Source organism: Bos taurus, chromosome 16 (assembly GCF_002263795.3).
Source record: "Bos taurus isolate L1 Dominette 01449 registration number 42190680 breed Hereford chromosome 16, ARS-UCD2.0, whole genome shotgun sequence".
NCBI classification, from domain to species: domain Eukaryota; kingdom Metazoa; phylum Chordata; class Mammalia; order Artiodactyla; family Bovidae; genus Bos; species Bos taurus.
This window is the reverse complement of record NC_037343.1, coordinates 59,304,488-59,448,666: the sequence shown is the minus strand read 5'-3', so window position 1 is coordinate 59,448,666 and position 144,179 is coordinate 59,304,488. Positions and strand designations below refer to the sequence as shown.

Here is a 144,179-nt window from a genome sequence, read left to right as displayed (position 1 = left end):
GTACTGAGGTAGAGAGCTCCTATCCTTTAAAATCAGAAGACTAAGGTTGAGGTCCTGCCTGTAAGCTTCCTGGCTGTTTGACTCTTGAGAACTTGCCAAATGCCTCTGAATCTCTAAGCTTACCATATGCCAGGCCCTGTGCCAGGCATCAAGAATGCAGAAATCGAGAAGTTGCTGGCTCCACCCTGCAGTCCGGTGTAATCTCTTGGGGAGACAGGTGCAAACACAGTTACAACACAATGTGGGATGTGCTTTATGGAAGCTACAGAGGAGTTCCCAGGGAAGTGAGAGGAGTGGGGACTCTGTGTGTTCTGGAAGTAGGAGAAGAGTGAGAAGGTGAGCAGTGGTGAGACTGTGGTTAGGGAAGGGCTCCCAAATCAGGAGCTTGAGCAGGATTTTGAAAAAACAGAGAGTTCACTTAAAGAGAAAGAGAGAGAGAAAGATGATAGAAAGAACCCTGGCTAACAACATTAAAGAAGTGGCAGAGGAAAGGAACCTTAAGGACAAAACTGGGCGGTGGGTTGAGAAGTAGGAGGAGAACCAGCAGAGACTGGCTTCAAATGCTGCAAGAGGGAGGCCAACGGTGATGGGGACTGACTGACAAGCATCCATCAGGCCAGTGGCATTTAGAGGAAGAATAGAGTGGAGAGCAAATGGGAAGAGAGCAACAGAGCTAATGAGCGTCTGCCTTTTATTATTATCATTATTATTGAGGTATAATTGGTTTACAATATTATATTGATTTCAGGTGGACAGTATAGTGAGTCAGTATTTTTACAGATTGTACTCCATTAAAAGTTACTATAATTCCTTGTACAATACATCTTTGTAGGTTATTTATGTTATACATAATAGTTTGTACCTCTTAATCCCTTTCCCCATGGTGCCCCTTCTTCCTTCCCTCCTGCCACTGGTAACTGCTAGCTTGTTTGCTGTATCTTAAATGTTTCTTGTTATATTCACTGGTATGTTTTACTTTTCAGATTGCACATGTAAGTGATATCATACAGCATCTGTCATTCTCTATCTGACTTATTTCACTAAGCATAATAGTCTCTCGATTTAGCTATGTTGCTGCAAATGGCAGAATTTCATTCTTTTTTATGGCTGAGTAATATTCCATTGTGTTTACATCCAACATCTTCTTTTTTATCCATTCATCTTTTGATGGATACTTGGGTTGCCTCTGTATGTTGGCTATTATAAATAGAGCTGCTGTGAACATTGGGGTCTGTATATCTTTTCAAATTAGCATTTTAATTTTTTTCAGGTACTTAGGAGTGGAATTGCTGGATCATATGACAGTTTTATCTAATAAGCATATTTTTAACATTGAATGGACTTGTGTGTGTGTGTATGTCGAGTTTTTTAGAATCACAAAGAGATGAACAAAGGTTTTTGTTGTTTTTGTTTATGATTAAAGCATGTATATGGTTATATACTATAGCACAGGAGGCTGTGGAGAGGGAGAAGTTAATTTCAAGGGGAGAGATGGGATTAAATGGGGTTAATTCCTACCTTATGGGGTCCTTCAGGAAATGGTGAAGGACAGGGAAGCCTAGGGTGCGGCAGTCCATGGGGTCGAAAGAGTGTCACACATGACTTAGTGACTGAAAAACAATGAGTCTTTCTGAGGATTAAATTAAATCTCCTGGGGAACCTTTTTTGTAATGAGATACACACATGTGAATATGATTATCCTGCTATTGAAATAAAACCTGAGTGCATCACAAGGCATTTGAGCTCACTTATCACTGGGCTCTGAGATAGGCAAATCTCCCTCTCCATAGCCTTTTTGTGTGAGTTGCTTTCCTGTTTCCTCTTACCACCACTTTAGACCTAGAGCCCAAGAATGAATTGAGCCTTCCTTGACATTTCTTCCTGCCAAACAACACAACTCACCAGTTCTCCTGGATCACAACAGGAAGCTGGGGGTTGATAAGTGAGAAGCAATTAAGGGAGAGGACAGGAGCCTCTGCTTTGTCAGGAGGTGGGACTCGCATCCAGCTCTGTTAGAAATTTGCTTTGTCAGTTTATTAACTTTTTATCAGGTAAGTCTGGAGCCACATGGGCTGTGAAGTAGACTGTCTCTCATAGACACCAGTGGCCCCTTTTCCATCTCAGTTTCATGAACTGTAAGTCTCATTAGGGCAGGGATTTTTTGCCTGTTTTGTTCACTAGCAATTAGAACAGTCTGGCACAGGGGTGGTGTCTAATAAGTACTAACATTAATAAGTGAATGAATTTATCCATTCATCCATCTTTCCATTTACTCAGTTGAAATGGACCAACCATTAAACTCATCCTAGATAAAGAGAGACAAATAATACTTGCTAGCATTTTTTAAAAAGTACATTCTGTGCCAGGTACTTTACATATATTAGATTATAATCATTTTACAAATGGGAAAACAAGACCCAGAAAGAGGTCACTTGGATGAGGATATATGGCTGGAAAGTGGTGAAGCTGGAATTCCTCCCTGAACCCATGCTCTTTCTACACCACCATCTGCTTCTCCATTCTCATCTCTCACCATTCTCTGACTCAAATCATAACTTCAGTCACAGCTGACCACCTATAATTCCTTGAATGTGCCACCTTCTCTCTCATACATTTCTTTGCCTGGGACATGTTTAATTCTGCTCTTTGTCTGGCTAATTCTTCCTCATCCTTCTTCTAGGAGGCTTTCTTGAAATGATGCTCTCTAGGTGGGGTAGGTTGACCTTCTGTGTGCTCTCACAGCCTCCTTTGCAGTGCAAGGTCAGGACATTTCACAGGCATTGTAGAAATCTTTTTTTTTTTTTTCCTCAGCTGCATGGTTTTCAGGATCTTACTGCCCGGACTAAGGATCGAACTCATGCCTCCTGCAGTGGAAGCACAGATTGCTAACAACTGGACCACCAGGGAAGTCTCTTAGAAGCCTATTTTCATGTGCCTTTCTCCACTAGATGGTGAGAGGTTCAAGGATAGGACTGCCATCATAATAAGAGCTGCCATTCATTGAGGGCTGCCATGTGCTGGCTTTTTTTGATTTAATTCTCACAGCTACCACCTGAGGAGGCCATTATTACATTTGTTTTATCGATGAAAACAAAGATGGAGGCTCAGAGAGGTTAAATAACTTTCCCAAGGTCACAATGGCTAAGTGACTAAGGCAGGAATCCAACATAGGTACATCTGGTTCCAAGGCCTAAATTCTTTTCTTTTTCTTATGTTATCATCAGAACCATCCACAGTGCTCACAGCTTAACTGTTGGGATAAACAGATAAATACCACCTGAACAATGAGATTAGCGAGCTAATCCAAGTTTATAAAGCTCTTGGGGGAAACATGTAGAAGGAAAGGAGTTGTCCTCTTTGGGGGAGGTGAGGTTGGAAAGGCTTCATAAAGTTGCCAGACTGCTTGGGAACTTGTAAACTGATTCCATAATGATGGCTTAAGATGGAAAATAGATTCCTGCATCAAATGTTGGTGGTTAGTTTTGGGGCCCATGGCAGACATAGCCTAGGTCACCACTGCTTCCAAATGAGTCCCTCTGGGTGCCAGGAATTTAGTCCAAATGCCTGCTGGTACCTGCTTAAGTGGTAACCAGGCAACCAGTCAGCACACTGTTTCATTAAAATCTTTTTGTGTGTGTGTGTGTGGTGTGTGAAAACTACTTTACATAATCACATTTTTAACCTTACTACACTTTAAATAAAATCAATACATTTTCAAGCTCTTGGCTATAAGGAATAGGGTAGTACTTCTAATTATGTGTTACCTTTTCCTGCTCTTGTGTCTTAACTGCAGGCATCCCTGGAGGCTGGTTTCTCTCTATTCTCCTCTTCAGGAAATTCATCTATTTTCTAGGCTTGAACTACTGTAAAATTCCTATAAAATTAAACTTAAAACTACAAGTAAAAAGCATGGCTCTGTAATGTATGGCACAATACCCCCTTTGTCTGCCCCGGATCGGTGAGGGAGGAAACAGTGGGTGGCGGGCCTCTGGCATCAGGCAATTAGGAGGCTTCTAAACTGCTCCGGTTCCTAGCTGTGGTCTCAGGCAAGTTTCTTACTCTGCATTCCCGATCTTTAAAAGAGTGAAAATAATAGTAACAGGACTATTGTGAGGACTAAGAAAATAATGCAAAAGCACTTAGTGACTGGTTTGTTCTAAGTCACCAGTAAGTGCTGGTTGTAGCAATCACTATTATCACTTGCATCACTGGCAGGATAAAGCAATTTGGATGACAGTGATTTGAAACCTATGAAGTATTATGAAAATGTGAAATATTATTATGTGTATTGTATTGTGTTAAATCCAAAGAGCTTGATAGAAAGGGCATTGAATAAGAAATCAGGAAAGCCAGGTCCTAACAGATCCTAATGCTACTTGAGCCAGTGATGTGCAGTGTGACCTTGGGCCAGTCCCTCTTCGAGTCTTCACTTTCTCACTTGTAGATGAAGCAGTTTTTAAAATCATCTTTCTAAGAAACTTGTTTATTTTTAGCTGTGCTGAGTCTTCCTCACTGTGATTGGACTTTCTCTAATTGCGGTGAGCAAGGGCTACTCTTCCTTGTTTTGCGCGGGCTTCTTGTTGCAGAGACTTCTCTTGTGGAGCATGGGCTCTGTGGTGCTCAGGTTTCAGTAGCTGTGGCTCTCTGGCTCCAGAGCGCAGACTCAGTAGATGTGGCACACGGGATTAGTTGCTCTGTGGCATGTGGGATCTTCCTTGACAATAGATCCAACCCGTGTGCCATGCATTGCAAGGTGGATTCTCAACCACTAGACCACGGGAGGCCCCATTGCTTAGATCATTTTGATGAGCCACCCCAGCTCTGAAATTCTATTATTCCATGAATTTCGGTTCCATGAAGCTGATAAATTATGTCACAAATCTTACAGAATTCTTGGAATAGACTAGAAGGTTAATATGGCCCACATATATCAATAACCAAAGTCCGTCTCTGAGGTTGATAAAAGTTAACCCCAACTGCAACAGTCAGAAAGAGCAGTCTGGGGGAATCCAGTGAAAAGGCAAACTACAACAAAGCTCAAGACTCTTGGGAGACATCTTTTTGGTAGAAGATAATAACGTATCTCTAACGGCAATACTGCACTAGTCAGAAAAAAAGGATCAGATTATGTGTATCAGGCAGATGCGTCCTTAAACAGGAAAGTATGTGTAAGACCCTTTAACATTTTTGGATGTGGCTTTGAACAGTAAAGTGCTGGTAGCTCTCTTACACAGCTTGTGGGGCATCAGTCTTTTTTCCTTCCTCATGTCCCGAGTATCTACTTTGTGTTAGATGCGGTAGTAAACTGGGTTACTGAGACACACAGACTATTCTCAAGATGCTGACAAACTATTGGATAAAGCCTTTTAACCCTGTGAGCTTCTTTTACATGTTCAGTGTAGTCCTGTATGATGTTAATGTTGTTTATACATTGCTTTTCTACTATTCTGTGAAAGCATAGCTGTTTGTGTATTCATCTCTCTACCCTCAGCCTTCCAGCAGCTTCTGGGTGTTAAATATTATCTCTTCAAGTGAGTTGTACCAGAAGGAAGAGTCATCTGTTACTCTTTTACTTCCTAATGAGCCCTCAAACTGGTTTATAGGGCAATTAGAGATGCGTTCTCTTTCTTCTCAGAGGACTGATTAGTCCAGATTTAGCTGCTTGTTCTCCCCCAGGACTCAAATTTTATTCTTCCTCCCCTCTTTCCTACCTTGGTGGTGGTGGTTTGGTGGCTAAGTCGTGTCCGACTCTTGTGACCCCATAAACTGTAGCCTACCAGGCTCCTTTGTCTATGGGATTTCCCAAGCAAGAATGCTGGAGTGACTTGCCATCTCCTTCTCCACTTTCATAACTTACCCCCACAGAAAACAAAATGACCAAAAATGATAACAAAAACTAGATAGTACTGTGTGGTGGCAGCACATTGATGGGTAAACGAAATACTTCTTTTGCCACTGTAGCAACTACTATTAAATGTCTTATCGCTTACCTTTGAAGTTCTTTGGAAAAATGAAAGTTATTTTGCATATAAGTGCTTAAAATCCCCTCAATTACCTGAGATACTTTCATTTCCTTCCAAGACTCTTCTAAAAGGGATGTCTGCTATTTTTTTCAGATACTGTTATGAATGTAGAATGAAGTATTGGTAGATTTCTTCAAACTCACTGATTTTCATTTTCCCTGAGGATGACAAGGATATTATGAAAATGACAATAGAAAAATTTCCATAAGAATACTTAATAAAAAATAAAAAACCTGATGCTTAAAGACACTTCCAATTATCTGAAAAATTGATACTATGTAACAGTGAGAGACTTTATTTTTGGGGGCTCCAAAATCACTGCAGGTGGTGACTGCGGCCATGAAATTAAAAGATGCTTGCTCCTTGAAAGAAAAGTTATGACAAACCTAGACAGCTTATTAGAAAGCAGAGACATTACTTTGCCAACAAAGGTCCATCTAGTCAAAACTATGGTTTTTCCAGTAGTCATGTATGGATGTGAGAGTTGGATTGTAAAGAAAGCTGAGTGCTGAAGCATTGATGCTTTTGAACTGTGGTGTTGGAGAAGAGTCTTGAGAGTCCCTTGGACTGCAAGGAGAACCAACCTGTCAATCCTAAAGGAAATCAGTCCTGAATATTCATGGAAAGGACTGATGCTGAAGCTGAAACTCCAATACTTTGGCCACCTGATTTGAAGAACTCTCATTTGAAAAGACCCTGATGCTGGGAAAGATTGAAGGTGGGAGGAGAAGGGGATGACAGAGGATGAGATGGTTGGATGGCATCACTGACTCAACGGACATGAGCTTGAGCAAGCTCCGGGAGTTGTTGATGGACAGGGAAGCCTGGCGTGCTGCAGTCCGTGGGGTTGCAAAGAGTCAGATGCAACTGAGCAACTGAACTAAACTGGAATACTCATTCAACAATTCAGTGATAAGCGTGTATTAGGTGCCTAAAAGTTGCATTGTGCAAAGTACAAACATAAAGGAGATTAAGAAATGGGTGTTCTTTCAAGGAGCTCAATTAAACTTTGCTTGCTTTATGTAAATCAACTATAATTCAATACAAAATTGCTCACTTTATATCTTGTATAAATACTTACGGGAACTTCCTTGGTGGCTCAGATGGTAAAGAATCTGCCTCCGAGGCAGGAGACCTGGTTTGATCCCTGGGTCGGGAAAGTCCCCTGGAGAAGGAAATGGCAACCGACTGCAGTATTCTTGCCTGGGAAATCCATGGACAGAAGAGCCTGGCAGGCTACAGCCCATGGGGTTGGAAAGAGTCAGACACAACTAAGTGACTCTTACTTCACTTGATAAATAGTTAATATTTTACAAAATATTTTCCACATGTAAACTCATTTCATCCCCAAATCAATCCTCATTTTACATTTCATGAACTTGAGATTTCTTGTTGCTCACTGTTATTTGGTAACCAGAATGTTGACTGCTTAAAAAAATTGTTTTGTTTCTGGTTGAACTGGATCTTTGTTGCTGCTTGGGCTTTTCTCTAGTTGCGGAGATGGGGGGTTACTCTTTGCAGCGGTGCTCGCTGTGGTGACATCTCTTGTTGCAGAGCACCGGCTCTAGGGTGTGTGGGCTTCAGCAGTTGCAGGCTCGTCGGCTCTAGAGCACAGGCGCAGTAGTTGTGGCACACAGGCTTAGCTGCTCTGCGGGCATGTGGGATCTTCCTGACCCAGGGATGGAGCCTGTGTCTCCTGCACTGGCAGGTGGATTCTTTACCACTGAGCCACCAGGGAAGTCCCAGAATTCCATTATGATGATGATAATGTTGGTAATTCTCTACTTCTTGTGGTTTGGTTTATGTACATAATGACTAAGAGTTTACAAAGTATTTCGTGGAAGATAATGTCTTCCACTTTCTCACCCTCCAGTCCTTGTTCCTCTTCTGCTTAGTTTGCCCCTGAGGGAGGTGGGGCTAAAATGACTACCAATTTCACCACCACCCCTGCCCCGCCCCTTGCCAGTGCTCTTAAGAGAACAGTGACCTTCACTTTTCTTAAATTCTTTTCCTACCAAAGCCTTTCTTTAGGCCATAATTTTAGAAGTTCATTGCTACTTCATTTTTGCTTTTTAGTTTTCCTTTATTCCATTCCTGGTCATTCCATAATTCTGTGCTACCTTGGACTATTGTTTCCGTCAAATAGAGAATTGAGCAATTTAGGGATTATTTTGCCTGATGCTTTCACTTTTGAGGGGAGGAACTGGACTCCACAGAATTGAGAATTGCCAAAAACACACAAATAGGTGGTAGAGTTGGGCTTGAACCTCAGAGGCTATATGCTCTTTGACCAGATGTCCTTTTTGAGGAGTTTATTTTTGTTTTTTGGCTTCTAGGCTTGCATGATATTAATTCTCCTACCAGGGATCAATCTAGACCTTCTGCAGTAGAAGCACAGAGTCCTAACCATTTGAACTGCCAGAGAATTCACCAGACTACCAAAGTAATGCTCAAAATCCTCTAAGCCAGGCTTCAACAGTATGTGAACCGTGAACTTCCAGATGTTCAAGCTGGATTTAGAAAAGGCAGACGAACCAGAGATCAAATTGCCAACATCTGTTGGATCATCAAAAAAGCAAGAGAGTTCCAGAAAAACATCTGCTTTATTCACTATGCCAAAGCCTTTGACTGTGTGGATTACAAAGAGCTGTGGAAAATTCTTAAAGAGATGGGAATACCAGATTACCTGGCCTCCTGAGAAATCTGTGTGCAGGTCAAGAAGCAACAGTTAGAATTGGACATGGAACAATAGACTGGTTCCAAGTTGGGAAGGAGTATGTCAAAGCTATATATTGTCACCCTACTTATTTAACTTATATGCAGAGTACATCATGCAAAATGCTGGGTTGGATGAAGCACAAGCTGGAATCAATATTGCTGGGAGAAATAGCAATAACCTCAGATATGCAGATAACACCAACCTTACGGCAGAAAGCAAAGAAGAACTAGAGAGCCTCTTGGTGAAAATGAAAGAGGAGAGTGAAAAAGTTGGCTTAAAACTCAACATTCAGAAAACTAAGATCATGGCATCTGGTCCCACCATTTCATGGCAAATAGATGGGGAAACAATGGAAACAGTGAGAGACTTTATTTTCTTGGGCTCCAAAATCACTGCAGATGGTGACTGCAGCCATGAAATTAAAAGAAAAGCTATGACCAACCTAGACAGCTTATTTGAAAAGACCCTGATGCTGGGAAAAATTGAAGGCAGGAGGGGAATGGGACGACAAAGGATGAGATGGTTGTATGGCATCACTGACTTGATGGACATAACTTTGAGCAAGCTCTGGGAGTTGGTGATGGACAGGGAAGCCTGGCATGCTGCAGTCCATGGGGCCGCAAAGAGTCAAACACTACTGAACAACTGAACTGAACTGAACTGAGGGTAAATACATAATTCATTAACATAGCTTAAGACAAACATAAGGGACTGAACTGAAGACAAACATTTCCATAAGAAAAATGCATTGGTTAGCTCAAGGTTTGAGAAAAGTTAAGTTCAGGTGGAACCAGGTGTCATCATGGCAACACAGAATTTTAAGAGAAACCTCTTTTTAAATTTGTGTAGAGAAGGGGAAAACATCTAACACTTGTTGGTTACCTCCTGCACCTTAAGAGAGAAACAAAAAATGTCTGACACTTGCAGCCTATTTCCTCCGTTTGGAGACCCCCAGCTTTCCTGCCTGTTACCCTCTCAAATCCTAGTAAGATGTTAAAGGCAGCCATAAAGCCTTTATGCATTTAGGATTTTGCACATGCAGAGGTTCACCCTCACGGACCGTAGTTGTTTATTTATACCTTGTTTTGTTGAAGTATAGTGGATTTGCAAAGTTATATCAGTTACAGGTGTACAATATAATCATTCAATATTTTTTAGAGTTATTATAAGAAGTTAAGGGAAGAGTTTATATCAAAAGATGTGAGGTCAACAGCGTCAAATGTCCTTTTGAAGCAGTCAAGAAATAGTCTATGAACAGAAAATACTTTTGGAAAGGAGTATTTTGATAAAAATCAATAATTACCCCAAAGTTATAAAATATTGGCGGTATTCCCTGTGCTGTACATTACATCTTTGTTCTCATTTATTTTATACCTAGTAGTTTGTGCCTCATATTCCCCTTCCCCTATCTTGCCCCTCCCCTCACTTCCACTATTAACCACGAGTTTGTTCTTTATACAAGAACCTCAAGTGTGGGTTAAAAGTCTCCCGAATTGGCGACAAAAAACGATAACAAACGTTAATCTCCGGGAATCTAGTTCTATCTACTCTTTTTTTCCCTCCACCCTCCCTACACGCCCCGCCGCGGGCTCCACCTCGGGGGGCGGGGAGGGGGGGCGGTCCCCGGGGGACCAGGGGGCTCCGGCGCGCGGGAGAAGCTGGCGGGTGGCGCGGTCCGGGCTGTTGCCGCCTGCCTGGGTCAGTTCATGTCACACGTCCCCGGGCCTGTCGCCCGGCGCCCTCGCGCTCTTCCGGTCACCGGGGCGGGGCAGGCGGCGGCCGGCTCTTACTGCCGCACTCGGACCTCTCCCCTCTGGCGACACTTGCTCTGGGCCATGGCGGCGGCGTGGGGACGGTTCCTGTCTCGGGCATGGCTCTGCAGGTGCGACCTGACTCATCCCCAGACCCCTAAGGGCGGCCCCAGTTTCGGCCCCAGTAACCCGACCCTTGTTCCGCTTTGCAGAACGGCCTGGCAGGGCTGCGGCCGAAACTACCGCGCCGCGCTGTGCGCCGAGTTGAAGCGGCCCCTGGTCATTGAGGAGGTGACCCCTCGCCCTGTCCAGCCGCACGAGGTAGGTGACTGGCCGGGCCCCTGGACGACCCCTTCCCTGAGGCCACCACTCATGACCTGCTAGTTCCCTTTCGGACTGAGTTCCCGAGTGCTCAGCTAGGGGGCGCCCGTGAGACTGGAGCACAACTTTCTGCTGGTCTTCTTGATGGGCCCTTTCCAGGGTCACAAAAGCCCATGCAAAGGGAAGCTTGTTCCCCCAAACACAAACGTAGAAGGCCCCAGAGCTGTTGCCTCAGAAACAGAGAATTCTAAAAAAAAAAGAAACAGAGAATTCTGATTTGCACACGACTTTGCATAACCGCCTGCACGTTATTGATTTAACACAGATAAATGGACTCCATTCTTTGCTTCCCCTCCTTCAGTTGCGGCATCTAATTATCTGCCCTCCCTCCTCCCCTCAGCCAGCCCTATTTCCATGATAATGTGCCTTGTGCCCTCCTCTGGTGTACTGCAGTGATTTGGGGTGGGTGGGATTATGTTAGTGTTGTGGGCATCTACCCACATTTAGGGAGGTGGAAAATGTGGTGGTCACTTTGGCTTTGCCTTTCGATCACCCTGGTGACACTCATCTGGTGTGGAGAATGAGACCGTCTGACAAGGTGAAACGGACAGTGAGTCTCAGGGTTGGAGACCCCTGGGAGGGGAAGAAATGTGGCTGCAGTCCCAAAGTATCACTAATGCAGACCCTGGGACTAAATGGATAATTTGGGTGACTGTAGGCTAGCAGCCAGCCCTGCTTCCTGGGATTCACATGCTGAAAGACATCCATGTTGAGTTAAGGTAGAGTGGCTTCAGGAATTTATATGTGCTATGCGTGTCAGCACACAATGTTTGAGACAGTCATTGAGAGAGCACACAAACAGGTTGAGAGCTGGGCTTCTTCGTTCTGTTATTTGCCCAGACTGTTGTGTCAGGAATTAGCTCATGAGAGTTGGGACTATGTGAGTTTATCCATCATTAAATCTCCATAGTCTGGAATGGTGCCTGGCATGTGGCTGATGCTTAAAATATTGTTGAATGAATGCATTTTGTTCATAAAATATCTTCTCATCAATATGGTCACCTCTGTATGATATAGGAAATGTAAACAGATAAATGAATGTCACCGATTCTGTCTCAGCCTTCATTTCCTCCCATGATTCCAAGCCCTGTTGAGTTGGGTTGGTATGTGACAGTAGTTCTTTAACTTCAGGCTGCATCAGACTTATCTTGTCAAAACAGGTTGCTGGTCCTCTAAAGTTTCTGATTCAGTAGGTCAGGGGCTGAGAATCTGAACATCTAACAAGTTGCCAGGTGACACTGAATCTGGTAGTCTGGGGACCACACTTTGAGAACCACTGATTAACAAGGGCTACAGAAACTGCTACAGGGCTGCCTCTGCTCTCTCTCTGTCATGAAACACATAAGCTGGGGAGTCTAGTTCTCGCTTCTAGAATTCCTGAATCCCACAACAGCTGATCATATTACCCTCTGCTTAAAATCTTTTAATGGCTTCCATTGTTCTATCTATCCTTGGGTTGGGAAGATCCCCTGGAGAAGGAAGTGGCAACCCACTCCAGTATTCTAGCCTGAAAAGTCCCAGGGACAGAGGAGCCTGGTGGGCTGCAGTCTGCCGGGCCGCAAAGAGTCGGACACGACTGAGCAACTAAGCATACACTGGGCCTTTGCACAGGCCACTGCTTTTGTCTGTGCCAGGCTCCCCCTCCCCACTTTGAATAGTTAACTCCTCACAGTTCTTACTTCCCTCAAAGGTCAAATCTCCCCATTATGTGCTTTCATAGCACCATATATTTCTATCTAACATTTCGTGTAGGAGTTGTAGTTTAGCCCATAAACTTTCCTAATTATCTGGTTAATGTCTGTCTTCTGTACTATACTCTTAGCTCCTTGTCCATTTTGTCTTGTGATTGTGCACAGTACTTAGTTCAGTACCTAGCATATAGTGGACATTCAGTAAATATTACCATATAATTGAATGAATTTGTCTCCAAAGATGTGTACTGATCTGCCTTGTTGCTCTATTTCCTTTGCAGGTCAGAGTTAATGTTCATTTCTGTGGGATTAACTTTGCTGATATTTTGGCCTGTCAGGGTCAGTATCAGGAGAGGCATCAACTTCCCTTCACACCCGGTGAGTATGAAAGGGCAAAGTGATTGCTTCAAAAAGAGAAGATATAGAGACTTTTAAAAGAGCTGCCTGATGGACATGTCAGATCAGATCAGATCAGATCAGTTGCTCAGTTGTGTCCGACCCTTTGCGACCCCATGAATCGCAGCACGCCAGGCCTCCCTGTCCATCACCAACTCCCAGAGTTCACTCAGACTCACATCCATCGAGTCAGTGATGCCATCCAGCCATCTCATCCTCTGTCGTCCCCTTCTCCTGCCCCCAATCCCTCCCAACATCAGAGTCTTTTCCAATGAGTCAACTCTTCGCATGAGGCATGTACACACTGCTATATTTAAAATGGATAACCAACGAGGACCAACTTTACAGCATGTGGAACTCTGCTCAATGTTATGTGGCAGCCTGGATGGGAGTGGGGTTTGGGGGAGAATGGGTACATGTATGGGTGTATCTGAGTTGCTCTGCTGTTCACCTGAAGCTTTCACAACATTGTTAATCAGCTATACCACAAAACAAAAAGTTCAAAAAAAATCATAATTGGTAAAAAAAAAAAAAAGATCCATGTGCTTCATGAGTAGTTCCATGGTGGTGTTTGCCTGCTATCAGTGGTGATTCAGATATGTCAGCTGCGGTACTTCCCTGGTGGTCCGGGGGTTAAGACTCCATGCTTCCAATGCAGGTTTGATCCCTGGTTGGGAAACTAAGATCCCACATGCTGTGTGGTGTGGCCAAAAAAAAAAAAAGACATCTCAGCCTCACTGCTAATTAGAATCACTAGATTCTAGTGATTCTAGTGCTGTGAGGGAAGGTTCTATGACTGTCTTGTTCAACATTATCCTGCCTGCCCACCCTGGCCCCATTAGTACTCTTGTATCTGGCTCATACTAAATACTCAATAAATACTTGATGGATTGATCGATTGAAATACAGTTGACAAGCAATGTTATGTTAGTTTCAGGTGTACCAGTGACGTGACATTTGCATACATTATGAAATGACACTACAATAAGTCTAGTAACCATGTGTCCCATACAGAGTTATTACAATATTACTATTTCCTTCTGCTGTATATTACATCTCTGTGGTTTTATTGTTTTCTAACTAGAGACTTGTACCTCTTAATCCCCTTCACTTACTTCATCCACCCCTTAATAAATACTTTGAAAAGGCATAAATGAACAAATAAAATTTTATGTATTATTATGCTCACCAGAATCCTGATCAGAATCATCAATGGCCATAGTCATTCTCTTTCATTCCTTGATAGTTCCTCAATTTTAATTTTTCAATGAAGGATCATAAACATCTGGTTGCAGCTACAACTCTCAGTCCTCACAAATGCATTCCCCAAGAAACCTAATATCAAAGGATCAGAAAGAAGATATAGAGTTTATCCATTTCTTAGTGGGCTGCTCTCTGACTTGCATTATACTCAATCTGATTACATTTAGATCCCGAGTATGTGGACCAATGACTCATTTTTGTTGGTGAAATTTATTAAAAGAGATATAAGTATAGTTTGGTGTGTATCTATATATATACATAAGTAATATACAGTTATATACTGTAAATATACAGTACATGTATATTTTATACAGATAGACACCACTAAGGATACAGTGATTGCAAAACAGTTGCAGTGTTTTGGCCTTAGGGCATTTGGTTTTGCCTCAACAGTTGGAACCGGTTCCCTCTGTTTGTATTTGCTGACATGCTGGTTGAGGGGGAAGAGGTCTTACTCAATTGAGTTTTTCTTCTGGCAGCTCAAGTGGGAAATGTATGATCATTAAACTCAGAAATTTTGGAGGTGGAGGAGGAAAGAGCAGACAACACCAGTTCATCCAACTGAACCAAGTGCTGTATGCATGAATATAGTTCATGTCCTTGAGGGGCCTCATAGTCCAGAAGAGGAGACCTGGGAACAGATAAATACCATATGATGAATATTATCATGGGGGTGCTGGAGGAGCCCAAGGCCCCAGAGATCATGGTCAAAAGTACTTGTATACTCATGATTCTCTATTTTTTTGCCCATTCTTGAAATTTTCATTTGTGTCATGGTAAGAATGGAACTGCTATAGCTTTTCAAGTTGTATCATGAAATCTTAATTCACTTTCCTGTGTGTTGGGTATAACACTCCTATTCTTCTTCCTGGATGGGGTAGGGGGCAGAACACAAACCCTTTTGGCTCCAGAAAGCTCATAGGACACCCTGTCGATCAGAGTTTTCTTATCTCTCTGGTGCTGGGCTTTACAGATAACCTGATTTTTAAAATTTGTTTTAGGAATGGAGTTTTCTGGGATGGTACTGGAGACAGGCACAGATGTCAGCACGGTGAAAGAGGTAAATTAGTTGAATCTAGGGAACTGATGTGTGGGTAACTATGAGAAATAGTTTGTAGCCAGAGGGTCTTGCTTTTCCTGGACTTTGCCAGCAGACACCAAAGGCAGAGCGGGGAGAAACGAATTTTGAATTGAGGGAAGGAAGCCTGTCCTGGCTTAGTTAAACTTTTTATTACTAATGAAAGGCAGCACCTGGGTTTTAGTTACTGAAAGGATAGAGAATTCTCAAGTTTCAGTATTTTGTGAGAGAAATGAATACTGGGATTCTAATTCATATCAGTTTTTTCCTTTCTTGGTTAAGTCATCGTCCAAAATGTGCTCAAACTGGTTTGGCCGCCTGATGGGGGTTGTGTGAAAACAGCTGAATTATTTACTAAGTAGTAAAACTGAATAGATAATTAAGGGAAGCTGTGTCTTGCTGCTGCTGCTGCTAAGTCACTTCAGTCATGTCCGACTCTGTGTGACCCCATAGACAGCAGCCCACCAGGCCCCACTGTCCCTGGGGTTCTCCAGGCAAGAACACTGGAGTGGGTTGCCATTTCCTCCTCCAATGCATGAAAGAGAAAAGTGAAAGTGAAGTCGCTTAGTCCTGTCTGACTCTTAGGGACCCCATGGACTGCAGCCTACCAGGCTCCTCCATCCATGGGATTTTCCAGGCAAGAGTACTGGAGTGGGTTGCCATTGCCTTCTCCACTGTCTTACTGGATCAGAAAGAACAATTTTCTTTCTTTTTTGGATTAATTTGGGAAGGGGTCGAATGGCAAGAGCGTACATTTGAACATACCCTTAATGGCATTTTCCCTCCAGGGAGATCGAGTCATTGGCCTGCCTGGCTTTAGTGGTATGGCTGAAGAATGCATCACTGACCACAAGGTAGCCCTACTCCTCAATATTCATCCTCGGAGATTCTTTTTCTGCTGTCTTTCATTTTCACCTATCCCTCAGTCCTTCTCCTTTCTTTTTTTGTATTCTTTTGGTTATATCTTGTTTCTCAGCCAAGCACTTCTTTCTTTCAAATGCTAAACCCTTTTTTTTGGTTTGCTTGTTTTGGTGTGACAACCATTGCATAGAGCTTTGTTTGTGTTGAGTGGTTTAATGAAGAAGGGCATTTTGTTTTCTGAGGCCTGGAACAATCGACTGGCTGTCCAACTGGACCATAGTTAGGTGGTTTTGGTAGAAAAACTGGTTTGAAGCCTGGATGTAATGAGCTTCTTCTCCGCACCAAGCTTGTGAAAGACAATCCTCCTGGGAGGTAGCAGGCTGGTGTAGGGGTGTGGCTGTCCAGGATGTGAATGGTGCCCCCTAGTGGTGGCTAGTACACACTTTTTTTTTTTAAACAGCTTTATTTAAGGCAAAATTTTTGTACCTTGTTGTTCACTTAATTATATTAATACCGCAGTGGCATGTGTTATAGCCTGTGCATATTGGTTCCTTCCTGATCCAGATGCCAGCTTTAGGATTTTTGAAAGCTGATGTGCCCAAGTCTTGAAATTGACCATCACTTGCTTGGTCTTGACTGGGCTTGGTTCCTGACATGTGTTGCCCTTTGCAAGTCAAGTCATAATATGTATTGAGCAGCCTTTATGAAGAGGTACAGTGCTTAATCTGTAAGTCACTGTTATCTCTTTTATAGAACCTGTGGCAGATTCCAGAAAAAGTGTCCCTCCGAGAAGCTGCTGCTCTGCCCGTGTCGTATGGCACTGCTATTTTCGCCCTGGAGCATCGGGCCTGTACCCAGCCTGGGTGAGGACTATGTCAACGACAGAGGGATAGATGGTACCTCTTCTAGTACCAGAAATGTCCACCAAGACCGTGGCCCTCTGTTTCCTTCCCTGACCCTGTGTACATTCTAAGTCCCTTCGGTCATGCCCGACTCTTTGCGACCCTATGGGCTATAGCCCACCAGGTTCCTCTGTCCATGGGATCCTCCAGGTAAGAATACTGGAGTGGATTGCCATGCCTTCCTCTAGGGGATCTTCCCAACCCAGGGATCACACCGGAGTCTCTTACATCACCTGCATTGGCAGGCAGGTTCTTTACCACTAGGGCCACGTGGGAAGCCCTCCCTGACCCTCACAGCTATCTAAGGAAAAGCCAAAGGAAACGAGTGGCCCAAGATTGGAGCCTGGTGACAGTGGGGATACCCTTTTGCCTGAGAGGGGACGGTAGACTTGGCCAATATGAATTTGGAGAAATCTTTCTCTCAAGTCTGACCCCTCTGGAGATCACTTCCTAGAAAACCTTACATTTTAGAGAGCTGGTTTATTTCAACTCATTTCACTCTGGTTTTAGTGGAAGTCTGTGGCATTTGTTTCTGTGAGGCTTGGCTGGGCATCACAGATCACAAATACCATAGGCAGGTGGTGTGTTGGTAAAGAATCCACCTGCCAATGCAGTGGACACGGGTTTGATCTTGGGGTGGGGAAGATCCCTTGGAGAAGGAAATGGCAGTCCACTCCAGTATTCTGAAAAGTCTCATGGACAGAGGAGCCTGGCAGTTTACAGTCCATGGGGTCTGTAGACTGGAGTCCCTTTGTGTCTCACAAAGAGTGAGACAGGCCTGAGCACTGAGTGACTGAGCCCAGCGCACACACAGTGGTATTTGCCTCTGTGAGGCTTGGCTGGGTATACTTAATAGGTATTTCAAGCTCAGAGGTGCTGAATTTCTCACTTCACCGGGAGCATTCCCACAGCTTCTTGCTCTTTTCTGAGAGCTCAGAATTGCTCCAGGGAGATGGGCTTAGAAGAGCGGCGACTGCTACGTGATCATCAACTTCTGAAAGTTGGCAATGTTTAGTATGGGAGTGATTTTAGGACAGAATTTAAGAAGCAGAAATTGGAGTGGTAGCGCAAAGGAAGGCTACCAATGAAATGAGGAAGAGGCTACCTAGAGAGATTAAGGACCCTCACCTGGGAATTCTTCAGGACTGGACCAGATTAGCACTGATCTACATATATGACACGGCCCAGGAGGCTGGAGAGCGTTCATGGACGTGTACCTGGACACGAGGGGGTTAAACTCATGTGATGAACTCTCAGTTCTCGTCTTGCTTTAAAATGTCCCATCTTCAGAACGTTCATGAAATCATATTGCTGGATGACTTTTGGTTTCTTGAGTAACACTCCTCTTTCCCTGCACAGAGAAACTGTTTTAGTGACGGCAGCAGCTGGAGCCACAGGCCTCGCCGTGATAGATGTGGCAACAAACATTCTTCAGGCCAAGGTATTTGCAAGTTCGAGTCTCCATTAAAAAATATCATACCTCCTGCTTTCAAACATGGAATATATTCCTTTATTTATAAAAAAATCAGGTGTGAGGTACTGGGAACGTTAAGTAGCCTGGAGTAGAGTCTTGCCATCTATTTGCTTGCAGACTAGTGAGGGGACTGAGGAGTAAGTCTCTTGTGCTTCCAGTTATTAGACCTTGGTAAGATTCAACTCGCCTCACAGCTTCTGAAGATTCTATTCCTTCTACCTGTAATGCTCTAAACTGTCTTCCCCTGAACTTCAAATTTAAACTCAGATGTTGCTTTTTCAGGGGAGTATTCTCTGTCCCTCCCCTCCATGGGACTATCTCTATGTGGTCTCTGAGCGTCCTGTAACTCTCTTTCATAGTGTGATTAGCCCTGTTGGATCAATGTCTCCTTCCCACTGGACTGTAATCCCCCCTCAAGGCAGGACCAGTATCGGTTTGATCCATTATTATAATTGCAGCACCTAGCATGGTGCCGAGACCATCGTAGGCATTCAATAATTATTATTATTATTTTGTAAATTTATTTATTTATTTGGCTATGCTGGGTCTTAGTTGCAGCATGTGGGCTCTTCAGTCTTCATTGTATCCTATAGTTGTGACATGAGTAACTCTTAGTTGTGGCTTGTGGGGTCTAGTCCCTTGACCAGGAATCAAACCTGGGCTCTCTGCTTTGGGAGTGTGTGGTCTTAGCCACTGGACTATCAGAAAATTCCCTAAATAATTATTTCTTAAGTGAATAAATAAATACATGAAAGAAAGACCCAGTTAAGTGGCAGAGAAGAAGAATTTCTTGGAGAAGGTGGACATTTATGCTGACATTTACAGTTGAATAGTGGAAGAAGAGAAGGGAAGGGAAAGCCATTTAAGCCATGGGAAGACAGAGACACAGGTACTAACATGATTCCTTCAGGGAATGGCAAATAGCATCTGTGGAGCAAAGGATGTGGGCAATGGTGGGGGGTGACTCTAGAGAGGTGGAAGGGATAGGATCATGAGGCACTGAGGAATCTGAACACTTCTTGGAAGCTGTCAGGAGCTATTGAAGATTTCGCAGAGGAATGACATGATCATCTTTGCATTTTTGCAGAGTTCACTTTGGTAATGATGGGGATGAGGGATGGGACAAGGTCAGGGGGTCAGGTGTAGTCTGGAGGCAGTAGGGCAGATTCTTGAAGCAATTGAGGCCCGAGGTGATGATCCTTGAAAGAGGGCACTGGAGGTGATGATCAGAAAGATACCAAAGCAGAAGAAAATAGAGAATTTGGTAACGGGAGAGCATCCTAAAATAGTTGAAGGAACAAGGACCTTGAAGTTGGCCTGCTGCGTTGTGTTTAGTTGCTCAGTCGTGTCTCACTCTGCATGAGGTCTGTCTGACCTCATGGACTGTAGCCTGCCAGGCTCCTCTGTTTCTGGGGATTCTCCAGGCAAGAAGACTGGAGTGGGTTGCCATGCCCTGCTCCAGGGAATCTTCCCAACCCAGGGATCCCCACATTGCAGGCAGATTCTTTACCATCTGAGCCACCAGGGAAGCCCTGGAGTTAGCCTGACCTAGGTGCAAGTTCTCGCTCTGTCTCTAGCTTAACAGCTTCAGTCACCTCATTTGTATGATAGTGCTTTTCTCATCGTGTGGTTGTGGGCATATTGAGATCACATGTGTCATGTACCAGTCTGAGGCATAGTGTGTTGGGGAGGATCCTTTACAAAGGGATCCTGGTATTATCAGACATTGAGTGGGAAGGCGCAAACTAGATGCACTTAGAGATTTGCCATTTGCTGGGACTGAGAGCCTCGGAGGAAGTGGTGAGCTCAGTGTTGGATGTGCTGAGTGTGAGCTTCCTCTGGAGCCTAGAGGCACAAACATACTGTCCTGGTTTGGTGATAATTGGACTGATCTGGAATTTCTCCAGGTGGCAGCTCTCTTCTCACATTGACTCTCTTTTGGGAAGGACATGTGAGTTCTGAAACTAGTCTCAGATACCAGGAGGCTCCTCATGGGATATTAACACATTCACACTCAAAATAAGGGCTTATAGCACCTCTCTTAAGTGGGAGACCAAAATTAGTCTCATTGTTTAGAAACACTGACTATTTTACATTTCTGGGAAGACAAGACTGTACTGTTTGTTTTAAATAGATACAAGAAATTAAATACAAAATTTTGCTTTAATTCCAATATTTAATCCCAGGAGATGTGGATTCGATCTCTGGGTCAGGAAGATCCCCTGGAGGAGGAAATGGCAACCCACTCCAGTATTCTTGCCTGGAAAATCCCATGGACAGAGGAGCCTGGTGGGCTACAGTCCATGGGGCTGCAAAACAGCCATGCTCGACTTAGTGACTGAGCATGCATGCTTGTATTTTCTTTAGCAGGAATAATGGTTTTAAGCAAAAGCAAACAAACAAAAAAATAATGTCATCATGTCACTGCTCAGAACATGTCATTTTGATAACACCTTCCATTCACAGTGTCTCAGGTTGCTTTCACATTGCCTGCACAGCAATTATCTTACCCTAGTCCTCACAGAACCCATGGGAGATGGGGAATGGAAGTGTTTATTATCCCTATTTCACAGATAAAGAAAGTGAGGCACCTGGAAAGAAATGATTCACAGCAAGCCTCCTTGGGACTTACAAGGAATCCTGGAGTTGGAGTCAGGTGCCCAGCCCTAGTCTGGTGTGTGCCCACTGTGTGCCCACTGTGTGTCCACTGTGTGCCCACTGTGTGTGGGTGCTGCTGTGCAGGGCAGCCGTTTGAGGGTTCCACTGGGGAGCATTTGAGGGTAACTTTTAGCTTCAAATAGTTAAGGGTGAGTCTGGACTCTTTTAAGGGCACAGATGTTCTTGGGTGTTTGAATGCACATTCTGAATGTCACCTTGAAGCCAAAGTACTTGGGGTGGTGGGGGCTGCCCAGTGAACAGGCACCTCTAGGCAATGTTGAGGGATTCCCTGGTGGCTCAGATGGTAAAGCATCTGCCCGAAATGCGGGAGACCTGAGTTTGATCCCCGGGTCTGGAAGATCCCCTGGAGAAGGAAATGGCAACCCACTCCAGTATTCTTGCCTAGAAAATCCCATGGATGGAGGAATCTGGCGGGCTACAGTCCATGGGGTCGCAAAGAGTCAGACACGACTGAGCAACTTCCATTCATGGAGGCAGTGCTTCAGTGTCTGAAGCTTTTCTGAAGACTTCCAAACCTCAGACCTCCTCACAGTATGGCCCACAGCCATTTATGTCCTCTTTGGCAGGCCGTAGGCATGGCTTTCTCCCAGCTCGAAGGAGTGGGCTTCAGTATCAGTAGCATTGGATTTGAATAGTTGTTCTACCACCTGCTACATGAATAATCCTGGCTTAAGTACTTAACCTCTCTGGGTCAATGTCTCCATCTTCAGAATGGGACTAACTGTAAGTCCCCCATAATGTTCTTATTAGGTTTAAATAGAATAAATAATTGCCTGTGTTTAACAATAGATTCAATTGATCTAACACTTTGTTTCCCAAGTGCTTATTCCTTTTAATTTTAAAAATATATCTTAGTTTATGGATGGGGGTAACTGAAACTTAGAGAAGTTGGCAGGTAATGCAGACAGATGTTGAAAGCATAAACTCTAGAGATGAATTACCTGAGTTTGGATCCCAGTTCTGCCTCCCATGAGTTGTGTGACCTTGGGCAAGATACTTGACTTCTTTGGCCTGTCTCTTCATCTTCAAAATGGGGATGATAATAGTGTGTATATTATTGGGCTATTAAAGTGAAATGAGTTATTAATATATGTAAGGCATTTAGAATAGTGTCTGGCACAGAGTAAGCACTATGTAAATATTAGATCTTACTAAGTAATTTGCTTTAAGTAACACAGCTAGTTAGTAACAGAGCCAGGATTTGAACTCAGGTCTGTCTGACTTTAAGCTGTTTCCACCGAATCATGTTTTACCCCGAGAAGCCCTTTCTGATCTTCTAGCTCTAGGTTAGGTGCCTCTAGCTTGCACTTCAGAGCCCTCTGTGCTTTCCCCATCATACTGCTGGATCATGCTTTCTTGGCTCCAAGCTTGGTATTTAGGTTGTATCCTTACTACTTGACTCATAATGGGTACTCAGTAAATGATGGGCTTCCCCTGGTGGCTCAGATGGTAAAGAATCCACCTTCAATGTGGGAGACCTGGGTTCAATCCCTGGGTTGGGAAGATCCTCTGGAGGAGGCATGGCGGCCCACTCCAGTATTCTTGCCTGGAGAATTCCCATGGACAGAAGAGCCTGGTGGGCTACAGTCCATGGCGTTGCAGAGAGTCAGACATGACTGAACGACTATGCACAGCAATAAATAGTGGTTTTAATTTTCATTTGAAGAAGACGTTGTGTCTCCTGAATTATTTCTTAGCTAGACCCATTGAGCTTCCAGGGTTCCTGGAAATGTGGACCCGGTTGTCAGTGGGGCATGGAGAGGCCAGCACATTGATGCTGTGTGATGGGCCTGCTGTGTTGGATTGAGGCTGGTGCTAAGACAGAGGTCATATTGGTTTCCTTGATCAGCACCCTTTGTTTGGAGGCTGGGCGGGTCAGGTGAGCCCCTTGCTATGTATTCTGGACCATCTGAAGTGTTGTGTTCTTCATGTAGGTAATAGCTGCAGCTGGAAGTGATGAAAAGTGTCAGCTGGCGATGCAGAGTGGGGCACAGTCCAGCGTGAACTACAGTCGGGGCAGCCTTAAGGAGGCTGTGGGGAAGCTGGTGGGCAGTGGCGGGGTGAACGTGGTCATTGACATGGTGGGAGGAGACATCTTCCTGGAGGCTCTCCGCAGGTAGGTGAGGTGGTCCTCCTGGGTGGGCTAGACTGGGGGCTCTGCTGAAACCTTCCCAGACCTCTGGCTTCCTTCCGGCCTTGCTGCTTTCTTGTTTTTGCTGCTCACTTTTCCTGTAGGCACTGGCATCAACGGGAACAGCTGAGTGGGTGGGTGAAAAGGAATAGAAGCAGAGGGAAAATCAGGAAATGCTTAAATATAGCAAAAACAAAATAGCCAACTGGAAAATATCCAAAAAAAACAAAAAACAAAAAACTGCAGACTCTCTAGTTGGCAATATCAAATGCTTTAGAAATTATACATGTGTTAAATTCAGCTCTGCCTGCACCCACTAGCTACTTTATATACATGGTATGGGTAATTCTTTTTATTTTTAATTAAACTTTTTATTTTGCATTGGAGTATAGCTGATTAGCAATGTGATAGTTTCAGGTAGATGGCAAAGGGACTCAGCCATGTATATACCTGTATCCATTCTCCCCCAAACTCTCCTCTTTGGGTAATTCTTGAGGAGATCATTGTTTGGATGTTAGAATTACTGGGGTGGCAGACCCCCAGTTCACTATGCACCAAGGGAGAGTCTCTTTTGATCTTACTGGTTTCTGAAGCTACCACCAGTGTAGGTGTCTTCTTGACTTGTTTTATTTAAAAAAAAAAAAATCACTGGAGAGTTCATGGGACTGTTGTATCTATACTAATTCTCATTCCGTTTCAACCAGGAAGTCTGCAGTGCTCTGATAGTATTAGCTTCATTTCTCATGTCATCCTGGCAAGCATAGTTTTGTGCTTTATCTTAGCTTAAGGAGAAGAAGCAAAGAGAGCAGCTTGCCCACAGAAGGGATCCGTGTGGTCCCCTTACAAGACTGGTTAGTTCCTCTGCTCCTTACTGTCTTTCTTGCTTATGGCTTATTTTTTATCTTTTCCTACTGAGAAATCCAAACTGGTGCAGAATGGTTCCCCCCTGCTAGTTTGCAAGGTCAAGAGGAATTCCCAACTGGGAATTTAATGCATGTTGCTTTTTTTTTGTTAATTGTGGTAAAATACAGGTAACCTAGTATTTAACATTTTAACCATTTTAAGTGTACAGTTAAACTGGTTCACCATCTCCAATATTGTGTAACCATCTCCAATACAAACTCTGTACCCATTAAACAACTGCCCGCCAACTCCCATAAGCTCTATTCTATTTTCTGCCTCTCTTAATTACTGTCCATTGCTTTTTCTTCCCTCATACTGTTTTTTAGTGTGGTAAAAAGTATATAACAAAAGGCTTGCTATATTAACTGCTATAAAATGTAGAGTTCAGTGGTGTTAAATATATTTACATTGTGAAACAGGTCTTCATGACTTTCTTCTTGCAAACCTGAAATTCTGTACCCATTAAGTAACTCTCTTCTCCCCTTCTCCCCAGCCCTTGGTAATCGCTATTCTACTTTGTTTCTGTGAATCTGACTCTTTAGATACCCCAGATAAGCAGAATAATACAATATTCATTTTTCTGTAAGTGGCTTGTTTCACTTACCGTAATGACCTTAAGGCTCATCTGTGTCTTAAAATGGGACAGAGTTTCCTTCCTTTTTAAGGCTAAATAATACTCTACTGTATGTATATAACACCTTCTGTTTACCAGTCCATCAGTGGATAGACATTTGGATTGTTTCCACCTCTTGGCTTTTATAGATAGTGCTACTGTGAACTTGGCTCTTCAAATACCTCTTCAAGACTCTGCTTTCAGTTCTTTTGGATATAGACTCAGAAGTGAGATTGCTGGGTTATATGGTAGTTCTGGTTTTGAGTTTTTGAGGAATCTCCATGCTGTTTTCCATAACATTTGCACCATTTTACAATCTCAGCAATGTTCCTTGAGGGGTCCACTTCTCTAGATCCTTGCTAACACTTATTTTCTCTTTTATTTTTAATAGTAGCCATCCTGGTGGCTGTGAATGTGCATTGTCTTTTATAATCTTTGTTTTTTCCTCCTTTTCCCCTCAGCCTGGCGTATGAGGGCAGGATCGTAGTGGTAGGTTTCGCTGGAGGAACCATTGCTTCTGTACCAGCCAATCTGCTGCTGCTGAAGAATGTTACTGCCATGGGGCTGTACTGGGGCAGATACCGGCAGCAGAACTTTCCCGTCTTCTCCAGAAGCCTGTCCTCAGCACTTCAGTACTGCCAAGAAGGGCGCATCCAGCCACACATTGGAGAGGTTTTTGAACTGGAAGAGGTGAGATGCTCTTGTGTTCAGTTGTTGAGTCGTGTTTGACTTTGCGACCCCCCTTGGACTGTAGGCCACCAGGCTCTTCTGTCCATGAAATTTTCCAGGCAAGAATACAGGTGTAGGGTGCCATTTCCTCCTCCAGGGGATCTTCCTGATCCAACAGTTGAACCCACATCTCTTGTGTCTCCTGCATTGGCAGGTGATTCTTTACCACTGCCCCACCTGGGAAACCCCTGAGACACTCTTAAGGAATATGATATAGCTAGTCAGTCAGTTCAGTTGTTCAGTCATGTCCGACTGTTTGCGACCCCATAGACTGCAGCACGCCAGGCTTCCCCGTCCATCACCAACTCCCAGAGCTTGCTCAAATGTATGTCCATCAAGTCGGTGTTACCATCCAGCCATCTCATCCTCTGTCATCCCCTTCTCCTCCTGCCTTCAATCTTTCCCAGTGATATAGCTAAGGCCAGGAAATATGTGTCAAACTATGGGATAGTTTCTCTCTGCATGCGTGTGTGCTAAGTCACTTTAGTCCTGTCTGACTCTTTGTGACGCTATGGACTGTAACCCACCAGGCTCCTCTGTCTATGGGATTCTCCAGGCAAGAATACTGGAGTAGGTTGCCATGCCCTCCTCCAGGGGGTGGATATTCCCAACTGAGGGATTGAACCCCGGTCTTCTGCATTGCAGGCAGATTCTTTACCACCTGAGCCACCTGGGAAGCCCCGGTTTCTCTCTAGAAATTATAAATCTTCCTAATATGGAATTAAAGGATGAAAACACAATGGGGTCTCACAGGCTGCAGGATCATAGGATTTCTCTCTGTCTTGTAGGTTGTGTAGTTATATACTCAGGCTTAGTAAATCAGAGGGAAACTGAAACTGTGAAGGCCATGAAGGAGCTGGATTTTGAGGGCTCTGTCTACATTGCTGGTGTCTTAAACAGAGGGTTGTGATAGTACTTTAGAAAATGATTTACTGGTGTTGATATGAACTCTGAACTGCACAGCATACGAGTTTAAAAAGGAAGCCCTTCATTTGACCTTTGGTTTTAGAATGCAGACTCTTAAAGTACAACCAGATGATCTAAGCTGGAGTTCTGTGAACAGAACAGCAAATCATACTCGGTATCAAATGACTGTAATTCATCCATTAGTCACTGTAGTTAATTTTGTTGGCTATTCAAGCCCTTTTTTCACTACATTACAGTCCCATTAATGTGGCTTCAGCGTCCTCCAAAGTGTAATTATGTGCATGCATATGCAATGTAGTTGTAAATGCAAATCTGTTAGATATTCACTGTGCAGGGTTTTTCTTTTTGGACAGTGCTGCATGACTTGTGGAACTTTAGCTCCCCAGCCAGGGATCGAACCTGGGCCCTGACAGTGCAAGTGCTGAGCCACTGGACTACTAGGGGATTCATGGAGTTTTCTTTTCTTTTTTTTCCCCTTAATATGTTTTACTCTTCAAACGACTGTTTTGGTAACTCTAGTCAGCCACTGGTGGAGGCGATGGTTTGTTCATATGCAGATTAATGGAGCCCCAGGTGCCAGGTTTCATTCTCTCCACCTTCCATTTTTATGGTTTTCCTAAGATGAGATGAGACACATTCTTCTCAAACGTGGTTTACTTTCTTCCTCATCTTTTTGGTATGTCAGTCAAGAAGGTAATCTTCAGTGGTAAAAAGAGAAACTTATTGGCCATCAGAAAACTGATTGGATTCTGTTTCCAGCTTTGTCCCCATCTATTTGCAATTTTGTGGAAGTCCCCTCACTTTTCTGATCTTTACTTTCCACATGTGTAAAGTTGAGGAGTAGGCATTCCCTTGTGGTCCAGTGGTTAGGATTCGGTGCTTTCACTGCTGGGGGCCAGGTTCAATCCCTGGTGGGGGAACTAAGATCCCATGAGCCACATGTCATGGCCAAAAAAATGCTGAGGGTTAGTATCTATGGCTTTCAGTTTATACTTCTGAGCCACATTCTGAATGAGAGTGAGCTGCTCGGCTCTGGGGCTCCATCTCTGCTGGGACCTCAGTGAAGTGAAGTGAAAGTGAAAGTCGCTCAGTTGTGTCCGACTCTTTGCGACCCCATACTGTCTATGGAATTCTCCAGGCCAGAATACTGGAGTGGGTAGCCTTTCCCTTCTCAAGGGGATTTTCCTAACCCAGGGATCAAACCCACGTCTCCCACACTGTAGGCGGATTCTTTACCAGCTGAACCACAAGGGAAGCCCAAGAATCCTGGAGTGTGTAGGCTATCCCTTCTCCAGCGGATCTTCCCAAACCAGGAATCAAATGGGGTCTCCTGTGTTGAACGCAGATTCTTTACCCATTGAGCTATCAGGGAAGCCCCGGGACCTCAGTACTGCATATTTTATTTCTTGTGTTCATGCTTTTCTTTTTGGAAAAGGTTCTGTGGCTTAAAAACTTGAAAACCATCAGTTTAGAGAATTTCTGTGTCCCTTTCCTCTTTTATTATGTGACTCGTAAACTGAGGTTTGCTTTACCTGAGGCTCATATACACCTGCTGATAGAGGATAAGAACAATTAGGCAGTAGCCAAGTGGAAACATGTGCTAGTTTGAGCTGTTTCTTCTCTGCTTTGACATGTTCTAGGTACTGCTCAGGCATGAAAGAAAGCTAGAGGTGATTATTGTTTTAATTACCCACACTGAAGTTCTCTCTTCTCTTAAACATAGATTACCTAATTATTAACAGTTCTCAGCTTCCATTTGCCTACTCTGCAATGAGGACTCTGCATGTAGGATTTTTCTAGTTCTTCCCACTCTGCTGACTTTTCTGTGATTAACTGTTGTCCGAGGCCATGTTCCCTAACACATTTCAAGCATCTCATTCACACTCTGTCCATTTACTATTTCTTCCCTTTCTTCTTCTTTCAGTATGCAAGCTATTTAGAATACTAGTAATAATGGCAGCTCACAGACAGTAGGTGTTTATTATGGGTCAAGAGCTGTGCTAAGCACTTGACAGGCATTTTCTAATCAGTCTTCACAACAAACCTTTGAAATATGAACAATCTTTTATCACATGCTACAGATGAAGAAATCAGAACTTGTAAATGGTAAGAAACCTGTCCAATGACATGTAGTAATGATAGACCTGGAATCTAGTTCAGGTATGTCTCTGAGTCTTGAATCAGAGCTCCTTAAGGTCAGGTCAGACTCTGTCCTTAAATCAGAAAATTTCTTCTTAGAAACCGTATCCTAGAGTATGAAGTTTATCCATCTGTCATGCAGGCATCTATGTGAACAAACTTACTGTTAAAGTGACCAGGAGTTGTGAATTTTTAAAATGAAGATTAAATGAAATTATAATTAATTTCACTGAACTTTAAAGCTTTTGTAATAATATTTTTTTCATGTAAATCAGTCAACATATTGGACACATTTGTCAGAACCTGCTTGGGCTTGGAACATGACTGTTGTACTTGTATTTCTATAATACCAGAGATATTGGTGCTTCCCATCTTATATTTTCTCCTGAATATGTAGACTATTGGTTTGACCTTGATAGTTGATATTAATATTGTTCCTGACCAGAGTTCTTGTACTCCTTAATCAATAGAAGTTGATAAGAGGCCAGAGGAAGAAATCAGGCAAGGCTTTGCAGAGACAGCAAAAAAAGGAGTAGTTTCCCTTGCTCACTCCCTGAAGTGGGGCAAACTGGGCCCTCAAATGGGCTGAGGGTAGGGTCGGGCTGGAGAGGGCCTTAGGTGGTGTGCCCACCTCCTTGGTGGTGCCGTTTGCAGAGATCATGCCGCAGCCCCCGGCTTTTGCCCCCAACACCTCAGAAGTAGGTTTTTCGTCTTTTTGTATCATGTTGTTCATAATTTGCCCCAACTGCACGTGTGTGCAGTTATTTGACTTTTTAAAAGAATATTTGCCCGCTCTGTGTCTTAGTTGTGTCACACAGGATCTTCAGTCTGTTGCAGCATGCAGGTTCTTTCGTTATGGTATGTGAACTCTTATTGTGGTGTGCAAATTCTTAGTTGAAGCACGCAGGATCTTTAAGTTGCAGTATGTGAGATCTAGTTCCTCGACCAGGAATTGAGCCTGAACCCCCTGCACTGGGAGCATGGAGTCTTAACCACTAGAGCACCAGGGAAGTGCCCATGCAGTTATTTTTAGTCCCTTCCAGTTTCTTCGTGTTCTGTTGCTTGAGGGGACATTTGTCCAGGTTGTAAGCACCACAGCAAAGGGTCCCAGCTTCTAGTCTGTTTCAACATGGTCTCATATTTTGTATCATAGCCTTTTTAGTAGGCATGAGGTATGAACATCTGTAACCTTCTGTGCTTCTCCTTTACCTACTTGTAATTACTGGTTCCATGTTTGTCATTCCCGTAGTCCATAAACTCCATGGAGGCAGGGACCATGTGCTGCTGTACCTCTGTGTCTCCGGATTCTGCCGGGTACACAGTATCAGGTACAAGTATGAATGATTGAGAGTATGGGGCTCTAGGGTCAGACTGCCAGAACTCACACCCTGGCACTGCAACTTAACTGGCTGTGTGATTTACATCTTTGTGATTTAGTTCCCTCATCTGTTGGGAGGGCAGTAACATACCCAACTGTTGCAGGAAGGGGGGCCCCTTCCAGGCCCCAAAAGTGGGCTCTTGCCTAACACTCAGAAATTAATTGTCTGAGGAGATACAGGTGCTGACAAAACAAGAGACTTTATTGGGAAAGGGTGCTTAGATGGAGAGCAGGAGGATAAGGGAACCCAGAAGAACTGCTCTGCCTCATGGCTTGCAGTCTTGGGTTTTTTGGCGATGGGCTTAGTTTCCCGGTTATCTGTGGCCAATCATTCTGACTCAGGTCTTTCCTGGTGATGCACACATTGCTCAGCCAAGATGGATGTCAGGGAAGAGGATTCTGGGAGGTCGTAGGACACCTCCTTTTGACCTTTCCCGGATTCTTCTGGTGGGTGGTGGCTTGTTAGTTCCGTGTTCCATACCAGGACTTCCTGTTGTAAAATAACTCACACAAATGGTTACTACATCTGGCACTGCCTGGCCAGGGTGGGTGGTTGCAGGCAGTGTTTCCCCTGACACAGTCTCCTAGGGTTGACGATTAAAGAAGATAATACACATAAAAGCACATAGCAAACATGTTTAAAGGAAAACGTGTAGTCATTGTAAAATAACTGAGTTGAGCGTTTTCAGTCCCTAAACTGTAACACTTTGCATCGACTCTTTGTGCATAAGTCGCTTCAGTCATGTCAGACTCTTTGCGACCCTGTGGACTGTAGGCCTCCGGCCCCTCTGGTCCATGGGATTCTCCAGGCAAGAACACTGCCATGCTCTTCTCCAGGGGACCTTCCCAACCCAGGGATCCAACCAGCGTCTCTTATTTGTCTCCTGCATTGGCAGGCAGGTTCTTTACCACTAGCGCCACCTGGGAAGCCCGTTGACACTTTAGAGGACAGGATTAGAGACACAGTCTTCAGATTTTGAATTTTTACTAGAATTTGTTGTTTTCTGAACTGTTATGTCTGTACCATGATGGGTGGATCATGAATTAGCACTGTGATCTGCTCAGAGGGTGGCATTATTTGGATGTGCTGGATTTCTTTTCTGTAGGGAGCCGCCCACACACATCTCGACCTGACACAATACTTCACGGATCTGAACTTGTTGTTTTGTGAAGGTTGGGTGAGATCACTCCATGAACAGATTTAATGGCTAGAAATTGTTTGAGGTTTCCTCAGTGTATCTGTGGAATATTCTAAAGAATTAAATTACTCTGTTTTGATAGGATGTGTATTATTTTAGTCCATTGCTCTAGACCCAGTTTATGGGCCCCTCACATCAGCCAGCCCCCTGCCCTAGGCCTTGGCCACTTATCACACTTCTCTTGTCCCTGCAATAATGCAGCCCAGGGCCCATCCCTAGGGTCTGTCTCCTGACGCTGTTGACTGTCTCATACTTTCCCTAAGTATAGGGCTAATCCTAGGCAAGGTCGCTGCTTTGTTCATCAGGGAGCTGCTGAAGCTCTAGCTTCTCCAAAAACCAGATGCGGGGCTCTGGGTAACACCGTCCAGAAGTGTGTGGGGACTCCCCCGCAACTGGACAAGCTGGGACAAGTAAGAGACTGGAGATAAATCGCTTGCCTTTCCTCTTTTCCTGATGGCCGTTTCTATGTGCCTTGGGTCTTATACTGCCTCTCCGGAGAGGACCCATGTGGACGACAGCCAGCTGCATCTGCCCCTGAAGCTCTGAGCAGTTCAGGACTGGTAACACTCAGCTTGTGCTTCCTCTTCCTCCTTCCTTGATTCACCCGTTTCCCTCATCCTGCCCCGCCAGCACTGCAGTGCAGCATTAGAACATATGTTTTGATCAGGCTGGATTTTCTAGGGAACCCAGGCTGACACTTGATATTGAAAATTTATTTATTTTTGTGTTTAATAATATATGGCTTGACTTTTTTTTTTAAAAGTCAGGTTTATTGAGGTATAGTTGCATATTCAAAATCCAAAATTGCATATTCAAAATTCTCCAAGTCAGGCTTCAACAGTCAAGCTGGTTTTAGAAAAGGCAGAGGAACCAGAGATCAAATTGCCAACATCTGTTGGATCATTGAAAAAGCAAGAGAGTTCCATAAAAACATCTACTTCTGCTTTATTGACTATGCCAAAGCCTTTGACTATGTAGATCACAACAAACTGTGGAAAATTCTGAAAGAGATAGGAATACCAGACCACCTTAACTGCTGCCTGAGAAATCTGTATGCAGGTCAAGAAGCAACAGTTAGAACCATACTTGGAACAATGGACTGATTCCAAACTGGGAAAGAAGCATGTCAAGGCTGTATATTGTCACCTTGCTTATTTAATTTACATGCAGAGTATATCATGCGAAATGACGGGCTGGATGAAGCACAAGGTGGAATCAAGGTTGCCGGGAGAAATATCAGTAACCTCAGATATGCAGATGATATCGCCCTCATGGCAGAAAGCGAAGAAGAACTAAAGAGTCTCTTGATGAAAGTGAAAGAGGAGAGTGAAAAAGCTAGCTTACAACTCAACATTCAAAAAATTAAGATCATGGCATCTGGTCCCATCACTTCATGGCAAATAGATGGGGAAACAATGGAAACAATCAGAGATTTTACTTTTTTGGGCTCCAAAATCACTGCAGATGGTGACTGCAGCCATGAAATTAAAAGATGCTTGCTCCTTGGAAGAAAAGCTATGACCAACCTAGACAGCATATTAAAAAGCAGAGACATTACTTTGCCAACAAAGGTCCATCTCATCAAAGCTATGGTTTTTTCCAGTAGTCATGTATAGATGTGAGAGTTGGACTCTAAAGAAAGCTGAGTGCTGAAGAATTGATGCTTCTGAACTGTCGTGCTGAGAGTTGCCTGGACTGCAAGGAGATCCAACCAGTCCATCTTAAAGGAAATCAGTCCTGAATATTCATTGGAAGGACTGATGCTGAAGCTCCAATACTTTGGTCACCTGATGCAAAGAACTGACTCATTGGAAAAGACCCTGATGCTGGGAAAGATTGAAGGTGGAAGGAGAAGGGGACGACAGAGGATGAGATGGTTGGATGGCATCACCGACTCAATGGACATGAGTTTGAGCAAGCTCTGGGAGCTGGTGATGGACAGAGAAGCCTGGCGTGCGGGGGTCTCAAAGAGTCGGACATGACTCAGCGACCGAACTGAACTGCATGTAGTAGTGAAAGTCGCTCAGTCACGTCCGACTGTTTTTGATCCCATGGACTGTACAGTCCGTGGAATTCTCCAGGCCAGAGTACTGGAGTGGGGATCCTCCTTCTGCAGGGGATCTTTCCAACCCAGGGATCAAAGCCAGGTCTCCCTCATTATAGGTGGGTTCTTTTACCAGCTGAGCCACCGGGGAAGCATATAGTAAAACTTTGTCTAGCTTTGACAAACATACAGTCATGTAAGCACCGCCCTGCAGTCAAGATGCAGATCATGTCTGTCACTCCAGAAAGTTCCTTTGAACTGAACTGACTCATTTGAAAAGACCTGGATGCTGGGAAAGATTGAAGGTGGAGAAGAAGGGGACAACAGAGGATGAGATGGTTGGATGACATCACCGACTTGATGGACAGAGTTTGAGTAAACTCTGGGAGTTGGGGATGGACAGGGAGGCCTGGCATGCTGCAGTCCACGGGGTCTCAAAGAGTCAGACACAACTGAACTGAACTGAACATTTTTATTTACTTTATGACTGCGATTTCTAGGTCATGTGGTAAGTGTTATGCTTAACCTTTTTTTTTTTTTTTAATTTACACATTTAATTGGCTTTATTTATTGAGCAGCAGATCCCCCGACTGCCCCTCCCAGTCTACAGTGGTGGCTAGATAACATCATTAAATAGTAATACCAATTTAAGACTCTCTGATAGAGAACAGAACATCCCCCCATTTGGGGAAGGGGTGAGGAGGAATGGATTGGGAGTTTGAGATAAATAGATGCAAACTGTTATATGTAAAATGGATAAACAACAAAGTTCTGATATATATGTGTGTGTGTATATATATATATATATGTATATAGTACAGGTAACTACATTCAATGTTCTGTAATAAACCATAATGGAAAAGACTATGAAAAAATATATATCTTTAACTGAATGGGGGCTCCCCAGGTGGTGCTAGTGTTAATAGAACCCGGCTGCCAATGCAGGAGACATAAGTGACACAGGTTTGACCCTGGGTCGGGAAGATCCCCTGGAGAAGGAAATGGCAACTCACTCCGGTATTCTTGCCTGGAGAATCCCTTGGACAGAGGAGACTTGTGAGCTATATAGTCCACAGGGTTGCAAAGAATCAGACGTGACTGAAGCGACTTAGCACGCGTTCATAACTGAGTCACTTTGCTGTACATCAGAAACTAACATGTTGTAAATCAACTATATCTCAATTAAAAAAAAAGAACGTCAGTTTAAAAGCAATCTATGCAGAATTCTAAATATAATGTGCTTATGCTCCTCAAGGAAGGGCAAGCTAGACAAATCAGTATTTTGCTCTCTATACCTCAGCTGCTGAGAAGCAATTCTGTTACAGGCTCTACAGCCCATGATTTTGAAGGCAAGGTTGCTACTATTGCATTTCTTTCAAAGCCCATAGTACATAGATTTTCTTTCTTTTCGTATATTCTGGATTAGAAACTGGTGCTTCAATATACGGCCTTCCCAGGTGGCTCAGTGGTAGAGAATCCGCCTGCCAATGCAGGAGACTTGGGTTCAACTCCTGGATTGGGAAGATCCCCTAGAGAAGGAAATGGCAACGACTGTCTGTGTGGACATTTCAGTACAAGCATTGTACTGGTCTGATATGATATGTTTACCTTTTAATAACTATAAAACTGTTTATCCAAGTGGTTGTAATATTTTGCATGTCCCCCAACAATGCAGGAACGTTGCTTTGCCCCTGCCAGAACTTAGTGTTGTCAGCTGTTGTCTTTAAATCCATCCGTTCAGTGGGTGCGTAGTGTGGTATTTGATTCTCGGTTTAATTTGCATTTCTCTAATGAATAGTGATCCTGAATATCTTTTCATATGCTCCTTTGCCAGCTGTATCTTTTCTGGTGAAATGCACTGACTGACTTGTAAAAGAAGATTCAGGTTCGCTTCTATCAGAGCAGTGGTCTGATAAATATAATTCAACTATGACAGTGTATCATTGACTAAACATTTCTACCTTTTAAAAACAATCCCACTCAGTCCCCGATATACTTATTCATTCATGAGTTTGTTTTATTCATCAAATGTTTGCTGGGTACATTCTGTAAGACTTAAGGAATTTTTTTTTTTTAGTTGGGACAGTCTCAGGACAGTGCTGTGTTGGGAGGAAGAGCTGCTTTCTAATGGGAAACATGAATCAGCATAATATATTTAGGGAACTGTAGGTTACGCTGACTGGGGTTCCCAGGTGGTGCTAGTGGTAAAGAACTCGCCTGCCAATGCAGGAGACTTAAGAGACCTGGGTTCTATCCCTGAGTCAGGAAGATCCCCTGAAGGAAGGCATGGCTGCCCACTCCAGTATTCCTCCCTGGAGAATCCCATGGACAGAGAAGCCTGGCAGGCTACAGTCCATAAGGTCACACAGAGTTGGACACAACTGAAGTGACTTAGCACAAACACACACACACAGGTTACTCTGATTACTCCTGTCTAATGAGCTAATTAAAAATTCCAACAGCAGAACCTAAAACAGGTTCTCACCCTGCCCCTACATTCCAGGTTGCTTATCTCCAGAGACAAATGTAATTGACTTCAGCCACGGCAGGGCAGAGAACCAGGGTGCTGGATACAGTCTGTGTATCTATCTAGGCATCAGTATGGAGCAGCCTCTCTCTCTGTGACACAGCCTGTAGGATACAGAAGAGGTTGGGGGGTGGGGCAGGGATGTCCCCAGCTATCTGAATTATCTATCAAAAGACTCTGGTCTAAAGCCGTGTGCTTCACTTCCTAGTCTCTGACTGAGAGTCTTATCACTCATTAAATATCTAGTTTCAACACCACCAGTTGTCTATTTTCCTAGCCCAGATAGAAATCGAAAGGTAGAAAGGGACAGAGCTGGGTTATTTTTAGAAGCAGCTGTCACAACAGAGGTAGCATCTGGACATAGAGTTAACAGAGCATCTAAAAAACAAAAGGCAGAATAATGGATATTCAGAATTACGAGATTCCCAAGTCATGGAACAAAAAGGTTCTATTTTCTTCCATCCCCCATATTATCTTCTAAAGAAGTTAGATAAATGTGCTACATTTTTATGAAGATTTATATGCAGACAGATTGAAAGTAAGTTTTAACATTTGAAGGGACAGCTCTCTTTTTATGTTAACATTCATTTGCAGAGGATTCCTCATGTGTCTAGGATGCCAGCTGAAGAGAAATACCACTCTCTTCAGTTATGTTTTTTTCCCCAAGTATTTTCTGTTGTTGGCCTGTGACAGATCTCCGGGAACAAGCGACTTCTAACTGACAGGGAGAGTGATGCAGCTGTGAGTCACCTGGAGACGTATCTTTGAGTTATTGACAGGGTGAAGATGAGTGTTTCAGACATCTGTCTTAGACATCTCCCACCTCCTCTGAGTACATCTAAATCTGCACAGATTGGGAAGGTCTCTGTAAGGCACAAAGCCCTGAAAGACACATGTTCCTGAGAAACCAGGCATTTCATGCTGCGGGGAGATTGCCACGATTGATTTGCTTCTGTGCTTATTTTTATTTAGTTATTTTTCTTATGCTTTTGGGGGAGGATTTCAAGGGGAAAGGCTTGGTTAATCAAAATCCTCTTTCAAAGCACATTTTCATTGTTGGACCACACAAGGCCCCTCTTTGGCTTTTATGTCTGTATATTTATGGCTGTCTCTATTTACTTACTCCCTTATCTTCTTTTCCTCCCCTCAGAGTCAGTCTTTATAATGTATTTGATGCTTATCTTTGGATTTAAATTTCTCTGTAAAGCACACAGAATCATTTTGTGTGCTAATCTATTTTCAAGTGATGTAAATGTGCGGTAGATCTTATTCTGTTTTTTATTTTTTCATGCAGTGCCATCTTTTAAAAAAAATATTGATTTATTTGGCTGCTCCAGGTCTGAGTTGTGGCCCTTGGGATCTTTGATCTCTAGTTTCCTGACCAGAAATCAAATCTGGGCCCCCTGCATGGGGAAGTGTAGTCTTAGCCACTGGACCACCAGGGAAGTCCCAGTGCTGTCTTTTAAAGATCGCCTCACATTGCTGTTCCTATGTCCAGTTCATTACCCTTCATTGCTGCATAGTAGTCTCTGCATCTACCATGGTTTACAGATCCCTTTCCTAAAGATAAAATTGATGTGATTGCCTGCCCCTGTGATTGGTGCTATAATGAACAGTCTCATGGGTGACTGTTAGGACTTGTGCAAGTGTTGCTAGGGGAGTATTCTCCCAGGAATAAAGTAGTTGGGTCATAGGGTGTATGCCTATTTTATCTGACTGCCAACTGTTCTCCAGAATGACTTGCCCTGTCTATGCCTCTACCAGCAATGCATGAGAATGTTTTTATTTATTTACCACCCGTCGGTATATAGCATGGTGGCTCAGCTGGTAAAGAATCCACCCGCAATGCGGGAGACCTTGATTTCGATCCCTGGGTTGGGAAGATCCGCTGGAGAAGGGAATGGCTACCCACTCCAGTATTATGGCCTGGAGAATTCCATGGACTGTATAGTCCACGGGGTTGCGAAGAGTCGAACATGACTGAGCAACTTTGACTTTCACTTTCTTTCCAGCTTTCTGATGGCTTATTCAAATTTATAAGCATAAAGTGGTATTTTACCATTTTAATTTGCATTTCCCTGGTTTCTAATTATTTTTAGCATCTCTTTGTATATTTGCAAGCCTTTCAGGTCTTCAATTCTTTGAACTGTAATTTAGCCCTTTGGAAGTTTTCTATGGGAGATTGCTCTTTCTTACTAATTTGCAAAAGTTCCTGTATAACCTATGGTTCTCAAACTTTAATGTGCACAGGAATCATGTTAAGATACACATTATAATTCAATAAGAGTGGGGTGGGGCTTAAGGCTGTGCGTTTCTAATAAGCTCCCAGATGATGCAGAAGCCTGTGGTCCTGAACCACAATGTGATTAACAAGGTTCTACGTGTTAGTTTGGGGGCTTCCCAGGTGGCTCAGTGGTTAAGAATCCACCTACCAAGTAGGAGATGTGGGTTCAATTCTTGGGTCAGGAAGATCCCCTGGAGAAGGAAGTAGCAACCCGCTCCAGTTTTCTTGCCTGGGAATTCCCATGGACAGAGGAGCCTGGCGGGCTACAGTCCCTAGAGTTGCAAAAGAATTGACTAAAACGACAATGTTGAGGCTTTGAGAAAGTCTGTCCTTCCAGAGTTGTCAAGTGTGTGTCACCTTTGTTTGCATTTAATATAAGCAAACACATCAATGTTTTGCCTTGTGATTAGTGCTATTTGGAGCTATTTCATAAGTCCTTTGTCATCCCTGGTTCACAGTGATTTTCTTCTCTATTTTTCTTTTTTAACTTTGTACTTTCATTTCACATTTAAGGATTTAAATCCATCTGAAATTACCTTTGATTTAGATATAAATTAGGTAATCAATTTTAATTTTTCTCCTTATAATGAGCTTGCTTTATCAGACTCAGTAGTTCATTGTTTCTCTATTGATTTGTGATACTGCCTTTGTCTTATTTTAAGTTCCCAGGTACACATGTGTGTGTCTGCACTCTGCTTTCCATTCTGTTTCCTGGTTCACATGTTTATTCCTGTAATAGTATTTCACTGTTTTATATTTATAGCTTTGAAGTATGTTTCAGTATCTGGAAGAGTAACTCTTCCACCTGTTCTTCTTTTTCAAATATGACTTAGATATTTGTGAATCTTTATCCTTTTAGAAAAATTTTGAAATAAATTTCTTAAGTTCCTCAAAATTCTAGCTGAACTTTTGAATGGAACTGTGTTGACTTTACAGATTAATTTGGGGGAGAAGTGATAGTTTTACAGTTTTAAGTTCTGTAATTTGTAAACAGGGACATTTTGCTAGTTATTCAGATCATTCCTGTTTTTAAATAGAATTTAAAGTTTTTCTCCTTAAAGTCTTCTGGATTGCCTGAGTTATGTTAATTACAAGTACTTTTTGTTTTTGTTGCTCTTGAGAACAATATTTTCTGTTGTGTTTTCTAGTTGATTATTTTTGATATAGAGAAATATTAATAATTTTTGTAAGTTCATCTTATATCTTGTTAAGTTTCCTCCATGACTTTTCATGACTTGATAGCTCATTTCTTCTTATCACTGAATAATATTACGTGGTATGGATATACTACAGCTTGTTTGCCCATTCCCCTTCAGAGGGACATCTTGGTTGCTCTCAAGTTTTGGCAAATATAAACAAAGCTGCTATAAACACTCTTGTGTAGGTTTTTGTGTAGATATAAGTTTTCAACTCATTTGGGTAAATACTTAGGAACACAATTACTGGATCATATGGTAAGAATATGTTTAGTTTTATAAGAAACTGCTGAACTATCTTCCAAAGTAGCTATATCATTTTGCAACTACGATTCCCACCAATGATGAATGAAAGTTGCCATTGCTCCACATTGTTATCAGCATTTGATGCTTAGTTTTGAATTTTAGACGTTCCAACAGGTGTGTAGTAGGATCTCACTGTTGTTTTAATTCTCTAATGACATATGATGAATGTCTTTCGTAGGCTTACTTACTGTCTGTATGTCTTCTTTAGTAAAATGTCTGCCTAGACCTTTTGCACATTCTTAAATGGGGTTGTTTGTTTTCTTATTGTTGAGGTTTAAGAATTCTTTGTGGATTTTAGATAAAAGTTCTTTATCAGATACACATTTTGCAAATACTTTTATCCCAGGCTGTGTTTTATATTTTTATTCTTTGAAGTGTCTTTTGCAGACAGCAGTTTTTAGTTTTAATGATGTCCAACTTACCAATTTTTAAAAACTTAATTCATTTTATTTATTTATTGGGTCTTTTTTGCTGTTTGAGGACTTTCTCTGGTTGTAGAGGGCTGGGGAGCTACTCTCTCGTCGCAGTGCAGGGACTTCTCATGTGGTGGCTCCTCTTGTTTTGGAGTATGGGCTGTAGTAGCTCTAGTTGGAGCTGACGGGCTCTAGAGCTTGGGCTCAGTAGTTGTGGCACACAGGCTTAGTTGCTGCACGGCGTGTGGAATCTTCCCAGACCAGGGATTGAACCTGTAATCTCCTGCATGGGCAGGCAGATTCTAATCCACTGTACCATCAGGGCAGTCCTACCAATTTTTATTTTCCTAGATTATGCTTTGATGTTATATTAAAAAACTCATTGCCAAGCATAAGGTGCCTTAGATTTTTTTTCTTGTTTTCTTCTGGAAGTTTTATAGGTTTGCTTTTTACATTTATGTGTAAGATTCACTGTGAGTTAATTTGGTGAAAGACATAAGGACAGTGTCTTGATTAATTTTTTTTGCATTGGATGTTCATTTGTTCTAGCACCTTTTTTTTTTTTTTAAGAATATTCTTTCTCCATTGAATCGCTTTTGCTCCTTTGTCAAAGATCAGCTGACTGTATTTGTGTGGGTCTATTTTTTGGTTCTGTAATAGTTCCATTGACCTGTTTGTTTATTCTTACACCACTGTCACAATCTTGATTACTGTGGCTAATTTTTAATTTATGTTTTATATCTTTGTATTTCTAAAAAAGGATTTCAGAGAGATTGTAATTTCAGTTGCACTGGAAACAAGGTAATTAAAAAGAAAAAGAAAAAGAAAAAAAATTGTAAAAAATTACATTATTGATCCTTCTGGCAGTGGCTCCATTCTTTTCAAAAGCTAGAATATTCAGAAATATTACAGTAGAGTATGGGCAGGCCTGAAGAGTTTTAACCTGATGTTATTTATCTGATAATATTAAAAATTATAGTTTAGACAGAAAAATTCTGAGGTTAGATTATCCTCATTGTTTTCCTTTGAGTTTGTGGTGATCAGTTACTTAGTTAATATTGCATTAGATAGTTACCTACATTTTGTTGGAGACATGATAATACTTGAGCTATTTTAAGAATTGATCCAGTAACAAATCTTTGTTGAAATATGCATAGTTGCAAGTCTGACCACATATTTTTGGATTTTCTTTTTAGGTCAATGATGCCTTCCTTCATGTCACACAGCGTAAATCCACAGGCAAGGTGCTTCTCTCCCTTAAATAAATTTTCACTTCAGCAAACTCAGCATGTCTAAACCCAAACTCATCATCTTTCCAAAGAAACCTGATTTCCCATCCATGTTTTTTTTCCCATATTACCACCTTCCTTATTAATCCAGTTTCAAGATCTTTTAGAGTCATCTTTTATTCTGTTTTCTTATTCCTAGATAGTGTGATCATGTACTTTATTGTCCAGACTTGGACACAGTTGAGAGTGAAAGGATGCTGTTAGTAATTACACCAGGAGAACAGGTGTCCCAAGATGTATGATCACCTATTCATAACGCATCCATGGCCAAGTTCTGTCATCTCCACCTCTAAGAAGTCTTACACACCACATCCTGTTTTCCATTCTGACTAATCATGTCATATCTGCTAATTCCAGTGACCTCCTAACTTTCCTACCTTTAATCTACCCCCTCCCTCTCCATTCTTGTTATATGTTACTGCCTTGGTGACCTTCCCAAAGTGCAGCTACAATTGTGTGTTGTCTCAGAACCCTACAATGGCTCACCATTGTCTCCATGGTGGTGTTCGGACTCCTTGAGCGAGCATTTCACCACGACCAGGATTTTGCCCCTCTCTGCCCATATTGGACAGCAGCGTTGGTCTCTCAGTGTACACTGAGATTGCTTGTCTCCTCCACCTTCCTCTTCTCAAGCTATTTCCTCTTCTCCCTTATCTTTGTTAAACATAAGCCTTCCTGGCCTCTGAGACCTACCTCTGCCACGAGCTTGCCCCCTCAGGTGCGTGGCCATCTCTTCTCTACTTTCCTATAGCACCTCCCTCAGGCTGTGTCACATTCTGCCTTGTACCAGCAGGAGTGGCATGTCTAAAGGAATGAACACAGGATTCTGAATTCAAGAGGTGGGTTTGAGTCTCAGTCTCAACACGTTGGAGGTGGTTAGTTAAGGTCTTCAAGCTTTCATTTTCTCCTGAAAAGTGGATGTTACAGTCTCCACCTCACGAAGTTATTCTGAGCAATACATGCAGTGATTGGGCAAAGCACCGGCACACAGTAGGTGATTAGCACTTGCTAGTTACTTGAGTTCTTTCTTTCTTCCCTTCCCAAGATAGCATAAGTTCCTAGAGAGCAGGTACCATGTCTGAGTCACCTTTGTACCACACACACCTAGCACAGTGAGTTACCCTTGAACTGAATTGAATTTGAATGATCTGAAAGTCTTAAGTTGTGGGATTAAGAACATGTTACCTTGGGAACAGCCCAGATGTTCACCAACAGACCAATGTATATACATACAGTGGAGTACTATTCAACCTTGAGAAAGAAGGAAATTCTGACACATTCAGAACATGGATGAACCCTGAGAACATTGTGCAAATTGAAGTAAGCCAGTCCCAAGAGGCCAAATACTGTTTAATTCCACTTATGTGAAGTACCTAGAAATGTCAGATTCCTAGAAACAGAAAGTAAAATTGTGCTTGCCAGGGCCTGGGGTGGAGGGGAGGAAATGGGGAGTTATTGTTTAATGGGTCTAAAGTTCCAGTTTGGGAAGATGAGAAAGTTTTGGAGATGAACAGTGGCTGCAAAACAATGTAAACATAGTTAATGCTACTGACCTGTTCACTTAAAAATGGCTAAAAGGGCCAATTTCATATTGCATATATTTTACCAAAATAAAAAATAAAAGAATATATTACCCTCACAACTGAGTGACTTTATTCAGAGAAGAGAGCAGAGAGTAAGGAGAGTGACTGGCTTAGGTTGAAGGATGCTCCTGTCTCTGCCTGAGTCCTGGTCTGTGGGGAGAGGTCCTTTCTTTTTTGGTTATAAACATTGTTCTCCAGTCCTCCTTATTGCCACTCAAAAGGAGGGAAGTAAGATGGGGGCAAAAACACACACCCGATACCACTGGAATGGAAGTACTTCTACTTGTTTTTGATGAGCTCCAGTTCCAATACGCGTGGTAAGAAGCTTTGTTTTCTTTTTCTAACCATTTGTCAGAAGTTAAAGAAAACAGAAAACCATATAAGATGCTGTTGAAGTACGCTTACAAGCAGGTATGATATGATCATTAAACCAAGCAGTGAATTGACAACTAGATGAAACAGACAAATTGCTTGAAAGATGTAAAATAAGAAATTCAACACAAGAAACAGAAAATTGGAAAGAGGCTTTGTTTTCTGATAAATATCCAGGCCATTCAAAAACACCCATCTTCACAGGGTTTCCTCACCAAAAAGCTTTTGGAAAAACTGAATTATGAAATAGAAAGTGAACATTTAGGGAGAGAATTTAAAACCGAGAAATTAGCAGAAGGAAGGGGGAGGGGGATGAGATCAGGGACCCACCATGTGTCTGTTGTGGGCCCATGTGGAGCTGCCATGAGAGCCAGAGCTCAAACTTCTTCCATGCCTGGCTGCCCATTTCAGTCTCTGGGGGCTGCATGCTCTGTGGTTCCATTGAATGACAAGGCTCTCTTCGCCTGCATTCTCCCCACACTTACTTCTTAACATGAGCTAATTTTGTATTTAAATGAAAGTTAGTTTTCAAAAATATCAAGACACCTATTTTAAAATTTTCTGATACCCTTTGGGATAATTGAAAGACATGCTGGATAGACCCCAGGAGAGAAGGAAGACAAATTAAGATTGAGAAGACTGTACAACCTCTCCCCCTCCCCCAGGCAGCTCCCTTTCCCACTGTTCAGAGCTGATCAGATGTCACTAGTAATAAAGATCGATTGTCCCCAGCTCACTAATGTCAAAATGACTTAGATTGAAAGAGGCAGTCATTAAGGAGAGTGAGTTTCTTCAGGTTTAACAAGTATTGGTTAGAACCTCTAATGACCTGTTCTCTGCTTGCCTGTGTTCCTGCTTCATTGGAATGATTTGATTTGAAAGCATTTGACTCACATTTTAGTCATCGTTTGGTTGTTCCACCATCTGAGCCATTAGTTAGTCTGAAAAAAGAATCAGTGCAGCTCCAAGTGACAGCATTTATTCTATATTCACAGACTTTTCCCAGTTCCCCATTGTAGGCTGGCTGCTGAAGAAATCACTCCCACACAGCTCCCTCTTCTTTTTCTCTAACTGTGGGTCTATCCACCTGCACACACTTCTTTCGACAACAGAAGTGGGATTTTGTGCTGTTAGCTGTGGGGTAATCCTGTCTGCATATCACCCGTGTATTTGTCCCTGCTCCTTCCTCTGCAGTCTGCCTGGCTATAGAAAGCTATCTTTTCTGTTGGAACTATGGTGGTTGTTGTTCAGTCGCTAAGTCGTGTCTGACTCCTTGCGACCACAGGGACTGCAGTACACCAGTTTCCCTGACCTTCACTCTCTCCTGGAGTTTGCTCAAATTCATGTCTATTGAGTCAGTGATGCCATCCAACCATCTCATGCTCTGTCACCCCCTTCTCCTGCCCTCAATCCTTCACAGCATCAGGATCTTTTCCTATGAGTTGGCTCTTAGCATCAGGTGGCCAAAGTATTAGAGCTTCAGCTTCAGCATCAGTCCTTCCAATGAATATTCAGAAGTCCTTTAGGAATTCTTTGGACTGTAAAGATGGCTGAGCACTGAAGAACTGATGCTGGAACTATGGTAAAGACAACAAAAGATTTGCTCTTTGGCAAGTAAAGGAAAATAATAGTATTTAGACAAAATCACTTTTATTTAAAACCCAAACTAAGTAAACTAAGAAAAATTCACATTATTATTTCTTTCTCTTATTTGCCTTCCAAGATTGTATAACTGGATCAAGAGCAGTGATTTTTCAAAATGTTTACTGTTTATACAGGTCATGCAAGGGAAGGAAATGGTTGTATATGATGTACATCCTCATTATGCACTTGTTCAGTTGCTATGTCATGGTCAACTCTTTGGGACCTCATGGACTGTAGCATGCTAGGCTCCTCTGCCCTTCACTATCTCCTGGAATTTACTCACATTCATGTCCACTGAGTCAGTGATGCTATTTAACCATTTCATCCTCTGCTGCCCCATTCTCCTTTCCCCTTCAATCTTTCCCACTATCAAGGTCTTTTCCAGTGAGTTGGCTCTTTGAATGATGTGGCCAAACTATTGGAGCTTCAGCAACAGTCCTTCTAATGGATGTTCAGGGATGATTTCCTTTAGGATTGACTGGTAGCTGTTATTGAAAAGAATGAGACAGGGACTTCCCTGATGATCTTGTGGCTAAGATGCTCCAAGTGCAGGGGGCTTGGGTTCAATCTCTGGTCAGGGAACTAGATCCCACATGCTGCAACTAAAGATTCCATGTGCCAAGCTGAAGGTCAACTCGGCAAGTTGAAGTTGGTGAGTGCTGCAACTAAGACCTGGTGCAGCCAAATAAATCAATAATGAGAAAAATCAGGGAAGACAAGAATATGTTAGGACCCTGTGGTGAAAGAAAGCATGGTGAGTGAAAGGGGTTGAACAAAAGCTAGTGGTACTGGAGCCTAAGAAATGAAGGCGAGTGTTGTGGGATGAGGCTTCAGGGGGGACCAGGTTAGGCAGTGCTGGTGGGTCAGTTCTGGGTGTTTTGCCTTCACACTACAGCCAGTGGGATTCCATTGAAGGGTTCTAAGCAAGGGTTGGGAAGGGATGGAATGCCCAGAATGGCATAGTCTATAATGGGCAGAAAGGATTGGAGAGGAGGAGATCAATTAGGAGTCTGTGAAAGTCCCAATGAGATGGGATGGTAACCTTGGACTACGTTGGTGATGATGGGGAAGGAGAGAAAGGAAAGGATGAGAGCTGTGCAGGAGGAAGAGAGAAATGTTGAGATGACTCCTAGTTTCCTGAGAGGTTTTTTGAGAGGAGGGACATCAAATGAGAATTGGGGAGAGCAAGATGGTGGAGGAGTAGGTGGACGTGGAGTACATCTCTCTCCATGGATACATCAGGAATATACCTTCAGACACAGAAGTACATGCAGAACACCAGCTGAAAACAGACAGCAGTACCTGACCAGCAGAAGAGAATATATAGAACCACGCAAAACTCGGTAGGACTAAAGAACTAGGGGGAAAAACAGGAGTGTTCGTAGGACCGGACCTGCCCTTAGTGGGTAGGGGAGCTGAAGCAGGCGTCCGATCCCCACATCAGGGCAATTGTCTGAGTCAGAGGAGAAATATTTAAGGCTGAGAGTGAAACAACTGATCTGTGGCAGCCTAAACAGAATGAGAATCAGACAGTCACTGCTGCAGCCATGCATACCCTGGACAGGTATGCAGGTTCCTTGGAAGGCGCAGCGGCTGGGAGCTGGAGTTTAGGGATTGTGGAGCAATCCCAGGTCGAGGGCTGCTGTTGACTGCAGAGAGATGGATCGAGAGGATGAGAGGGAGGAGACTGTGGTGGGAAATGCCTGTGGAGGAAAGCCAGGCAGCCATGGAAGCAAGGCGATACTACTGTGTCACATGTAGGGGGTGGAGCTATCACCATAGCCTCTCTCTCCCCACACGCTAGCTTCAGGCAGCTGAACAACAGAGAGGCTGGCCCATCAAAGGCCTGACGCACTGAACTACAGAGTAGGGTGCCAGCCAGGGGATGCCCTCTAGGTGCCTGATGTGCTGAACAAGAGAGAAGGACTCCAGGCAAGGGAGCCCTCTAAGTGCCTGAATGGGTGGAGCTACAGAGAAAGACTGACCAAAGAGGTCTTCTGATTGCCAGCTGCAAGAGGCTCAAAAAGAGACTCTGACAGGGCCATAACTCCTGCGGTGGAGGGAGTCCGTGTCCCTTCACACTTGGAACTGCCAGGGTCCCCGCAAGCCAAGCAGCTGCGTCACCTTCATGCTCAACTCTCACTGGGGCAGAGCTGCCACAGGCAAAAATAGTGGTGTCTATGCGCGCCAGGTCGCTTCTGTCATGTCCGGACTTTTTGCGACCCTATAGACAAGCACAGCCTAAAGGAGCTACCCCACGTCTGAGGTCAGGGGCGGCGGCCGCGAGGAGCTACCCGACATCCAAGGAGTGGTGGCTGCGCGGGTGCAGGAGGGCCTAGAGAAGCTATTCCACGTTCAAGGTCAGGAGGGGCAGTGGTGAGGAGATACCCCTCGTCCAAGGTAAGGAGCAGTGGCTGCACTTTGCTTGAGCAGCCATGAAGAGATACCCCACGTCCAAGGTAAGAAAAACCCAAGTAAGACGGTAGGTGTTGCAAGCGGGCATCAGAGGGCAGACACACTGAAACCATAATCACAGAAAAATGGACCACAGACTCTCGTCTAACTCAGTGAAACTAAGCCATGCCCTGTGGGGCCACCCAAGACAGGCGGGTCATGGTGGAGAGGTCTGGCAGAATGTGGCCCACTGGAGAAGGGAATGGCAAACCACTTCAGTATTCTTGCCTTGAGAACCCCATGAACAGTATGAAAAGGCAAAATGATAGGATACTGAAAGAGGAACTCCCCAGGTCAGTAGGTGCCCAATATGCTACTGGAGATCAGTGGAGAAATAACTCCAGAAAGAATGAAGGGATGGAGCCAAAGCAAAAACAATACCCAGTTATGGATGTGACTGGTGATAGAAGCAAGGTCCGATGCTGTAAAGAGCAATATTGCATAGGAACCTGGAATGTCAGGTCCATGAATCAAGGCAAATTGGAAGTAGTCAAACAAGAGATGGCAAGAGTGAATGTCGACATTCTAGGAATCAGCGAACTAAAATGGACTGGAATGGGTGAATTTAACTCAGATAACCATTATATCTACTACTGTGGGCAGGAATCCCTCAGAAGAAATGGAGTAGCCATCATGGTTAACAAAAGAGACCGAAATGCAATACTTGGATGCAATCTCAAAAACGACAGAATGATCTCGGTTCGTTTCCAAGGCAAAGCATTCAATATCACAGTAATCCAAGTCTATGCCCCAACCAGTAACGCTGAAGAAGCTGAAATTGAATGGTTCTATGAAGACCTACAAGACCTTTTAGAACTAACACTCAAAAAAGATGTCCTTTTCATTATAGGGGACTGGAATGCAAAAGTAAGAAGTCAAGAAACATCTGGAGTAACAGGCACATTTGGCCTTGGAATATGGAATGAAGCAGGGCAAAGGCTAATAGAGTTTTGCCAAGAGAATGCACTGGTCATAGCAAACAGCCTCTTCTAACAACACAAGAGAAGACTCTACACATGGACATCACCAGATAGTCAACAATGAAATCAGATTGATTATATTCTTTGCAGCCAAATATGGAGAAGCTCTATACAGTCAACAAAAACAAGACCAGGAGCTGACTGTGGCTCAGATCATGAACTCCTTATTGCCAAATTCAGACTGAAATTGAAGAAAGTAAGGAAAACCACTAGACCATTCAGGTATGACCTAAATCAAATCCCTTATGATTATACAGTGGAAGTGAGAAATAGATTTAAGGGACTAGATCTGATAGAGTGCCTGATGAACTATGGACGGAGGTTCATGACATTGTACAGGAGACAGGGATCAAGACCATCCCCATGGAAAAGAAATGCAAAAAAGCAAAATGGCTGTCTGGGGAGGCCTTACAAATAGCTGTGAAAAGAAGAGAAGCGAAAAGTAAAGGAGAAAAGGAAAGATAAAAACATCTGAATGCAGAGTTCCAAAGAATAGCAAGAAGAGATAAGAAAGCCTTCCTCAGTGATCAATGCAAAGAAATAGAGAAAAACAACAGAATGGGAAAGACTAGAGATCTCTTCAAGAAATTTAGAGATACCAAGGGGACATTTCATGCAAAGATGGGCTCGATAAATGACAGAAATGGTATGGACCTAACAGAAGCAGAAGATTTTAAGAAGAGGTGGCAAGAATCCACAGAAGAACTGTACAAAAATATCATCATGACCAAGATAATCACGATGGTATGATCACTCACCTAGAGCCAGACATCCTGGAATGTGAAGTCAAGTGGGCCTTAGAAAGCTTCACCACGAACAAAGCTAGTGGAGGTGATGGAATTCCAGTTGAGCTATTTCAAATCCTGAAAGATGATGCTGTGAAAGTGCTGCACTCAATATGCCAGCAAATTTGGAAAACTCAGCAGTGGCCAGAGGACTGGAAAAGGTCAGTTTTCATTCCAATCTCAAAGAAAGGCAATGCCAAAGAATGCTCAAACTACCACACAATTGCAGTCATCTCACACGCTAGTAAAGTAATGCTCAAAATTCTCCAAGCCAGGCTTCAGCAATACGTGAACTGTGAACTTCCAGATGTTCAAGCTGGTTTTAGAAAAGGCAGAGGAACCAGAGATCAAATTGCCATCTGCTGGATCATTGAAAAAGCAAGAGAGTTCCAGAAAAATATCTATTTCTGCTTTATTGACTATGCAAATGCCTTTGACTGTGTGGATCACAATAAACTGTGGAAAATTCTGAAAGAGATGGGAATCCCAGACCACCTGACCTGCCTCTTGAGAAACCTATATGCAGGTCAGGAAGCAACAGTTAGAACTGGACATGGAACAACAGACTGGTTCCAAATAGGAAAAGGAGTACGTCAAGGCTATATATTGTCACCCTGTTTATTTAACTTATATGCAGAGTACATCATGAGAAACGCTGGTCTGGAAGAAGCACAAGCTGGAATCAAGATTGCAGGGAGAAATATCAATAACCTCAGATATGCAGATGACACCACCCTTATGGCAGAAAGTGAAGAGGAACTCAAAAGCCTCTTGATGAAAGTGAAAGTGGAGAGTGAAAAAGTTGGCTTAAAACTCAACATTCAGAAAACGAAGATCATGGCTTCTGGTCCCATCACTTCATGGGAAATAGATGGGGAAACAGTGGAAACAGTGTCAGACTTTATTTTTCTGGGCTCCAAAATCACTGCAGATGGTGACTGCAGCCATGAAATTAAAAGGCGCTTACTCCTTGGAAGGAAAGTTATGACCAACCTAGATAGCATATTCAAAAGCAGAGGCATTACTTTGCCAACAAAGGTTCATCTAGTCAAAGCTATGGTTTTTCCTGTGGTCATGTATGGATGTGAGAGTTGGACTGTGAAGAAGGCTGAGCGCTGAACAATTGATGCTTTTGAACTGTGGTGTTGGAGAAGACTCTTGAGAGTCCCTTGGACTGCAAGGAGATGCAACCAGTCCATTCTGAAGATCAGCCCTGGGATTTCTTTGGAAGGAATGATGCTCAAGCTGAAACTCCAGTACTTTGGCCACCTCATGGGATGAGTTGACTCATTGGAAAAGACTCTGATGCTGGGAGGGATTGGGGGCGAGAGGAGAAGGGGACGACAGAGGATGAGATGGCTGGATGGCATCACTGACTCGATGGATGTGAGTCTGAGTGAACTCCGGGAGTTGGTGATGGACAGGGAGGCCTGGCGTGCTGCGATTCATGGGATTGCAAAGAGTCAGACATGACTGAGCAACTGATCTGATCTAATCTGATCTGATTGAATATAGTTCCCCATGCTATACAGTTGGAAGAATTGCTTGATTTTTAAAGAGTATCTCTCAAATATTTCAACATTTGATTTTATCTGAAGCCATTGTGCTCTTTTATACAGAACAATGGACAAAGTGATGAGGGCCCGATGATCTGATATACCTCAAAGACATACAAAGCCAGACAGGATCCAGAGGACACCTAAATTGATCCAGAGGGTCAAAAGAGTCCTTTGTGAGGGATGATAAAAGAATTAGGGCTTTTCATTCTGGGAAGACCCAGGCTGAGAGGGGAATATAATTGAAATTTATAAAATAATGAAAATCATAGGATAAAAATATGAACTTACAAAATCCCAGAGCACAAGAACTAGGGACAACTTTATCATTTTAAAGAAATAGTTTTAGGGCGAAGTAAAAATAGCACTTCCTTCCACAGAAATAGTGAGTATATGGAACTTCATACTTAAAGGTTGGCCAGGACCAAACCAACAAGTATAAGAGAAACACATATTGTTGGACGGTAGAGTCATAGGAGATTATAAAATGAAATTAAAACCATTGGGTAAATCTTTCTAATTTTGGAGGATGACAACATGGAGACTGGCCATTAAGCTTTCCTGTCCCTATCTGGCATTTTGTCCAAATCAGGGTTCCTGAGTGAATATGCCAGAAAGGACAGAGCACAGACTGAGTTCAGAGGGCATGGCTGCAAGTTTTACCTCCTTGACCTTAGGGACTTACTTCTTTATAATGTACCCTGGTTTCCTCAAGTGGGGGAAAAAAAGGTAATGTCAGCATTAAAATCTGCCTGACTATTGTGAGAGATTCAAATGAAAGCCTGTTTCTGGAAGTGCTTATTTATTTATTTTAAAATATTTATCTATTTGACTGTTTCAGGTCTTAGCCACAGTATGCAGAATCTTCATTGTGGTCCATGGACTCTCTAGTTTTGACATGTGGGTTCTCTAGCTGTGGCATGATGGTTCTGGGGCAACTTGGTTCTAGTGTGTGTGGGCTCAATAGTTGTGGTGCGTGGGCTCAGTTGCTCTGCAGCATGTGGGATCTTAGTTCCTTGACCCGGGATCACACCTGCATCTCCTGCATTGCAAGGTGGATTCTTAGCCACTGGACCACTAGGGAGGTCCCTGGAAGTGGTTTATAGTTGATAAGAAGATGTTATCTATATGAACTTACAAAGTTCTGCTTTTATGGTAGCATTTCTAGTTTTCTGTCCACTGGGTGGGTTGACCTTCATCTTGCCTTGCCTGATCTTGCTTGGCTTCCTTGGGGAGCAATATTTCCCAGTTCAGAGCAAAGGAAAGGACTGAGGGCTGGGAACAATCCCGCATCTTCTCGGGAGGTGGAGAGAATGCAGATATATCTTCTCTCATCCCCCTTTCCTCCCTGGGAAGATGAGGAAGTAAAAGCTAAGGAGAAATTTGCAAGCATCTCTTCTCCTTTATATGTTTTGAGTGATAAAATGTCACCTAAAAAGCCAGTCTCTGGATAGCTTTGAGGGTTCTTTTGAATCTTGGGAAAACTACAAAAGGCCAATATAGGGGGCAGATGAGAAAAACCACGGGGACTGGTTTCTCATGGTTTCCTGTAGGTTTAGGATTTAACGGATAGAGAAAAATTGGGACTCAAATTTCCTTTAAAGATGGTCATTGCAGTTCACTATGGCCGGAAAGCTGATGGACATCCGGAGGGAGAGAGCACGTCTTGTCTGGAAGGTCATCTGAATTTTGGATATGTCCCTTGGGAATCTGACTTAGAGCAGGTAAGGCAACAGCAGGAAGATACACTGATAACAAATAACTTATCTCCTTCATAGCAAATATGGACTGCTTCACCAGGCTTCCAAGCATTCCACCATCCACCCTGCCCTGACCTCATTTCCCATGAGGTATAGTGGGAAGGGAATGGCCCATGAGTCAGGCAGCCCTAGATTTGAATTTTGGCTTCACCACGAATTATCTGAGTGTGCCTTAGTCTCCAATTCACAAAACGGTGATAATAGAAACTCCACTTATCTCTGAGTTGCAGTGAGGAGCAAGTGAGATTATATTTGTGGAGCACTTAGCATAGTGCCTGGCACATCATAGTCCCTAAATCAATGTCAGCTTTTGTCACTATCCAGTACCCTGGACTCTAAGGAAACCGATCACTGGAGACTGCAGCCGTGTGAAAGCAGGGGCCAGGATGCACTGTGCTCACTGTTGCATCTGTGGTGCACACACAGTGCCCGAAGAAACACATCTTTTCACTCCAAGAAACTGTCATTGCCTTCAGTGCAAGTTGTGCCCATTCTGAGCTCAGCTGAAGTCTTGTTTTCTCAGTGAAACCAGCTTATATTGACCTTGCCTCCTGGTACCTCCCAATGGCACACAATTCAGCTCTCAGGTAGCCAAGGATTTGCATAGTTGCCTTGTTGCCAGGTGGCTCAAGGGTAAAGAATCCACCTGCCAATGCCAGAGGCACCAGAGTTGTGGATTCAATCCCTACGATGGGAAGATCCTCTAGAGGAGGGCATGGCAACCCACTCTGGTATTCTTGCCTGGAAAATCCCATGGACAGAGAAGCCTGATGGGCTACAGTCCAAGGGATTGCAAAGAGTTGGACATGACTGAGCATGCATGCCCTTGTATTGTATGTGGTAGTGTTATCTTTCAGTGATATTCAACATTTAGGGGGTTAGAGACCCAGCCTGAGAGTAAATTTGTTAGACTCAGAACCTGCCTCTGATACTCTTTCCCCTGCATGGAACCCATGGGTGGAAAGTGACCATCGTATCGCAGACCTGAGAGAAACTGTTCTTAGGTGCTCCTTTCGACACATGACACAGTGGGATGCTTTGCAGAAACCTCTCACTCTGAGGTCCTGGGAAACAGTCTGTGGCACTTAGAGCTTCCTCATTCCTGGTCTCTTTGAGTTGAAGGGACAGCTGTGCAAAGGATGTTATATTTTTGCTGATTTGTCTCAAAAAACACAAAGCAGCATTCAGAATATCTTTCATAAGACCAACATTCACATATCAATTGGAGCCACTTTTGTAACATAAAGTAATAGCTTAAAACATTCCCCTTCTTTTCCTTTTGTTCTGAAGCTGCAAAAGCCAGTGCTAGAAGCTGGGAACCAGGTCTGCTGAGTTTCTCTCTCCCTTTCTTCTTGGAATAAAGTATCAAGGGTAGTGTCTTTTTGAAGGGAGAGCAGGCATGGGGAAGTGGCACCCACACCTGGATGTCTCCTGCTGTTAGTCTGCTCCAGTCTCAAGTCCACTTTCTGATGTAGATTCCAGGGCACCCTTCTCAGTTCTCATGGAGCCAGGGACCACTGTGACCCACCAGGGACCCCTCCCTGCAAGTCAGCATCAATAACCTGTTGAATAGTTCCCTTTTGACTTGAGCTTGTAACATTTCTTATTATTTTTTTTTTTCATTTTTTTATCCTGTCCTTTTCTTTAAAGGTTATATTTTTAAGTTAAAAATAAGCACAAGGAGACCTTGTGATCCTCTTCTCACTGACCCAGATATTTTAAGTGCTGGAGGACTGACTGCAGCATCTCATCTGGGGATATGGGCTGGCTCTCAGGAGCCAATTAGCTAAAGGTAATAATAAAATATTAATCCTATTTCCGACACATACGACCCTCTCCTGTTTTCCCTGTACCTGCTGCTGCTAAGTCACTTCAGTCATGTGCGACTCTGTGCGACCCCATAGACGGCAGCCCACCAGGCTCCCCCTTCCCTGGGATTCTCCAGGCAAGAACACTGGAGTGGGTTGCCATTTCCTTCTCCAATGCATGAAAGTGAAAAGTGAAAGTGAAGTCACTCAGTCGTGTCCGACTCTTAGCGACCCCATGGACTGCAGCCTACTAGGCTCCTCCATCCATGGGATTTTCCAGGCAAGAGTATTGGAGTAGGGTGCCATTCCCTGAGCCTATCCAACCCTATTCATTCTTCAGTGTGTTGTAGAAAAAGCCATGGACTTGAGGATAAAAGATTTGGATCAACTCCTGACTTAAAGTTACAAACTGTCTGACCTTGGGCGAGTCATGACATTGTGTCTGGGAACCTTTGTTTTTTTGCCTGTGAAAGAGGAACATTGATCATCTCATGGAGTGAGAATCGGGGGCTTAGGGTCCGGCCTGGTGACTGGGGTACACAGAACAGCCTCCAAAGAAATACTTACCAAACTCCAGAAAGCCCCATTTGAGTAATCCTGGAATCATGAATCCCTCCTATTTTTGGGTTTCTGTGTTATTGAGTCTATCTGCACCATACAAGTTAACAGTTAACTAACATTGACTTTAAAACGTGGCTCTAGTTTCTTCACATTCCCAGTTGGTGGATGGATAGGTTCTTTGCAGAACTGCGCTGTGCATTTTTTTCCCCCTTGTGTCGTTGTTACAATAATAGGCACTTGATCATTGACTGATGGAGTACATTACTTTTTCAACTAAATTTGGGTTCTTAGCACAATGCAGGTTATTTTCCTCATCTTTATCCCTCCTTCACTGCTTGCTGCTAATAGTGAGGTAGCAGGAAGTCTTTGAGGCTTTCATTATCTTGTCACTTTGTAGCTTCTCATCAAATACATGCTCTATGTATATTCAAAGATACTGCTGACCTGCCATGAACACAAAATTGAATTGTTTATCCACTAGGAGGATGGGTTTTCCCCAAATCAGCTTTGTTTTCACACTTAGGCAGGGTTAAGGAGGGTCCATCGAGCTGGATGTGTGCCTGGTGAGGCTGCCCATTCCCCTGTTCTGACCCTGAGGTTTATAAAGAAGAGCTGAAGATAACCCTCTTAGGCGATGATAGGCGAGCAGTGAATTTAATAGAAGCCCCAAGAGTCTGCCCTTTGGATAAGAACACTATTCCAGCTGTAACATCACCTCCATGGATTGCCTCTTATGGGTTGAACTGTGTCCTTCTCCTCCTCGCAAAAGGCATGTTGAAACCCTAGACCTTAATTGGAAATAGAGTCTTCATCAGTTCAGTTCAGTCGCTCAGTTGTGCCTGACTCTTTGTGACCCCATGGACTGCAGCACGCCAGGCTTCCCTGTCCATCGCCAACTCCCAGAGCCTTCTCAAACTCATGTCCATTGAGTCGGTGATACCATCCAATCATCTCATCCTCTGTCTTCCCCTTCTCCTCCCACCTTCAATCTTTCCCAGCATCAGGGTCTTTTCCAATGAGTTAGTTTTTTTGCATAAGGTTGCCAAAGTATTGGAGCTTCAGCTTCAGCATCAATCCTTTCAATGAACATTCAGGACTGACTTCCTTTAGGATTGACTGGTTTGATCCTCTTTCAGTCCAAAGGATTCTCAAGAATCTTCTCTAGCACCACAGTTCAAAAGCATCAATTCTTTGGTGCTCAGCTTTCTTCATAGTCCAACTCTCACATCCATACATGACTACTGGAAAAACCATAGCTTTGACTAGATGGACCTTTGCTGGCAAAGTAATATTTCTGTTTTTTAATATGCTGTCTAGATTTGTCAAAGGTTTTCTTCCAAGGAGCAAGCATCTTTTTATTTCATGGCTGCAGTCACCATCTGCAGTGATTTGGAGCCCAAGAAAATAAAGTCTGTCATAGATATAATCTTCTAGATATAGATATAATCAAGATGAGATCATGCTGGATTAGTGCATGTGTGCTAAGTCGCTTCAGTCCTGTCTGACTCTTTGTGACTCCATGTACTGTAGCCTGCCAGGCTCCTATGTCCATGGGATTCTCCAGGCAAGAATATTGGAGTGGGTTGCTGTGCCCTCCTCCAGGAGATCTTCCTGACCCAGGGATTGAACCCTCATCTCTTATGTATCCTGCACTGGCAGGCGGGTTCTTTGCCACTAGCGCCACCTGGGAAGCCTGTACTGATTACAGTGGACTCTAATCCAGTGACTGATATCTTTTTATTTATTTATTTAGAAATAATTTTCCTTTTTTTTTTTTTTTTGGCCCTGCTGTGTGGCTTGTTTTCCGACTGGGGATTGAACCCAGGCTCTTGGCAGTGAAAGCACCTAACCTAAGCACAGAACCACTGACAAATTCCCCAGTGACTGATGTCTTTATAAGTAGGAGGGACTTGGACACACACAGAGGGAAGACAGTCATGTAAAGATGGAGTCAAACATTGGGGTGATGAAAGGTTGTTGAATCACGCGAATACACCGGGATTCTTGGCCCCCGGAGGAGAAGAGTTCAGTCTGGGGCCAGAGATGAGGCTTGATTGCTCAGAGCTTTTGTGTAATAAAGTTTTATTAAAGTATAAAGGAGATAGAGAAAGCTTCTGACATAGGCATCAGAAGGGGGCAGAAAGAGTACCCGCTTGCTAGTGTTAACAATGAGGTTATATAATCCAAAGAATGTCTGGAGGTTGTAAAGACCTCATCAGACCTACTCCCATAATTTACATTTTAAGATAACACTGTCCTCAGGCAAGATACATCCTTGTAAAGACCAGGTCTACTCCCATAATTTACATTTTAAGATAACAGAAGGTTGAATCCGAAGACTGTCCTTAGGCAGAATACATTATTGTTATATAATCCTAAGGAATGTGGAGAAAGAAAAAAGTTTGTCCTTTCTTCCTCCTTGATAATTCTAGACCCCTCTCTCCTTGGGGACCCCTAGACTCCCTATCAACCTGCCTAGGAACTGACTCTCTCAGTGATGCAGCAGTAAGCCAAGGGATGCCAAGGATTGCTTAGAGTCATCAGAAGCAAGGACAAGGCAGAAAGGATTTCCCCCGTGGGGCCTTCAGAGGGAGCATGGTTCTGCTGATTTTCGACTTCCAGCTCCCTATGAGAGAATAAGGTTCTGTTGTTTGTGGTAATTTGTTATGGCAGCCCTAGGAAATGAATCCACTGCCTGAGAGTCTAAAGAAAATGCAAAAGAGAGGTTCTAATTAGAATCGATTACCCATCTTCCCTGAAAGGCATTGGTACTAATCCATCATGCCTTCCCTTGTCATTACTTCTGTGCAAGACTCCCAGACCCCCTTCCTTACACATCTTTGTACATCTCCTTATTTGACTCCCATCCTCCTGACTCCAAGACCATCTCCTATGTCCTCAGCCTCTTCTCTGAATGTCCTATCACCTCTTTGCTTGGATACCTGACTCACTCTTGGGGATGAGGGGACACCCCTCAGGTGTCCCAGGGCCTGATTATGGGATTGGTGTCTGCTTTGCTCCTCATGGCCACTCCCAGACCTATTTGAAAGACAGGCCCTTGAATCTCTAGAAACCTCTGCACTGTAGTCCTCCACCAACCTGCCATCACCCCCTGATCCAGGGATGCTTCAACCCCTGCCGGCTCACTTCCACCCTCATCTGTCCTCACTCTTGGTGGATGGCCTGCTTAGATCAGTCAGCCCCAGTGCTGACTGCACTCTAAAATTATTCAAGAAGCTTAAAAAAAAAAAGCACAGGCACCACTCCCCCTCTTCCCAGTCGATTGAACTGGAATCTTTGGGGGTTGGAGGTCTGTGTAGGTTTTAAGAGCTCCCAGTCATTCTAGTATGTGAAGGTTTGAGACCATCAGTAGAGGTGATCCAAGTATTATTCTGGCTTCTCGATCCTTAAACTTCCTTACTTTCAACAATCCTTTTCCCCTCTCAGACAGCCACTCAGTAATACCGGTGTTTGTCATTACTAGTACCTGTCCCCACTCAACAATGTTGGTTTCTGGCATTTCACTGTGACTGCCACTTCCTCACTTCCAGCTCACTCCCTTCAGAACCCCAGTGCCAACCATCCTTTGACCTCGCCAGGTCCAGCAGGCCATCATCTCTACCTCTTTCCACTTGTCTGTTATGCCCCCTGGCCTTGCCTTCCACCTCCCCAGTGTGAGTCCATGGCCCAGCTCAACTCCGCTGCCTCTCTACCCTTCTGCTGCCTGCACCTGGCAGACCCCAGGATCTGATAACCCTCTACTCACCCGTTCATGTCTGCATCCAAGCACCAGATCTCAGAAAGTGACTGAGTGAAAACACACAGCCCCTGACTGGTCTTAATTTTATGAACACAGGACTCAAGTGGATTTGGCAGTGCTACCTCGTTTCCTTAGTTCATTCATTTCCCTTTCTTTGAGAAGCTCTTTCACACCTTCCCTCTCCAGACCAGCTCACGGCAGGAGCCTTTTCACACCTCCAACAGGTCAGTCTTGTTCGTGCTTCACAAAGTGTAATCACAGTGCACTCTGTTTCCATTCTTTCTCCAGATCTTGCCTGGAGCACCCCTCACTGAACTGTCTCTCCTCAGGGAAGTATTCTCGGACTCTTCTACCTAAAGGAGCCCATCTCAACCCTGACACTGTCTATTCTCCATCGCTTTCTTATTTTCTTCAGGGCACTGACTGCTGTCTGTTTTATTACATGATGGATTGATTTTTGTTTGCTTGTCTGCCTCCCTTATCAGCATGTAGGCTTCATGAAGACAGTTTGCTTCTGGTTTGCCTAGGTCATGGCTAGATCCCCAACACCGGGGACAGAGCCTGGCACACACTAAGCTCTCCAGTGACTGAAGACATGAATGAATGAACGAACAATAACAACAAAAGGATCTTTGTTGTCTGTTTTTTTGAAAAATTTTTATTGGAGTGTATTTGGTTTACAATGTTGTGTTAGTTGCAGGTGCACAGCAAAGTGGATCAGTTATACACATGCACATATCACTCTTTTTTTAGATTCTTTTCCCATATAGGTCATTACAGAATATTGAATAGAGTTCCCTGTGTTATACAATAGGTTCTTATTAGTTATCTATTTTACACATAGTAGTGTATGCATGTCAATCCCAATCTCCCAATTTACGACCCCCCCCCGCCCCCCGCCCCCATCACCTGGTAACCATGTTTGTTACCTTGTTGACTTAGGAGGCAGTATAAACAATGATGAAATGTTTGTAGGCCTGGATTCAAAGTCTGGGTTATCCTTGCTGGCTGTGGGACTTTTGAGCAAACTGCTCATTCTCTGTGAGTTTTAGCTTTCTTATTTGTAAAAAAAGAAAGCTTTTCTCATTTTGTGTCAGTGACACATGGAGACATGGGTATCTGGGGAGAGTGGCATGCCGGGAGAAGGCATGGGAACTCCCTGTGCCTTCCTACACACCTCGTTCTGTGCGTCTCTCCTATCTGGCTATTACCAAGTTCACCCCCTTCACCCAAAAAAATCAAGGTGAATCATGGACCTAACTGTGAAAGCTGAAACTGTGAAGCTTCTAGAAGAAAACATTGGAGAATATATTCATAACTTTGGGGGCAGGCAAAGATTTCTTTCATGAGATCCCCAAAGCACTAATTTTAAAACAAAGAAAAATGGATAAATTGGACTTCATCAAAATTAAAAGTTTCTGCTTATTAAAAGACAGTTAAGAGGGAGGAGGGATAAATTAGGAGCTTGGAATTATATATATTTGTATATATCTGAATCACTTAGCTGTACACCAGAAACTAACACAACAGAAGAAATCAACATAGTAAATCACAACATAATAAATACATAGTAAATCTCAACTATCACAACGTAGTAAGTCAACTATACTTCGATAAAAAAGACCTTAAAAAAAAGACAGTTAAATGAAAAGGCAAGCCATAGACTGGGAGAAAATATTCCTAATAAATATCTCTAACAAAGGACTCAGATCCAGAATTAGAACTCCTATGAATCAATAATAAAAAGAAAAAAAATAAAGCTTAAAATGGGCAAAAAAAAAAAAAAAAAAAGAAAGAAAGAAGAGCAATAATAGGAACTACTCCTTAAGGCAGCTTCATGGATTTTGTAAAATTAATCTAAATGCTTTTAGCTGTAATAATTTAATATCTATTCACAACAACCCCTGAGGGAGTTACTATTAACCCCATTTTACAGATAAGAAAACTGAGGCCCAGAGCTATTCAATGACTTACCTGATATCAATGGGGCTAGAGAGTGGCAGAGCCAGGACCTCAGCTTGGTAGTATGGCTTTAGAGCCCACACACATAACCCTTGTAATATACTGCCTCTCCTCAAAAACCCTTTGCTTAATCTCTCCTGGGAAGTTTAAGATGTTTTCCCTTCTCATAACTTAGCCTTGGACATGAGTTTGAGCAAACTCCAGGAGATAGTGAAGGACAGGGAAGCTTGGCGGTCTGTAGTTCATGGGGTTCCGAAGACTCAAACATGACTTAGCGACTGAAAACAGCAACTTAGCCTTATGGTGGGTAAACGCTGAGACTGGACTGTCGTTAGAAGTAATTTAATTTAAGGGATGGAGCGTAAACTTCTTTCAAGAGGAAACATTTGTGCATATTGTGGTCTTCTGTCTGTTGTGGTTCACCAACATCTGAGTTGATTCCTTGAATCTGCTAGTGAAACTGTTAAGTAGGTGCCTGTGAGAAACCATGTATTTGGGAACATAGCAGTCATTGCATTTTCTCCTTTTTATTCAGTTGTTTGGTTACATATACACACGTCTATACCTTTTCAATTTACTGGAGATGTCTGAGCCAAGGAAAATGCTAGTTTGTGAAAATATGGATATACTTTTTGCATATTTTCCTAATGTGTCTCTTTTTAAGTGAGGGAAGTGTGTGGAAAATGAGATTGCTAGATGGTCTTTGGATCAGGGTCACAAGTCCCATGTAAACTAAGGCCCAGGATCGTCCATAATAGCCTGAGCAGTAGATGTGTTCTCAAACAAGAAACCTCATATTTTGAATATTCCTTCCTATCTCTTTTTGCATTGATTTCTTTTCTTCTCATCCTTGAAATTACCTTAGGTTTATTTTCCTCTCTTCATCTCTTGTAGCTGACATCACACATATGGCATTTATTTACATCTGCTTTTTACAGATTTCTGTTTGTATCCTTCATTTGTCTAAGTGAGTGATTATTAACAAGATAACAGAGCCTAAACTAATCATAAGACAAGATGGCAAATGCAGGTCATATTTAAGTATTCTTTGCATAAATCTAAGGAGGTGTTCTTTGCATATAAAGCAAGAATATGGTAATTATGGGTGTCTTCACTAGTTATGACAAATCAGGTTATGTATGATCTATTCTTAATATTTGCAGCACAGTGTTGTGAGATGATCTCTGAGAGCCAGAGCCCTAAGTTCTACTGTGTGACCTTGGGCAAGTTATTTAACCTCTCTCATCTCTAATTATTTCTATCTAAAATGATGAGGTGAATCCAAGATCGTTTTAGGTTAAAGTTTTTTGGCCTCTATTTTGTAATTGAAACTAAGGAACAACATTTATTTTTAAAACATTATTTTCAAAATATTTCTATAATTAAACTATTTTATCTACATCAGGTCTTTTTCTCATTTAAGTTTAAAATTGGGAGCTTCACCCATTCCAGAGCAATGAATATATATACACAATATATGCTTTCTGATTCATACACACATCTACTTAATACATAGTCTTTATGGTGATGGGACATCTTGAATTTTCTATGATTGTACCAATTAAAAAAAAAACAACTCTGTGGTGTTTCCATATAAGTAATTTTACATCCAAGTACATCCATATACCTCATTTCATTCTAATTCAGGAACTGTGGCCAGTGGATACAGAATGACCTTGCCTGTAGTTTAATTATGTAAAATATGTTGGCTGTTTGGTCACTGGTCAATAAGAGCTTATTTCTCAATTTCTGGCTTTGTTGCTGAAAGCAGGGATTGACTGGTCAATTCCAACTCCCCTTTCCTCAGGCGGCATTTTCCCAAATGATTCCTGAGTCACCCCGAGAGGCACTATCTGAGGCAGTATGGGTTACAGCTCTGTCACAGGGCTGTGTGCACATGCCATAGAGCCCCCTCACTGCACCGCACATCACAGGAAGGTGTGAAGGTGTGGCCCTCCTCTGCCATCCGTCTCAAAGGAGAGGAGGGCCATGTGAGGTCTGGGCTACAATAGTGTTTTACATTTCTCTTTGGCATGGCTTGTCTGCTCCAGATAAGCTCAAGAACATCTTCAAAATTCTTGAGTGTATTTGGAACATGAAGGAAAAAACCCAAATCTATTTAAAATTCAGCAGAGGGCCTCAGAAACAGAAGTGCTCAGGCAAGTTACCACTTGTCAATAATTTTTACATAACAGAAGCAGTTTTATTGCTTGTTCTGATTATATAAAGAAATTTTTTCTTTGAGAAAGATTGAAATACATGTAAAATTATAGAGAATAAAATAAAAATCATCTGGAAGCCCACCACCCTAAGATATCTAATTAACACTTTTGTTAACTTCCACACACTTCTCAAGTATACATGCCATTCACATACAGGTACTTTTATATACATGGGATGTAATAAATGCTGTTTATTGTGAAGCCTTTAAAAAAATCACATCCATCCCTGGTCGTTGTCCTTGTATCGCCTCCCCCTCAAACAAAGCAAGTATTATTAACTGCTGGAGATATACCTTTTGTATACTTTTATCTATATAGATACATAGTTATATATAACCACATATTATAATATATATGCATATATAATAGCATATGGGATAATATTATACTTTTCACTCAATTATATGTCATAGAAACCCCAAACAGAATAACATTATACCTTTTTTATTTTGGCTCATTAATGTTTCATAGAAACCCCTTCAAATCAACCCCTTCAAATCCCTTCGAATTATATCTCTAATTCATTATTTGTCATTAGATACCTGAATATTCTACAACTTAAATGTCTCATAATCCATTAAAAAATCTCTCTATTTATGAGCATTTACTTTTTCAGTTTTCTGCCATTCCAAGCTCATGATTTTTTTCAGCTTAGGCTCATAATTTTTTTAACTTTCTAAAATCTATGATGCTGTCTACAAGTCTAAATTTTACTTTTTTCACTTGAATTTTTTGGTCAGTTATTAACTTGCTGTCATGATGTTTAGAAAGTCGTCATGATGTTTAGAAAGTCATCATAATATTTAGGTTTCTTTTGGAATTCTCATTTAGATACATGAAAGGGTCTGCGATTTCTTTCTGTAATTACCCAGACAGACCTTCTCAATATGGTGGTTAGAGCATGTTTCCAGCCTCAGGATCTACATACAAATAATTCCGTCTGGAAACTGTTGCTGAAGCAGAAAGGTTCTGGGCAGCTGACGTGGCAACACAGCTTACAGTGTCTGCCAGTTGTGAGGAACAGCAGGCTGTCATGTTGGGATATAGCAGAAGCAGCAGCAGCAACTCCTGATTTAGGGGCAAAAGATGTAAGTACTTACTTTGACCATTAACCAATTAACACAAAGCAAACTCAAACTGAAGAAGGCTAAGAGGGAATACAGTTCCCACTAGAGACCCCTTTAGAAGATTCATTTGAGAAACATTTGGTCTTAACCAGAGTAGAAAGTTTTCAAGCTGGCACATGGTTTTCAGCAGAAGGGGAACTCGCAGGGTCTTGTTTGAAAAAAACAAGCTTTAGCTGTGGCTAATGCCCCTTTCAAGTCTTAACTCCTCCAAGGACCTGCATACTCTGGCAGGGGCTGTTCCCTGTGGGATAGAGTGCATTGCTAATGTGCAAAAAGGACATGTGATTTCAGCAAAGATAAAAATTTTAGGCAGGTTTGGTTATGGGAAGATCAAAGGAGGCTTAGCACTTATAGTGTTTGAGGGAGGGAGAGAGCCTGTTAAATATTTAAGGTGGATTCAAACTGGTGAAAGCTAACTTAGAGGCAGTGGTGGAAACTTCTATTCTCAAGCTATATAGATGACCAGGGGCGTGGGGCCTGCCAACCCAATGACAAATGAAACCCTGGCATGGATCCTTACCTTGAGCTGCTGTTCCTGAGACTGCCACCCTGGAAATCATGTCTGGAGTTCCTGGTATTTTCAGAGTTTCTAAACCATATGTTTATGTGTTGGTGATTTTTTTTTTTTCCTGTTGAGATCTTTTACTCTGATGTTCAGCTCTTTATAAAACCTCACAAAGGATCAGCAGTGGCCCACCCTAAGTGTGGTTAACTTACTAACAGGTATTTCTGATGGTTACCTCTATGCTGGGGGCACCTAAGTGAACAAGATGAAAGATGTCTCTGGTCCAATAATGTTTGCTGCCCAGCAGAAAAAGCAGATGTTATGAGAAGAGGGATGAACAGTGGGTGGGGAGTCAGGAGACCTGAATTCTGGGCAAACCATATGGCACTCTGGGCTGCAGTTTCTGTGCTATAAAATGAATGGGTGGGAGGGATAACTTTGTCAGTAAATGATTCCTTATCTACTGTGAGTTTTCCCCTTGCTGAACAGCTTTTTACCCAGCATTGAATTTGCTCCATGTCTCATTTGGGGATGAGTACTTTATTTATGAAATAGATTTCGCATGTCATCATCTAGGCTTTATCAAATTGTGATTTTATTTTTTAAAATAATTTTTTATTGATTTATTTATTGGCTGTACTGGGTCTTCTTTGCTGCGTGGGCTTTCTCTAGCTGCAGCAAGGGGGCTACTCTCTAGCTGTGATGTATCGGCTTCTCATGGTGGTGGCTTCTCTTGCCGAACAGGGACTCTAGGATAATGCCGGCTAAGTAGGTATGGCTCCTGGGCTCTAGAGCAGAGACTCAACAGCTGGGGCACACAGGCTTAGTTGTTCTGCGGCATGTGACGTCTTCCTGGATTAGGGATCAAACCCGTGTTTCCTGCGTTGGCAGGCGAATTCTTTACCACTGAGCCACTAGGGAAGCCCTAATTGTGATTTTCTGTGACCTAAACCTGAAGGATCCTTTTTGGATGGGTGCACATATAGTATGATATTGGTAAGAGGATAGATTGTTTCTGAAAAAGATGTCTTAAAGGTAGCGATTCCACACAGACTCATCTTAAATATCTATTTCCAAGTGGTTATTGATTGGAACTTTTCTAACTGCTGCTGATTTTTGAGGAGCAAAGATGCAAGAGCCTGGCACTAAGGAAAATGAAATTTCTTAAAATAGGTGTGACCCACAGGCTACAGCTTGACAGAAATTAAATTGAATCAAGAATAAGTCAGGCTGTGCTTCCAATAGAATAGGAAAAAAAAAAAAAACCTACAAGTGACTGTGTGTTGCGTCCTCAGCTTCCCGAAACCCAGCACCATCAGCTCAGTCATTTTTAGCTTTGGCAATTGTGGGCGTCTCATTAACATGTTTTAATAGAATCTGAAGGATAAGATCAATTTATTTAACATAATTAGTATGCATATTTAGCCTTGCCTAGCACCCACCCGGGCATTTATATGTCCCTTGCTGCCTCCAGCCCTTCTAAATGGCAGAAGTGTACTTCCTGACCCAAGTAATCTTCTCCTGGGCTATGAGCTCCATCCCTCTATGGCCTCCTAAGGAACCACATCCATCACTCCTTTCCCTTGTTCCCCCATCTCTTTAGCTTCTCTTTTACACTGGCTTTCCACTCCACCATAGGGAAAAGCATGTTCAAGTGTCTCCCATTTTATACCAAGCAAGCAGCCAGCCAATAAACAATCCTCTTTAATGTTCTACCCCTTTTCTCACCATTCCACGAACCCTATGGAATCCCGTGGGTACTTTCAAGTTCCTATGTAACTTGATCTCTTACCGTTTTTATTCTCTTTACCTCTTCCTATGTCTTATGCCCTGGTTTCCTTGATGCTGTTCCAACTCCTCCTTCTTAGTCTTCATGAACTTCTCTTTCTTTGCCTTTTACCTTTAATTCTTCATCTCATTTTTTATTTTAAAGTCTGTGCTGTTCCTTGACAATGTCATTCATGTCCATGGTTTTCATTATGACTTGTGTGCTGATAACACATAAATCAAAACATATACACATCTTCAGGAAAGAAGCAACATATAAACAAATAAATACCACCCACCACACATTTGAATCCCTGCAGACTTTTCTCAGGAGCTTGTGACTCATATTCACTGTCCAAAACAGGTATGTTGGTATATACACTCCCCTGAAAGGGCATTATCTTCCTGTCTAATTGAATATGGTGAGAGCCATATTCACCAGAGCCTGTCCAGCTGGGCCTCCCCTCTATGCCTTTGCACTTACTGATTCCTCTTCTGGAACCACCCCCATGCCTCAATTCACCTGATTAAGTCCTAATTATCCAATAAGGTTTAATGAGTTTTTTCCTTCCTCCTAGTAAGATTTGGTTGAGTTGGTTGCCCTTCTGTGATCATATAAGAAGCTATGTAACATTTATCACTTTTATCTAAGGTGATTATTTTGTTTGCCTTTCCAGTCGATCGTGAAAACCTAAAAAGCAGAATTATATCCTTATTCCTGCGTCCCTAACGTCTACAACAGCATGAGGCACGTACTAGTTATCCAAGAAACTATTGCAGATTGAATGAATGGTGGGCCAGTGGCTGCCCGTGGCTCCAGGTTGCTATTTTATCATCTTAGTCAATCCAGTGGGAAGACTTATTTCCCAGCAGTTCAAGCATAAGCTCTGGGAGCATGCTTTGTGGACTTGTCCCTGGACATGTGCTAACTGCCAAATGAATCACTTCAGGCAGGGAGCTGCAGGACTCTGTCATGTATGAATTTTGTGTCCATTTTAGAACGGGGATGGGATCAGTCCTACCCATGCTATATAAACTGAGAGGGGGCAGGGAAGCTCATCATAGAAAAACTAATGCTTTATTACCAGAAGCTGGAGGAAAGGAGGCAGGCAGGCAGTAGTAGCACATGTCCTCCACACTGTGTGCAATCTGGATGCTAGGGACAGCTGGGGCTGCCCTCTGCTCCGCATGCTGGCGGAGGCAGCTAGGACAGTCTCCAGTCTCAGCCCTCATCACTGCTGTCTTTATCCACTCAAGCTGCTGTGATGTGGTACCATAGACTGGCTAGCTTATAAACTACAGCAATTTATTTCTCATGGTTTTGGAGACTGTCAAGCTGAAGGCCAAGGTGCTGGCAGGTTCAGTGTATGGGGAGGGCCTGCTTCCTGGTTCATAGATAGCCATCTTCTCACTTCTCACATCTTCTCACCTGTGTCTTCACAAGGGGCATGGGATCTCTCTGGGGTCTTTTTGAATAAGGACACTAATTCCATTTATGAGGACTCTGCTCTCCTGACCTAATCACCCCTCCTCCACAGTCTCCACAAATACATCAGTCTGGGGACTAGGTTTCAACATACGAATTTCGGAGGGATACAACAATTCAGTCTTAGCAACTCTAGTTTTGCATTCTAGGCTCCAACCACACTGAACGTAAAGCCTACTGATGATGTGCTAAATGCGCAGGTCCTCCTTCACCTCTGAGCCCTTATCATATCCATCCTCTTGCTGGGAACACCTGCTCTCTTGCTCTCCCTGCCCTGCTTCCAGGCTAACAGACTCACATCCTTCCTTCCTGGATGTGAGTCTTCCTTCACGTGGCCTTCACTGAGACATCTTTCTTTGCTGGGAAGACTTCTCTGACCAGGTTTGGTGCCTCTGGTGTGTGCTTCATCTGTTTCTTACTGCCATCCTCTCCTAGCACTGACCGCTGGCGTTATTACTACTTGTCTGTTATAAACTCCAAGAGGATAAGGAACAAACTCACCTCGGTCACTTCCTGTGGCCTGCACTTAACACCTAAGACAGTGCGTGGCACATAGTAGGCACTCAGTAAATACATGATTAATGAAGTACTCAGCTCCTCACCCATTTCTTGGTTGTTAAATAGGAATTGGGATTTTTTTGGGTTTCTTCTACATAGTCCTGGGCTTAGCAGCTTTATTAGAGAAACTGTGGAGAGCCAGCTCGTACAGGAGAAAATATTCTTATTACAGTGAATAATGAATCATATGTGTCTAAAATATTATTTACTGAATGAAGGAAATAATTTTTAAAAATGCTCCCAGGGTGAGGCTATATACCCCAGTCAGGTTCATTCAGTGACATCATCCCTCTAATCAATGTCATTTGGACCAGCGCTAGGACATGGTGTCACAGTGTCACAGTGTCATGGATCATAGAGAGTATTCATCCTTAGTGAAAAAGGAAGTATTCTTAAGAGGTTTGTACAGAAGCTATGTTGCAGAAGCAATGTTGAGCAAGGCAGTAAGTATTTTCTCAGCATGCAGAGAATCTATAACATCCATATATGGACAGCTCCCAGAAAATAATGAACTTTGGCCATCTCCCTTTCTATGACTACAGACATTTATTCTTAGAAAAGAAACTTCTCCATCAGCTTGTCGTGTCCTTCAGTGTCCTCCAGAAACTGAAGTCTGAGCTTTGTTTTTTGGCATCATAAGCGGCTCCTATGGAAATTGTCCTGGTGTGCTAAATTCAGCATTAGAACAGCACTCCTGGGGATCTTGGCTTTATCTGCAGTCACTTATTCCAGGCCGAGAGAACAAGAATGTGAGTGCCGCTAAAATACGTGTATGCACTCATGCTGTGCACACATGGGTTATTTCTATATGTGGAACAGTGGGCAGAGGAGTAGAACCGTCAAAGTGGTATGCACCTTTACTGACTGACAAATGAGACAAGAGGAAATACAGAAGTTAATGTTTGAGTTTCTATTTTTATGAATATATATTCCCATATATATGTCAAGTTCAATGAGCCTATTTACAGTGACTGATAACTTTGAAGTTTATGGAATGGGTATTTAAATAACTGCAATTTTGTATTAAATGTGCTTGCATGCATGCTAAATTGCTTCAGTCGTGTCTGACTCTTTGCCACCCCACAGACTGTAGCCCGCCAGACTCCTCTGTCCATGGGATTCTCCAGGCAAGAATACTAGAGTGGATTGCCATGTCCTCCTCCAGAGATCTTCCCGACTCAGGGATCACACCTGTGTCTCATGTCTCCTGCATTGGCAGGTGGATTCGTTACCACTAACACCACCTGGGAAGCCCTGTATTAAATATATCACATGGTTCTTACTAACCAGTACGCTTTTCTGAACAAGCCTTGACTAGAAGTCCTGTAATTGATTTTCTGCCACTTGATGACTGATACTGACACTGCATGAGTTTGGTGAAGTCTCTTACCTTTTCTGGACTCACTTTCATTGCCCCTAAATGGACAAACTCTGCCAATACCACTGGGTGATATAAATAAAGAACCAAGGATGCCTGTCTCGGGGGAAGACAAGCTATGAAGGCAGTGGATTATGATGATAAGAGAGAGATCAGGAGAAAAATTAAAAGCAATAACCCAAGATTAGATTTGAAGCCAATAATAAAGACCAGCTAAGATAAAAGCTATGAACTACCATGATAAGAGAACCTAAGAACTTACGCCCTGAACAGCCCAGAAGGGATCTCTCCTGTTAGGATCTTTTACACAACACTGGCACCAAGCACTGGTGAACACTTCCCATGTGCAGGCACCGTGCCAAGTGCTTTTCCTAGCTCGTGCATTCATCTGGCATCAAATATTCATTGAGCACCTCCTACATGCTGTGAACTGTACATTGTCTTACTCATCCTACAACAACCTTGTGAGGATATCTATTGTAATACAATCACTTAACAAATAAGAACACTCAGGTTAAGTAACCTATTTGAAGTCTTACAGTTAGTCAAGGGATGCTCTGCCACTCGAATCCAATTCACACTGCAAAGCCTGAGCCCTTAACCATCATATTGTATCATATTCATGAGTTTTGCCACAGTTTAGATTGAAACACCTTTAACAGCAGGTAAGGAACCTGGAATACAGAGAGGCAGAGATTTATGGCAAACCTCTATTTAACAGGCACTGTGGTGTTTTGCCATATATGATTTCAGTCTATCTGCATCACAGCCCTGTAAGGTACTTTTTCAGTGCAGTTCAGTTCAGTCGCTCAGTCGTGTCTGACTCTTTGCGACCCCATTTCCTGCTGCACTCCAGGCTTCCCTGTCCATCACCAACTCCCGGAGTTTACTCAAACTCATGTCCATTGAGTCAGTGATGCCATCCAACCATCTCATCCCCTGTCGTCCCCTTCTCCTCTCGCCTTCAATCTTGTATCAGAGTCTTTCCAAATGAGTCAGTTCTTTGCATCAGATGGCCGAAGTATTGGAGTTTTAGCTTCAACATCAGACCTTCCAATGAATATTCAGGACTGATGGACGGGGAGGGCTGGTGTGCTGCAGTTCATGGGGTCACAAAGAGTTGGACACAACTGAGCAACTGAACTGAACTGAGCTGATTTCCTTTAGGATGGACTGGTTGGATCTCCTTGGAGTCCAAGGGACTCTCAAGGGTCTTCTCCAACACCACAGGTCAAAACCATCAATTCTTCAGTGCTCAGCTTTCTTTATAGTCCAACTCTCACATCCAGACATGACTACTGGAAAAACCATAGCCTGGACTAGACGGACATTTTTTTGGCAAAGTAATGTCTCTGCTTTTTATTATGCTGTCTAGGTTGGTCATAGCTTTTATTCCAAGGAGCAAGTGTCTTTTAACTGCATGGCTGCAGTCACCATCTGCAGTGATTTTGGAGCCCCTCATAATAAAGTCTGTCACTGTTTTTACTGTTTCCCCATCCATTTGCCATGAAGTGATGGGACCAGATGCCATGATCTTAGTTTTCTGAATGTTGAGTTTTAAGCTAGCTTTTTCACTCTATTTCACTTTCATCATGAAGCTCTTTAGTTCTTCGCTTTCTGCCATAAGGGTGGTATCATCTGCATATCTGAGGTGATTGATATTTCTCCCGGCAATTTCAGCTTGATTGATTCCAGCTTGTGCTTCATCCAGCCCAGCGTTTCTAATGATGTACTCTGCATATAAGTTAAATAAGCAGGGTGACAATATACAGCTTTGATGTACTCCTTTCCCTATTTGGAACCAGTCTGTTGTTCCATGTCCAGTTCTAACTGTTGCTGCCTGACCTGAATACAGATTCTCAAGAGGCAGGCCAGGTGGTCTGGTATTCCCATCTCTTGAAGAATTTTCCACAGTTTATTGTGATTCACACAGTCAAAGGCTTTGGCATAGTCAATAAAGCAGAAATAGATGTTTTTCTGGAACTCTCTTGATTTTTTGATGATCCAGTGGTTTTGGCAATTTGATCTCTGGTTCCTCTGCCTTTTCTAAAACCAGCTTGAACACCTGGAAGTTCATGGTTCACATACTGCTGAAGCCTGGCTTGGAGAATTTTGAGCATTACTTTACTAGCTTGTGAGATGAGTGCCTCTTGAGAAACCTATATGCAGGTCAGGAAGCAACAGTTAGAACTGGACATGGAACAACAGACTGGTTCCAAATAGGAAAAGGAGTTCGTCAAGGCTGTATATTGTCACCCTGTTTATTTAACTTATATGCAGAGTACATCATGAGAAACGCTGGACTGGAAGAAACACAAGCTGGAATCAAGATTGCTGGGAGAAATATCAATAACCTCAGATATGCAGATGACACCACCCTTATGGCAGAAAGTGAAGAGGAACTCAAAAGCCTCTTGATGAAAGTGAAAGTGGAGAGTGAAAAAGTTGGCTTAAAGCTCAACATTCAGAAAATGAAGATCATGGCATCCGGTCCCATCACTTCATGGGAAATAGATGGGGAAACAGTGGAAACACTGTCAGACTTTATTTTTCTGGGCTCCAAAATCACTGCAGATGGTGACTGCAGCCATGAAATTAAAAGACACTTACTCCTTGAAAGGAAAGTTATGACCAACCTAGATAGCATATTCAAAAGCAGAGACTTTACTTTGCCAACAAAGGTTCATCTAGTCAAGGCTATGGTTTTTCCTGTGGTCATGTATGGATGTGAGAGTTGGACTTTGAAGAAGGCTGAGCGCCGAAGAATTGATGCTTTTGAACTGTGGTGTTGGAGAAGACTCTTGAGAGTCCCTTGGACTGCAAGGAGATGCAACCAGTCCATTGTGAAGGAGATCAGCCCTGGGATTTCTTTGGAAGGCATGATGCTAAAGCTGAAACTCCAGTACTATGGCCACCTCATGCGAAGAGCTGACTCATTGGAAAAGACTCTGATGCTGGGAGGGATTGGGGGCAAGAGGAGAAGGGGACGACAGAGGATGAGATGGCTGGATGGCATCACTGACTCGATGGACGTGAGTCTCAGTGAACTCCAGGAGTTGGTGATGGACAGGGAAGCCTGGCATGCTGCGATTCATGGAGTCGCAAAGAGTCGGACACGACTTAGCAACTGATCTGATCTGATCTGATCTGAGTGCAATTGTGCGGTAGTTTGAGCATTCTTTGACATTGCCTTTTTTGGTACTTTTTAGACTTTATTTTAAAAATGAGGAGACTGGGACCGATAAAGTTGGAATGATGGTTTTCCAAAGGCACATGGCTGAGAAGTGGCGATGTTAAAACTAAATCCAGGTTTTAATTCCTATTTCCTTTCTCCTGTGCCTTTGTTACTTCCCCTACTTCCCAAAGTGATTGAGGGAAGGAAATTGCACAAGGAAACATAAATGGGATTGGGGCTGTGAAACCTGGAGAGAAGAAGAAGGGTAAGTGGCATGACATTTCCCTCTATTTGAAGAGTTTAAGTGAGTTTGAGTCACATATGTGTGTTACCATCAAGGAGGAGTATCTTTATTTTTGAAAATATTTACTTATTTGGCTGCATCAGCTCTTAGTTGCAGAGGCTCAGTAGTTGCAGATTGCGGCCTTAGTTGCCCTGTGGCATGTGGGATCTTAGTTCCCCAACCAGAGATTGAACCCATGTCCTCTGCATTGGAAGGCAGATTTTTAACCACTGGACCACCAGGGAAGCCCAAAGGGAGAATATCTTAACTCTAAAATATTGAGGTGTGTTTCTATAAGGAGTCTGAGGACTTACCAACTGGAGAACAAACACTTCCTGCCCCAGGTAAAGCAAGAGAGTCACTGGCCACCTAGGTACCCTATAGAGTCTTATGTAAGAGAGAATTTTTATCCAGCAGTGGAAAGTTTGGAGTGCTACAGGTCTGGAGATCAAAGAGCTGTATGCCTTGGCCTGAGTCTCTGGCTTAGACACTGCATCACCTGCACGGATGGATTCCTTCCAGAGATTCTTCCCAGCTCATCAGTTATGTGTCCAAATGTCTGCTCTTGTTCAAACATTTCCATCAAATGGCAGGGAGTGACTCCCGGGGATGCAAGGTATGTGTATGTGAACATGTGTCTGCGTGGGATGTGTGTGTACCTGTCGTGGTCCAAGTATGAAATTTTTTTTGAAGTTTTTCCTGTTTTGTTGTAAAAAGTAATACAGATTTGAGTTTTATTCCATTATATTCCATATTATAATATTTTTGTTTGTTAAAAATTAAGGTAATATTTTAATTTGCTTATAAAATAAAATTCATGCTGATCCTGTGGCACCCTGACAGTGGCTACAAGTTGTCCAGTGTGAGAAGCATAGGACTGCATTGTCATGAAGTTTCTAATTCTGATGTTCTTACCCTAACCCATTGTTTTATGTCATGCGTTAGTTGTGTAATATTGTCTCTCAATTTTTCCCTGATCTCATGGTTCAGTGGGGACACTGGGTCAAATGTGGAGGAGGAGCTGTGGATTTCAGAGCAGTAATGGATAACCAATTAATTCCTGACTGATGACTGACTGATGACTTGTACCAAACGCTTCCTGAGTACTTCATAGCATTTTCAGGGAAATGGTAATAGTTAACATTTATTGAGCATTTAGTATACGTCACGTTTGTAGTTTTTTAATCTAAAAGTGTACCCTTAAATGATAGCTTTCTGAGAAAGGTTCTGTTATTATTGTTCCCATCTTATAGAGCAAGAAAAGGAGATATAGAATAACTTGCCCAAGTTCACACAGCTAGTAGATAGTGGAGCTGAAATTCACACTCTGCTTTATCCTGCCTATTTCCAGTTGGCTTTGGGGGCTTGGAGGACTCTCCCAGCATGTATAGCCTTTTATTTCATTTAGCAGGTGCGTGAGTCATCTTTGCCTGATGGAAGCTTGACGTGGGGTTAAAAGTCAGAGCAGTATCCATCTGCCACCCCACTCGTCCAGGTTCTGGGGGCATCGATAAAAAGGGAAGGGTGAGGAGAGGAGAGTGAGGCCCCGTCTCCTTCACTTCTAGGGTAAGAGCAACAGTCCCAGGATTGGCACAGGTAGCTCATGCTGCCTGTGCCAGGGTAATTGTCTCTGGCCCTTACACCAGGTTTTCCTGGCACGTATCCTTGCTGATAATGGAACTGCTGACAGGCATGTGCTGCTATGCCTCTCACCTGCCACCCAACCCTCCTGAAGAAGGAGGTTAAACCCTTGGTTGCCAATCCCTGGCTGAGGCCATGAACTCTGTATCTCCAAGGCAGGCTCCAGGGGCTGGCTTTGCTGGAGTCTACGGCTGCTCTGCACTAAACCTTCCCCTCCCCGCCCCGCCCCCGACTCCTTGCTGGAGCCAGAGCTATGAGATGCTAGCTGACTAAAAAGTGCTTCACTGTATCAGATGTTTTTGGAAAGTCTGGGGTCAGCATTATCCAGTCATTCCCCTTTAACTGAAGTTTTACATTTTGAATCATGATTGAATGTTTTTCTTTTGCTGTCGTATTGGAGAGGCCTCTTATGTATTTCTAGGCACCTCACTTAAACAAGGTATGCAGAGAATTTGTGTTTCTGTCTCATTTATGCCCTATATGGCACCCCTTCAACCACTCTTCAGTCAGTCCCCTTAACTCACTGCCTTAACATTCCCTTTTACTTTCCCTAGGAACTCTCTGTCAGAGTTTAGTTCTATACTCAGGCTGGGAAAACTACTGGATACAATCTGCAGCCAAGACTGTTGCTGCTATACATTTCAGAGGTCCATTCATTTATAGGTAAAGTCTTTATTGTGCTCTTGTCACACACCAGATGCTGTGCTAGGCCCAGTGGTCGTAGCATGGACAGAACCACAGAGGCTCAATATCCTCACGGAGCTTCAAATCCATCTAAGGGTCCAGTAACAGCTGCATTTCCTGCCTACTGGTTCCTCTGAGGACACGTTCCTGGTTAAAGCCCACTCCTGTTTTCCACACTGGCCAATCCAGACCATCACCACATTTCTCAAGTTTATCAATATAAGCTCACTTTGATCTCTAGCAGTCTCCTCTGCAGAGAAGTCTCAGTAAGTACTCAGTCCCTTTTTGAACAGACTTGTCTCCATCCAAGCCTATCTTCACCACCTTAATCTCTTTCTTGGAGGGAGAAATGCCCTTTATTTAAGCTAGGCTTAACTTTTACTTCTATACTTCCATATGATCAGCCTCTCTTGAGATTTAGTCCTTCAGTAATTGTATTTCATTTCTGTATCTCCAATCTCCATATGAATCAGCATATAACCTTTTTCATCTTGTCTATGCTACGCCAGTTCTTCAATCCTGAGTGCTTTCTAGTAGTCCTGGCTATTGTCCCCTCTTCTTCATACCCAGGCTTCTCAAAAGAATGATTCTTACTGTCTCCTTTTACTTAATTTCCATTTGCAGCACAAGTGATTTCTGTGTCTAATTCCTCACACCATTGACTGTAGTTCCAAGAAAATTGTCTGTGTTGTGATCATCAAACCTCCTTATTGGTAAAACCAGTGTAGGGGGAATACTTCCACTGTTGCCTCTTTCAGTGTCTCTCCTACACTTGGCATTGTCGATGACTCTCCCATTTCCGAAGCCATCACCTTCCCTGGCTTCCGGGACACCATTCTCTCCTGGCTTTCGGCCCACCTTCATTATTGTCTTTCACAGGCTCCTCTTTCTGTGTGCAGCTTTTCGATATCTACTGCTTCCATGAACTGAAAACCTCTTTAGGGAAAGGATTATGTTATTAATCTCACTGTCCCCAGTGCGAGTGACAATGCTGGGCATGGAGTGGGTGTTCAATAAAGATTTGTTTCGTGAACGTATGACTTCCAGAATCATCTTTCCAGAAGAGCAGACTGAGCACAGCCAAGCGATCTTGGAAGCTTCGGGGACTCACTGCTCCATTTTAGCAACTTGGGTAAATAATTAATTACTGCTATGACAGTACCACATTTGGATATAGTATTGATTAAAAACCATGTTAGTTGATTTTGTCTTTGAAAATAAGTTTATTGTAGGAAAAGTTAGAAAACATGAACAGCCAGAAGAAAAAAATAAAATCATCCACAGACCCATTACCCAGACAAATAATTACCGGTTATCTGTTGACATAAGGCCTCTCAGTTCATTTCCTAAATTTTTACTTTCAGTAAAGAAATGGGGTCAAGCCTGGAGAGTATCTCAGCTACTGAGCTGGCCTTTGCAAGGCTCACTGGTCATTAAATCCTAGTGCTCAGGGATTCATGGCAAACCTGACCTGGATCTAGGTGGGTGTTCACATCTAGCAGCACTGTTATGGTGGGAAGAGATTAGCTGCATTATTAGCAGTGATGATGCTTTTGTTAGATAGATGTCAAACTAGGATATTTGCACCTGGTTGAAGCAAGATCCTCTAGTGGTCTGGTATCTGGAGAGGAAGGCAGAGAAAGGAAATTCACAACAATTAGTAATTGATGAGGCTCCAGTTCCAGGGCTTGACTTCCCTGGTGGCTCAGATGGTAAACTGTCTGCCTACAATGCAGGAGACCTGGGTTTGATCCCTGGGTCAGGAATATCCTTTGGAGAAGGAAATGGCAACCCATTCCAGTACTCTTGCCTGGAAAATCCCATGGACGGAGGAGCCCGGTAGGCTACAGTTCATTGGGTTGCAAAGAGTTGGACACGACTGAGCTAATTCACTTTCACTTTTCTTTCCAGTTCCAGTGGACACTTGGCATACAGAATAGAAATTGGGCGAGACGACAGGACACTTGGGGAAGGGAAAAATGTTAACACTAAACTGTTTCAGCGTATGAGAGCCTATGAGATCATGTGAGGACACTGCAATCAGGTCTTGAGGTGACAAGACCAATTTTAGCCCAACTCCTTTTGGGGATGAGCTGCTATGGTACTGTCAAACTGAGTGAATTTTGTTAGAAACCAGGAAGATTTGAGCTGCCAGGTTGAAAGACTTAGTAACTGTTGATTTATGGGGCTAGGGAAGGCAGGGACTGATAAATCCCAAACCTTTTGGAGTGCTGAAACCCCATACAATCTGTTTCATTTCATGACCCATATAACTGTGGTATGCCATATGTCTATATAAAATAATTAAAGCTAATTAAGATTAATTTTGGTTGGTGAGTATATGAAGAGTTTCATAATAACTCTTGAGATGACTGGAGATGCTTTGGGACATCACAAAAGGAGCATTTGCAATAATGGGGCTAGATGTTTAACCCAGACGCGTGAGATGAAGGCTAGAAACAGAATGACAGTTCTGTGGTTGAAAGAACACTGGAATAGGAGTTAGGAGTTGTAACCACTGCGCCGGGAAAGTGATTATCTGAAAACAACAACAACCTGGTTTTGCAGCACTTGCCAGTTTCTGTGCTGTAAATACCCTCACTGTGGTGGACTTCAAATTATCAACAGTTTTACTGTTGGCTCACATAATTCTTGGATAATTAATAATCACACTTTGGTAAGCCCAATGCAAGACAAGTCCAGTACATCTAGATCATCTTAACTGAGCTTCTAGCTAGCTTTGTGATGTTGACTAAATCACTTTATCTCTCTGGATCTGGTTTTATCACCAATCAAATGAAGTTGCTAAAATAACCTGTAAGCTCTTCCAAAGTTAACATTTCAGTGACAGAGCTGTGTTATAGGGCAGGGCTGTGCTGTGCTGTGCTTAGTCGCTCAGTCATGTCCAACTCCTTGCGACCCCATGGATTGTAGCCCTCCAGGCCACCTCTGTCCTTGGGGATTCTCCAGACAAGAATACTGGAGTGGGTTGCCATGCCCTCCTCCAGGGAATCTTCCCAACCCAGGGATCTAACCCAGGTGTCCCACATTACAGGAAGATTCTTTACTGTCTGAGCCACTAGGGAAGGCCAAGAATACTGGAGTGGGTAGCCTAGCCCTTCTCCAGAGGATCTTCTTGACCCAGGAATTGAACTGGGGTCTCCTGCATTGCAGGCAGATACTTTACCAGCTGAGCTACCAGGGGAGCCCTTGGGGGCACAGCTAACATCATGTTATAAGCCAAAAGAGTTATATCAGATCTTCATGAATGTTATTGTGAGATATTGGGACACATAATTTGACATGTGAGTCTGTGTTGTAATCAACCATGTTCTGATTCCTGTGGTCATTGTGTGTGTCCTTTTCCAGTACCTCTTCTCTGGAGGATTAAAAATGACAGTGAGGTTATTAGTGAGCCAAGGCTCAAAGCCCACCAGAGGGGTAATAAACCACGACAGGAGTCAGAGATTCTATATTCATCTGTCATGGCCTCGGAGTCAGTTGAAGGGCTGTGGCAAAATCTTTTTCTAAAAAACTTAATTAATGAAGCAGGCTCTGTCTTAGTTTCAGCATGCAGGATCTTCCTTGTGGCGCACGGACTCCCTAGTTGTGGCACTCAGGTCCAGATTGTGTGGCCTCAGTTGCTCCGTGACCTGTGGGATCTTAGTTCCCTAACCAGGAATTGAGCCCTTGTTCCCTGCCTTGCAAGATGGCTTCTTAACCATTGGACCACCATGGAAGTCCTCTGTGTCATAATCTTATAGCTTAGGTACCTTAGCCTATTTGATCATGAGCTCAACCATGGACCATTAGTCCAGGCCTTCCCTGGACTAATAAACAGCATGACAGTTTAATTTGCTCAAAGATTTTTGATGACAAGGACTGTGTCCTTCATACTTATGTGTGTCAAATCCTGACACATAATAAGGACTCAGTAAGTGTTTGTTGAAAGAAAGGATAAACATCTGAGCCTTTTTAGAGCAAATTCTGAGTTTGATTTGTTTTTTCTCCCAGCTCTATTGAGATGTGATTGATGTATAACATTGTATACATTTAAGGTAGACAGCATGATGATTTGCTAAATTTTAAAATATTAATTCAAAAGTCGACATGAGCTTCTTTGTGTTCACCAGGAGAACTTTATTTTTCAAACAAGAGAAATTATTTTCTTGTTGTAATAGAAACTTTTCAGTGCCTTCAATTCAGTATTGAGCATTTAAATTTGCCTTCCATCTGGATAACACAATTAATGCACAGTCAGAATCCAATGGCGAGAAATTCAAATGAGAAAAACCTAAACCAGGCATTTACTACCCACCAGTGAATACTCTGGGCTTCTCCAGTGGAGAAGTTAAAGAATTGGCCTGCAATGCAGGAGACCTGGGTTCGATCCCTGGGTTGGGAAGATCCCATGAAGAAGGAAATGGCAACCCACTCCAGTATTCTTGCCTGGAGAATCCCATGGACAGAGGGGCTGGGTGGGCTACAGTCCATGGGGTCACAAAGAGTCGGACATGAGTGACCAACTAACACGCACAGTGTGTACTCTGCCTGCCTCAGCCAGTAGAATTAGCTCATCTCCTTTGAAATGAAAAGATAACATTTATTTATAAAGCATACATAATTATATATCATTCAGTTCAGTTCAGTCACTCAGTCGTGTCCCACTCTTTGCAACCCCATGAATTGCAGCACGCCAGGCCTCCCTGTCTATCACCAACTCCCGGAGTTCACTCAGACTCACATCCATGGAGTTGGTGATGCTATCCAGGCATCTCATCCTCTGTTGTCCCCTTCTCCTCTTGCCCCCAATCCCTCCCAGCATCAGAGTCTTTTCCAATAGTCAGCTCTTTGCATGAGGTGGCCAAAGTACTGGAGTTTCAGCTTTAGCACCATTCCTTCCAAAGAACACCCAGGACGGATCTCCTTTAGAATGGACTGGTTGGATCTCCTTGCAGTCCAAGGGACTCTCAAGAGTCTTCTCCAACACCACAGTTCAAATGCGTCAATTCTTCGGTGCTCAGCTTTCGTTACAGTCCAACTCTCACATCCATACATGACCACAGGAAAAACCATAGCCTTGACTAGACGAAGCTTTGTTGGCAGAGTAATGTCTCTACTTTTGAATATGCTATTTAGGTTGGTCATAACTTTCCTTCCAAGGAGTAAGTGTCTTTTAATTTCATGGCTGCAGTCACCATCTGCAGTGATTTTGGCTATACCTCATTTTATATCGCTTCACTTTATTGTGTTGTTTTACTACCTGAAATCTTGGGCGAAAGCTGCATTGAGCAAGTCTCATGGCACCACCTTCCCAATAGCACTTGCTCACTTTGTGTCTCCACGTCACATTTTGGTAATTCTGGCAATATTTCTCTTGTTTTCTTTTTCATTTTGTACGCTGGCAGTATTTTAGGTTTTTCCATTGTGATCATATTTGTTATGGTGATCTGTGATCAGTGACGTTTGATATTACTACTGTAATTGTTTTGGCAATTTTTAGCAACAGAGTATTTTACATTTATTTATTTGTTTGTCTTTGGCTGTGTCACCACCTAGTCGTGGGCTCAGTAGTTGTGGGTTTAATTGCCCTGTGGCATGTGGGATCTTAGCCACATGATCTGTGGGATCAACCAGGGATCAAATCTGTGTCCCCTGCATTGGAAGGCAAATTCTTAACTACTGGGTCACCAGAGAAGTCCCCAGGGATTTTAAAATTAAGGTATATACATTAAAAAAAATTTTGTTATTTATTTACATTTGGCTGTACTGGGTCTTTTTTGCTGCACGTGGGCTTGCTCTAGTTGCAGCGAGCAGGTCTCATTGCAGTGGCTTCTCCTGTTGCAGAGCATGGGCTCTAGAGTGCAGGGTCAGTGGTTGTGGTGCATGGGCTTAGTTGTCCCATGGCCTGTAGAATCTTCCAGACCAGGGATCAAACCTGTGTCCCCTGCATTGGCAGGTGGATTCCCAACCACTGGACCACGATGGAAGTCCTACATTTTTTATAATTTTGTAGACATACAGCTATTGCACACAATAGATGATGGTATCATGTACAACATAACTTTTATATGCACTGGGAAACCAACAGATTCGTATGACTCACTTTATTTCAGTGGTCTGGAATTGAACTCGCAATATCTCTGAAGTCAGCCTGTGGTCCTCATGATGACCCTCCTAAGTTAAGTATTGTTATTCCTCTTTCAGGGGATCTTCCTGACCCAGGGTTCAAACCCATGTCTCCTGAGTCTCCTGCATTGGCAGGCGGATTCCTTACCACTGAGCCACCTGGGAAAACCCACCTTGTTATTCCTCTTTCAGAGAAGTAACAGAGGTTGAGCAATAGAGCGTCCGTGGCCCAGACAGGAGTTAACAGCCCATAGGTGGCACTCTTCTCCCCAGGCCAGGCTGCCTCCGGGCTCTCTGCACTTCCTCTCCGTCGGGTCTCTGTCCTTTGTTTGCTGTGCAGGTTTGCATTCTTTCACATGTGCAGGAACCTGGCTCAGCCCACTACCAGGCAAACAGAAGCAGCAGCCTCTGACTGGGTTCTGGGCAAACACACCAAGCCGGGTCTGGACGAAGGAGGGAGCTGGGCTGTACTTTGCCCTCGTGAATCAGCCCATGGAGGCTGGGCAGTTGCAAAGGTAGCTGACAGGCTGTAGATCTGAGAGCCAGGTAAGTCTTGGGAGATGTGGCACCTGGACTTTGACAGTGTCTAGGAGGGGAGAAGACACTCCTGGAGCGTGCGAAGGGAAGGTGGCGGCTGTCAGAGCAGGTGTGTGGGGACTCTAGTGCCCTTGTAGGCTTTGTCTTGGCTGTGCTTGCTGTGCTGTCAAACTAGGAAAGGCAATATTGACCTTAGTGGGGCCAGGGAAGGTCATTTATGTGGATGTGTGAGTATGACTTGTCCCTGTGCATGTAATGCCTTCATTGGAGTATCTTAAGTGCTTTTCATTTGGGGTCCTTAATTGTAACCTGAGCCTTAACAAGCTGGAATTGGTATCTTGGCAACAGAAATCAACTGGAGTTGACTTTGGCGAAGGGAGTGGGTAATGTGTCTTTGCCGTCAGAGAAGGGCTGTCTAGTGAAAATATCTGGGGATGAGGTGGAAGAGGCTTTCGTCTTCTTTTTTTTTTAATAGATTTCTTTCTTTCTTTTTTTTTTTGCTGTGGACCATTTTTAAGTTTTTATTTATAAATTTGTTTCAGTGTTGTTCCTGTTTTATGTTTTATTTTTCTGGCTATAAGGCATGTGGGATCTTAGCTTCTTGACCAGGGATTGAACCCACACCCCCCTGCATTGGAAGGTGAAGTCTTAACCACTGGACTACCAGGGAAATCCTGAGGCTTTCTTCTTGTTGAGCTTCCTTGTGTCCAAATGCTTTCAAATCCCATAGGCCCCCTTCAGGAAGGACTCAGGTAGCCTTTCACTGTGTCTGGGGCATTTGGCCTTTGCTGAGATTTGCTGGAAAAGGCTCTCGTTACACCTGACTTTTTCAAGGATGTAAGCTGACAAGGGAAGGAAGGTGCAAGTTTAGCTGTGATTGTTCTGGAGGTAGAAGGCACTTCTGCGCCTTGTTCTTCTGGAGCATTCTGCTTACAGCTCTCTGCTCATAGCTGTGGACCCTGGCTCTGCGGCATTGGAGCAGAGTGACATCTTGATTTCAACACACACACCCTTTGACCTTTGCTTCTGATATTTATTATTATATTGAGCTGGGAGTTTCAGGAGTGGGAGCAAGTTGTGGATCCGACCCGAACTTTTCAACCTAACGTAGTTCCCAAGGGAGAAGGAGCATGGGGTCTGATGGAGCCGTGTATCCTCCTGACACAGGAGACTCCTGAGCAGCTGTAAGGGGTGATGGGTGCTTTCCTTTGAAGGCAGCTGGGTGCTGGTGCTGCTCTGTGATACAAGCAGAGAAGCTTGGAAGGTAACTTGTCATTGGGAGCTGTATCCCAGTTTGAAGAATAAGTGGGGAAAACCAGTTTGATCCTGGGGAGACTTCCAGGTTTTAAAATCTCCGGGCAGGAAGATTACTGAGACACGGCTCTCTAGTTTGTCACAGAAGCAATCCCAAACCCTGTGTCTCCTCACCTCCACTGGAGGAGGGGCAGGCATGGGCAGGTTATAGAGCATAGTTCTCTAAGACTTTAAGGATTTAGAAAAGATGTCTCTTGAAGTCACTCTAAGCTGCTGCTGCTTCTTTTTAAACATCTATTTATTTGGCCACGTTGGGTCTTGGCTGTGGCACGTGGGATCTTTGTTGCAGGCATGGGCTCCAGAACAAGCAGGCTTCAGTAGTTCTGGCATGTAGGCTTAGTTGCCCAGAGGCATGTGGGTTCTTTCTGGACCAGGGATCAAGCCTGTGTCCCCTGCATTGGCAGGAGGATTCTTCACTACTGCACCACCAGGGAAGTCCCTAAGCTTCTTTTTATTTAGGAAATCTTTTCAGCTACTCACCCCACGCTAATCTCTATCTCTGATGACACTGTTATTCACTGAACCACTACTGTATCCCAGGCATAGTGTTTAGCACTTTGCATAAGTATCCCTAACGCTGACAGTGTTAATTATTCCTTATTTTATGGGTAAGGAAATTAAGGCTGGAAAAATTTAACTTGCTAATAAGTGGCAAAGTCAAGATTTTTTTTTAATTAGAAAATAATGTATTTGTTTTTTTTTGGTTGCGCTGGGTCCTTGTTGCTGCATGCTGGCTTTCTCTAGTTTTGGAGCGTTTATCATCCATGGGCTTCTCATTGCGGTGGCTTCCCGTCTTGTGGAGCACAGGCTGTAGGTGTATAGGCTTCAGTAGTTCCAACATGTGGGCTCTAAGGCATGTGGGCTTCAGTAGTTGTGGCATAGGGGCTCGTTAGTTGTGGCTCTTGGGCCCTAGAGTACAAGGGCTCCTGTAGTTGTGGTGTGCGGGCTCAGTACGTGTGGCTCACAGGCTTTAGCTACTCCTCGGCATGTGAGATCCTCCTGGTGTGCTAAATAACTTCAGTTGTGTCCAACTCTTTGTGATCCAATGGGCTGTATAGCCCACCAGGTTCCTCTGTCCATAGCATTTCCTAGGCAAGAATACTGGCATGGATTGCCATGCTCTTCTCCAGGGGGGTCTTCCCGACCCAGGGATTGAACCCGTGTCTCTTTTGTTTCCAGCACTGGCAGGCAGATTCTTATCCACTTTACCACCAGGGAAGCTCAGAGTTAGGATCTGAACTGGGTCTAGCTCTGTCTAAAGCCCACTTTATTTCTATGACAGCACAGGGCCTCCTGAATGACTGTTTGTTGGTGAAATAGGTGAGCACACATGTCTTTAATTGGAATACTTTGATTGTGTTTTGGAACTTCATATATTGTTCTTTCTCCCAGGCCTCCCACATCTATTGTTGCTCCAAATATACTTTAAAATTTTTGTAACAACCTCAATATAATTGTCTAGCCTGTTATTTATTTCAAGTATCTGCTTGCGATTTTTTCAGATGTCTCTGTCTCAGCGCCTGTGTGGTTTGTTTTAGATAGAAGATTTTTGAGGACCATGGTGCTTCTTTCACAAAACCTAATTAAGCATCATGCTTGGATATAGGCCTAAAATGATCATTTGTTTTCTTTTTGTTTTGTCTGACGGGAAGATGAAATAACTACACAGCCGACTCAAAACATTAGAGAATTTCAGAAGATCTAGGATGGAACCTTGGATTCCCCAGTGGCTGCCTCAGCCATCGGGGAGGCCCCCAGCACCATCAAAGGATCCAGACCGAGGGCTTTGGAAAGATAGATACTATCAGCCTATTCCCCACTCTTGGCACAATGGAGAGAGGGTCCATCAAAGGCAGGATGTGGGCAGGAGCCCCCAGCCACAGCAGGACCCCAGGGAAGACCTCCAGGAGCCTCACTATGCAGCCAGATCTGGGGAATGGCGTCCACCTGTGTCCGGGGTTGACTATTACGAAGGCGGTTATCCCAGTCAATTGTATTCAAGGTATGAGTTTAGAGCTTGGACTTGATCCAGCTCTCCCAAATGCTTGTGAACAGATCGTTCTTTTCCGTCTTCCTTTTCCTTTTATTTCTCTTCTTCCTTTTCCTCCTCCTCCTACATTGACTTAGCTAAACCCCTTCCTTTCCCAGGCTAGATTGTGGTGACTGAAAATATAGTTTATTTCCCTTTGTTAGTCCCTAGGGGTGCTTCTTAAGAAGCCATCACAACACAATTGGGTGTTGGGGGCAGAGGAGAGAGTAGAAAGAATGGTGAAATTCAAGACGGCAGATGAGACCCTCTTACTCTGGCATCACAAAAGGCAGGATTTGTAGACTATGGAAAAGCTTTTCCTATGGATGTCTATAAAAAGCTCCTTATCCTCTTTGATGACTCTAACCCAGGGTTAGCACCGAACCCACCAGCAACATAAGAGTCCTAGTACCTAGAACAGTACCTACAGTGTGATGCCTACACAGAAAATATATACATTGAGTGAATGATTGGGAACTTCAAAAAATCAGAGAGCAGATAGAAGCTTGGAGTCTCCAAGTTCAGAATGAAAAGGTCTCTGTGAGGTAATTCTGGGAGAATCTGGAGTTTCTACTTTTGGCCTTCATGTTTTATGCAATGTTGCAAGCCATCTATTTTTCACTTTAGCTTTTTCAGGTGGGATGATATTTTCCTGCTTCTAGGTTTAAGGTTGAAATTATGACAGTTATTGTAAAGAATTCTGTCCCTATGAAATAGTAAAGAATTATTGATTGATAAAAATAGTGTTGAATTCTTGAAGGAAGGTCTGTTAAGGGTAGAGGCAATAACAGCAAGCAGATTTAAGATGGTCCAGTTTGACTTTTCCATCTCATTTCCATCTACAATATGCATGGGAATTCCAGTGGTATATTGGGTACTTTACACAGTTATCTTGGGAAGGGGGTTCCTAAGGTGATATCAGGGCAGGGTTTTCTTAGATAATATTTCATGTTGTTGGATGTGTGTATTTGAGGAGTAAGAGGGATCATGAGGAAGGAGAAGAGACACTCAGCTGTGGTTTTACTGTAAAAATTGCAGCCTTGTTCTGACACAATGATTCTATTCCTGCTCCGATTCTAGATTTTCGGTTGTAGGATGAACCATAGCTTTAGAGCAGATTCTAGACGGGTATCTCAGTTTTGTCCTCTGGAGTTGTTTTGTCTGTCAAGTCCTTCATTGTTTTTCTTTTTTTAAAAAATCGTTTATTTATTTGGCTGTGCCGGGTCTTAGTTGTGGCACTTAGGATATTTGGTCTTCGTTGCGGTGTGTGGAATCTCTAGTTGGAGCATGTGCGATCTAGGTCACTGACCCGGATCAAACCCAGGTTCCCCGCATTAGGATCGTGAAATCTTAGCACCAGACCACCAGGAACGTTGATCTCCATTGGTTTTTCTTTTGCTATGCTTATCCTTGAATGAGTGGCCTTTTTTGTGATTCTTTAGGTGGAGCATTGAGGATCTCTATCAGAGCTATTACTCTCCAGCCCTAAGGGAAGAATATGCTTATGGAAGTTATTACTACCATGGACACCCACAGCAGCTTCAGGAAGAAAGAGGTATGGAATAATCTCCAAGAAGCCTTTGGGATGGTACCACTGGTCTGACAGGGCAGAGGCCAAAAGGGCCATGCTCAGAGCCTCATCCTAGGCCTCCACCCCCACCTGCTTCTTTCTTGGTCAGATGCTGCTGCTGCTGCTGCTAAGTAGCTTCAGTTGTGTCCGACTCTGTGTGACCCCATAGACAGCAGCCCACCAGACTCGCCCGTCCCTGGGATTCTCCAGGCAAGAACACTGGAGTGGGTTGCCATTTCCTTCTCCACTTGATCAGATGAGGCCACAGCAAACACACTGCTGCTAGACGTCTTGAGAAGAGATAGAAAAGAGTCATTTCTCTTTGTACATGTAGGTGTAGTTGATGGTACTGAAACTATTTTTATGTTATTAGTGTTATGGATAGTTTGTACTTCATCCATTTTTTTTCTACTCCTCATTATAACCAAGATTATAGTCTCTCCCTGATCAAGTAACAGTGAAGTCAGTTCTTAACAGTGGAGTCATCAAGTGCGTGGCTGGGCTGTAATGAGCCTGACCATCACAGAGTGGCAGATTTGCACAAAAAGGAATTTATACCCTATACCAACAGTAAGGATTTAGGTATGTGTTAATGGCAGCTTCTGACCTACTAGTAAAGAGAAAAATCTGTTTCAGTGCTGAAAACACACACACACACACACACACACACACGATCCCCACTGTTGTACTATCCTATACAGTCATGCTGATTGGTTCAGAGAAGACTGAGATTCATCTTACAGACTTGTTGGCTTTCACTTACCAACTTTATTCAATTTGACAAATACAGTCAGCCCTCCAAATTTGCCGGTCTGCCTCCAACTGATCATTGAAAATATTTGAAAAAAAGAAAATTCCAAAACTTAAAACTTGAATTTGTTGCTTGTTGGCAACTATTTACACAGCACCTATGTTGTATTTACAACTATTTGCATAGCATTTACATGGTATTATTAGTTTTAGAAGTCATCTAGAGATGATTTGAAGTTTATGGAGGATGTGCATACATTCTATGCAAATATTATACCATTTTATTAATATATAAAAGACTTTAACATTCTCAGGTCCTGAAACCAATCCCCTAAAGCATACAGAAGGATGACTGTATGTCTTTATACCTGCCATGCTCCAGTAACCTAGCTTCACAACTTGCTAGAATCTCCGAACTTTTAGGAATAGGAAGTGACCTGTCTTCGTTTTGTTTTCTCTGAGGGTGCAGTGCCAAGGCAAGGGAGTCCTTATATCTGGCAGGAAGATCATCGAGATCAAAAGTACCTCAATGATCATCAACATGAAAACCAGAATAGTCCATTTGGAACAAATAGGGAGACCCAGTTCCAGTAAGTATGCAAGGAGAGGCTGGTTCTACAGACTACGTTTGGCAAACTTGATGTCATCTGGTACTGGTCCCTCATCTTTAGAAGCCCGTCTGCTTTTGTTCTGGCCACAAGGCTGGAGCTCAGGCTGGCCTGAGCCAGCTGTTCACATGGACCCTGGAAGGAGGGGTTCTTTATTCTGAGTGGCAGTTTCCCAAACCTGCCTAAGTCCCCAAACCTGTGAGGTTACTTGAGGTCCCTCTTGAAGGAGGGCATTAATTCTGTGTTGGCCTTGGAACAGATGTGGCCTTGCATAAGTTCTTACAATTGCATCCTGCCTGGGGATGGGGTACTTCTCCTCTGCCCAGTCCTGTGCCCTAAGAACGGTCTCTCCCCTGGGATGAGAAGAGCAAGGAAGAGCATTTTGTACATGTACCTGTCTGGTACCCTTAGGCCTTTCCCCTGCCAGAAACTCACCAATCCGCCTGCTCTGATTTAAGTCATTCTGGGATGTCAGGCCACAGAGATCCAGCCTTCTCTGCAGAGTTTGGGGGCCACTTCTAGTAACTGTGCTATGAACCCCGGACGTTCCTGTTTTTCTGGTTTAATAGACTGTGGCAGCACAAGAGAGGACCAGGCTTTTCCCTGTGGCACATGGGCCAACCCGACACCTGCCCACACTTTGCGGCAGAGCAGCCTCCGGTACAGAGCAGCTCAGCCTGCTGGCCTGCCCTGGATCCCCTCTCACATGCTCCTGTCATCTTGCTGCAGATCTAAGAGTCGGAATCCTTATAAAGACAGTCCTGCTTCTAACTCTGGACAGGAGAGGCCCGAGGACCTGTTCATGGAGAGTCCGCTAACTGGGGCACAGAAAAACAAGGTAACCTGAAGTGACACAGGGCGGGTGGCCTGTGACAGTGCATCACAGCTGACATCATCAGCAGTGGCAGGGCAGGGCCCTGGGGACGGGGGTCCCTAGTGCCAGCAGTCTAAGGGGTACCATTCCTCCCCTCTTGGCATAGCCTCCATGCCCATGTCCTCCTTTCCCTGATTCCTGTTTCAGTCTTCTGGGTCTGGGGCCCTTATTGAGCCCTTTTGCTTTTTTTTTTTTTTTTTGCCAAGTTAGCTGTCAGGAAATATCACCCAAGTCACTCCAAGGTGGGAAAGAAAAGAAGTGTTACCGGTACCCTGGTGGACTAGCAATTTGGTTTACTCAGGAAGTGGGAAGTTGCTAGCATCTTTTAATTTGGGTATGAAAAGCAGAATTTTAAACTTTTCTTGACTCTTCCATTTCTCTCTTCTGAAATCTTACTGGGTGTACCAGTTGGGCTATGAAATGGAGCTCTTGAATATTTTAAACTTTCAATTTTGGAATAACTTTAGATGTATGGAAAAGTTACAAGAGACAAGGTCTTAATTTTTGACAGTCTTGTATTAATCTTCTATCCCTGATTAGGTTTGTATGATTTGGGGGAACAGTTTCTTCTGTACACCTAATACTTAACAGGGCCGGGCACCTATTAGGACTAACAGTAACAACAACGCAATAACAGCAGTCATATATGAGTATAGTACTTTACAGTGTGGACAAAGAGCTTTTGTATCCGTTGTTTGTATCTGTTTTACAATCCTCCCAGAATATAAATTCTGTGAATTTCTTAAAAAAAAAAATTTATTTATTTGGCTGTACTGGGTCTTGGTTGCGCATGCATCTTCACTGCAACACGCAGGATTTTTTTTTAGTTGCAGCATGTGGAATCTTTTAGTTGTGGTGTGCAAAATTTCAGCTGCATCATGTGGGATCTAGTTCCCTGACCAGGGATTGAACCTGGGCCCCCTGTATTGGGAGCACAGAGTCTTAGCCCCTGAACCACCAGGGAAGTCCTTTTGTACCTGTATCCTTAGGGAAAGCATTGCACCTGGAGCATAGTAAGTGCTCATTAAACAGTTGGCGAGTGAATGCAAGAGGTAAGTACTTGAACTATATAGGATAGGTATGATTATCTACATTATAAATGAAGGTACTGAGCTTAGAGAGTCTACGTCACTTGTTCAAGGTCACAGAGCCTGGTATTAACAAAGCTGGAATTTGAATTAAAGTCCCCTGACTCCAGGACCTGCACTCTACCCACAGCCAAAATGAATCCTTTAGCGAGAATTGTCAGTTGAATGATCCCTTCTTTTCCTTTCAATATGTCCACATTCATTAGATTTATTTGAAAGTTTGAATTTTGTTGCTTTAAAGAAACACTTCGGAGGACTGTGTCTCTGAAAGTGCCTCTGATTCTTCCCATGTGTTCTTGTTGTTTTTAACTTCCAGCTATCACTGATGGAGGAGTCCAACCTTCTCTGGCAGCATGAGTCTGGTCTCACCTCCAGCAGCTACGAGCTCAGTCAGTACATGGCAGATGCTTCCGAGCTCTGTGACCCCATGACTTCAGCCGTTTGGAGCCCAGTTCAGGCTGGTGGGTACTGACGTGATTAAAGGAGTTGGCTGAGTCTGATGAGAAGAGGGCTGGGTGGCACATTTCTTGGAAGGTCAACTTTACCTGGTATTTCCAAGAGTAGATCCCTTGTCTGCCTCATTTGCATATGTAGGTCCCCTGGGCAGAGTGGCCAGCTTTGGCTCCATTCCCCATCTTTTCTTTGGTACTGAAGAATGCATCATAGCTGATTTTTGGGAAGGAACGCGGCCCATGGTCATCATCAGGTTGGGAGAGGAGGCCCTCGGAGGTACTGTAGGTAACAAGGGAAGAAAGTAAAGACCAGAGTCAGTTTGGGAAAGTCAAGGCAGGCCACGAAGGTCTGGATGTAGGAGATTTGCCCTGAGTACTGGGGCTATGAGAGCCAGTCCCCAACCTGTCACCCTTATGAGAGTCTAGCCCTGGTACATTATCATTTGGACTAAACCATCAATTACTTGCATTATATTATTCTTTTTTCTTTTTAAAATTAATTTTTTATTGGAGTATAGTTGATTTACAATGTTATTTTCCGCTGTACAGCAAAGTGAACCAGTCATATGTATACATATATCCCCTCTTTTTTGGATTTCTTTCCCATTTAGGTCACCGTAGAGCACTGAGTTGAGTTTCCTGTGCTATACAGTTGTTTCTCTTAGTTTTCTATTTTATACCTGATAGTGTATAGATGTAAATCCCAATCTATCGATTTATCCCATGCTCCTTTCCCCTCTTGGTGTCCATACTATGTGTCTCTCTTTCTGCTTTGCAAATAGGTTCATCTGTACCATTTTTCTAGATTCTACATACATGCCTTCATATATGATGTTTCTTTTTCTCTTTCTGACTTGTTTCACTCTGCAAGAAAGTCTCTAGGTCCATCCACATCTCTGCAAATGGCACAATTTTGTTCCTTTTTATGGCTGAGTAATATTCCATTGTGTATATGTGCCATATCTTCTTTATCCATTCCTCTGTCAATGAACATTTAGGTTGCTTCCATGTCTGGGCTATTGTAAATAGTGCTGCAATAAATTTCAGGGTGCATGTATCTTTTGGAATTATGGTTTTCTCCAGGTATATGCCCATGAGTGGGACTGCTGGGTCATATGGTAGTTCTGTTTTTAGTTTTTTAAGGAACCTCTACACTGTTCTCCATAGTGACTGAACCAATCCACTTTCCTACAAACATTATAAGAGGGTTCCCATTTCTCCACACTCTCTCCAGCATTTTTTGTTTGTAGGTTTTTTGATGATGGCCATTCAGACCAGTGTGAGGTGATATCTCATTGAAGTTTTGATTTGCATTTTTCTAGTAATTAGTGATGTTGAGCATTTTTCATGTGCCTCTTGGCCACCTGTATGTTTTCTTTGGAGAAATGTCTATTTAGGTCTTTTGTTCATTTTTTTGATTGGATTGTTTGTTATGTTGATATTGAGCTACATGAGCTGTTTATATATTTTGGAGATTAGTCCCTTGTGTGTTGCTTCATTTGCAAATATTTTCTCCCATTCTGTTATTTATTTTTTTTTTTGGTCTTGTTTATGGTTTCCTTTGCTGTGCAAAAACTTTTAAGTTTAATTAGGTCCCACTTGTTTACTTTTGTTTTTATTTTCATTATTCTAGGAGATGGGTCAAAAGATCTTGCTGTGATTTACATCAGAGTGTTCTGCCTGTTTTCATCTAAGAGTTTTATAGTGTCAGCCTTACATTTAGGTCTTTAACCCATTTTCTGTTTATTTTTGTGTATATAGTGTTAGGGAGTGTTCTAATTTCATTCTTTTACATGGGTTGTTCAGTTTTCCCAGCATCACTGTTGAAGATGTTATCTTTTTTCCATTATCAAATATTGGGTAACCGTAGGTGTGTGGGTTTATCGCTGGATTTTTTTATCCCATTCCATTGATCTATATTTCTGTGTTTGTGCCAGTACCATGCTGTCTTATTACTGTAGCTTTGTAGTATAGTCTAAAGTTAGGAAGCCTGGTTCTTCCAACTCTGCTTTTCTTTCTCAAGACTGTTTTGGCTATTCAGGGTCTTTTGTGCTTCCACACAAATTATAAAATCTTCTGTTCTAATTCTGTAAAAAATGGCATTGGTTATTTGATAGGGATTGCATTGAATCTGTAGATTGCTTTGGGTAGTACAGTCATTTTCACAGTATTGATTCTTCCAGCCCAAGAACATGGTATATCTGTCTATCTCTTTGTGTTGTCTTTGAAATCTTTCGTCAGTATCTTATAGTTTTCTGAGTACAAGTCTTTTGCCTCTTTAGGAAGGTTTATCCCTAGGTATTTATTCTTTTTGTTGCAATGGTAAATAGAATTGTTTCCTTAATTTCTCTTTCTGATCTTCCATTGTTATCATACAGGAATGCAAGAGATTTCTGTGCATTAATTTTGTATACTGCAACTTTAGCAAATTCATTGATTAGCACCAGTAGTTTTCTGGTGGCCTCTTTAGGATTGTCTATGTTTAGTATCATGTCATTTGCAAACAGGATATTTTTACTTCTTTTCCAATTTGGATTCCTTTTATTTCTTTTCCTTCTCTTTTTGCCATGGCTAGGATTTCTAAAACTACGTTGAATGATAGTGATGACTGCAGGCATCCTAGTCTTGTTCCTGATCTTAGAGGAAATGCTTTCAGTTTTTCATCATTGAGAATGATATTTGCTGTGGGTTTGTCAGGTATGGCCTTTATTATGTTGAAGTAGGTTCCCTCTATGCCCACTTTCTTGAGAATTTTTTTTTATCATAAATGGGTGTTGAATTTTTTCAAAAGTTTTTTCTGCATCTATTGAGATGGTTGTATGGTTTTTATTCTTTAATTTGTTAATATGGTACATCACATTGATTGATTTGCATATACTGAAGAATCCTTGCATCCCTGGGATAAATCCCACTTGATCATGGTATATAATCCTTGTAATATGTTGTTGGATTTGGCATTATAGTCTGACATATTCTTAAAGGCCTAAATCTGACTTGGAGCATGTATTTCTTCTAATTATGTAACCCACCCAGAACCTTATCTTGGTCCCAGTTGAAATTTGCGAAGAAATATGTCTGTGGAATATTTCTTACATAAAGCAAAGCAGTGGTTGTAATGCTAACAGTGTCCACCTGTATTGGTTGGTCAGAGGACATCTCAGCAGCTGGTCCCAAGGAACCCATGAAGTTCTATGTCCCTCACATGCCTGTGAGTTTTGGGCCAGGAGGTCAGCTGGTGTGTGTGAGTCCCAGCTCTCCCAGTGATGGACAGACAGCCCTTGTTGAACTGCACAGCATGGAGGTAAACAAGATTCTGTGTCCCCTGAATGTCAGCACATTACTCCCTGCTTCCCTTGCCTGAGCCCTGGCATCTCCAGGAATAGAGTGCTCTTGGAGGGGCCTGAGCCATGTACCCTGTGGATTGGGGTGTGTGTGTGTGTGTGTGTGTGTGTGTGTGTGTGTGAAGGAATGTGTGGGGCTCTTCTCTGAAAGAAGTAATGCTAGACTGATGTTTTACCTGTGATACTGTTGGCTCATATCCAGCAACTAGAGAGCTCATTTTTGTCTTTCTTCTTTCTCCATGAGGCATTGAGCCACACCCTAGGACCAGCTCTGGGTTCTGATACTGGACTCACCTGAGGAGTGGGGCACTGGGGGCACATAATCTTGAAGACCAAACTTGAGTTTTTGTTCCAGGTTATTCTGAATGATTCTGAGGAACAAGAAGAGATGAGGACTTTCTCAGGACCACTGATCAGGTAAATCGCCATAAAAGTTGCCAAATAAGGGCTTTTGAAACCTATAAAATCTTCCTGCATTTTGGGGATTTGGGCTTGGCTTTCTTGAAAGAAAATATCTGTCCCCATTGGAATGGAATCTCTGTGCTACAAGTTGGAGCCAGATGTGGCTTGAGTCATTTTGACAAGCAATTTGAGTGTTGAAAGACAGAAAAAGGTTTAAAAATCTGAAATCAGTTCTATTTTACAAAGGCTATGTGGTAGGAGGTTTTAATGTTCTGGGTACTTAATAATACTTAAACTGGTAGAAAATTGGGGCACAGCCTCGGAAATCATAGGCAAGTTGCTCATATGGAAAACATTTTTCTGGAGGGATGTATAACTCAGTCAGCATGAGTTCCTAGACAGTGTGCAAGTCTGCCCTCTGCAGGATTGAGCTAGAACTGCTTTTACATTCCTAGTCATGTTTCTGATAAATACTGAGGATGTTCTTTGTTGTGGAGAGAAGAGTTCAGGCTGGTGTCAGAGGTGAGATAATGCATTCTGAAGCCCTTTAAATATCATCACAACTATACAGATGTGTCCTTATCCTGAAGCTTCCCCCTCTAAGAAAATCCCTGGGGTATTTTGACAGTTCCTTCAAGTAAAAATGAATTGTCTCCATTTTTACACACAGGTGTAGCAATGTGGCCTAGAGTACCGAGTTGGGTGTTTGGACACCTAGGGTACTGATCCCTATTTGACTGACTTCATTAAATAATCTCAAGCAAATAATAATTCCTGTTTATGGAGCACTTTATATATGCTACACAATTAGCTAATTCCTTTTTGTATAAGGTAGACTTTAAAACAGTGTTTTAATAGAAGTATAGTTGATTTACAATGCTGTGTTAGATTCATGGGTACAGCGAAGTGATTCAGTTATATATAAATCTGTTCCCTTTCACATTCTTCTCCATTATAGGTTATTATAAGACACTGAGTTAGAGGTAGACTTTTAAAGAAATTTTATTTTGTTTGTTTATTTTAGCTGCACTAGGTCTTCGTTGTTCCACACGGGCTTTCTCTAGCTGTGGCAAGCGGGGGCTACTCCTTGTTGCAGGGCACTGGCTTCTCACTGCGGTGGCTTCTCTTGTTGTGGGCACAGGCTCCAGGCACGCAGGCTTCAGTAGTTGTGGGCACAGGCTCTAGGCATGCAGGCTTCAGTAGTTGTGGGCACAGGCTCCAGGCATGCAGGCTTCAGTAGTTGTGGGCACAGGCTCAGTAGCTGCAGAGCCAAGGTTAGTTGCTCCACAGCATGTGGAATCTTACCAGACCAGGGACTGAACCTGTGTCTCTTGTATCCGCAGGTAGATTCTTATCCACTGTACCACCAGGGAAGCCCTGGAGGTAGACATTTTAATCACCCCTGTTTTATCAGAAAGAGCAGAGTCTCAGAGGAGATAAGCAACTTGTGTAGGCTGAGAAGTTTAGAAGGGAGCTTCCCTGGTGGCTCAGAGGTTAAAGCATCTGCCTGCAACGTGGGAGACCTAGGTTCAATCCCTGGGTCAGGAAGATCCCTTGGAGAAGGAAATGGCAACCCACTCCAGTATTCTTACCTGGAGAATCCCATGGATGGAGGAGCCTGGTAGGCTAAAGTCCACGGGGTCACAAAGAGTTGGACACGAAGGCTGGATTTAAATCCAGGGTTGTCTGATCTCAAAGTCTGTGCTCGAACCTGCCACCCAAATAGTCATTTCAGGTCTCTGGGCCTCAGTTTCTTCCTCTGCAAAACAGAGACCGTGGATGAGAGAATCTCTGAGGTCCCTTCCTGTTCTATATGGAAACAACTGCCCTGTAACTACAGACTCACTGTCCCCATCCTGGGTTGTCCTGTTTCTACTACCATCTCAGTCCCAGCCCAGGCACCGCCCTCACGCTGTAGGAGGGGCTTGTGGTCCTGCCTGGGGGAGGAATCTGTCCCTCACTCTTTGCTCCTTGAAATCTCTCCCTAGGGAAGATGTGCACAAGGTGGACATCATGACGTTTTGCCAGCAGAAAGCAGCACAGAGCCACAAATCTGAGACACCGGGGAGCAGAGACTCGGCTCTACTCTGGCAGCTGTTGGTTCTCCTTTGTCGGCAGAATGGGGTCAGTATCACCGCGGCCGGAGGATGGGCAGGTGCAGGCTGGACTGAAATTTAAATTTTCCTGGGAGAGAGAAGATTCGTCTTGGGGCATAATTATAAAAGGTAGCATTAAAGAAGCAACAAATGGCCTCAAGAAAAGAAACTGCTGAGGTCAATGCCAGAGTGCAAATGCTATAACTTTTCCCTGCTCTTCTCCACTGCTGCTGCTGCTGCTGCTAAGTCGCTTCAGTCGTGTCCGACTATGTGCGACCCCATAGATGGCAGCCCACCAGGCTCCCCCTTCCCTGGGATTCTCCAGGCAAGAACACTGGAGTGGGTTGCCATTTCCTTCTCCAATGCATGAAAGTGAAAAGTGAAAGTGAAGTCGCTCAGTCGTGTCCGACTCTTAGCGACCCCATGGACTGCAGCCTACCAGGCTCCTCTGCCCATGGGATTTTCCAGGCAAGAGTACTGGAGTGGGGTGCCATTGCCTTCTCCACTAGCCTCTGGTTATTGCTCAGTTCTTGGGTTACCGCACCAAGCAGATAATACACCTATGAGAGTGTGCATATTTCTGGTCACCTTTGTGGCTCCTGAAAGGCAGAAAATAGCCATGAGAATGAAGGTGGAGTTTCAACTACCACAATGCAAAAGGGACTGTCTTGTGTTTACATGTGGGTCTCCTCCTGAAGTGGACGGGCGCTCTGGTGCCCCGCCTTCTGCAGTCTGGGGTACCAGCATGGCGACGAATGGGAATGGGATTCTCTTTGCTTTGCAGTCCATGGTGGGGTCTGACATCGCCGAGCTGCTGATGCAGGACTGCAAGAAGCTGGAGAAGTACAAGCGGCAGCCGCCTGTCGCCAATCTCATCAACCTGACGGATGAGGACTGGCCAGTGCTGAGCTCTGGGACCCGGGACCTGCTCACCGGGGAGATTCCTCCCAGCGTGGAGACGCCTGCGCAGATCGTGGAGAAATTCACTAAGCTGCTCTACTATGGAAGGAAGAAGGCAAGTACCGCGCCCACTCCTGCTTAAAATAGTCCGGGCAGCCCTATAGCTCACCCCTCCCCAATGATATGAGTGACATATACTTATTTTATAACAGTAAGTTCAGAAAGGTACAAAGGAAAAAAAAAACATCCAAAGTCCTACCATTAAAAGATAATACCTGTTAAAATTTTGGTATATGTACTTCTAGTATTTTCTATGCATATGTATCAATATTAAAAGTTAAATTAAATTACATATACAAGTTTTTTTCTTTTTTTCCCTTAAGATTATATGGTGAAACCCTCTCATGGCATTAAACTGTGCCACTAAAAACTAGATTATATTCCATTATATGAATGTATCATGTTTTATGCACAATTCACTGCTGTTGACTGTATAGGCCATGTACACTTTTGCCATTCTCTGGTAACTCAGTGGGTAAAGAATCCACCTGCAATGCAGGAGACCAGGGTTACACCCCTGGGTGGGGAAGATCCTCCGAAGAAGGAAATGGCAACCCACTCTAGTATTCTTGCCTGGAAAATCCCATGGACAGAGGAGCCTGGTGGGCTACAGTCCATGGGGCTGCAAGAGCCAGATGTGACTTATCCACTGAACCACCACCACCATAATTATGCAATTCAAAAATCTTGTTATATAAATCTTTGGATGACCTTTTTATTATTTTTTAAGATAGATTCCTAGAAGTGGAACTACTAGGTTAAAGAGTATGTACTTTTAAAAGGCTCTTCACACATACACTAAATTAGTTTCCAGGAAGTTTGTTTACAAATGATACCTCCATCAACTATATCTAAAATATGCATTTCAATACTGAATACTTTAATTCCACTGATGAAGTGATGTCTTCCGTATTTTTTGATATGTAAGTTAGACTTTGACATTTTTATGTTATTTATTAAATTTTAAATAGAAGTATATTTGACAAATGAAATGGCAAGATAAAGTGTACAATGTGACTTGATACATGGTGTGAAAGGATTCCCCTCACTGAGTTATTAACATATACATCACCTCACACATGTCCCTATTATTTTATACCCTAATTTTGAAGTTGAGCTCACATTTTACAAAAGTCTGAAGTGAAGTGAAGTGAAAGTCACTCAGTTGTGTCCGACTCTTTGCTCCCCTCCATGGACTGTAGCCCACCAGGCTCCTCTGTCCATGGGATTTCCCAGGCAAGAATACTGGATTGAGTTGCATTTCAGTAAACTTAAATATTTGCATAAATGGTTGAAATCAATTCGAATCAATTAAAAATCAAAAGATAAAAGGAATATAACAGGAGAAATGATGCTGTTCCTTGCTCCCTCCCAACCACAAGATTTTTCCTCTCTGAAATATATGGAGGTATTTCCTCCAAATATAATTATTTCCTCCCTCTTTGCCCTCATAGCATATTACATATCATGTCTTCACCTTCCTTTTGTCATTTAACAAAATCTTATAGGAAACACTCAATATTGGCATTGGTAAATTTTTTTTCCGTAAAGGAACAGACAGTAAATATTTTAGGCTTTGCTCAGGGACAGAGGAGCCTAGTGGGCTGCCGTCTATGGGGTCGAACAGAGTCGGACACGACTGAAGCGACTTAGCAGCAGCAGCAGCAGCAGCAGCTACTTAGTTCTGCTGTTATTGTGTGAAAACAGCCATGGATAATCTGAAAATAAATGGGTGTGGCTGTGTTTCAATAAAATTTTATTTATGGACATAGAAATTTGAATATATCACTTTCATGTGTAATGAAGCATTATTCTTTTTTTTGATCTTTTTTCAATCATTTAAAAGTGTAAAAACTTTTCGTAGCTTGTAGGCTGTACCAAAACAGCAGTGGGCTGAATTGGGTCTTCGGGCCACATTTTGGTGACTCTTGTTTCTTTTTATATACAAATACCTTCCTCATTATTACTTAGAGCTACATGGGTTTATATAGGTGAATTATAATCAATTCAATTGAACTTCTGTAGATTGACACTTAGATCATTTCTAGTCTTTTGCAATTACAAATAATGCTGCAATGAATAACATTGTCATTTTGCCCTGGGGAGAGAATATATGTAAGGAAAGTTTGTAGAAGTGGAAGCTTTGGATCAAAGGGTATGTGGTTTGTAATTTTGATAGATATTTACAAACTGACTTTTTAGAGGTTGTACTGATTACTCTACCAATATAGAGAGTGCCTGCTTCCCCCCACTCTCACCAACCCAGTGTGTTTCTTTTTGATATGTGCCAGTGTGAGAGGTGAAAAAAATATATAGTAGTTATTTGCATTTTTCTTATTATAAATGAAGCTGAATATCCTTTAATCTGTGGATATTTTTGTCACAGATTTTCCACATTTTTCTGTGGAGCTTTGATACCCATATATTGATTTGTAGGAGCTCTTTACTTTTTTAGGATTTTCTGTCTGAAATAACTTTTTTGGAGTGATATATAGAAAGGCTTTTCCTGCTTCAAAATTAATTTATGAAAATGAAGTTGAAATGCTTTTGTGACTTCACCTTTACCTTTAAATCTTTAATTGTGTGTGTCTTTGTATGTGATGTTATCTTTTAAATGAGAGATGGACATGATACTCAGTGAAAATGGGATCAACTTGTAGCATATATGTGTGTGTGTATAGTCATTATATATTTAATATATATATTCACTAAATAGTAGGCACTGCTATTTCTTGCCTGGAGAACCCCAGGGATTGGGGAGCCTGGTGGGCTGCCATCTACGAGGTCGCATAGAGTCGGACACGACTGAAGCAACATAGCAGCAGCAGCAGCAGCTATTTCACCAGTGATTCACTTACTCAATAAACATTTATGTAGCAGCCACTTCTAAGGCATCAAACTCAGTAGGGGATACAGAGATAAATCAGTGATGATCTCTTTCTTAAGAATAAGTAATGACCATAACAACAACAATAATAAAAGAAAATATTTGAAAAATACTTTCTATGTGCCAGATACTCACCCATCAGCTTATATGCATTATCTCATTTATCTTCATAGAAACCCTCTAGTTTAGGTTCTATTCTTATTCTACGTATTTATAAATGAGGAAAGTTAGTAATAAAGCAAGGTTTAGATTTAGGAAGCCTGGTACCTGAGCTTGGGCTTGTAACCACCCACCACATCATCTGTCATACTATGACCCAAAGGTCGCAAGGGTAGATAGAGCCCTGTGGGAGTTCAGAGAGATCTGTGAGGAGCTGGACTCCACAATATTTTTAAAATCTTATATTAACATTTGACTAGGGTCTTAATTCTGGCATTGTGCAAGATTGATAGCCTCCATATAAGTTTCCAATTCATCACTTATTCTTAAATTATATTTTGGGGGATGCAGATTTTTGACTAAAGTAGTATTCCCCACCAATCAAAATGGTTGTCTGAGGAGGCCTTACAAAGAGCTTAGAAAAGAAGAGAAGCAAAAGGCAAAGGAAAAAGGGAAAGATACACCCAACTGAATACAGACTTCCAAAGAATAGCAAGGAGAGATAAGAAAGCTTACCAGTCTTTAGTAAATCCTCCTAAAAAATACTACTATGAAATAGTTTAATGTACAAAAATATCTATCTTCTTTTCCCCAAAAAGAACTTCTTTTTTTTAAGATTTCATCTGGGTTTCTTTTTTTTCAAATTGAAGTATAGTTGATATATAATGTTGTGTTAATTTTTGTTGTACAGCAGAGTGATGCAGTTATACATATAGATACACTTTTTAAATTTTATTTGGCAAAACTAATACAATATTGTAAAGTTTAAAAATAAAATAAAAATTAAAAAATTTAAATATTTTAATTAAATTTTTAATATTTTAATTTAAATATTTTAAAATATTAAAACAATATTTTTTAAATATTGTTTTCTATTATGTTTTATTACAAGATTTTGAATATAGTTCCTGGTGCTATACAGTAGGAACTTGTTTCAAAAAGAGCAATCTTAATGTCATTTTTACTTCTACTGAGGCTGAATTTCCTAACTGTGATTGTTTAAATTTATTCTCTCTTCAAATATGATAATGTGGGAGATGTTGGGATAATCAAATACATTTTCATTTGGAGGTGGAAATACCTCATTAGTAATCTCCTGTCCAAAAGTCAAATTATTTTGGGGACAGTAAGGAAATTGCGTGGTCAGTTACAAGGTTGTATCTGACTCTTTTGTGACTCCATGGACTGTAGTAGTCCACCAGGCTTCCCTGTCCATGGGATTTTTCCAGGCAAGAATACTAGAGTGGGTTGCCATTTCATCCTCCAGGGGATCTTCCTGACTCAGGGATCAAACTGGCGTCTCCTGTGTCTCCTGCATTGGCAGGTGGCTTCTTTACTATTCAACCTCACATATAAATTAAACTCTTACTAAATAGTTTTGAAAATTAAATGAAGAGATAAATATATGTATGTGTATGTTTTTAAATTTGCAGCTTTTGACCCATGTCACCAAATTAATGGCATGATTACTTTGACATATGAAGTTGACTAGTTAACTAATAAGCACTTGATATTTAGTAAGTAGTTAGTTATGGTGTTAGGAGGGGTAGAATAATGGCTATGTATACTGGCTTAAACATAATAGCAGCCTTTTTCTCTTCATGTGATAGTACTGGGCAGGTGAACAGAAGGTGGGGCAGCCCTCCTCCATAAGTAACCCAAGGGCTCAGCTGTATGAGGCTCTACCATCTTCAACATAGAGTTTCTAAGGCTCCTGGGTATCATCTGCATTCCAGCCAGATGGGGAAAAGGCCACGGAGGACCGAGCATGGGGAGTTCTATGGGCCAGACCCAGAGGCTGCATGCATTGCTTCCATTCCCATCTGATAACCTAGAACTCAGCCACACCTCAGTGCCAGGGAGGTGGGAAATACAGTCCAGTTCTTGGCCCAGGAAGGAGAGCATGGATTTGGGTGAGGAACTAGGTGTGTCTGCCACAGTTGTTAATAAACAGTTCCTCTACTATGCCCTGTGAACACCATCTTACAACTCATCTTTAGAGATGCAGTCCTTGGTGTGAAATGCCTCTCATTCTTGGTGCTTAGGCTCATGAAAGTATCATGTGACATTTTCTCAAGAGATAAAGGTAACCATGTTTGTGGGGAGCTAATGAAATCATGTAATAGGTTCTGATAACATGAAGGTTGGAGAAAGGGACAATGGAGAGAGCTGCCAGCTGAAGCTGGTTCCCTACTCCTTCTTTCTCAGATTCACGTGGGAGGCTCTGCGAGTCTTCCTGGAAGCCTAGCCTCCACCTGCTCAGGGGGCAGCGGTGCCCAAGCACAGTTGCTGGTTGTGTTAGAGGAAGGTGAGCAGGGTACTGACGGTGGTGTCTGTGTTCTCAGGAAGCCTTGGAGTGGGCCATGAAGAACCATTTGTGGGGCCATGCTTTGTTCCTCTCCAGCAAGATGGACCCAAGGACCCACAGCTGGGTCATGAGTGGGTGAGTCGGGGACTTGCACAGGGAGAGCCCAATGGAGCGGAGAGACCTCCCCTCCAAATGTGGGGATGAGGGTAGGGAGAAATACAAGACGCACTGAAGAGCCCCACCCTCCAAGCGTCTTTCCAATTCTAAGTCGGGTGTAGTATTTCTCTTCTCCAGATCCTTAAAACCTAGGCGCGGATACATTCTTTTTAGCTGCTGAGTTGAACAAAACATTTTACTGACATTTTCTCAGAGTCAGAGCTTTCAAAGATTAAACAGGATTCTGCATTGCAGTAGCCTTCTCTCATTGGAAGAGAGAAGTTCCTAGAACTCTAGAGAGTTCCATCAGTGAGGGGGTGGATCACTTAAGGGTGACTGACAGAGCCTTAGGACTGAGAGGTAGTAATTCACTGCTTATTCCTGCAGTGGGGTGTGGGTGCTGGGAAGTAGGGAGGGATACAGAGTAGCAGGACTGTGAGCTGTGGTAGAAAGGGGTTTATCGGGCTGGAGATTAGATACGGAAGACTTCATCAAATGGGAGATGTCAAGACTGAAGAGATGCCCTCGGTCATAGTTTGCACTGGCATACCAGGACCTGGGTGCCAGGAGGCACTGGGAAGAGGGCTCAAACCAGAATGGGATGGGAATGGAGGTGTGAGTACCTAGCCAGGAGTTTAGAACAGGGGCGATGAAACAGTTAAGGAGACCCAGGATCAAATGGAGGTGGTGGGTGTAGCGGGTGCTGGGGTCAGCCCTTCAGGCTGCAGTTAGCATCTGCGGGTGGTTGGGGACAGATGTGTGGCAGGATTGGGGTGGGTGGGGGCCTCCCATAAGGAGCAGGCTGGGGTCAACAGTGAGAAGGATGTTAACTCAAAATTTATCTTCCCGTGTTGGTTAAAGCCTTGAAGCTACCTTCTCAGCTCGTTTAGTTGCTTAGTCATGTCTGACTCTTTGCAACCCTGTGGACTGTAGCCCGCCAGACTCCTCTGTCCATGGTCTTTCTCAGGCAAGAATACTGGAGTGGGTTGCCATTTCCTTCTCCAGGGGGTCTTCCGACGCAGGGATTGAACCTGAGTCTCTTGCATTTGGCAGGCAGATTCTTTACTGCTGAACCACCAGGGAAGCTTTATCTTATATTTAAGTGAAGTGAAGTTGCTCAGTCGTGTCTGACTCTTTGTGACCCCATGGACCGTAACCTACCAGGCTCCTCCATCCATGGGATTTTTCAGGCAAGAGTACTGGAGTGGGTTGCCATTTCCTTGTCCAGGGGATCTTCCCAACCCAGGGACTGAACCTGGGTCTCCTGCACTGCAGGTAGGCTCTTTACCATCTGAGCCACCAGGGAAGCCATCTTATATTTAAGTTTGCCATAAATCCTGCTGGGCAGAGTTGGATAAGAAGATGGACACCCCCACTTTAAGTTGGGTCTGTGGGGCTCACATCTATCCCACTGCCTGGGAGTCTATTCTTCACCATGGTCCCTGCTGAGTCTCTTTATTTCTCCGCCCCTCAGTCTTCCCAGTAAATGGTGACCACCGTGTTCTTCATTATGTTCACTATGGGTCAGAATAGTAAGGAGCACTGAACTTCTATGAGGAGAAGCACTCCCAGCTCTGGAGGAAGGATGCTTTTAAAGACAGCATTCTGAGGGATAAATCTCCTTTAGGTTTTGGAAGTGAGCATCCCACAACCCTGAGCTGTAGTGTACATCTCTGCTACGGATTTCCACCTTGGGCCATTGATGTTTGATGGGGCCCAGTGAATCGTGAAATCTCTCTCTCACTGAGTATGCTTAAATCTCAAATCAGCCATAGAGCTTATTATATCCTTGTTAAGCAGATCCCACGGTTTGTCATCAGCAGGATCATTTCTGGGCCCTGCTCTACGCCTCTTCAGTTACTGAAAATGACTATTTAGTACTTGTGAGCAAAGGCACAAGAGACCCGGGTTAGCAAGAAGCCCCCCAAAACCAGCACTGAGAACTGTAGGCCAGGCCTGGAGGAGGACTGCCTCGGGGCAGTGGGTCTCGAGGGTGGCTGGGGAGGAGGGGTCTGAAAAGAAGAGGTTCAGGTTTACCGTTGGGCTCTCAGGGTTCATTGACTTATGCGTGGCTCATCTCCGTGATGGATGAAGGTCTATAAAAATGGTTTGCTCAAGAGTTAGGGTGTCAGTGCTGAAGTGCAGAAGGTCTCCCCGGGTGGTAAGGTCTGTTTGGGGTGTGTGGTGGGATGGGTGTCCTAAAGTGGGATGGAGCTGAGCCATAACCAAAAAGCAGAGAGAAACTCAAGTTTCAGCAGAAGCCACTGCAAGGCAACGGGTTAAAGGAGCTCTTGATTGGGTCCCCACTGATGGTCGGTCCCCTCTCTCTGCAGCTTCACCAGCACACTGGCGCTCAACGATCCACTGCAGACTCTCTTCCAGCTCATGTCGGGAAGGATCCCACAGGCAGCCACGGTACCCTTCATAACAGGAGCCCAGCATCCAAAGGGTTTAGTGTGTGGGGACTGCTCAGCGACGAAGTGATGGCTTTAGAGATGACAAATAAAATAACTGTCCCTTAATCCCCTCCCATGTGCCTGGCCTTGTGCTAAGTCCTGTGATGGATATTATTTCATTTAATGTGTGGAGGTAGGAATTATTATCCCTGTTTTGCAGTCATGAAAACTGAGATGCAAAAGTGTAAAATGACCCAAGATCACAGAGCTAGGGGCAGAGGAGTCAAGATCGGTACAGGTCTGTCTGATTCCGAAGATCTTGCTCTTTCCACAAATCCACAGCTACCTGCTGAGTGAAGAATAGTGAGTGAAGCTGAGGCTGCTCTCCCCGCTTACCACAACCAGGCTTCCTTTCTTCCCCACCACTGCACGGGACCCTTCAAACAGGGACACTCTAGATTCTACAGGTCATCAGCGTGAGATGTGGTTCAAGAGAACCCTGAGGCCACCTTGATAGTTTTCCCATTATAAGAGACTTGATCTTTTTGTCCTAAGGCATTCCTTCCTTATCCTCGAAGTCCAATAATTTTAGTAAGATATATCTTATTGACCATCTGTGTCGATTTTTGGGGGAATAGAGCACGCTCTTTTAATATGTGCATCCATCTCTTACAGTTCAGGAAAAATTTCTTGAATTATATCCTTCAGTATTTGTTTTGTTCTCTTATATTGGTTTTCTTTTCAGGAACTCCCTCTATATATAAAATATAATAATAATAATAATATATATATATATATATATATATATATGATTCTTTCTTTTCTTCTTTTTTGCTGTGTCCCTCCTGTGTGTCTCTTACTATGTTTTCATCAGTGACTCTTGCTTGCTATGCTCTTTGAAATTTTGTCATTAAAAAAATATATATGTATTTATTTATTTGACTTTTTTTGGTCTTAGTTGTGGTGCTTGGGTTCTTTGTTGTGGGAATGGGGGCTTCTCTCTGGTTATGGTGTGTGGGCTCCAGAGCACGTAGGCTCAGCAACTGTGGTGTCTAGGCTTATTTGCCCCATGGCATGTGGGATCTTGGTTCCCTGACCAGGTATAGAACCCACATTCCCTGCATTGGAAGGCAGATTCTTAACCATTGAACCACCAGGGAAGTCCCCTCCATTTTTGTCTTTATTTCTTTGATTTTCCTGCCCCTTCTCTCCTGAGCTTTGCAGGTTACATTTGCCTCCTCCTGTTCTCCACCATCTCTTTCCTCTGCTCCTATAACTTAGCTTTAGGCCTTTGCTTCATAAAAGAAATTGTTTCATTATTTTACTTACATTCATGATGAAATATTTGGTGACCATTCTTTGTTTTGTGGTATCATTTTTTTTTTGGTGAATGTTCTCTCTACCGTCTTCCTTCCTTTTATCTTGATGGTATATTTGTACAAATTCTGTATTTGTTCCTTCACAGGCTTCAAGCCTTCCTTGGGCCAGTTATTTACAGGAGGTTTGAGCTGGGGAGATGCCAGGGCCATCTTCCAGGCCAGCTGGCATTTCCACACAACCTAGTATTTTCTGTGAGCATCTTTGCTTCTCCCCAGCCAGTGGAGATGGCTGTGGGATCCCCTGTCTCTGGTGTTCTCTCTCTCTGCCTCCCGAACCCACCTCTGCTCAATCTCTTTTGGAAGCCTTTTCTTGTATTTAGAGGCTTGGGTTTTTGCTGACATTAAGTTTTAATGAAAACACACTCACACTTTTGCTTTTTTGTCCTTCTTATTGCTTGTGGACAATTTCAAGAAAAGAAAAGAGAAATACTGACTTTCATGCCCCTTTGTCAAACGAACTGGCTATATTAGAACATGGGATGTACCTCACAGTTCTGCCGAATGCCTGTGCTCTGCAGTGAAATCCTACCATGTCACAAAACGCTAAATGCAGGGAGTGATGTAATCAGCATATGGTCCATTGGGTCTCAGTGTACTGGTAGAGTTTGCTAAATGATCCCTGCTTTGGGGTGAGAAAACCAAGGAGCCAGAAGTGATATGACAGTGTGGTATTTGACCCCGTGTTGGAGAGTTCCCTAGCATCACAGCAGCCAGTAGAAGGCCAGACTTTGGTCCTTAGAATAACAGGTGTAGTGGACGAAGCATGGAGACTGGAAAGCAGAGATGTGGGCTTCTGTCACAGGCTTAACCTAGGCTCTGCTCCTCAGAGTCTAGCTGTGTGAACTGGGTCTTGTTACTTAGTCTCAGAGTCTCAGCTTTTCATCTTTGTGGGAATTTTGATGCCTAACAGAGCTATTGTAAAAATTAAAGGAGAGAGAATATCTGAATGTATTAATGACCATACTTGGCCCATTGAAGTTAGTTAATAAGTGTTCTTTCTCTCTCCCCACCTCCATAGACCTGCTTTACAGTGATTTCTGCTCCCCCGCCCCACCCCCCAAATCACCTGGGGAGAAGACAGAAGAATTGCTTCTAAGTTTTTGTTCTTTTAGCAAGAGCTTTTCTGTTGCTGGTTCCCTTAGTTCCAGCCAGAAAGAGCCTGGCTCACACGTTAAAATGGGGATAATAATAGTACTTAATGCATGTGATTGTTCATAGGAGAAATGCTTAGCACAGGCTGCGGCCCAGGGTCAGAGTGCAATAAGTGAGAACTGCTATTATTTTTGTGATTTATTATCATCATTCCTCTCATTCACACTGCTTTGCCCAGATAAACAAAGAGTATCTATAAAATGGAGCTGGAGAAAGCATCTTTTGTTCTGTGGGATAATTACAAATACAATAGCAAATAATTGTGAATTGTTTTGACCTCAGATCTTAGCTATTACTGTCAATCTCCTGTTCTGTCCATTCTGTGTAACAAATTGGAGGACAGACTGGTCTGCAAATCACCTCCTTTCCTCTGCTGTGCTTCCGTGTGTGTGAGTATTTACACCTACATGTAATTTATAAAGTGCAAACCAAGTGCAATCTTATTTTATCGTCAACAGTAATCCCGTCAGGTAGACATTATGATCTCGATTTAAGAAATGAAGAAACAAAGCTTCAAAGGCATTAAGAAACTTGCTCCAGAGGCAGGGCCCCTGTTGAATCCAGAGCCTGTGACATTGTTTTGTTTATTGCTATTTCCTCTGCCCTGAAATTCCCCGTCATTCAGGAGAAGGACGGCCCATCCGTTCCCATGGGGCTTCCACCCGCGTCCACTTCTCTGACTACCCTCTACCGCCCCCTCGTGGAGCTCTGCTGCCCCTGCATCGTCACTAGCGACAGTGCTGGCTGGGCGCCTTGGCCTGTTTTCTCACTCCTCAAGAGGCGATAGGAATTAGATTTCAGAGTTGTGCGAAGATTAAAGAAGGTCATGTGTAGAAGAGGACTCGGTAAAAACAGAAGACATTAGCCATTTGGTAAAATATTAAGGAGCCCAGTGTTCCCCTGTTTTCTTACAGGTTAATATGGAGTCCTCTCATGAACCAAGGGTTTGTGATCCTCCTTCTTCCATGGAAATATCAATATTTTTTAAAAAAAATTTTGTCCCCAGCTATTGAGATTAGGGGCATCAGGATGAAATTTGAAAATTAGTGACTAGTAGTGTGATTTTATTTTTATCTACCTCCCAATATTGGAGAAGGAAATGGGAACCCACTCCAGTATTCTTGCCAGGAGAATCCCATGGACAGAGGAGCCTGGCAAGCTACAGTCCATGGGGTCGCAAGAATCAGACATGACTTAGCGACTAAACCACCAAGGACCACCTCCCAATATTCCTGTGTAGGTGTGTATGTAATGTATCTGCCTACCCATCCTTCTAAGAATTTTGCTTTGTTAAAAAAAGAAAACTCAGAATCAATGAGTGGCTGCACTGCAGGCAGCCAAATAGGCATTCCTGGCAAATTAGAAAATAGACAACAGCCTTCCTTAATCTATGCTCTGGCCAGGCTGTATTACTCAGCCAATGTGCCATTTTTCTGCTGCTTTTCAGTGTTGTGGGGACAAGCAGTGGGGAGACTGGAGGCCACACTTGGCAGTGATTCTGTCGAATCAGGGTGGGGACCCGGAGCTGTACCAGCGCACGATTGTCGCCATGGGGGACACCCTAGGTAAGCAGAGACCAGCTCCGTCCCCTCCTCGCCTCTGTCTCCAGGCCAGCTTTAAACACCCCGTGCTTAGACTTAGGTTCCGTGTTGGGCCCGAATCTATGTCTCAGGCATTCCTTTGACCCAGGAGCCTCAGTGTTTTGGGGACAGAAAATCCAGGGAGAGGAGTGTCCTTACCTTTCCGTTTCCCAGATTTCTGCTGCGAGCAAGTGCAGGCCAGGCCCCTGAGACTCCGGGGTCCCGCCTCTGCAGGAGGCTGCCCTGAGTGGTTGCTTCCTGTGCCCGGGTCAGAGTCCCCAGCAGATGGAGTTAACACCTGGAGCATCTCCCCTACTGTTGTTGTCGGTCCCCCAGTGACCCAGCTCAACCAGATAGGAAATTCTATTTTTGCCTGAGCCCCCCTGGGTAACTGTGTAGCCTTTATTTCTATCATCTCTTTGTGAATGTGGCCTTTTAAACACTTAGGGGCTGTTGGATGTTGCAGATCAGTGGTTCTCAGATTGGGTCAAGGGACAGAATATTTAGAAAATCATTGCTTTGTGGCACTTCGTGAAATACTGCTCTGCTAAACTTAAAATAGCTACAGGTAAAGTTGTGTCCAGTCAAATGACAAGTTATTCAGCACCCGAGTAGAAAGAACTAACTTTTGTTGAACCTTTTTGGGTGCCAAGCTAATTACTTTGCCTACTTGAATTAACTCAGTGTTGAACTAATGAAAAAGGTATGGGAGAACACTTAAAAACTGGGAACAATTTGGTAATGAATGTGATTTTTATGAGCACTGGGAAAAGTCTTCTGTTGTTTGATTTTTGCAGGGGAGGCATTAATGCCCCAAGAAGCCTAGTTTAAAAACCGCTGCTTCCAACGGTCTGCTTCTCTGCTCAGGTGTAGGCATTTCTTACCTATTTCTCCCCTTCCAGAAGGACTAAAATGCTTAGAAACGTCCTCATCAAAAGTCCATTAGGGGGAATGTGAAATAGTGCCTTCTTCTAGCTGGAGAAGTGAAATGTAATGTCGGAGGGCAAAAATAGGGTGGGAGAGGGAGTGGGGTTTGGGGTCTGTGGCTCGTGTCATGGAGAGCTTGTTCTTTTATTCCCGTGAAGCTGTCTGCTCCGACCTCAGAGCCGCTCTCAAGCCCTCTCCCCTCCCACCCGGATGGTGGGTCCCTCCCTTGGTGGGCGTGTTCCCTGACCCAGGCTTGTTCTCCGCCTACAGCTGGGAAGGGGCTGGTGGAGGCTGCTCACTTCTGCTACCTCATGGCCCACGTGCCCTTCGGCTACTACACCGTGAAGACAGACTACTTGGCCTTGCTGGGCAGTAGCCACAGGTATGCCAGTCTTCTGGGGGACAGAGAGTGGCGAGGACGTCTTCCGGGGGATTGGGTTAGCCCTAGCTGGGTTTCATGGCTTCCTTTTTCCACGGTCTCTTGTGAATTTTCAGCTGCTGCTGATGGTTTTTCAGCACAGGTAGGCTCTGGGCTGAGAGATGCCGGGAAGAGTGCAGCATCACACCGCCAGGGGTCCTCAGGCCCAGGCCTTGCTCCCGGAAGCTGCGAGCTGGGGCCCGTGGGTTGTAGTGTGCCTCTCTGGCCACTCGGTGGCGCCCTGGCTCCATGACCAGAGACTGACTCTTGGAAAATGCTAATACGAGCGCGGTGGCTTGAGGCTGTGCGTTAGGCAGCCGTGGACCTATTTTCAGAACCGGCCTTGGGCAAAACCTGCAAGTGGAAGAAGTTTGTGTTTCGCCCCCACAGCTTACACTGACTTGACACACAAGCTACTCAAAAGTCAGGCCTGTCATTTATTCCCTGCTGGCCATAACATTAGACTTCTCACAAAGAAGGACCTTGATAAGCCCCTAGACAGTGAATAAATGGATGAAAAGACCAGGTTGCTCCCCAGCCACCCTCCACATTCTGGATCTTTCTTTCTCTCTCTCTCTGTGATAGTTAAGATTTCCTAAGCTCTTACATTGTACCAGCTGTTTTATTTGCACCATTTCCTTCAATCATTACACATGTACCCTGTGAAGAAAGTGTATTTTTAAGCTTCACTTTATAGAGGAGGGAAACTGAGGCACAGAGAGGTGGAGTAACAGGTCTAAGATTGTACAGCTAAAGTGCGGTCAGGTTGGACTTGGAATCCAGACTGTCAGGCTTTTCTTCGTAGAAACGCATCATCTCATGACCTGTCTGTCAAGGTCATGGTCTCTGATAGCACATAGTTAATTTGTCAGAGAAGCCTGTCTGGGCCAGATGTGACAAATAAGCGAAATGGGTTATGCAGTGTCCCCAACCCTTTTGCCACCAGGACTGGTTTCGTGGAAGACAATTTTTCCACGGATTTGGATTGGTGGGGGAAAAAGAAAACCTCGTATGGTTTCGGTATGATTTAAGTGCATTATATTTATTGTGCATTCTGTTTCTGTTGTATTGCATCAGCTCCACCTCAGATCTCCAGGCGTTAGATCCTGGAGGTTGGAGACCCCTGGGTTAAGGTGTCCTCCTCCTGTGTACTGAATGAGGATGTTTCTGGAGATCCAGCCCTGACCCCAGGGGAAGCCCCAGTGATTATGGTTTCAGCCCCCACGGCAGCTGTTTTGGGGCCCGTGTGGACTCTGAGGGCCCCCCAAATCACGTTTGCTCAGTCTGCTTTCTCACTGGAGCAAGCGTCCGGTGTAGGGACTGTCATTTGATTTTTGGCTCTGCGGTGCTACCCTCTCTCTGCAGGGCCTTCTTTCTTCAGTGCTCCCGGAACATCACATGGCTCCCTCTTTCCTGCTCTTCTGCTCAGGCTGGGGTGACCTGTCCCAGACACCCAGTCTGGGCTCTCAGGGCACTAAGGCTGGTGCTCAGCATGGTTACATGCTGGGAGATGCAGTGCCCCTCTGAGCTGGGCATGAGAGCATCTTGCCTTAAGTGACCCTCCAGGAAAGATGGCAGGAACCGCCCCCACTCCCTGAAGTCCCCCCGCTTGGCCCCCACCTTCCCCCAGAGCCTTTGGGGGCACAGATTCTCCTTCTTCTCTTGGAGCTGCCCCAGGGATCAGCCCAGGACAGAAACTCTGCCGTGAATGGATGCAGCTGGAGTTCGGCTATCTGTGAGTGAAATCCGTCCCCCACCCGCCCCAACCTCAAACTCTTTTATTGTTATTCTCTGGTTTTAGTCAAGAGTTTTTGAAATTTGCAACAACTGAGGCTATCCAGAGGACGGAAATCTTCGAGTACTGTCAGATGCTGGGCCGTCCCCGATCCTTCATCCCTTCTTTCCAGGTAACTGAACGCTCACGAGGCCCTTTCTGCATCTGACGGCTGTGGGCGGCTGGATTCTCAGCCTTGCTTTCTGGCAGGTAGTGGCTGGGCTAAGTCATCCACTGGACTTTTCCTCATGAGCTGGAGTGTGGGAAGGGTTAGGATGTCTTTCTAGGTCTCCCCAAGGTCTGCGTTTTTAAGACAGGAAAGCAAAACCTGGCAGCAGCCTCTGTGCTGCGGGCTCCTGCCTCCCTCCTGACAAAGGAGAATCAGGCAGGCACCCCTGGGTCCCACGCCTGTCTGCAGCTCCTTCTGCTCTTCTGTCTCCAAACAGCTCCATCTTCTCCTCGGCTCCACGGCCATCCTGCCCGGAGCGGCCCCCGGCTGCTCACTGTTCCTACTCTCCTCTGACCTGCCGCTCCCATCTCTCTTGGATGCCTCCATCTTTAACTCTGGAATTCCTCCCTGCTCTGTCCTTTGGCCCCTGTCTTCCTTCTTCCTCTCAGGGCTGCAGGTGTGTAGGCAGCATCCATGTCCAGGTTCTAACCTGTCAACCTCTCTACTGGATGCCCTGGTGTCCCCTTGGATCCCCAGAGACTTCTTCAGTGATTGTAGTGAGAGAGTATCTGGTGGCAACAACACACACACACTCACACACACAGACCACCACCACCACCACCACCAAACACAAAACAAAGCCTTGGAGATGAATGGATTACTGTCTGTAGGGCAGTGACCCAGTTAGTATCTTCTGTAAGGGTTTTACCAAAGACCCATCTTTTCCAGCGCAGCCCTGCCCAGTGGGCTCCTTTGTGTCCATGCAGGTCTTCAGTCTCTTTCTCTTCTGTAGTCATCCCACCTCTTAGCTGTCTTTGGACTGATAGCAGTGAGATCAGCTGTTTTTAGGGAATGAGTTTTGCACACCTGGCACTGTGCTATGATCCCCTGACTGAGCGATGTCTAATTCTGTGAGGCAGGCATGATTACTGTCTTTTCGCAAGAGAGGTTCCAAGGAGTTACATGCTATTGGCTCACATCTCTTGGGTACCATTTGCTCTAGGGACTTTACGTGGATTATCTCATTGAATCTTTGAAACCACCAAGGGGGAGATCGTAGTATCATCCCCGTATTAGAGTGAGGAAACCGAGGTGCAGAGAGGAGGTGGGGGAACTAGCTTCATGCTCCATACCAGCATAGAGCTGGGGTTTGAACTTGGGTCTGCCTGTTCCCAGCCCCTCTGTACTCCATCTGGCTCTGTCCCTCATGCTTCTCTGAGCCCTTACCTGTATCTGTCTATACTCTCCCTCTTAGGCTTGAAGCCCCTGGCACCAGGGGCATTTTTTTTCTTCTTCTGCCTGTGCCCCTGGCTCCTGGTTCTCTGCCCCCCACACACCAGCCTTCCCAGAGATACAGGCTGCCTGAGAAGAAGTGGAGAGGCTGGTGGATTTCCATGGTGACCAGCACCTAGGGAGACTCAGCTGATGTGCCCCCGTTCTCTGCAATGATGGAACTGCAGGCTGGGTTTGGAACTGTGCCTATACACAGATAGAATGCCCTAAATGTTGCAAGGCCCTCTTTAATATTTGGACCCAGAGTTAGCGGAAGTTGGCAGTCCACTGACTTCCAAGAAGTCTTATCTCCACTTCTCTCTTTCTGGCCCTGCTCCTCTTCACAGGTGTATAAGCTCCTCTATGCGTCCCGTCTGGCAGATTATGGCCTCACGTCCCAGGCCTTGCATTACTGCGAAGCCGTTGGCACAGCCCTCCTGAGCCACGGAGAGAGCAGTCACCCTGTGTTATTAGTGGAACTCATCAAGGTGAGCTTCTCAAAGGGCTCTCTGCAGGTGTGTTATCTTCAGTGTTCAGAGAAAGCTATTGTAAAGCGGCTCAGAGCCCCATTTCCTCTTCTTTGAACATGCTATAAAATTGGAGCCCCTGGCTGTCTTTGACCACATATGCATGCCCAGATGTGATAAGCAGAGGCCTGACACTGCATAAAGAAGGATGCTATGGGTGGGAGGGGCGGGGGACGGGAGTGGGTTTGAAATGGGACTGGAAACCAGGCGTGTGCTGTGCAAGGAAGTCATTCTTGCATCTGCCTTTTTGGTACAGTAAAAATGCATGTTATGGCAAACCATTTTAATTATAAAAGCTGGGCTTAGAAAATATAGTTTAGTGATTAAAATGGGAAATGATCCTTATTAAAATGCTTTTAAATGCATGGAATATTTTATCACATGTGAGATACATTCAAAAAAGAGAAAACAAAAACATCAACTTTTAGTTCCTGGGAAAGAAAACAATCAGGCAAATAGTTGTTCCAATTAATTGAAGAAAAATCCATTGGCTGAGAGTGAAAAGGCAGCCTACCATCACTTTTTGCTTTGCTTTAAATGCGGCCCAAGTGTTGGATTCTGTAGCCAGTAAAATCTGTGCTACTGAGTGCCCTTAATGGCAAATTTCTGCCAACAGGATGATGGTTGTAGGCAGCTCAGGAGCCAGAAGGGAGGAGTCGGAAAGTTTGGGGACTTTATGATGGGATGTTGTTGTTTGGTCATTGAGTTGTGTCCTACTCTTTGCGACCCCATGGACTGTAGCCCATCAGGCTCCTCTGTCCATGCGATTTCCCAGGCAAGGATACTGGAGTGGGTTGCCATTCTCCCCTCCAGGGGATCTTCCTGACCCCGGGATCAAACCTGTGTCTCCTGCATTGGCAGGCAGATTCTTTACCGCCGAGCCACCAGAAAAGCAATGACTGAATAGTCTTGCAACATAAGCAGTCCTTCGACCGGCAGCATGGGCTTCACCTCATGTGGGGCTTGTTAGCAATGCTGGATCTCAGGCCCCACAGACTTCTGGGATCAGAATTAGGATTTTAACAAAATCCCAGGTGGTTCCTACCAGCTCTGAAGTTTGAGAAGCACTGCTCCTGAGAACAGCTTTGCAGAGACATAGAGCAGAGTAGCAGTTTCTCCTCATATTTTATTTAGTATCTAACACCAGGATGGTTTAACTGTTTATGTTGCGATTTGAGGAAGGTATCTGCTGAATTTGCTATTCGGCAGTTCTTTGTAATCTGATTTACAAGTGAGCAAAGGCTTCCTATCTTCTTTTTTCTTACTGCTTCTCCTCATGGTCCATTTCTCCTACTTTTCTCCCTCCTTTTCCCTCTCTTACCATCTGGAAACCGGGCACAGCTGGCAGAGAGACTGAAGCTGTCAGATCCTCTGGTTTTAGAACGCCGCCGCCACCGAGGAGACAGGGACCTGGAGCCGGACTGGCTGGTGCACCTTCGGGGGCATCACAGGGAGCTGCAGGTGAGGGGGGACGGTCAGCGGGGTGGGTCTCTGCTCCCCTCTTGGCTCTTCTAGACACAGGGTAGGTAGGCACTGACCTCGGCAAGTCCCCAACACCATGGAGGGCCGCGGTGTCCTCTGTCCCCAAGGAAGCACAGCCTGATGGGGGAGGGGTAGCACTCAGCTTCCACACCCTCCCCCCACCCCCACCCAGCCCCCTCCGCTAACGCGCTCCCCTCCCGGGTGGAGACATTTTCCTGTGTTCCCCTGTGTGACGGTGGGACCCTCTCCCGAGTCACCCGGCCACCCTTCTCCGAGGTCCCGGAAAATACATGTTATGACCATCAAAGCTCCCGTCTCTCTCTGTGAGGAACAGTGGCTCACTGTGGCCCGGTGTCACTTTCATGTAATGTAGGGCAAATGCTGAAAAGACTTCCGGACCTTTCCTTTTTTTTTTTTTTTTGTTCTGACAATTGCAAAAGCGGCTGGTAGTAATTGTCATAGTAATTGGAACAGGGCCTCCTCCATTTCCTTTCTTCCTCTGTCTCTGAGAAAGGGGCAGGTGGATTTTTTTTTTTTTTTTTTTTTTAGACACATGCGGCCCTTGCTTCCCCTGTGTGCTGTGGGCCCTGGGGCCTGTGGTTTAGTTCCCTCCTCTTGCCCCTTCCTCTGGGAGAGGAGGATGCCCTGGCCTCTGCCTGCTGTCTCCGAGCAGAGTCGGGAGGTAGGAAGACCCGTGGGCTCCCAACCCCTCACAGCCCCCACACTCACCTGAGGCTCCCTTACCTCATCACTGCTGAAGTGTCTTGACTTCATTTCAAATCATGTTTCCTTGTTTTTGTTTTCCTTTGTGTCACCTAAGAGGATTTTACTTTATCTTAATAGCAAAAGGAAGCAGGAGACATTGGCCGTCCTCAGTCTGCTCAAGTGGTTATTTCGGAAGCCAGAAAAACTCCAGGTACCTAAACTAATGAACTGAGTGTGTAAATAACTGACTCTTGGGATCTGATTATAGGAGATAACCTAACAAAAAACTTTTCCCCTTCCTTGCCTGGAGTGCCTTCCTCGCCCGTGTCAGTCTGACCTGTGGTCCAGGCTTCTCTCTGCACAGCCCCACCGGCCACAGCCTTCCCTTCTGTTTCTGCTTTGTTAGAGGTTTTGTTTCACATTCAGGCTTTAATCTTGTTGTTGCTGTGCTGTTATATAGTTGCTTCACTTGTGTCAGTACCATCTCCCCAGGTGGATGCATTTCTTGATGCCTGAGGTGGCGGATCATCTGTATTTCATGTTAGCGGTGGGTACATTGGAAGTGCTTATGGCGTTTGAGCATCAGCTGCCGCACACGTGAAATAGGCTTCAAAATGTTTTCAACAGATCCCTTCTTTTCCCTTAGGATGCTTCAGTTGTTGGGCTGGGCAGACATTATTATCCCAGTTAACTCCATGCTGTTTCCCAAATAGCACTCACTGGTGGGGTGAGGACAGGGTCTCACGGCTTTGCTTCCAGCTGGTTCCCAGGCTTTTGTACCTCCTTTAGGAATGATTAAGGGGATAGCAAGTATGGGCAGGCCTTGGTCTCTGTTTCCCAGCTTTGCTGCTGTGCCCCAGAATCGGTGAGGGGAGAGGGATGCAGGAGAGCAGGCTGGGTGCTCCTGAGTGGTCACTTCCCCTGGGAAACAGCCGTGTCTCCTGTCACCCTATCAAGCGGGTAGGTCAGCCGACCTCACTAGTCCCATAATTTGGGCCAACCATTGTCCATGTCCACAGTCCACGCCTTGGTCTGTCTCGTCAGCAACACAGTGGAGCCAGAAAGAATGTCACCAAGTCCCCTTCCTGGGCCAAAGCTCTTATCTTTCAAAACAAAGCCATCATTTCTGTAGTCTGATTTGGGTTTTACATTGAAACTTTCTAAATTCCAAGTACCCCAGTCCATTAGTTAAATCCACAAAAAAGTTTATCCAAAAGCTAAAAAGTGTGGAGTTAGACTAAATGGTCATTTCTGCCATCCCGACCCCCGGGTTTAAAAAGCTCAGAGATCATGCAAGCTATAAGGGAGATAGTTTTGAACACTCTAAGTCATAAGCAGTGGAGGTGTTACAATCGCTGCCGTGTGATACTCGTCACATCGATGGTGGCCACGTCAACTGGCCTGTCCTCGTCACTGCTTTCCAAAGAGCAGGCTTGTTCCTGGTGTTTAGTCCACACAAAGGCCACATTACAGGTCTCACCTCTTCTTCTTTGTCTTGTGTCCTTAGAAAACACTTTCTATCAAGATCTTTCTGGACCTCAAGGCAACTCAGAAGCCTATGGTGACCGCTCTGCTCTGTGGCCAACTCTGGAGCAGTCGGGCCCAGCCCAGCTCAGCCCACAGCAGCCCCGCTCCTACCCAACAGGTGGCGGTTCTGGGCAGATGGGGGTCCCAGTGCCTCTCTACTCGGTTCCTGAGACCCATCTTCTGGGGACCAGTGGCAGCATGGCAGTGACAGGGGCTCCCGGAGGAACAGCCTGGGAGGAAGCCCAGCAGATCCACCTGCCCCCTGGTAAGAGCTGCCAGGAAGGCAGCGAGCCTTGGGTGGGGAGGTGTGGAGGGGAGCAAGCAGAGGAGGGCGGTGCGGGGGCCAGTGTGAGGTGTGGGGTGGGAGCTTGTGAAGCCCTGGGTGGTGGGTGCGCATGTGATTGAGGGCTTCCGGGTGTCAGACCTGGGCTGGTAGCTTCGCGTTCATCTGAGGGAGATGGCTCTTTCCCATTCCAGCCCCGCTCTCTGCTGGGATAAACACAGCACAGCCTCCAGCAGCCACTGCGCGCTCCCTTTGGATTCCGTAGTCTCCGGGAGAGAGGCGGTAGAAGGCCAGACAGTGCCACTGTGCCTCTGGCTGCAGTTTAGGCCAAGTCCTCTTTCTGAAGTCAGCTGTGTCAGGGGCTGCGGGCAGAGGCTCGTGCTTCTGTCCATCAGGTCTTGGACAACAGGGGCCGAATGTGGGTGAGCACTGCTGAGTGATGCCAGGAAAGTGCTGGAAGCCAAAGAGAAGGGTCAGATCTTAGACCTTCTAAGACAAGGTCCTATCCAAGATGGGAGGCTCACACATAGGGGAAGCCTGGGAGGATCCCTGTGATCCAGCCTGACGTGGCTTTCATTTCCAGGGTTCCCATGGAATGATCTTGGTTTGGGGTGGAGGTTGGGTGAGTGGCATGTTCTGGGGTGGCCGGAATTGAGAGGCTTGTGCAAATGGACCTCATATTTATTCTGATCCACTGGGGGCTATGTGCCCAGAGCTCCAGCCATTTGGCAATTAGGAAAGCTGACTGTGGATAGAAGAGAAAGACCCAAGTTCACATCTTGATTTCTGTTGTGATTTCTCAGTGTCTCCAGAAACCCTTCAGCATCCTGATGGGCAGAAGGCTATTTCCAGACCCCAGGTGAGAGGACAGAGTCCCCAGATGACAGCACCCACTCTGAGCTGTGGATTCCCTCCAGCTGCCCCAGTTGCTCAGCCACATGCAGGCACCTTCCTGTGCCCTGCACCAGCCCTTCTTTCCACATTGCCCCTTGTTTGTTTCTACACCAGATCCTGAGAGGTGGAGAGGAGACTCGTTCTTGTTCATTTCACTCCTGCCAACCTGTGTCCGTGGGGGCAGGACTGGGTTTACCTCTGGTCTCGCACATCAGCCCCCTCCAATGCCCTCTTCTTACTGATGCACTGAACACTTGCTGTGCTCTGCGCCATCAGGGAAGACTCTTGATATTTCTATCTTTAACATTTTTACCTTGCTCTATTTCTGAGAAGGACCTATGGCAGCTGTGTCTTTTCTCTTCAGGTCTTGGAGGTAACCATGTCTAGTTAATCATCTATTCAGCTGTTGAATGAATGAATCCCTCCACTAGTAACAGGCATTGCTGGTCCAGATTTAAGATTCTCTCTAGCTTTTCTGGTTGGAAGTGATGTCATAGAACTATCTTGAGTAGTAACTAAGCTACAGACCTTAAAACTTGTTTTTTCCCCTAAATTAGTGCTTTATTGTTATATAAAATCTGAAAAACAAAGAGAAAATGTCATATAAAGTGTCAAACAGCCATCACTCAGAATCACATAGCCAAATAGTCTATTTTCTTCCTATATTTTTTCTATGTACACATTTCTCATGCTATCTAAAAGCAGAGCCTTCCTATGAAACCTTTTGTAAGTCTCAGTGATGTGAAGGGAAGAAGCAGTTACCTCAGTACACATCTTGCTAACAATGCACAAAATGAATCGAGATGAAGCGCAGATGCTCAGAGATGCGGTTCAAAGCCACGTGAGATGCTGAGTGTAGATTCCGGTAAAGGAGCTTAGTGGGGCCAGTCTTGCTGCTTGGGATACAAGCTGCCTCTAAAATGGCTCCTACAAAACAAACGCTGAATGCTTTTTTCACTTTCTAACTTTTTTGGTAAAACTGAAAGTCCTCTTTGGATTTTTTTGGTTGTTTGTTAGTGAAAATAGGTACTAATGTCAGTCTTTGGTAAAAGCAAAGTTGTATGATACAAACTTTCAAAAAGTGAAGGAGACCATCTATATGGGTGTATATATAGATGTGTATATGTTAGTTTTCGTTCCAATCCCAAAAAAAGGCAATGGTACTACCGCACAATTGCACTCATCTCACATGCCAGTAAAGAATGCTCAAAATTCTCCAAGCCAGGCTCCAGCAATATGTGAACCGTGAACTTCCTGATGTTCAAGCTGGTTTTAGAAAAGGCAGAGGAACCAGACATCAAATTGCCAACATCCACTAGATCATGGAAAAAGCAAAAGAGTTCCAGAAAACCATCTATTTCTGCTTTATTGACTATGCCAAAGCCTTTGACTGTGTGGATCACAATAAACTGTGGAAAATTCTGAAAGAGATGGGAATACCCGACCACCTGATCTGCCTCTTGAGAAATTTGTATGCAGGTCAGGAAGCAACAGTTAGAACTGGACATGGAACAACAGACTGGTTCCAAATAGGAAAAGGAGGATGTCAAGGCTGTATATTGTCACCCTGTTTATTTAACTTATATGCAGAGTACATCATGAGAAATGCTGGACTGGAAGAAACACAAGCTGGAATCAAGATTGCCAGGAGAAATATCAATAACCTCAGATATGCAGATGACACCACCCTTATGGCAGAAAGTGAAGAGGAACTCAAAAGCCTCTTGATGAAAGTGAAAGAGGAGAGTGAAAAAGTTGACTTAAAGCTCAACATTCAGAAAATGAAGATCATGGCATCTGGTCCCATCACTTCATGGGAAATAGATGGGGAGACAGTGGAAACCATGTCAGACTTTATTTTTTTGGGCTCCAAAATCACTGCAGATGGTGATTGCAGCCATGAAATTAAAAGACGCTTACTGCTTGTAAGGAAAGTTATGTCCAACCTAGATAGCATATTCAAAAGCAGAGACATTACTTTGCCAACAAAGGTCTGTCTAGTCAAGGCTATGGTTTTCCCTGTGGTCATGTATGGATGTGAGAGTTGGACTGTGAAGAAAGCTGAGCGCCGAAGAATTGGTGCTTTTGAACTGTGGTGTTGGAGAAGACTCTTGAGAGTCCCTTGGACTGCAAGGAGATCCAACCAGTCCATTCTGAAGGAGATCAGCCCTGGGATTTCTTTGGAAGGAATGATGCTAAAGCTGAGACTCCAGTACTTTGGCCACCTCATGCGAAGAGCTGACTCATTGGAAAAGACTCTGATGCTGGGAGGGATTGGGGGCAGGAGGAGAAGGGGACGACAGAGGATGAGATGGCTGGATGGCATCACTGACTCGATGGCCGTGAGTCTGAGTGAACTCCGGGAGTTGGTGATGGACAGGGAAGCCTGGAGTGCTGCGATTCATGGGGTCGCAAAGAGTTGGACACGACTGAGCGACTGATCTGATCTGATCTGATCTGATGGGCTTCCCAGTGGTGCTAGTGCTAAAGAACGTGCCTGCCAATGCAGGAGACATAAAAAATGTGTATTTGATCACTGGGTTGGGAAGATCCCCAGGTTGGGAAGATGCCTGGAGGAGGGCATGGCAACTCACTCCAGTATTCTTGCCTAGAAAATTCAATGGACAGAGGAGCCTGGCAGGCTACAGTCCATAGGGTCGCAAAAATTCAGACATGACTGAAGGGACTTAGCCCACGTGCCTAAATGTGTATATATATATATATACACATACATGTGTTTTTAAATGGTTGAGAACATATGTAGATGAAGCTTCATTTTCTATTTTTAATACTATAAAATGAGATTTTCCATGTCATTCTTAAATATGATTTTTAGAATTGGTATGATAAATTCACATCATTGCTCATGCGTTTATTCATTCACAAATACGGAGATCCTGCAGTGTCCCTGGTCCTGTTATCGAGGGTGGGGATACGTAGGGAACTAGACAAAGCCTAATTTCATGGGGTTTCTGTTCAGTAGAGGCAACTGCAAATACAGCACTGTATGCTTGAGGGATGTTCCTTTAGACGGTGTGGGAGGGAGTGCGTCTCTGAGCTCAGCATGGATGGTGGACATGAGCCAGGTGAGTATTCAGGGAACAAGTGTTCAAGGCAGAGGGCATAGCAAGAGCAAAGACCCTGTAATAAGATGACCTGGTACAACTGAGGGAGAGTATGGGCTGTATCTAGAGAGTGGTGGTCCAGTGGTTAGGACTTTGCACTTTCATTATTGAGGGCTTGGGGTCAGTCCCTGGTTGGGGAACTAAGATCCTGCAAGCTGTTCAGTGTGGTCAAAAAAGTAAAAAAAGAAAAAAAAAAAGTTGAGAGGGCTAAGAAGCCAGACGAGAGAGACAGAGAAAGGCAGGATCATAGAGGGCCTGGTAGGCCCTGGAAGGAGCTCGGATTTTAATTCGTCTTTACTACTTTGTTAAACACTTCAAGTGTCTCTCTCTCCCTTTTCTTTTCTACTCTTTCTCCTTACTTCTCCCTTCCCTTCAATATGTAAAACACAGTGATGGACATTCTAATATATAAGCCCTTGTGTATTTCTTAAATTACTCAGTTAGGAGAGAAATTCCTAGAAGGAAAGTCAGACAGCTTGGGTTTGAATCCTTGCTCTGCCCTTAACTAGCTGTGTGACCTTATACAGCTTGCTTAACTTTGCTGTGTGTTAGTTTTCTCATTTGTTAAATGGGATGATAATAACAATACCTACTAACAAGATAGTTGTAAGGTTTAAATGACTCGCTGTATATAAAATGCTCAGAATACTACTTGGTACACAGTAAGTTCTATACTCATTAGAACAAAAAATGAAACTTTTTCTGTATTTGCCAAAGTGTTTTTTCTAAAGGTTATACCAATTATCTTTTTCTGAGAGTGCAAATTGTAAATACAACACAGAAGGACAAATACCGTATGATTCCACTTATACAAGGCGTCTAGTTTCTGGCAAACTCATAGAGACAGAAAGCGTAGAGGTTCTCAGGGGCCAGAGGGAAGAAGGAAAAATGGGGAGTTAGTGTTAATGGGAACAGAGTTTCTGTTGAGGTTAATGAAAATTTCTGAAAATGGAAAGCGGTGATGGTTATGCAACATCATGAATATTCTAATACACTGAACTGTACACTTTAAGAGGTTAAATGTGTAAATTTTATGAAATGTATTGGGTTGGCCAAAACATTCATTTGGATTTTTCCATAAGATGTTACAGACAAACCTGAGCAAACCTTTTGGGCAACCTGATATATTCTACCACACACACAATTAATACAAAGGGATGTGGGTGTATTTTACTCCCCCCCGTACAGTTGCTCACAGTTCATCTTGAGCAAGTCAGCTAGGAAGTGAGGTATGGGATAAGTTAGATTCAGTGGTTGTCACCTTCCCTGATCTTTGCATTTAGGGGTTCCCTGAAGGGTGTTTCCTGGCTCTCTTCGTCTCCAGTAGAAGCATTCCATACCCCTGCTCCCGGCCTTGGCATAGTTCTGGAAATCCCATGCTCTTGGGGACTAGTAGCACAGTGGCCAAAACCCTGTAGGATTAAGGATAATCTGAAGATGGAGACTGGGCTCTGCCCTTGTCCTGAGAAGTTCAGCAAGTTATTCCTCGTGGCTAAATCGTGGTTTCCCTTCAGTCATATTAGATCCTGTAAGGCTGCTGCTGCTGCTGCTGCTAAGTTGCATCAGTCGTGTCCGACTCTGTGCGACCCCATAGACGGCAGCTCACCAGGCCCCGCCGTCCCTGGGATTCTCCAGGCAAGAACACTGGCATGGGTTGCCATTTCCTTCTCCAGTGCGTGAAAGTGAAAAGTGAAAGTGAAGTTGCTCAGTCGTGTCTGACTCTTAGTGACCCCATGGATTGCAGCCCACCAGGCTCCTCCGTCCATGTAAGGCTATCCCTGCTGATTTATCGAGTAGGTCAGGTGAGGGAGTATATGTAAATGTGCCTTTGTAACCTGTCAAGTGCTATAAAGATGTTACTTCTCTTTCGTCTAATTCCAGGTGCCACTGATTCCCAGAGCTCGAAGTATTTCTGAGAGTTCCATCGTATCAGTCAAGGAAGATGAGGAGGAGTCCTCCGAGAAGGCAGATAAAAAATCTTCCCAAAATACCGTCCAGAGAGAAAAGCTCGGAAACGTGAAGGAGAACACAAAGGTGGAGGGGTCTTTTCTTCCAGATGGTGGTGCAGCGCTGGGGAGCCGGGCTCTTGTGGGGTCCCCTCCTCTCCTGTCTCACCACCGTCATGGTGAGGGGGAGTTAATCTCCACCCTACAGACCACAGAACTCCCCCTCTCTCTTCCAGAGCTCAGGGTTTGGCTGGTTCAGCTGGTTCCGCTCAAAGCCCACCCACAACGCATCCCCCTCTGGAGAAGAAGATTCGTCTGACAGCCCGGACTCTGAGGTGACCTCGGGCGGAAGGTTGTGGGGGGGGCTGGACAGGGAAGCTCCCTCTTCTGTGGCCCCTTCTGAGGAAGTTTCCTCAACTCCAGGAGGGCCTGGAGCTGGCCTCTCCACCCTGGTCTGGATGAAACTGGTTTTGTGATGGGAGGTTGTGGGAGACAGATTGGTCCAGTGAGGGGAGAGGCAGATGACGAAAGGCCTTAAAAGTTAGGATGTAGAATTTTAACTTTCGAGAGCCGGCAGTGACTTGGCTTATTGAGCAGAGGAGTGGTATGAAGACAATGGAGTGTGGTGGAGAGGAGGCCAGCCCTGGTAGAGGGTGGAGGCCGCCATGTGGGTGCTGCAGGAATGCAAGCAGGTGGCATGGACGTGTGGAACCATCAGCGCCACCCTCCTTTCTCCACTAAGCAGGAGATGCCCAGGGCAGCGTCTCTACCTCAGCCCAGCCCAAGCCTCTCACTGACACCTTCCCCAGATCCCCAGTCTCTGCTGGGTGCCAGTGCCTTCTCCAGGGACACAGGTATGCCAACCTCCTGTCCTCTGGGCCCGCTGTGGTCCTCTCTGCAGTTTCCAGGGTTTGGTGGGGAGCCTTCTGGGAGTGGGGACTCCTCTGTCCTGAGTAGTTGGAACACCCCTGACTCATTGCTTCCTAGGTGGAGATGAAGTCCGAGGGTCAGTGTCTGGTGTGGGGACAGCTGAGGGCCCGGGGAGTGGAGGCTTGTCGGGACCTGAGGTGAGCAGCCCACCTGTGTGTGAACTGAACTTTCATGGGGGCTGGAGGTGCTGCCCCGTGAGGGCCTGACTCGTGGAGAGTATGGAGAAAGCTTCTGTAGTGGTTTGCTAGGGCTGCCAGAACAAGGTGTCATAGACTGTGCCGTTTAAACACCAGATGAGTATCTCCTCACAGTTCTGGAGGCTGGAGAGCTGAGATGGAGGTGTCCGCAGAGTAGGTTTCTCCTTGGCTTATAGATGGCCATGTTCTCCCTGCATCTTTATGTGGTCTTTCCCTGGTGTGTGTCTATGTCCAAATTTCCCCTTACAAGAATACCGGTCATAATGGGTTAGGGCCCATTCTAATCACCTTTTAAAAAAAAAATTAATTTCTGTTGAGTATGGGGCTTCTCTGGTGGCTCAGATTGTAAAGAATCTGCCTACAATGCAGGAGAGAAGGGTTTGGTCCCTCGGTCAGGAAGATCCCCTGGAGAAGGGAATGGCCACCCATTCCATTATTCTTGCCTGAATAGCTTTACAATGTTGTGTTGGTTTCTGCTGTAAGCAATGTGAATCAGCCATAAGTATACCTATATCTGTTCTTTTTTTGAATTTCCTTCCCGTTTAGGTCACCATGGAGCACCAAATACAGTTCTCTGAGCTGTGCAGTAGTTAATCACCTCTTTAAAGACCCTGTCTCTGAATGCATTCTGAGGTCTCTGGGTTAGGACTTCAAGACAAGAAGTCTGGGGCAGGAACACGAGTTAGCCCACCACTGCTTCCTTATGTGATGTCTAGAGAGCGGCCTCGGGACTTCCTGGGAGTCCAGTGGTTAAGACTCTGTGGGTCCAGTGCAGGGGGCACAGGTTCAATCCCTGGTTGAGGATCCAAGATCCCACATGTCACAAGGCACAGCCAAAAAGACAAACAAATGAAATGAAAAAAGGGAATGTCCTCTTTCCCTGTCCCCAGTAGGAGCTAGAGTTCACCAGTATCCCTTGCAAGGATTGTGATAAAGCCTTGACGAATTGTCCAGTATGGATTTCATGCCAGTTGCTAGGAAAACAATTTTATTTCTTGGGGCCTGGTTACGGCACTCTTGTAGTATTTTAGGCTTTTCAAGGAATATGAGATTACTTTTTATGATGCTATTAGTATGTTTTTTGTGGCCTTTTCTTCTCACACAGCAGCACCTGAGCCTCTGCAAAGCTCCCCCAGGCTCTGGGGGTGGCTGTGCCCACTGGAACTGTTTTTTTACTCAGGATTCCCTGAGCTGTATCACATTTGCATCTTTCTTTTAAATTTTTTAAAATTTATTTATTATTTGTTTATTTTGACTACGCTGGGTCTTTGCTGCTCTGTGGGCTTTTCTCTAGTTGTAGTGAGTGGGGCTCCTCTCTGGTTGTAGTGCATGGGCTTCTCATCGCAGTGGCTTCCCTTCTTGCAGAGCACAGGCTCTAGGCATGTAGGCTCAGTCGATGTGGTGCACAGGCTTAGTTGCTGTGAAATCTTCCTGGACCAGGGATGGAACCTGTGTCCCCTGCATTGGCAGGTGGGTTCCCATCCACTGCATCAGCAGGGACTGCATCTCTTGACCAAAGTTGATTCTCAGGGAAGCCCCTGACAGTCTAGAATCCAGGAAGTGGTGACTAAGAGGATTTTCTATTATTTTCCATCACAGGGTGTTTCCACTGAGCTCTGCTTCAACGCTGGTGTTCTGCTTCCCCCACCCTCTGTGAAAGGGAGTGTTCCTCTCTACAACCCATCTCAGGTTCCCCAGGTAAGGAAGTCCTGAGGGAGGAGGGGTTTGGAGCATGGGTTCTGAGTGAAGGAGACCCTGGTTTATAACTTACTGATAACCACTTACTATGCCTGAGTTCTTTAGCAATGACTAACCTCTGTAAGTCTCAGTTTCTGCGTCTGTATAATAGGGTTAGTAGTAACTACCTCACTGGATAGTTATGAGGATTAAATCAGGCAGTCTGAAAATGCTCAGTCAGTGTCACTATTATTAATATTGCTCTTGACCTTTCATAGGTCTTAAGACTCAAGAGAGACAATTTGTGTCGGTGTTGTGTGGTTGCACCAGAGCAGTGTCCTGAGGGTGAGGGGATCATTGCAAACTTTGGTTGAAACTAAACTCCCTGCTTCTGCATGATCTGAGGCAGACTGCTTGCTCGGATGTGTTATTGGCTTCTCTTCTTCATAAAATCAAATTTCTTTCTCCTTATTTAAGAGGTAAAGGTGTTGTGTGAAATTGAATAATGAGAATACCACATGGGAAGCCAAATGCTCCTGAAGGGTTCTAGACTTTCAGGATGCCTAAGCTCAATCCAGCCAGTCAGCCCTCAGCAGAGTCATGCTTGGGGTTATAACCTCGTGCTGTGCTTGTCTTTTTCCAGCTCTCCACGGTTACCAGCCTGAACCGGCCGAATCGCCTAGCTCAGCGCCGCTATCCAACCCAGTCATGATGAGAAGGACCACCCATCCCAGGCTCGTCTCCCTGAAGCACAACTGTTATGTTGTTCTTGTTTCTTAATTTCCCAGCCCCTCTGCCATATTTGGGCCCCAAAGACGGTTGTGCTAGCCAGTTGCTTCCACGGGGTATGGAGGAAGCAAGGAGACAGGGTCTCCCAGGACACAGCTCAGTTCAATCTCTTAAGATAAGCTTCACAGTGATGGTGGAAATGACTTCTTCAGGTGGAAAAGCTGGGTATATCATCAGTCTGGAGGGGAGTGGAATGCCATGGCGGCAGCATTAAGGACGTGGCTGTAGATCCTTGGAAAAATCAGGGCTTAAGAATTCCTCTGCGGGAATCGAAGATAACAGCGCTGGACTCTGCAGCAGCAATTACTGGGGGAGAGGCACTCAGAGCAATATTCTAGATTAACTTTGACTCCTTCCACAGCCTTAGTTACAGACCAATTCATGGCTCGAGTTAGCAAAGGATTTTTGAATCTTGGAAACTCGATCATTGTTTCCTGTCATCATTCTCTCTTGGGTGACATTTCGGCAGTTTCCTTCTTGGTTTTGGTTTGTGCACATTTTTTTTTTTTTTTTTAATGTGGTTCAGATTAATTATATTTCTCTCACTTTCTTAGCTGGTCCTATTTTTTCACATTCTGGCATCTGGCTATCAAGTTAGATTGCTGTAGGCATCATATTGTCATGGTAACTACCGAACCTAATGATGCAAATGGATGGAACATCGGTGTAATAAAGGACGGAAAATGTTCCCTAAAAATTCACCCCTTGCATAAGAAGAGGATCCAGTGTCTGAGATTGTTAATACTTCCCTTCCTCCCTCAGGCCTTTGCAAATTGATGTTCAGAGGGTCAGAGGAGCCCGAGGGAGGAGGGGACCCTCTTGGAAATTTCCATTTCTCCTTTCAAACCCCCAGTAGGAATGACTCTTGCTGTTTGTCAGATTTGTTGAAAATTGCTCCTCACAAAGAACATTTCTTTGCATGTGTAATTGTACATACAGGTTTTGTACTTTAATGTACTACAGTTCTGATGTTGATAGTGATTAAACCAGATAATTTTATAGCAGATGCTTGTCTCTGGCTGATTTTTGCAGAGGGTGAGTACACACTGTGTGGTCTCTTCCCTGAGGTCTTTCTAATAATGGTTTCATTGGGTGATAAGGTGCAGACAGCTGGAAAAAGCCCTTAATTAATGAAGAATCTAGGGACTGATCCTCTTAACTTGTCTACCGTTATTTTTACAATTAAAAAAAAAAAAGAACAAACCCACCTCTCATGAAAATTAGTTACTCCGTTAACTAAATGTTGCACATTCTGTCCTCTAAGAAGTTTGTTCATCTCTCAGATTAAATTAGGAAATGTCCGTGTAAGTGTTTTGCATCTAGAAGGCCCTCAGTGAGTGCTGTCCTTGTCTTCCTGAAGACTGCAGCCCCTTCAGTTTGGTGTGCTGACACCCAGTGGCGGAACAGTGTCAGTCGTGTGTGAGTTTCAGAGGCACCAAATTGTTTAGACTTGAATCCTGGCTCATCCACAGTTCACCTTGTAATCTTGGACAGGGTAATCTATTTGTTCTTGTCTTCAATTCCCTCTTCTATAAAATGAGGATACTAATTACCATTGCAATTATAATAATTACAATAGTAATTATAATAGTACTACCACATAGGACCCTGGAGGAGGGCATGGCAACCCACTCCAGTATTCTTCCTTGGAGAATCTCCATGGACTCCAGGCTCCAGGAGAGGAGCCTGGCAGCCTGCAGTCCATGGGGTCGAAAAGAGCTGGACATGACTAAGCACATGAGGCATCGCATAGGGCAGAAGAATAGAGTCAATCTCTTAAAAAAGTACCTAGTACATGCTACACATTATATGTGTGTGTTTCTAAAAAATTATCAGTGTACAATCTAATAAGTAAAATCGCCTTAATCTTGTTGCCTACCAGATTAAACTGGATGTTTATTCACTTAAAAATTTTACTGAAGTATAGTTGATTTACAGTGTGGTATTAATTTCTAGTGTACAGCAGAGTGATCCAGGTATATATATGTGTGTGTGTTTATACACACACCTGCTTTTTCATCTTCTTTTCTGTATAGTTTATCACAGGATATTGAATTCCCTGTGCTGTACAGTAGGGCCTTGTTGTCTATCCCTTCTCTGTATGATAGCTTGCATCTGCTAATCCCAAACTTCTAATCCATTTCTCCCCTGCCCCCTCCCCCTTGGCAATCACAAGTCTGTTCTCTATGTTTGTGAGTCTGTTTCTCTTTCATAGATAAGTTCATTTGTTTATATTTAAATTCCACACATAAGTGATATCATATGGTATTTCTTTTTCTGATTTACTTCACTTAGTATGATAATCTCTAGGTCTATCCATGTTGTTCCAAGTGGCATTATTTTGTTCTTTTTTATGGCTGAATCATGTTCCACTGTATATATGTACCACGTCTTCCTTATTCATTCATTTGGGTTGTTTCTATGTCTTGGCTATTGTCAATAGTGAACACTGGGGTGCATGAATCTTTTTGAATTATAGTTTTCTTTGGATATATACCCAGGACTGCAGGATCATATGGCAACTCTATTTCTAGTTTTTTGAGGAACCTCTATACTGTTTTCCGTAGTGGCTGCATCAACTTGCATTCCCATCGACAGTGTAGGAGGATTCCCTTTTCTCCACACCCTTTCTAGTTTTGGTCGTTTGTAGGATTTTTAATGGTGGCCGTGCTGACCTGTATGAAGGTGATACCTCATTGTAGTTTTGATTTGCATTTCTTTAATAATTAGTGATGTTGAGAATCTTTTCATGTGCCTATAGGCCATCTGTATGAGACTGTTCCTTCTTGATGCAGGTGTGTAATGGGAAGAATAAATTAAAATTAGTTTTCAATAGGTGTTCTCATGACGAAGCTGGTTTCTCTCCGTGCATCCCGCCTGCCACCAACGTTAGACCATGTGGCTTAGTGCCCCCAGGAACAATGACACAGGGGAAGTCCTCTCTCATAAAAAGAAGCACTTTAGAGGAAGAGAGTGAGGACCTAAGAGGAAGGCAAAGATGCCTGTGTTCTTTCACTTCTGCCTCCTGTTGGGACTATTCATGGAAAACCAGGGACTACAGTGTCAACAAAGGAGGCCTTGAGCTTAGTTACTTTCCAGGCAAAGGAAGTAGTGTGTGCAGCAGCAGACACATTTTCTGAGGGGAAGATCAGAGGGTTTTATGCAGTGGAAAGGGCGGAGGCCTTGGCACTTATGCTAATTCATGTTTGGAAGCTTGTACTCCAGCAAAGTCAGAATGCATCCATTCATTGGTGTGTGGTTGGTTAAAACAAGTCCTGCTGTTCACTGGTCAGGAAGGAACCCTCAGTTGAGTGCAGTAAGGGTCTGATGAACTGGGGTCACTCAGAGGTCTTAGTAGTTTATCATCTTTTATTAGTGGTGGTGATGGTGGTGAGGTTGCTAAAGGTCATGATTGTTTTAGAGCTCTAGCGGTTAAAACCAGTTGTGAAACAAAGCATATGCAACTGTAAGAACAAGATATTTTTTCCCTCCTATATAGATAAAAGCTTGAGGATATAGAACAGGCTGTGCTAGAAATATGCTGCCAGGAACAGGGAGCCTGAGAACACTGGGGCTTGTGGCCTGTTGCCTCACCTACAGCTCCTGGGAGGCTGCAGGCCTCTGCAGGCCAAGGAGAAGCTGGCTTTGGCTTGGGAGCTGTAGCATCCTGGCCTTGGGGATGACCATGGTCTGAGGCAGAGCCTCCGGGTCCCTGCAACCTGGTGCCCATGGGACTCTTGGAGGCAATGACTGTGCACCAAAGGTCACAAGGGACCCGTCGTGCCCCAGCAGATGCCAAGTCAGGACTGGATCAGACCAGCCACCTGCAAGGAGAGGGGCTGGCTCTGTCAGCCACAGACCTTCTTTCTCATTTGGAGAGAAGAAATAAACAGATCTTTCTCTCTTTTAAAAAAAGACTTACCCAAAGACACTCTTTAAAAGGGAAGAGACTGAGATATTATTAATTGGCAAGTTTGTTTTTGCCCCCACACTCCTCAATGGGGTGTGAACTTGGAGGAAGAACAGTTATAGGAAATAAAGGCGCTACATTTTCCTTAAAAAACAGAGTGGTAATGTGCAAATTTGCAATCCTGCTATATACATATAATTTAATATTTATATGGAAACATTTAAACCTAATGTTCAGTAATTTGGAAGAGAATAAACCGTTAAATTCCATTTAAGTGTCTTTATCACATATCACCATTCCTGCCTTCTGTCTAATCCACTTATGTGGCTATAAAACTGCAAACAAGCCTTGCTTCCTCAGTCACCTATACAGCCTCCTCTTTCGCCCTAACTTAAGCTTCAGGTTGTTCAGGATCAAAGCCTCTGCTAGCTTTTTTTTTTTTCACCCTAGAAATCACCTTTCTCTTTGGTTTCTTCCTCTGAGCTACCAAGCATAGCAAAAGACTGCCTCCACCTCTTTACTAAAATCAGAATATTTTCTTCCCAAGAGAAAATATGTAAAACACTCCTGAGCTTGGAAAGAATAATAGGTGTGTAATTTGGGTCTCTCCACTCACAGGGGTTTTTCTGTCACTTTCTCCGCCAAGAGAGTGAAATGGAAGTGGCCTTTTCCCCTCTTGTTTTTGCCATCTTAAGCTGGAAATTGCGTATGGTGTGGTCTGAATATAATAGGATGTTAGGTACTTTCCTGAGTTTGCCTCAAACATGACCGCCAACAGTGCCTTCTCTCATGAGGTACTTAATCCAGGTACCATTCATTCAGATCCTTCAGAAGTGATTTCTTAATGAGATTTAAAGTTATTGTGAATGAGGATTTAGAGCATGTTCAACAATTTTCATTGCAGTCTCACTTAGTAGAGGAATCTGCTTCCCGTACTCTTTCTTTTTATATGTATCTCTAGGTAATGGTACTTCAAGGGAACTAGGTCAATAGCAGTGTAACTCAAACTTGACTGACCCATGCAAACTGCTTGTTATTTTAATGTGAGATGCTTTTCTGGTCTTTATCCAACTTAGAGCCGATTCAGTGTCCCATTTTTAAAGAATCTCTAGAGAGGAGGATTCCATGGCTTCTCTTGAGGTTTCACTGTAGAGTTTCACACTCTCAAACATTAGGAAGGTATTCCTAGTACTTTATACCCAAATTGCTCATGTGGCTCTTTAAGACTCTCAGCTGGTCCTCAGCGGAGATGGAAAACAGCTGCTCACCACCACCTGTGCTTGGAACTCTTCCACGCTTTGGAAGCCCATTAAATCATGTCTCAGCTTGTGAAATGAAGGCTCACAAAAAGGGTTTTTTTTGACCAGAGTTGGGGATTAAATCAGCTAAATGTTTGGAATTTTTTGGTAGCTATGATGACCAGACATTCTGCATTGCAATAACAATAGATATGTATTTATTGAGTACTTATGTAATAGGAGTGGAGCAAGCATGCAGCCGTTAGTCTGTAATTCTTATCAGGAGACCTTGAGCGTGGCCAACAGTCAGTGTCCCAGTGGTCCTTGTGGCAGAGAGTGCAGATTAAGGCCTTCTCCCTGGGGCCCTCTAGGCCCCCCAGCCTCCGGGCCAGTGGATGAGCTGGGCAGCCTGGGGACAGGCTGAGGGCTGGATCCTGAAGAGCTCCAGAGTCCTCACCGTAGCTGGGCACAGGCCTGGAAGCAGCAGCGAACCTTTTCCGCAAACCCACAGTCCATGGAGGCCTCAGCAACTGGAGTGTACGGACATGGCCTTTAAGGTAACAGCTTTAACCGGTTTCTCTCCAAGTTTCAAAAGTTGGTCCAGCTTAGATCAATTGTCACCTGGGAAGTGGCCAGAGGTCAGGGTTAAGTTGCAAGGACATTGTACTTCAGAGTGTCTCTGTGGTTGGGGCTGTTCTCAAAGAGGGGCCATTGTTGTGAGCTGGGGATTAACCTGAGTGGTATTTGCTACAACGTGTATTCCTATTGGTTCTATACAAAGGATTCTCTCCAGTTCAGATGAAAAGCCTGAGGTGCCAGCTGGGCCCTGGGCATCTGGCTCCCACAGTGATGGCGGCTGGGCAGGGTCTGGGGACCTGGCTCTGAGGGTGCTGCCAGTTCACCACCCCGCTTCAGCCAGGCCTGGGCACTGGCGGGAGGACCAAGACTGGTGCTGGACGAATTCTCCTGGGTGGATAAGTGGCCCATGCAGGGACCCCTCCTTGTAGCTAAGGCCTGGACCTCAAACCCTGACATTTTGATATTGTTTGGCCTCACTGTGGGTCAGGCACAGTTACTTGCATTTGATAACACTTTGTGTCAGACACTATGCCATACACTGTGTGTGTGTGTATGTATGTGCTTAGTCATGTCCTGTATAGTAGTATTGCAACGCTTTATTAATGGGGAATCTGAAAACTCAAGAGAGAGTTTAAGCAATTTGTCCAAGGTCACTTGGCTCGTAAGGATGGAGCTGGGATTAGACCCCAGGTAGTCTGGCCTCAGAATCTGGGCTTTGAGCTACATTGTCCCTGGACATACATACATTTATCTGTTCACTTATTCATCAAATATTAATTGAATGATGTGTCAGACGTTGCATTGCTTTCCCATCAAGAGAATCTTCTCTAAAAATACTCAGTCTTGTGAGGGAGACAGACACATGAACACAGAAATTGCTGCTTAATGTCAGAACAGTTGTACTTAAAAATATATTCAAAAAACTTAATTACCTTGATATCTTTAATAATAAGGAGTTTCATCTATTTATATAATTTAAGAGCTAATATAATATGTAACATGTTCAAATGGTACCATCTATTGTTGGTTAAGATCAGGGTGAAGTTTACTGCTAGTACGTAGAAGAGCGAATTCAAACTTTTGGGCTCAAGTGTAAAGTGGCATTAAGCTGCAGGGGGCGAGCATGAAGCCTGAAGGAACAAGAGCCGTGGTGCACTGTGATGACAAGGACAGGGAACAGTGGCATCGGAAAGGAGGATGGTCTGATTTAGATGTACCAGACTGCCATCACAGAACACCTGCTTGCTTCCTCCTGCCTTTTCCAGGATCCTGAGGCTGAAACAGACCGACTATTGCAGTGGAACTCTCTTAGGGAAGGGTCCAAGGTGAGGAGTGCGTGTGATGTGTGTGTGTGTCTCTTTTTACCTTTTTTTCTAGACTTTTATTTCCTTGTCACAGTTGCTGCCTGTCTGGAAGACAGCCCCTCCTTTAAGCATCTTCCAAGTGGCTGATAGTATGTAGCTATTCATGGAGTCCTATTTACCAGAATAGGATATGACAGATCCTAGGTCAATAAATCCAGACTTAGGGCTAGAAAACTGTAGCTAGGATGTTATGTTCCCCCAGTCTGGCTTCTTAGAAATCTGGACTTTTAAAAAAACTTGTCTCTGAGTTCCAGAAGTCCATTTTGGAACATAAAGGATGATGATCACTGTATTTTTCACTGTCCTTGTGTTCTACAATCATGATTTGAGATCACAAGGAGATCTCATTGTCCTGGAGTAGACATAATCTGAGTTGGGGGCTGTAAGAATTTATTTCTAATACTTCTCTGAATATTTGGATGAATACTCATGAATTGAGAACAAATCAGAGCCTTACACTTGTGACTTCTTTATGTAATTTTTCAGCTGCTTCTCCTTGAAGACAACAACATACCAGCCCCAACCTCACAGATGGTGTTAGTCATCCTGATAATGCACCTCAGTTAATATTCAAGTCGGGATCCAGCTACACTTACTTGCTTTGTGCAACAGGTACTTGAACAACAAGCTGTAGATACATTGACGTTTGCTAAATCAAATTAGTTTTTAAATGTACTGGAGTGGCTTGCTATTTGAAGGTAATTGATGTTAAAACCCTAAAATAAAAAAAATGGTTTGCAAAGAAAATGTTCACTTCAAATGAATCACTCAGTTTATAGAGGCTGACTTTGTGGTCTTGGGGGAAGATACCACAGTAAGAGAAGACTTCCAGTTCTAGGCTCACATCTCCCACTAGCTAAACTGGTGATTTTAAGTAAATTAATAGAATCTCTCAGTGTCCCCAAACTTCTCAGCTAAAAACTTGGATTTGCTCATTCAACAAACAAATTAGGACCTCTCATGGAATAGATGGGCTTCCCTTGTAGCTCAGTCGGTAAATAATCTGCCTGCAGTGCAGGAGACCTGGGTTTGATCCCTGGGTCGGGAAGATCCCCGGAGAAGGAAATGGCAATCCACTCCAATATCGTTGGAAAATCTCATGGTGGGCTGCAGAAGAGCTTGGTGGGCTGCAGTCTATTGGGTCTCAAAGAGTCGGGCATGACTGGGCGGCTGACACTTACTTACTTACACTCATGGAATGGATAGGTGAAAAAAAGGACTAGCTCAAAGAGCTCATGGACAGGATGGGAAACCAAGTGAACAAGTATATTTCAAGATAGCGATTGCTCCAGGAGGTAGCAATGTGCTGCCGAGGGCCCTGATACTGCCTGCCAGGGAAGGAGGTGACTGGAAGGTTCTCGAGGAGGTAACTATGGATGAAAAGACCATGGATTGGAGAAGTTATGTTAACCTGTGTGTAGTGTTCAGTCACTCGGTCATGCTCGACCCTTTGCGACCCCATGGACTGTAGCCCATCAGGCTCCTCTGTCCATGGGATTTTACAGGCAAGAATACTGGAGTGGGGTGCCGCTTTCTCCTCCAGTGATTGAACTTGGAACTTCTGCATTATCTGCATTGGCAGGCGGATGCTTTACCACTAGCGCCACCTGGGAAGCCCTTAGTTAAAGTTTTGATTTCCAGGCTGATAGTCTTTTCCTTTGACTATGAGAACATAATTAAAAATATAAAGCTGTTTTATTAGTATATCGAGAGTGTGTCTGTAGTAATAAAAATGTCAATAATAATAACTGAGATTTTGTGCTAGGTGTTGTTACTTGAGTTCACATGTTTACATTCATTAAATTCTCTTAACATAAAGGAAGCAGGTATTTGGAAGAAATTAAACACGGAGTTCAAATAACTTGGACAGCACTGCACAGCTAACGATGGAGCTCAGAAAGCTAGGTGTTGGGTGCTTCATGTATGTTGTCTTATTTAATCATTAAGATAACTCAAAGCAGGTGGCTTTATTTAGCTTCACTTCACACTTGAGAAAATGTAGGCACAGAGAGTTTAGGTAACTTTCCCAAGATCACACAGTATTTTCGGGTGGGGGGCTGGGATTTGAACCTATGCAGTCTGGCCCCAGAGCCTAGACCCTTACCTTCTGTTCACTTAGTTTAAAGTGGTTGAATCTGTCCTGCAAACTTGAGCAGGACCACTGAATGTTATCCCCAGTCTGACACTTCTGTCTCATCTAGGGTGAATCTCTGTTCCTCTGTTTTCCATCTGTAACTGAGGAACACTACTCATGATCTTAAGTGTTTAGGCATATGTCTGTTTTTTCCATTAGATTTGTGACTTCACAGGGACAGGGCTGATACAACTTACCTTTATATTTCCAGAACCTTTCACAGTGCCTATGTATAATAAGGGCTCAGTATTCAAAGTAGACCTGAATGAATATTTCCTCGTTATGAGTACTTGAAAACTGTAAGAAAATATTTACAAATTATGTCTGCCCTAGAGGTTGCCATGCGGGATCATCCTATTGTTAGAATTTGATCCATCTCTGGGAAGATTCCCTGGAGAAGAGAAAGGCTATGCACACCAGTGTTCTTGCCTGGAGAATCCTATGAACAGAGGAGCCTGGCAGGCTACAGTCCGTGGGGTCCAAAGAGTTGGACACAACTGAGCGACTAACACTCACTGCATCTTTAGGAATTGAGACGGGTCTCAGTACATAGGAAACACTCAAAAAAAATCCATAAATAAATGATAGCTTAGTAAGGGAGGCAAGGGGTGCAAATGAGAATTATCACAACTTTTGGGAAACTGTCCGTGGGAGAGGTGATAGAGATCGCTGGGAGGGGGAGCCCAGGCTCCTTGCAGAGACCCCCAGCAGACCGCCTTCATGGCAGCTGATGGAAGGGAGGTACCTGCTTGAGGTCAAGGCTCGTGGTATTCTGCACTGACCGCTCCTTATTTGACCCTCAGGGGTGCTTATTTCTGGCAGAAGCATTTTTTGGTTTTAGAAGGCACGTCACCCCCTTTACAACCTGTGTAATTGCTATTGGAATGCTTTGCCCTGGTAGTGTCTTAATTAGGTCAAATTTTATACCAAGGGCTTTAACTTAATGCTACATTTGCAATTCTAAGACCCCACCCCTACTCTTGGCACTGCCAGGAAACACTCACATTTTCTAGACATGGCAACATCCTGACCTGGAGCTTGTTTTTGCATTCTTGCATGCAAATGCAGCATGGGGTTGTGGGTGGGAGTGCGGAGCCGGGGGGGGGGGGGGGGGTGGGGGGTGGGGGGGGTGGGGGTGGGGGGGCGGGGGGGGGGGGAGTGGGGGGTGGGGACGGAAGCCAGGCGAAAGGAGATATGTGTGTCAGGAGAATCATCTAAATGCTTCTAGAAGGGGAAGCCCATTTTTAAGTTGCCCTGCTCCAAGTGCTGCCTGGATGGAGATTGTTTGGATAATTGCAGGATCCGAGGCTGTTCGTGTTTAGTTAAATTATATAGTCTTGCTCTCTGTGGGTTTTACAAAAAGCCATCTTTTTATTATCTGCCTTTCATCAAGCAGAACACACCCCTAGAGTTACACCCTTCCTCTCCCCTCCACGCCACCCCAATAATGAGAAGGAAGCCATCTGCCAAGAAAACAAACACAATATAAAAATTACACAAATACATAATCCCCAACCCAGAAGGGAAGGAGCAGCTGCCGCCTGGTCCAAACAGAAAACAGCTTAATATTTATACAGAAGAGAAGGTCCCCCAACAGGCCATAATTCCTCTGTGGGGTGGGGGCAGATGAGGGGAAGTCAGGGATGGGAATCACCTCCAAGGTCTGGGTCTAAGTAGGGACACGCTGGGAATCAGTTCATTAAGCTCAGTGTTGCTGTCCCCTGTCACAAGGTGCATTCAGGCAGCACCTGGGGAGGCTATCAATCTGTCACTGGAAAGGAATTGGAGGGGGGAGAAAGGAGGCAATTGGAAATGAGGATGGCTGGGGACTTTTCCTCCAGCGGGAAGTGTCGCTAGAGAAATATGGAGCAGGGCCATCCCCAAGGTAAGGTAAACGCAGGGCTTTTGCCCTTGGCCTTGGGGAACGGTGCCTGGGAGAGATGAAAATCTCTGCCATCACATTTCAGACAAGCCTCTTTCCTTACTCCTGATCTGGTCCCGGGGAGAATTTTACTCCCCTCCCCTGAGAAGTGCGCTTTCTAACATTTCAGTCAACTCAGGGCTTGCACTGATTTATATATAACTTGTATCTAATTCCTTAATCAAATGCTCTCTGACTGAATAGAAATGCAGTTATTAGAAACTATGCAGTTGCATGGAAGCAAGGCAATCTTCCGTTTTATTGATAAATCAGAATGTTGAGACAATGCTGCCAAATGACATGACAGTTCTTTCTAAGGAAGAGGCAGTTTACAGAGCTGTGTAAATCAGAAGTGCCCTTAAACTGTGGTTGGGGAGACATGATATGGCAAAATGTCTACCAATAAAGTGGAGGATTACAGCAAATTACCCAGTTTATACATGCAGGCAAAGCTTCGTTTCTCGTGCCATGTTCGAGAGCCAGTAAAGCTTGCAAATGTGATGGGAGCCACTATTTCTGCCTCTGTGCAGCTGTTTATCAGCAGCTTTTTAACACATTTTCACATATTAATGAGGTGGCATAGCAGTTCCAGAATTAGAACAGTGGGATGTATCATTGTCTGCCTTATCTGAAGATATGCCTGCTGTCAGCATCACTGCCAGGGTGTGTACCACGGAAGATGGAAATTTTGGTGGATGAAGCAGGTGCGTGTAACCTCTGCTTCCCTGTGCCTCCAACCCCTCTTCTCTGATTGTACCTACATTGGCCCTGGCACTGCTGTTTTCAGGTCTTGCTGCACTTTGCAGCTTTATCTTTTTGTTTCATTTTTTAAATTTAATTGAAGTATAATGATCTTATTACATTAGTTTCAGGTAGAAAGCAGAGATTCAATATTTTCATAACTATAAAATGATCACTATGATCAGTCTAGTTACCACCTGTCACCATACAAAGTTATTTTAATATTATTGAGCGTATTCCCATGCAGTACATTACATCCCTGTAACTTATTTATTTTGTAACTGGAAGGCCATGCCTCTTAATCTCCTTCACCTGTTTTACTCATCTTCACGCCCCCTCAACCATGGCAATCCCCGGTTTGTGCTCTATATGTCTGCTCCTGTTAGATTCTGTTTTCTTTTTTAGATTCCACATACAAGTCAAATCAGATGGTATCAATATTTATCTTTTTCTATGTGATTTAATTTACTTAGCAAAAGGCCATCTAGGTCCATCCAGGCTCTTGCAAATGGCAAGACTTCATTCTTTTTTATGATGAGTAATATTCCATTGCATAACTGTATCTATATCCTGTGTGCTTTATCCAGTCTATTGATACTTAGGTTGCTTTCAAATATTGGCTATTGTAAATAATGGTGTGATGAATATTGTTTCATGATTTATGTATCAACATGGCTTGAGAATTCTTCTTTGCTTCTCCATTTTCTAAAATAATCCCTAATATTTAGTCAGTGGTGGTGGTGGTGGTTTAGTCTCTAAGGCATGTCTGACTTTTGTGGCCCCGTGAACTGTAGCCCACTGGTTTCTCTGTCCATGGGATTTCCCAGGCAAGAATACTGGAGTAGGTGGCCATTTCCTTCTCCAGGGGATCTTCCCCACCCAGGGATCAAACCCACGTTTCTGGCATTGCAGGCAGCCTCCTGTGTTGCCGGCAGATTCTTAATCACCGAGCCACCAGGGCAGCCCTGTTTAGTAGGTACTCCGTAAATAATGAACAAATGAATGAGTGGGTTGGTGGATGGATGAAAGTCTTTGTTTCCTCAGAGACTAACCTCTGCAGGCAGCCTACCTGTCATAGTTTCAAGGAGCAAAACAGGTGTGAGGCATGGTTTTCCTTGAATTTGCCTACACGTGGTAAAGTGGCAAATGAGATCTCCGAACTAAGAGGCATCAGAGAATTTAGAGCATTTAACCTGGAGATTTCCAAACACAGCTGGAGCCAGAACACTGCAAACTTTTCACCAGTTTTGTTAGCCTTTACTTGGCAAAACAAAAAGATCCTAAGCCCCTGCATTTTGAGAGGATGAAGAGGGGAAGTTTAATTAGTCTGTGAGATCCCAAAATCTGGACCCATGTATTAACTCATCTCTGTCTTGAAAAAAAAATTCACTGAAACCACCCTATTGTTTTTTATTATTTTTTTAATTGAAGATAATTGCTTTACAGAATTTTGTTGTTTTCTGTCAAACATCAACATGAATCAGCCATAGGTGTACATATGTCCCCTCTCTTTTAAACCTCCCTCCCATCTCCCTCCCCATCCTACCCCTCTAGGTAGATACAGAGCCCCTGTTTGAGTTCCCTGAGACATACAGAAAATTTCCATTGGCTATCTATTTTACATATGGTAATATAAGTTTCCATGTTACTCTCTCCATACATCTCACCTTCTCCTCCCCTCTTCCCAGGTCCATAGGTCTGTTCTGTATGTCTATTTCTCAATTGCTGCCTTGCAAATAAGTTCATCAGTACCATCCTTGTAGATTACATATGTATTAATGTTAGTATATGGTCTTTATCTTACTCTTTCTGACTTACTTCACTCTGTATAATAGGCTCTAGTTTCATCCACCTCATTAGAACTGACTCATTTGTGTTTCTTTTTATGGCTGAGTAATATTCCATTTGGAGAAGGCAATGGCACCCCACTCCAGTACTCTTGCCTGGAAAATCCCATGGGCGGAGGAGCCTGGTAAGCTGCAATCCATGGGGTTGTGAAGAGCCGGACATGACTGAGCGACTTCACTTTCACTTTTCACTTTTATGCATTGGAGAAGGAAATGGCAACCCACTCCAGTGTTCTTGCCTGGAGAATCCGAGGGACGGGGGAGCCTGGTGGGCTGCCTCCTATGGGTTCGCACAGAGTCGGACACGACTGAAGTGATTTAGCAGCAGCAATATTCCATTGTGTATATGTACCACAACTTGTATTTCTATTCATCTATTAGTGGACATGTTCAAGCTGGTTTTAGAAAAGGCAGAGGAACCAGAGATCAAATTGCCAACATCTGCTGGATCATAGAAAAAGCAAGAGAGTTCCAGAAAAACATCTATTTCTGCTTTATTGACTATGCCAAAGCCTTTGACTGTGTGGATCACAATAAACTGTGGAAAATTCTGAAAGAGATGGGAATACCAGACCACCTGATCTGCCTCTTGAGAAATTTGTATGCAGGTCAGGAAGCAACAGTTAGAACTGGACATGGAACAGACTGGTTCCAAATAGGAAAAGGAGTTCGTCAAGGCTGTATATGGTCACCCTGTTTATTTAACTTATATGCAGAGTACATCATGAGAAATGCTGGACTGGAAGAAACACAAGCTGGAATCAAGATTGCCAGGAGAAATATCAATAACCTCAGATAGATGACACCACCCTTATGGCAGAAAGTGAAGAGGAACTAAAAAGCCTCTTAATGAAAGTGAAAGTGGAGAGTGAAAAAGTTGGCTTAAAGCTCAACATTCAGAAAACAAAGATCATGGCATCCGGTCCCACCACTTCATGGGAAATAGATGGGGAAACAATGAAAACAGTGGCAGACTTTATTTTTCTGGGCTCCAAAATCACTGCAGATGGTGACTGCAGCCATGAAATTAAAAGACGCTTACTCCTTGGAAGGAAAGTTATGACCAACCTAGATAGCATATTCAAAAGCAGAGACATTACTTTGCCAACAAAGGTTCGTTTACTCAAGGCTATGGTTTTTCCTGTGGTCATGTATGGATGTGAGAGTTGGACTGTGAAGAAGGCTGAGTGCCGAAGAATTGGTGCTTTTGAACTGTGGTGTTGGAGAAGACTCTTGAGAGTCCCTTGGACTGCAAGGAGATCCAACCAGTCCATTCTGAAGGAGATCAGCCCTCAGATTTCTTTGGAAGGAATGATGCTGAAGCTGAAACTCCAGTCCTTTGGCCACCTCATGCGAAGAGCTGACTCATTGGAAAAGACTCTGATGCTGGGAGGGATTGGGGGCAGGAGGAGAAGGGGACGACAGAGGATGAGATGGCTGGATGGCATCACTGACTTGATGGACGTGAGTCTCAGTGAACTCTGGGAGTTGGTGATGGACAGGGAGGCCTGGCATGCTGCGATTCATGGGGTCGCAAAGAGTTGGACACGACTGAGCGACTGATCTGATCTGAGGCTGCTTCCATGTTCTAGCTATTGTAAATAGTGCTACAATAAACACTGGGATACATGTGTCATTTTCAATTTTGGTTTCCTCAGGGTATATATCTAGGAGTGGGATTGCTGGGTCATATGGTAGTGAAACCACCCTATTTGTTTTAAGTGAGACACTGGCCTGCTTAAAAGAATTAGCTCATTTCAGCAAATCATAAGCTGCCTGTAGCCCCACAGGCTCCTCTCTGTCTTGACTCTTCAGAGCAGGGGTCCAGGCTGGGCCACATGAGTCATGCAGGGATGCCATCACTAGGCGATAGGAGGCTTTTTACATCCAGGTCAGTCCCTGTAACAGGAGCACAGAAGCCAACACACTGATTTCTAATACATTTCCTTCTGCTCCAGACGTAGTTGCTCTGTCCTTAGGTGGAACATATATGTGTTTCAATCATGTAAATACATGTAAATTCTGAGCTACAAGAATTCTGGTTGGTATGAAAAAAAAAAAAGACTCTGCACAGACACATCTGCTCAATTATGTCTCCTTTATCTGAATCCCTGGAGCTCATACTGTCTATGCCACACAGCACAACAGCCCTTCGTTTTTACATTGTCTTCTGTGCTGTTAATTATTCACAATCTTATCTCTCCTAAAGAATGGAAACACTCTATTTGAATCCTGTTATTCATTGATAAACTTTTTTTTTGTCAACAGTCTTTTTTTGGAAGTGTTGGC

At 43.8% G+C, this 144,179-nt stretch overlaps 2 protein-coding genes across 8 annotated transcripts in view; both read left to right on the top strand.

Moving 5' to 3' along the window:
* LOC100299281 (quinone oxidoreductase-like protein 2) overlaps positions 1 to 42,926 on the top strand; it is a 55,292-nt gene extending 12,366 nt beyond the window's left edge. Inside the window, exons 2-11 of the mRNA XM_015475215.3 lie at positions 10,281 to 10,624; positions 10,706 to 10,814; positions 12,847 to 12,943; positions 15,226 to 15,284; positions 16,091 to 16,156; positions 16,917 to 17,026; positions 18,425 to 18,506; positions 23,153 to 23,334; positions 25,327 to 25,555; positions 41,204 to 42,926. Of these exons, the coding sequence (XP_015330701.2) occupies positions 10,281 to 10,624; positions 10,706 to 10,814; positions 12,847 to 12,943; positions 15,226 to 15,284; positions 16,091 to 16,156; positions 16,917 to 17,026; positions 18,425 to 18,506; positions 23,153 to 23,334; positions 25,327 to 25,555; positions 41,204 to 41,272 (1,347 nt within the window). The 3' untranslated portion in view covers positions 41,273 to 42,926. The remainder of the gene's footprint in view (positions 1 to 10,280; positions 10,625 to 10,705; positions 10,815 to 12,846; positions 12,944 to 15,225; positions 15,285 to 16,090; positions 16,157 to 16,916; positions 17,027 to 18,424; positions 18,507 to 23,152; positions 23,335 to 25,326; positions 25,556 to 41,203) is intronic.
* A 20,826-nt stretch (positions 42,927 to 63,752) lies between these two features.
* On the top strand, positions 63,753 to 129,160 carry SEC16B (SEC16 homolog B, endoplasmic reticulum export factor). Of its 7 annotated transcripts, none has more exons than XM_015475126.3 (26): positions 63,753 to 63,831; positions 84,980 to 85,329; positions 86,799 to 86,911; positions 88,146 to 88,266; positions 89,014 to 89,122; positions 90,563 to 90,707; positions 93,848 to 93,999; positions 94,395 to 94,456; positions 96,430 to 96,565; positions 97,322 to 97,552; positions 102,889 to 102,986; positions 105,341 to 105,422; positions 109,382 to 109,499; positions 110,712 to 110,823; positions 112,661 to 112,766; positions 114,422 to 114,562; positions 115,943 to 116,062; positions 116,927 to 116,999; positions 118,434 to 118,580; positions 119,402 to 119,457; positions 124,499 to 124,651; positions 124,800 to 124,898; positions 125,309 to 125,417; positions 125,551 to 125,630; positions 127,290 to 127,388; positions 128,011 to 129,160. In XM_015475126.3, exons 2-26 carry the CDS (start codon positions 85,034 to 85,036, stop codon positions 128,077 to 128,079), a joined length of 3,027 nt encoding a protein of 1,008 aa, XP_015330612.2. In that variant the 5' UTR covers positions 63,753 to 63,831; positions 84,980 to 85,033; the 3' UTR covers positions 128,080 to 129,160. The 7 variants fall into 7 exon arrangements, with proteins under 7 accessions (XP_015330612.2, XP_015330609.2, XP_015330613.2 ...); XM_015475123.3 differs by having other exon boundaries at positions 118,296 to 118,580; NM_206971.3 differs by lacking the exon at positions 63,753 to 63,831 and adding an exon at positions 75,438 to 75,613 and having other exon boundaries at positions 118,296 to 118,580.
* Positions 129,161 to 144,179: the final 15,019 nt, after the last annotated feature.

Excerpts from the sequence above, each read along its gene's own strand:
- SEC16B (XM_015475123.3), top strand. The coding sequence starts at position 85,034 with ATGGAACCTTGGATTCCCCAGTGGCTGCCTCAGCCATCGGGGAGGCCC. Across the intron at positions 118,581-119,401 it reads GCAGATCCACCTGCCCCCTG|TGTCTCCAGAAACCCTTCAG; the intron begins GTAAGAGCTGCC and ends GTGATTTCTCAG. Across the intron at positions 124,652-124,799 it reads ACGTGAAGGAGAACACAAAG|AGCTCAGGGTTTGGCTGGTT; the intron begins GTGGAGGGGTCT and ends TCTCTCTTCCAG.